We start from the raw sequence: 138,055 nt of genomic DNA, 5'->3' as shown, positions 1-138,055 counted from the left end.
CAGAACTACAGTGTTTGAATTAGTAGCTTGCTGGGAGGTTTCATCTGTTGACTGGAATTGCTTTAGTTTACTGCATATCCTTCTGACACATTCTACAGAGGATTCCCGGGTTGTATCAATAAACCATCATTGGAGTGATACCTGAATTGTTCCCAGACAATCCAATGACTACCAAACATTTTAGTCACCCAGTATACATAATGTGGGAATACAGGATTAGAAAATCAATTGATTGGTCATCCGATGACCGAGAGGCGTTCGTTCATTGGTCGAAATCGTGACCCTCATTAACCAATCTAAAAAAATAGTTTGTCAGGAAATACATAGTGTTGACGTCTTTCATACAAGTGGAAGTGATGCAGTGTGCGTGTGACCTTGTAGCCACGCCCTTCTGTCCAGAACGAGCGATATACACAACAATTACCAACAATGAGTATAATATCGTTTATTCCATTATCTATATACATAAATAGTGATACATAAAATATAATATGCAGAATTCTGGTTTCATTATCTCATTAGGTCAATTTTCTTTTAACATTTGGATTTTTCGTTTGTGTTTACGAAGATTCTTTGGACATAAACATACGAGTCATCTTCTGTTTCTGCTCATGCCTGATAGCGCTTGATAGATTTTTGTTCGTATGACCGTCATACCACCGCATAGAAAATCGATCGTTCATATGCAAAACGACAACATTTTTCACTGTTTTCACTGACCGGATTTTTTCGTTTACAGTATCATTATCAGTTAAAACATCCTGCTCATCAACGAAGAGTGAATCGTTCGATCAGTGGTTCCGCAAAATATTTCATACGATTTTCTTATTGTGTGTATGAGGCAATACACAGGTATAGGAGATCTGCCTTCCCACATCACAGTTTTTGGTAACCAGCAGGAGAGAAGACAGTTGTTCTGTACATGCATACAAGGATTCTACAGAAGCATTAGAAGTGACAGGTCACATGACATAATGGTGTGAGGTCCCCTGGGTAATGCGTCATCGCTGCTACACTGGGCTGGCTGTCCTGCTCATGCAGTATGAAAGATTACATTAGCGCGGCTAGCAGTAGTGTCATACCACTGTGCCAGGAACAGGCTGGAAACAAACCAATCCAACCGGAAAACAGGAATTTCCAATTCTGAACCATAGGAATATATGTCATCCTGCACAACAGCATGGAGAAATGCAGGGCTTTCACTTAGGGTGGTGACAACGTGGCTAGTATTCTTCTCTTGTAGCACTGGGATCTTCAGTTCATTTCCTACTAGGGACACTGTCTGCATGGGGTTTATTTATTCTGGCTGTGCTTGCATGGGTCTCCTGCAGATCTTTCAGCTGCCTCCCAAAAACATATAAAGGACCAGGGCTATTTTTCTCAGAGAATAGGTGCAGGAACTCCCCCCTTCCAAGCCAATCCTGGCCCCCGTTTTCCACCCACCTCTGAGTACCGTCCCTTAGTTCCACCTCCTACCCACCTTCCAGTACTGTCCCTTTTACAAAATACAGAACAAAGTATACTTTTGTAGTGCTAAGTAATTTGTTTGGAATTTGTTAATGATAACAAAAAGTAATAAAATAGATCCCCTGCAGCCAGAAACAATAGATTCCCCCAAAACACCCCCCAGCAACAATAGATCTACACCAATAACAATAGCCCCCCTACAAAAAATAACCCATCCGCAACAATAGATCTCCCTTCGGCAGCAATAGATCCACCCCAGCAACAATAGACACCCTTAAGCAACAATAGATTTGTCAGCAGCCAGCAAAAATAGACCCTCCGCAACTAAATACCCCCAGCAACAATAGATCCCCCCCCAGTAAAAATACACCCCCCAAGCAACAATAGACCTCCTCAGCAACAAAAGACCTTCGCTGTTAAAGCACACACCAGCACTTCTTGGCATTACATACATTCTGTACTGAAGGTGTTGGAACTGCGTTCCCCCACGTTCCGGCTGAAAAAAAGCCCGATAAAGGACTAAATGGTCATTGCACCAAACATTGATAGATGTTGGAGAGTTAAATCACCTGACTGTCTCTTGAGGTCTGGTGGGAGGTGAGTTTGTCTACACATTATGAGGGGTTCCCACCATCCCTAGGGGGTGTTTGTTGAGTGTATTTAGGGTAGTTTATTTTTTTACATTTAGCAATGTATTTATATACAAATGTGCTTAGCAACTTGCCCAGTGAAAGTGTGTGTACATTAGTTCTGTTCAACTGGGGCTAAAAACAGTGTTATCAAGCTATTTCCTGCACTGGTTAAATGTTTTTTAATTAATTTAACTACTTGACCTCCAGAAGGTTTTACCCCCTTCATGACAGGGTATTTTTTTGCTATTCAGCACTGCGATACTTTAACTGGTAATTGCCTGGTCATGCAACAGTGTACCTAAATGAAATGTATAGCTTTTGTGCACACAAACAGAGCTTTCTTTTGGTGGTATTTGATCAAATCTGGATTTTTTAAATTTTTTATTATATAAACAAAACATTTTTTGTTAAAAAATGATATTTTCAACTTTATGTTATAAATTATATCCAATCAAGAATCAAATTTCTTCATTCATTTAGGTCAAAATGTATTCTGCTACATGTCTTTGGTAAAAAAAAATCTCAAGAAGTGTATATTAATTAGTTGTGGGTTTGTGTGAAAGTTATAGCATCTACAAATATATACTGAAATTTATGCAGCTACAGTTGTTATACTGGTAATTGCAGTTATCAGTGACTTATAGTGGGACTGTGATAGTGTGGCGGGGAATCTGGTATTAACAGACACTGGCTGGGAGGAACACTAACTGACCACTTGACATTGACATCGCTAGTGACACTAATACAGTGAATAGTGAAAATACTGTACACTGTACTAATGACACTGGCTGGGAAGGGGTTAACATCAAGGAGCAATCAAGGGGTTAACTGTGTGCCTAACAATGTGTGTAATATGTGTTGCTTTTACTCACAGATTTGGATGCTATTTCTCCTTGCTTTTCAGGGAGAATAAACTAGCCAGATCTCTGTTGTGTTGTGTACACAAAGTTATGTGTGTTTGTAAACACAGAACTCTGTGCTGTGATTGGACACACAACCACAGCATGGGTAAGCAAGGGGCACACACATGTGCACCCCAAACCTGGAAGAGAGCCAGCAACGTACATGTGCGTTGCCGTGACTGCACTTGTCACCACTTGTGAGCGGGTCAGCAAGTAGTTAAAATGGAAATGATTGCATTTGGCCACTAGATGATGCTAGGTATCATAGGGATTTCCATCTCGTGGCCAGAATGCAATATTTGCAAGATGCTGGAGAGTTAAAGTGGTTCTAAAGTGAAAATGTTTTTGGCCTTAATGCATTCATTAAAATGTTACTAAACCCACAACAGTAAAATCAGTCTGTATATGCAGTAAAGCATGCTTGTTATACTCACTGTGGGACCTAAGAGGTTAATCCTCTGCATTGTGTAAAAAAAGCCCTTTGATCCTGTCTTCTCTGCCCCTCGTCTTGTTCAAATCTCCTGATAAGACAGACTGAACCGGTAGCCACATGCACATGCTCAGTTTAGTGTGTTTTGCTACAGAGGTGTTTTTTTGGGAGAGTGCATGTGATCAGCACAGGGCCAGTCAGCACTGTCCAGACAGAGGTCAGGGGTTCTGCATCCTCCTACAGCAGAAAGAAAACTCCTCCTACAAGCTTTAACCAGTGCTCTGCTGAAGTCACAAGACTGCTCTACCTGCTGATGAGAAAAGGTATTTAGCATATAAATTTAGTTTATCTTTATGAAAAGAATTGCATTTCCCAATCCTGTTCTACCCACCCCCATCTCTAAACATTTACGTAGCTACTGTCATGGCTCCATCACCGTACCGGCTGCGGCAGTGCTCTCCTCCCTGTCTGGTCTCACAGGAGACACTGAGGTCAGCAGGAGCTAATAAAAGCATCTACATTAATACGATAAGTAACGTGTATATATTACATTTTTGCACTGAAGCTTGTAAAGTGGTTGGGGAATATGACCATGTTAGAAGTTACATGCTATATATGGATCTAACATGAAACATGGTCCCAAAGGTGGAGTATATATTTAAAGCCACCAAAAAACAGCCTTCCCCAATAACTAGGGTGAACAGACGTACCCGGTTTCCAGGAGCAGTCCCTGATTTTAGAGGGATGTCCCCAGGAAAAACAGTCCCCAATTTTGTTCAAAATTATGTGTTCCAAGTTTCTTTGTAGCTTTAATAATGGCATCCCCAGCCTGGGTGGCTGCAAGGTATTCCATCTTAGTGATATTTCTGTGAATGGAGGAGTGCGCCTGCACCTGTGTCCGGGATTACTGATGATGTCACATGCTGATATTACGTGGTCTTCCCGGTCCCTCCCCTATCGGCGTGTGCAGACTTCCTCATAGGAGGTAAGGATATGGATTATTTGCCACCTTGCCCTTGCTTGTGACGGTGATCTGCAATGCACACCTTGACCCAGAGCTAAGTAGGTTTGGGTGTTACTAACCACTTCACAACCACGCTATAGCCGAAAGACGGGTACAGTGTGGTTGTCCAGTTCTGGGAGGGTGTCATGTGATGTCCTCCCAGAAAGCATCCTCCCGTGTGCCCCCAGCGGCGCGCACCCGGCACTGTCTGTGATCCTACTGACACAGCTGATCACATGATGAGGTAAAAGGCCAATCACAGCGGCCTTTTACCACGTGATCAGCTGTGTCCAATGACACAACAGATCACCGAGTAAAAAGCCGCAGCCAGTTATTGGCGGCATTTTCCTCATGCTGTCACAGCGTGAGGAAAGTACTGGTGATAACCAGCAAATGTCACAGAGGACATCTGCACTGATCATCAGGGCAGCAGTGCTGCCCAGCAGTGCCACCCATCAGTGCCCAGCAGTGCTGCCCAGCAGTGCCAACAGTCAGTGCCATCAGTCAGTGTCGCCAGTGCTGTCAGTCAGTGCCACCAGTCAGTGCTGCCCATCGATGTCACCCATCAGTGCCCATCATTGCTGCATATCAGTGCAGCATCCTCAGTGCCTCCTCATCAATGCCCGCCAGTGCCACCTCATCAGGGAAGTCTATCAGTACACATCAGTGTAACCTATCCGTGCCACCTCATCAGTGCCCATCAGTGCAGCCTATCAGTGCCCATCAGTGCTGCCTATCAGTGCAGCCTCATCAACGCACATCAGTGAAGGACAAAAATGACATGTTTACAAAATTTTATAATAGAAACAAAGAAACTTCTTTTTCAAACTTTTTGCTCTTTTTTTGTTTATAGCGCAAAAAATAAAACACCCAGCGGCGATTAAATACCACCAAAAGAAAACTATTTATGTGAAAAAAAATTATAAAAAAGTTATATGGGTAAAATGTTGCATGACTACTCAATTGTCATTCAAAGTGTGAGAGCACTGAAAGCTGAAAATTGTCCTGGGCACAAAAGGGGGTAAAAGTGCCCATTAGGCAAGTGGTTAAACCATACTCCTTTTAGCCCCTTCCACTGTTAGCACGATGGGGCAACACCCAACGCATGGTGTGTGCTATTAACCCCACCACATGCCCCATCACCAATAAAAGTAGGAGTGGTCAGTATGGTGTCCCCAGATTTCCTTTTGAAAATCTGGTCACTTTATTATTGAATCCAATGCATATTGGCAAAAAAATTCAGGTGAAATCTCTGTTTTGCTCATTCCTAATAATTAGATGACAATTAGATGACACTAGACAAACAGGCAGAGTGTCCAGTCCTCTGTGCTTGCCATGGTTCTGCAAAATGGGTCCGGACTCCCCCAGGATCATGGGGTCTGGTTGTTTTCCTATTTTTATCTTTTTTTTACTGCACTGGAGCTCGGGATTTATCTATAAAGCCCGGTTCACACAGGATGATTTGCTGTATGTTCTGTGCAGAGCTGTCTTTTACCCAGCAAGGGGAAGTACAGGTGCTGCGTGCATTCCCGTGCCGGTGTTCCATTTTGGTCTAATGGGACATGCGACTGCACAGACATACCCACTGTGTTCCTATATGACATACAGGTACATGTGCCTTGCGGGTCCCCAATGCACCCAGGGTGAGTTCAGGGACCTGCACCGTATGTCATACAGGGACACAGTCTGTGCAGCCGCATAGCCCAATAGACTAAAATAGGACGCTGGTATGGGAATGAACACAGCACCTGTGCATGCCTTTGCCGGTAAAAGACAGAGCAAATTGGGCAGCACAGTGGCTAAATGGTTAGCACTTCCGCCTGGCAGCACTAGGGTCTTTGGTTCGAATACCAACCACAGCACCACCTGCCTGGAGTTTGCATGTTCTCCATGTGCCTGTGTGAGTTTCCTCCGGGTACTCCAGTTTCCTCCCACACTCCAAAGACATGATGGTAGGTGAATTAGATCCTGTCTAAATTGGCCCTAGTATGTGTATGTATGAATGTGAGTTAGGGACCTTAGATTGTACACCCCTTGAGGGACTGATGTGAATGTACAATAAATATGTAAAGCACTGTGTAAATTGATGGCACTATATAAGTACCTGAAATAAATAAATTGCCCCATGTGAACAGGGCCTTAGGCTTCACACACAAACGTAGGTGCCTGCATGTTTACTCTCCTGGGACCTGCAGCTGTCGCATACAACCATCCATTGATATAAATTAGAAGATGTGACTGTTTGTGGTTTTGCACCAAGGGTTGTGGAAAGCACCCATACATGTGCGGTCATATGTTCGAAACACAGATAATGTGCGTTTGGAGAACACATCCATGTGGGTGCTCTACACAATCACTGGCACATAACCATGTATAGCCGCATCTTCTAATTCATCTCAATGGGCATCTATATGCAGAAGCTGTGGGTCCTTGCTCACTCAGACTCTGCACGCTGTATGACCATGTGCATGAAGCCTTAAATGAGAAGTATGGCCAAAGCTCTTTTGGCCATACTTCTCCTGTGAGTAACAGGGGTGCACTTATTTCTGCACTCCTGTGACGCAGATTCGAGAGACAAGGCATCACAGAGCCGGTCCAGGCTTTGCAGGGATCCCGACAATAATGCTGGGATCTGCCCACATGCTTGACTGGCAGCTGGCTCAGCCTCTCAATGTGCCGCTGAGAGCCTGAGCCAGCCTTACTCTACCCTCCACAGTCCATTGTTCCAGTAAGCACTGGAGGGCCAGAGCAGAGAGTCAGTGACTGACAGTCACCAGTTCTCTGCTCACTGAAAACCGAGAACTGAGCGATCAGCAGTCTTTGATTTCTCATTTTTTTGGCATAGAGACGGTGGGGAACAGATTCAGCATTGGATCACTAGGTGAGTATGTATGTTTGTTTTTTTCAGATACCACACTTCACTTTTAATGATTTAAAATGCTCTTTAGACAAAGTAAAACATAACTGTTCTGCCTCTTTAAATCACAGACTAACGCACTCCCAAAACAGACATTCTTGGTTTTTTGTACATAAGCGGAGCATGCAATACTTATCAGAGCAGAACATATCTCTGACATACTAACAGCAAAAATAGTTTTGCTTTATGGTTTAAATGGCCCATTAGGAGGCCATTGTTGGGCAATACCACTACATGTATCAGAGACAGTCAGAGGAATCTGATGTGTTTACATCACACTGCAGCATCCCTGAATATAAAACCCAGTTACCATTCCTAGGAGAACAAATGACTGCAAAGGGTGACCACTGACAGGCCTGTGATGCCACCTAGGGGTGGTACTGTCTCTGACGGATGATGTCTACAGCAGCATCAGCTGGAGGGGTCAGACTAATGTACTCTGCAGCTCTTTACTATTTAATGTCCCCGGATCAATCTAAAGTGCATAGTGGCCTGCAGTTTACACAAGGTCAATGCAGTCTGGTCATCACACTTCTGTGATCTGAGATCTCCTATCTCCAAGGGTCAGTCCACCCAAAACGGATATTTCAGGTTTAAGCAGGTGCTGTAAAGTTAGAGTGTATTTCACTAAAACCTTATATAATCTTTAACATCCTATTGCCATTTAAAAAGTCAATTTCAGTCTTTTTAAACCTTCATTTTTCATTAATGCTGAATTTCAGGTATGGACATTTTAGTATACAGTAGTTACAAGCTGGATCAATGTAGCTATGCAAAGGCATCCATGTCTGGATTCAGACTTATGCCCCGTACACACTATAAGAAAATTGTACAAAAAGTTTTGTACGAGGATCGTTAGTACACAGCTTTCGAGAGCCGATCACGACAATTTGTACGACAATATCCGAAGGGAAAAGCGCAAAAATATTTCTCGTACGATACCAGATTGTACGATTTTCGTTTAATCAGTACAGTAGTTGTCTGAAAATACAATACAAATACAATACAATACATGACATCACTTTCAAAATTCTTTTCTTTCATAGGAGAATTTTTGTATCTTTAGTAACTTTTTCACTTTCAATGTGAGACTAGCAGGCGAAAAAAAAAAACAGGCGATCGTTCATCCGATATTCTCATCATGTGTACGGGGCATTAGGGTGGGAGCTGGTGGTGCTGTCGTGAAGGTCCTTTTCAAGACCTTTCTCTTTTAGAGTGACGAGGCTCTATCCTGGTCTTCCAATTGATCTCCTGTGTTGTCACCCTGTCACATGCACTTGCAATGGAATCTACAAGCAACATTGCACAAGCATGGTCCGCTGTGGTCACCATCAGGAAACCCACACTGGGAAATGCTGTGCAGCCATTGCTGGAGTGCATGTAAACATAAAGTAGCACAAAGAGACTGCAGGAGAACAGCAGCACTGGGACACAAAAAAGGATAAAAAACTATTTTCTAAACAAAGGCACTTATGAAACATGGTGCATTACCAAACTACACTGTGTGCACAATTATTAGATAAGTGAGTATTTTGACCAAATCATCATTTCTATACATATTGTCCAGCTCCAAGCTGTATAAAGTTGAATGCTTATTGAAAGTACCCATTAGGTAAGTGGTTAAACCATACTCCTTTAAGCCCTTTCCACTGTTAACACGGGCAACACCCAACACATGGTGTGTGCTATTAACCCCACCACATGCCCCATCACCAATAAAAGTAGGAGTGGTCAGTATGGTGCCACCAGATTTCGTTTTGAAAAGCTGGTCACCTTACTATTGACTCCAATGCATATTGGCAAAAATTTCAGGTAAAAAAAAAAATCTCTGTTTTGCTCATTCCTAATAATCAGATGACACTAGCCACTTGCCCTCCTGAGGATTTACCCCCCTTAATGACTGGGCCTCTTTTTGCTACTCGGCGCTGCACTAATTCAACTGATAATTGCGCGGTCATGCAATGCTGCACCCAAACAAAATTTACGTCCTTTTTTTCACACAAATAAAGCTTTCTTTTGGTGGTATTTGATCACCTGTGCGCTTTTTATTTTTCACGCTATAAACAAAAAAAGGCCAAAAATTTTGAAGAAAAACAATATTTTTTACTTTCAGCTATAAAAAATATATAGTAAACTCAAAGTTGGTTATAAATTTAGGCCAAAATGTATTCTGCTACATGTTTTTGGTAAAAAAAATCCCAATAAGTGTATATTGATTGCTTTGTGTGAAAGTTATAGCGTCTACAAACTATGGTATAAATACTGCAATTTACGCCATTTTTTTGCTATACAGCGCTGCGCTAGTTTAACGGACAATTGCGCGGTCATGCAATACGGTACATAAATGAAATTTACATCCTTTTTTTCCCCACAAATTGAGCTTTCTTTCGGTGGTATTTGATCGCCTGTACGGTTTTTATTTTTTGTGCTATAAAAAAAAAAGGCTGACAATTTTGAGGAAAAAAAAACAATATTTTGGGCTTTTTGCTATAAAACATGTCCAGTAAAAAAAAAAATGCAAAAATCAAATTTAGTCATAAGTTTCTGCCAAAATGCATTCTGCGACATGTCTTTGCTAAAAAAAAACCCAATAAGTGTAAATTAATTGGTTTACGTGAAAGTTATAATGTTTACAAATGGCGGGAAAGATACTGGGATTTTTAATTTTTATTTATACTAATAATGGCGCCGATCAGCGACATATGGCGGCAATCAGCGACACATGACGGCGACCAGCGACTTATGGCGGGACTGCAAGACTGCGGCGGACATTTTGACACTGGGGGAGGGAGCTGACTTGGGGTCACTGACATCCCCAGTGACACCAATAAAGTGATCAGTGAAAAAAACCCACTGAAACTGTACTAATGTCACTAGGGAGGAAGGGGTTAACATTTTTAGAATTTTCAGTGTAAGGGGAGTGTTTTACTAGGGGGCGGGGGTGTACTGGACGGGGGGGGGGGGGGGGGGAGGGAGGGGGAAGCTGATCAAGGGAGAGAAACTGTTCTCTCCTTCTGCAGCTTGGCGGCGAACTGTCACAGAGCAGGGCTGTGTGTAAACAATGCAGCCCTGCTCTGTGTCAGTGTTCACCGCTCATTGCGGGAAAACGGCGGAAAAAAAACGGCCGTGACCCGGCGGCGGAGACCCGCTGCTGACATCCGCGGGACAGGTAAGGCGCGCGCCCCCTACCTGTTTTGTAGGCAAACATTTTAAAACGTGCTTTTGCCTACGAGCGCCGCCCTGCCACCGTTTATATGCGGTGGCTGGGCGGCATGTGGCTAGACAAACAGGCAGAGTGTACAGTCCTCTGTGCTTGCCATGGTTCTACAAAATGGGTCCGGACTCCCCCAGGATCATGGACTCTGGTTGTTTTTCCTATTTTTATATTTTTTTACTGCACTGGAGCTCGGGATATATCTATAAAGCCCTGTTCAGACAGGATGATTTACTGTATGTTCTGTGCAGAGCTGTCTTTTACCAGCAGCGGGATGCACAGGTGCTGTGTGCATTCTCGTGCTGGTGTCCCATTTTGGTCTACGGGACATGTGACTGTATAAAGTTTAATGCTTATTGGATTTAGGCATATCAAGTGATGTATATTTGTGTAATAAGGGAGGGTGTGGCCTAAAGAGATCAACACTCTATATCAAGGTGTGCATAATTAGTAAGCATCTTCTTTTCTTCAGGCAAAATGGGCCAAAAAGTGTTTTAACTAACTCTGCAAAAAGTTTTTCAGAGGGATGCAGCGCTCTTCAAATTGCTAAGATATTGGGGCGTGATCACAGTACCATCAAACTTTTTGAGAAAAAAGACACAAATTAACTGTCAAAGATTTTAGAAGAATCAAACTTGAAGCTACCAGGAACCCATTTTCCTCCAGTGCTGTCATGTTCCAGAACTGCAACCTACCTGGAGTTAGGGTTGCCACCTCATCCTTTTAAACCCGAACACATATTAATTACACAGGTTCTGTGGCTGATTAATATGGTAATTAAACTCACTTGATGCCTTATCTGCATTAAATTAGCCTCAGAACCTGTGTAATTAATATGTGTTCGGGTGTAAAGGGATGAGGTGGCAACCCTACCTGGAGTGCCCATAAGTACAAGGTGTTCAGTGCTCAGAGACATGGCCAAGGTAAGGAAGGCTGAAACCTGACCATCACCGAACAAGTCACATAAGTTGAAACGTCAAGACCGGGCCAAGAAATATTTGAAGATGGGTTTTTCAAAGGTTCTATGGACTGATGAGATGAGAGTGACTCTTGATGGACCAGATGGATGGGCCCCTGGCTGGATCAGTAACGGGCACAGAGCTCCACTTCGACTCCAGCAAGGTGGAGGTGGGGTACTGGTATGGGCTGGTATTAATAAAGATGAGCTAGTTGGACCTTTTTGGGTTAAAGATGAACTGAAAATCAACTCCCCAATCTACTGCCAGTTTTTAGAAGACACTTTTTTCAAGCAGTAGTACAGGAAAAAGTCTTTCAAGATGACCATGATATTTATGCAGGACAATGCTCCATCGCATACATCAAAGTACTTCATGCATAGCTAGCCAGTAAAGGCCTTAAAGATAAAAGAATAATGACATGGCCCCCTCCCTCGTTTGACCTAAACCCTATTGAGAACTTGTGGGCCCTCCTTAAACAGGAGATTTACGTGAAGGAAAACAGTACATCTCTCTGAACAGTGTCTGGGAGGCTGTGGTTGCTGCTGCACAAAAAGTCGATCGTCAACAGATCAAGAAACTGGCAGACTCCATGACTGGAAGGCTTATGACTGGTTGAAAAGAAGGGTAGCTATACCTATCACTGATTTTTTTTTTTTTAAATGTCAGAAATATTTATTTGTAAATTTTGAGTTGTTTGTTTATTATTCTTACTTTAACAGATGAAAATAAACAAGTGAGATGGGAAAATGTTTGTTTTTCATTTAGTTGCATAATAATGCTCCAAACAAATAGTTGCCAAATAATTGTGCACACGTAGATATTCTCCTAAGATAAAAACAAATCCTCACTTTTACTTTCTTAAATATTCAGGTTTGAAGTTTATTAACATTTTGGATTGACTTGTGAGCACTGTAATTGTTCAATAATGAAATTAATCATCAAAAGCACAACTTGCCTAGTAATTGTGCACACACTGTTAGGTTTTTGTTTGTTCAGCCAGCAGTCTGAACAAAAGAAGTGGTTGGAGGAATCCCCCACCAAAACACTGTATTCTTTCAGCCATACCAAGCTGGCCATACACAGTTTTTTATTGTTTGTTTGTTTAGCCAGTGGGCCAAACAAACAAACTGGTTGTGGGACTCCCCTTTCAGGACACTGTATTCTGACAGCAGCACCAGCTGCTGTCAGAACACACTGATCAGCAGCTGCAGCTGCTGATGAATAAAAGTTCTTCCACATGTCCCTTCAGGGACATGAGGAAGGGAGTGCTGCATTTAGAAGGTCAGGTTACTACTATAAAGCTAAACAATGTGGGGTCAAGTGCAGTCGCATGGCATACTACATTTTTAATGCATTTGCTATATATTTTAGAATAAAATTAATGTAACATATACAACCTAGGTTGGTATAGTATATTTCTCTCTCTGTCACTCTGCCCTCCCCCCAGGGGCGGACTGACAACTAATGGGGCCCCTAGGCAATAGGGGATCATGGGGCCCCCTGTGTCCTCGCCCACACTCAAACCACACACAAAAAAAGCCTCTGAAAGGTACCAGGGGCATCTCATGGGGCCCCCTACCGACCCTGGGCCCTCGGGCAGTGCCCGAGTTTTCAAATAGTCAGTCCGCCCCTGCTTCCTCCTTCCCTCTGCCCATTACACACATTTAAAGCTGAACACTAGGGAAGCACAGTGGCTAAATGGTTAGCACTTCCGCCTGACAGTACTAGGGTTGTTGGTTCGAATCCCAGCCACAGCACCACCTGCCTGGAGTTTGCATGTTCTCCCTGTGCCTGTGTGGGTTTCCTCCAGGTATTCCAGTTTCCTCCAACACTGCAAAGACATGCTGTTAGGTTAATTGTGGATCCTGTCTAAATTGGCCCTAGTATGTGTATATATGAATGTGGGTTAGGGACCTTAGATTGTACACCCCTTGAGGGTTAGGGACTGATGTGAATGTACAATATATATGTAAAGCGCTGTGTAAATTGATGGCGCTATATAAGTACCTGAAATAAATAAAATAAATAAATAAACACTGTGTACATATAAAAGGAACACATTAATGCAGCTTTGTAATCATTAATACATCTTTACATTTATTTTTTAATGCAAACATTTAAAGCACCTGAGCTGACCTGGTATCATCCTTTTTCTGTGTCTGTACAACAGGGCTGGAGTGTAAGAGGAAGTAGCAGCACGAAGAGTCAATTTGTTCATGTCCTGAAACAAAGCATACTGATAGTAGGAGGGAGTAGAGTGACAGAGAGATGAGCACATCATTGTGCTGCTTCTCCTTTTACTGTCCAGTCACAGGCTGGGGGTGGGTCCATGACAGTCTGGGCTCTGAGGAAGTGGGTTGAATGATGCTGGCCATCAGACTGAGGACATCTATAGCAAAAAAAGTACTACGGGGAAAACCTCAGGATTTATCGTAAATATTGCCACAAAAGATGATGTTGTTATTTTGTCTTTTAATGTGCTTTACATTTTGAATGTATTATTTTTGGCTGGTGTTGTGTTCTGCTTTAAATTGTTACATGGTAGCAGAAGCCACTTACTGTGCCTGGAGAAATTGCTGCTCTAAGATCCCATTGAGCAGTGGTTGTCAACTTATGAGCTAAAGGGGGTCTCACATGTGGCCCCTGACATCACCAAAGGGCCGTACATAATGTTCATACATGTAATGATTGCGAGGACTGTCAAACTGCAGATCTAATAGAGGAAATGAGGGTCAGAGAGTGGACATGCTACATTTTTGGTTGGGGATATACTGCAGAAGACAATACGAAACTGGAAACATGCCACGTGAGGCTAATCTAGATCAATACCCCAATCAGTGTTCCCACTACACTATAATATCAATGTGCAGCGCTAATAAAAATGTGTGTTATAATCAATGATGACCAATGTGATAGTAAAAGAGAAAGGAAACATCATAAAAAAGAAATCGAGAATAGTGAATTCTCCAATGAAGAAATGAAATGGACGATATAACAAATGAAAATATATAAGTTTTCTAAATATCATAATAGTCCCAAAAATAGTGATGTGATCAAATCAACAAAATGTAGTGACTTCCACACTGCACCTCCACCATAATGCACTCACCAGAAGTAAGTAGCAAGCAAGTCCAGAGCGGAATGAGACTAAGGGGTGTTCCTGCTTGTTCCTCCTGGTTGAAGGTGGGATCTCTCCAGAAGCCAGTGATGCACCAAATGAACAAAGGTAGAGTAGCCAAGTCTCCATCTTCAGCCAATGGTGAACCAAGGAAAGGGATTCCTCCTAGAGGGCAAGCTCATAGACCGAGCTCGGAGACAGTATCATATACAGTAGTATAGTATGTTTTATTAAAAAAATAGCAACCACATGGAGCATAAAATCATCAATCATCAGCGTTTCGTGCGCTCGCATGTACAGTCTGCTGAGGTCTGAGGACCACACATCACATACCAAAGGGCTGCATGCATTCCTCAGGCTGCAAGCAGGCACCAGGGACATAGAGAGTAGTCACGTGACTGATAGGCCAGCACATGATCTTTGCTGAAAGGGAGGACCTCCCAGTCCTCCCAAATCGATGTTAAGTGTCACATGACATGACTGATCAGATGACTGTCTGCCATGGCATCAAGTAGCCGTGTTTTTTGAAACCTCTGTACCATTTACGCGTTTGAGGGAGCTGGGGCAGACAGGGATGCAGATCACACATGAATGATAAGTCTTCTTTAATTCATCACTATATGGAAATGCCTGGTATAAAACTGCCAGCATTACACAGCATTATAGACTTAGCCCTACCTTAACAGCTTGAACTGCAGTCCTGTCTGGAAATGTACATCAATCTAAAGGAGTTTGCAAGCTAAGTAAATCAATCCTTCATACGTTATTAAACGTTTTAATTGCATTGATCTACTTTCCATGATTACTCATGTCCAGAGAGTCAAATTTAGTTCTGCACAGTCATTTTGTGGCATGCTATTAAATCTTTAACGCTCTCAGTGGCTGCTTAGAACACATTTTTTATTGCATTTTTGTATTATTATCACTAACATCCAAATCAACAAGAATGTCACCTTTCAAGGATGCTCCACACTTAATGGATTATGCCATAGTAGGTGGTGTTAGGCTATGGCTACACTAAAGGATCTCTCTATAACAGCACAAGAGATGGTATTTACATGAATGCTGAGGGTCCCTTGTGCTGGTGGTTGCTATATTTCATGATATCTTCATTCCCCTTCACCTCCTCAGCTGTGAGCTTCTAGTGCTGCGGGGATTAAAGTGGAACTAAACTATCTCAATAAACATTAATTATTTTTGATCCTTATGCTGCTAGCATTAGTAAATAGATAGGAAGGTATATTATATTCACTTGTTTACTTGTTTTTTACAATTCTTCATTTGCCTCCTGTTTTCTGTCCTAGAGCAAATTATCCTACATCCCAGGGAGGAGGGTCTTTCTCAGCTAAGCACACCCTCCTGCTTTCATGACCGAGCTAAGGACAGATGGATTTCGCGAAGCAGATAGTAGACGAATCATCTGTCCTTACTCAAGATTGCCACGACTAGAAATGTTAGGTGGGTATTTTTCAAAGTGATTTCTCAAAAAAATAAAGCATGGAGACATGGATGGACAGGTGAGTTTGCTTTGAATAATAAAAATGAATTAAATAGTTTTCAGTTTACAGTGCTCACATACAGTTAGGTTCTACTTTTATATGAGCATTTCCATCTGTCGCAGGTACTTGTCAAAAATGCCAACTGTGCCTGCCTTTTCCGCCCATCCCTGCTCCATTCATAGAAGCTGTACTGTAAAATAAGGGAAAAAGGGCGCACCAGCCTAGTGCATTACCTGAGACAAAAACTTGAATAATACAAGGATAAGTACATACTGACAAACAACTGTGTTAACAATAGCTTGTCAAAGTCCAAAGCAATCTGGTCACCAAGTCAACTCCCAAACCACGAGGAGGACCTCAGAGGACTGGCTCTGAGGAAGAGGGGAGCGTCCCTCGAAACGCGTCAGCATCTGAAGGTTCCTTTTGCGGTTTGGGAGTTGACTTGGTGACCAGTTTGCTTTGGACTTTGACAAGCTATTGTAATCACAGTTGTTTGTGAGTATGTACTTATTCTTTTATTATTAACGTTTTTGTCTCAGGTAGTGCACTAGGACGGTGCGCCCTTTTCCCCTTATTTTACAGCAATCCTCCTGGGTTTCCCCGACCCTTAGAAGGCAGAAAAGCCTATGCCGGCATTGGAAGTGCCAAAGACCTGACATTTATCCATCATCAGCACACTATTCTTGAGCGCAGGGAATTCTTCGGTTTTTCTTTAGAGAGCGCAGGGGATTCTTTGGTTTTTCTTTAGAAGCTGTACTATCGGTTCCTGCAATGAAAGGCGATGAATGGAAAACAGATGCATGGATGGAAGGTCTGCATCCGGACTCCAGTGCTAAAGGGTATCCATGGGGCAAAGGAAAGAAGATTTCAAGGAACAGAGAAGCCACCAGACATTCATTATTCATGTAAATAATGTCCTTGGTGCTGCTTTAAAAAAAATCACTTAGCTAAAGTGGTTGTAAACCTCAGACATGAAATATGAACAAAGCATATCTGTCATGACCTGTTTCTCCTCCTGGTGGCACTGTGCTTCCCTGGGAGGAAAGCTGCAGTTTTAGTGTCCACCAGCAGGTGTCTCCCAGCAGTCAGGTCCATCTGGACACACCTGTTGGGAGGGTACTTCTATTCCACTTCGGCTGGGAGGGTACTTCTATTCCACTTCGGCTGGGAGGGTACTTCTATTCCACTTCGGCTGGGAGGGTACTTCTATTCCACTTCGGCTGGGAGGGTACTTCTATTCCACTTCGGCTAGGAGGGTACTTCTATTCCACTTCGGCTAGGAGGGTACTTCTATTCCACTTCGGCTGGGAGGGTACTTCTATTCCACTTCGGGTATGGCTCATTGCTTCAGTGTTTTGGCTGCTCCTGTCCTGAAACCTGTTTGCCATGCTGCTACCAGACTGTGTTGCCCTGTGTTCAGTTCTCTGTTACCTTGTTGCCTTGCAGGTATCGCCTCATACTACCAGTAGTGACACTGACCCTAGCCAAATGCAAAACTAGTGAAAAACAGTCAGAAATGATGAGTAGGGAAAAAAATGTCAGTGGCCTCCACCTGTAAAATCATTCCTGTTTTGGGGGTCATCACATTGTTGCCCATCTAGTGCACCTGTTGTTAATTTCATTAACACCAAAGCAGCTGAAACAAAATAACAACCCCCTCTGCTACTTAACTGACCAGATCAATATCCCAGGAGTTTAATTGACTTGATGTTATACTCTGATTAAAAAGTGTTCCTTTAATTTTTTTGAGCAGTGTATATTTAGTTAGTTGTTAGGTTTGCTTTTCATGTTTTCATGTATGTTGATGTTGGTGTTTGTTTTATGGTGCACTATAAATAAACCTCACTTTAAAGATATATACAGTTGCAAGAAAAAGTATGTGAACCCCTTGGGATTACGTGGAGTTTTGCATGAATTGGGCATAAAATGTGCTCTGAACGTCATCTAAGTCACAACAATAGAAGAACACAGTCTGCTGAACATAATACTACACAAACATTAGATGTTGCCATGGTTTAATTGCACATAACATGTAAACATTCACAGTGCAGGGAGGAAAAAGTATGTGAACCTTTGGACTTAATAACTGGTTGACCCTCCTTTGGCAGCAATAACCTCAACCAAACGTTTCCTTTAGTTGCAGATCAGACCTGCACAACAATCTGGAGTCATTTTGGACCACTCCTCTTCACAAAACTGTTTCAGTGTAGCAATATTCTTGGGATGTCTGGTGTGAATCTCTCTCTTAAGGTCATGCCACAGCATTTCAATCGGGTTGAGGTCAGGACTCTGACTGGGCCACTCCAGAAGGCGTATTCTGTGCTGTTGCAGCCATTGTTTTGTTGAATTACTTGTATGCTTTGGGTAATTGTCCTGTTGCATCACCCATCCTCTGCGGAGCTTCAGTTGGCGGACAGATGGTCGTACGTTTTCCTGCAAAATGTCTTGATAAACTCTGGAATTAATTTTCCCATCAATGACAACAATCCGTCCAGGCCCTGAGGCAGCAAAGCAGCCCCAAACCATGATGCTCCCTCCGCCATGTTTTACAGTGGGGATGATGTTTTGATGTTGGTGTGCTGTGCCTTTTTTTCTCCACACATAGTGTTGTGTGTTCTTCCCAAACAACTCAATCTTGGTTTCATCTGTCCACAGTATATTTTCCAGTAGTGCTGTGGAACATCCAGGTGCTCTTTTGCAAACTTCAAACGTGCTGCAATATTCTTTTTGGACAGCAATGGCTTCCTCCGCGGTGTCCTCCCATGTACTCCATTCTTGTTTAATGTTTTCTTTATTGTAGACGTGTCAACAAAAATGTTAGCATGTGCCAGAGATTTCTGTAGGTCTTTAGCTGACACTCTGGGATTCTTCTTTACCTCATGCAGCATTCTGCGCTGTGCTCTTGCAGTCATTTTTACAGAACGACCTCGGCTAGGGAGAGTAGCAACAGTGCTAAACTTTCTCCATTTGTAGACAGTCTGTCTTACCGTGGACACATGAACATCAAGGCTTTTGGAGATACTTTTGTAACCCTTTCCAGCTTCATGCAAGTCAACAATTCTTGATGGTAGGTCTTCTGAGAGCTCTTTTCTGCGAGGCATGGTTCACATCAGACAGTGCTTCTTGAAACCAGTAAACCCAAAACAGGTGTGTGTTTTTTAAGGGCTGGACAGCTGTCAGCAACACATCCAATATCATCACACTGATTGGAGTCAAGGTTGGCTCACTCCTGGCTCCAATTAGCTCTGGGGGAAGTCATTAAGCTAGGGCCTCACATACTTTTTCCTCTCTTCATTGTGAATGTTTACATGTTATGTGCAATTCATGCAAAACTCCACGTAATCCCAAGGGGTTCACATACTTTTTCTTGCAACTGTATGCATGGTCTGGTCTCAGTTTCTTGGTGTAGCTACATACTGTATATATGGTCCTCTCCTGTGCTGACTCCTGACAACATCCCTCTATAGTGTGTACTTGTCACAATCCAGAGCACTGTAATTTTTGTCTGCTGCTTCCTTCCTCTGCTATCAGCATGAATTAGTTCTGACAAGTTTTCCTGACACCAAGAGAAAAATGGGGACCTATGGAAGATTGACAGCCTCAGCTCTGCTCCTGTGTGCTGTATGAAGGGGATGTGTCCCCTCCCTCCAATTAGCTCTCATAACTCTCCTCACTGAGCTCTGCAGAGTATAATTTCAGCTCTACGCCCCCTTTTTTTCTGAACTCTTAGACAAACTTTATAAATTCAGCACTTTGAATGGATGTAGAGAAGACAAGAATGCAGATAAACAGGTACAACGTATGCAGGAGGATTTGTTTAATCTCTGCGTATTACCTGAGTCCAGTCACTTCATTGAGCATATGTAAGGGTTTACAACCACTTAAAGGCCTCATTTACACCTGCAGTAGTCTCTACTGCCTTTCTCAAAAGTAATCAGTGGTGGATTGCTAAAGATGAAGTTATCCTTTAGATAACTTTTTTCCCCATGGTTTGTTTTGTTTTTTGTTTCCGGGGTTTTTTGAAGCGCAGCATTTTGGCAAGGAGGAGGGTGTGAATAGGGGCGAATTGCTGCATTTGTTAAGTCAAAACTCATTGCACACTTTTACAAAGTTCTAAAAAAAACAAACTATAAAAATAAGCCTTTTGTAATTTCTAGTGACAGCTGCAGAGAGGTAGAAGGCTCAGTTTTATTTCTCTTTCATAAATTCTATCTGTGAGGAAGTGATCACTTCTTATGTAACAAAATAAACAAAAAATATATGTTTTCGCATGTCATGTGCTTTGATCACAATTCTGGGTCACATTTAATTATTTATGATCTCTGGAAGAAGACGGGATCTCAGGAATGCTGGCGTACCTAATAAACGATCATTTCAGTAGAAATGTAATGTTTCAGAGCAGTGTGTCATGGGATTCTGTTATATAATAACGTTGTTACACTTCAGACAATTATAGTTTATATCAGTTATATGCCATCTACTTGGCAGGACTGGATGTAGTGGCACCCAGCAGCACAGGGGAAGCTTTAAACCATTTTATGTGGGAGGTATTTTTTATTTTTATTTTAAAAGCTGAGCTCTGGCTTTACGTTCAATCTTGCAAGGCTGTACGGGCTTCTTCTGTAATGACATTTCTCTGATTTCACTGTAAACTGAGCTGTACATTAGAAGTTGCTGCAGATCAGATAGAGCCTGCTTAATTTCCTAGTTGGAAATCTAGCATCATCTAGCTCTTTGCTCTGCAGCCTGACTATCCCCTGTGATTTCAGTTCCTTTAAGTTCACTCTAAAGTGGGAACTCCGCTTATTTGCCTCCTCCCCCCCTCCACTGCCATATTTGCCACCTTTTGGGGGGGGGGGAGCGGATACCTGTTTTTGACAAGCACCCGCTCCCACTTCTGGCTCAGTTTGCTGCAGTGAAGTGAGCTGAACGTTCGGCCCCCTCCTCCCTCCCGCAGTCTCCTGGGAACTTTCACAGGTCCCAGAAGACTGCTGGACCAATTAGAATAGGCAGCGCGTCTTGCGCATGCTCAGTGGGTACCAGGATGTGAAGCCGCAAGCTGTCACAATTGAGATGCCAGCGCCATGGAGGAGAGAAGGGACAGGTGAGAACATCGCTGGACTCCAGGACAGGTAAGTGTGTGTTTATTAAAAAGTCAGAAGCTACAGTTTTTGTAGCTGCTGATTTTAATAAACACAAAAACGGCTGGAACTCTGCTTTAAACATGGAGGCTAAGCATCATAGATGGATATTACCTAGATCAGTGTGCATGCAAATAGTTTGCTGAGGAACTCCCACTCCTCCAAATTGGCATCCACCCATCAAAGCATTTTGATATTTGCATAACTCCTCTCAAGAGCCAACCCATTGCTTGCATCAGGGATTACCCCTGGTTCAGGGGCGGACTGACCATTTGGAAACTCGGACACTGCCCCAGGGCCCGGGGTCTTTAGGGGGCCCCATGAGATGCCCCGGTACCTTTTTCATAGGCTTTTTTGAGTTTGGGCAAGGACACAGGGGCCCCATGATCCCCTATTGCCTGGGGGCCCCATGAGTTGTCAGTCTACCCCTGCCCTGGTTCACATGTCCGCGTTCCTGTGGTCCGCGTTTTGCGCGGGCACAAGAGCCCATTCATTTGAATGGACTCCTGTGCCCTGGGACACACAGGAAAGAAGTCCCTGCACTTCTTCTGAAAACGCAGCCTGCACGGGAACCTCGGTTCCCAGTACGGTTGCGATTTCCAGTGCGGACGGCTTGCCATTAGAATTAATGGCACCCGCCCGCGGGTCTGCATTCCTCTGTGCGGGTGGTGCGGCTGCACAGATTTTTGTGCAGATCCGCAGCGGTACCACCCACACATATGTGAACCTAGCCCTAGTGCTGAGGCAGGGTGATGAAATGTTTTGAGAAAGCTCACAATCTAGCCATGATCTGCCTGCATTGCGTAGAGAAGCACATAGACTAAGCGATTATATCATTAGGTATAGAAAATGTATAGGAAACATAAAGGGTTTATTTAAAATATCATTGGCATGTTGAAGGGAGTAGGGGGAGCCAGGCAGGATAAAATAGAAACAGATTAAAGTAATTCTAAAGGAATTTTTTTTAAATAACATGTTCTACTTATCTGCTCTGTGCAATGGTTTTGCACAGAGCAGTCCCAATCCTCTTCTTTTTGGGTCCTCCAACAGTGGTCCTGGCTTTTCCCCCCTGCCGAGTGCCTCTTGCTATGGGAGCACTCGAGTAGGCTCACTCGCGAGCTATGTTCTGTGTGTCCATTCACACGTCCTGGTGCGGCGCTGCCAGCTGCTCTCACCTCATTGGTTTTACTGGCTGTGATACACAGCAGATGAAGCCAATGGCTCGAAAGAGAGAGACCACATAGAGCCACTGCTCAAATGCACATCTCTGGAATGAGATGGGGCTCAGGTAAGTATAAAGGGCTTGAGGGCTGGGAGGGGGGGTGCCGCACCCAGAAGGTTTTTTACCATCATGCATAGAATGCATTAAGATAAAAAACCTTGAGCCTTTAGAACCGCTTTAACGACTTCAGCACCAGAGCAATATTTTCATTTTTGTAAAAATCTGCTTTTTGTGGCCATGAAATTACTTAAAAGAGAAGTATGGGGTGTTTTTTTCCCTCAATTATACTTACTTAGGTGGATGCAGCATCAGTCTGATGCTGCATCTGTCCCCCACCGGCTCTAAGTGTGAGAACTCAGCAATCACATGACCACTGATTGCTGAGTTCTCACAAATGCTCTGAGCAGAGAGCGGTGACTGTCAGTCACCGCTCTCTGCCCCCCCCCCCCCCCCGTGCTCAACAGAGCACTGGGCTGTGATGGGAGAGGGAGCGACTGGCTCATGCTCTCAGCGGATCATTGAGAGGCTGAGGCAGGTGCCGCTCCAGACTCTGAGGTGGATCCCAACTTTGAAGACGGGATCTTTCCCCAGCCTGGACCAGTTGAGTGACATCAGCCAACAGCACACTTCAGCCTGACGTCAGCTGAAAATGGGCCACAGGAGTGCAGAACACACTGCACTCCTGTGATCCACAGAAGTACAGCCAAAAGAGCTTTGGCTGTAATTCTCCTTTAGACCCCCGGGACATTATATATTTTTTGAAAGCAGAGACCCTGTAGAATAAAAAGATGATTGTTGCAATTTTTTATGTCACACAATACTTGTGCAACTGTTTATCAAACACAAATTTACAGGTAAAAAATATAATTAAATGAACTTTAGTGCAAACACACACAATATAATGCCTATTTTTTTTGTAAAATATAAAAGATAGGGTGCATCGAGTAAATAGATATGAAACATGCCAAGTCTTAAAATTGCATGTACCCGTGATATTGCCAAAAATGCTCAAAAATTTCCATAGATGACCCTTTAAAAGCATTTACAGGTCATCAGTTTAGAGTTAACTGTGAGCTCCAGTTTATAATTATTGCTCTTGCTCCAAAGTTTTTGGTAAAGTGGATCAATGAAAGCTTTATGCAAATCATAGGACATTTACAATACAACAAAATAAGAATATGCAAATCATGTAATCTACATATGCAAATGATATGTTAGTCACATTCTTTACATTACAAAAATACAGCATAATAAGTCAATCAAGAGTGAGTTTATGAATAGCCCTATATTTAGTGAACTTCCAAATAGTCAAAGGTCAGTCATACTGTCATTTACATTACAAAAAAGTATTAGAAATCATACTGTTAACAAAGACATCTTGTTCATCACATGCTTTTAATGGATATAAATATATAGCTGAGCTGAGGTTTCTAGCTGGAATGTTCTAGTTAAAGAGGCAATCTAATACAATATAACTTATAATCATCTTCAGCATTAAAAATCTACTTTAAATACAACTTTAATCAACCTACACTGAGTTCCTTATTAGTGTGTGCTCCCGATCGCAGTACAGAAGGGTGTTTATGTAGTGACATGTAAGCGCAATTTTGTGCATCAGTACCAGCACAATAACATACCCCCACTGAGGAGTGCGCCACCAGTTTGCACAGCGTTTTACAACATAAAGGGAGACAGAACAATCAGAAAACAGTTCAATATAGAAGGATTAGGAGGATCCTGCTAATGGAGCTTACATTATAATAATGTTTAGCATTCCTTCATAGTTCTGATAGAAATCAAGAGCTTCAGCTGCCAATTGCAGCAACGTACTGCAGATCCACTACAACAGGGGTCCTCAAACGTTTTAAACAGGAGACCAGTTCACTGTCCCTCAGACCGTTGGAGGGCCGGACTATAGTTTAAAAAAAAAAGTTAATGACACCCGCAGATTTGTTCACATGTTATGGCCCCCCCATGTCACTGAACCCCCCCCCCCCCCCCACATGTCAGTGTCTTCCCCATGTCACTCACCCCCACACATAATTCTGAAGGACCCTCTGCACACTGGTATATACCCTTTCAAGCAGACTATGCAATAAATAGGGATATTTAGTTCACACATATTGCAATACATGCTTAAGATGGCCAACTGCTTCAAAGTAATCCCTCTATGGCCAGTCCTACTCTGCCCTGCCTACGCAAATGCTACTGTGGACACAATGCTAGCATAGGGGAAAAGACACAATGGGGAGAGCTACAAGGTTCAGGTCTGGCTACTCCCCATTGTGTCTTTTCCCCTATGCTAGCATTGTGTCCACAGTAGCACTTGCGTATGCAGGGCAGAGTAGGACTGGCCATAGAGGGATTACTTTGACGCAGTTGGCCAGCTTAAGCATGTATTGCAATATGTGTGAACCAAATATCCCTATTTATTGCATGGTCTGCTTGAAAGGGTATATACCAATGTGCAGAGGGTCCTTCAGAATTTCTAGAGTTAATGTGGTTACACCCCTTTAGCACCTGATGGATAAATGCATGCACTAGCTGTATGGATTTGAGCACAGGGATCTCTTGTTTGTTGACCCCCACACATGTCACTGTCCTTAGCACATGTCACTGGCCCCCCACATGTCACTGTCCTCCGCATGTCACAGCCCCCCCATGTCACTGACCCCCACACGTCACTGTCCCCAGCACATGTCACTGGCCCCCCACATGTCACTGTCCTCTGCATGTCACAGCCCCCCCCCATGTCACTGACCCCCCCACATGTCAGTGTCTTCCCCATGTCACAACCCCCCCCCCATGTAACTGTCCTCTCTCCGATCCATGATGCTCCCCAATACGCATCTTTGATCCATCTTGCTGGAGCTTCGGCGGCTAATGATCCGTGGGATGAGCGGCATGTGTAAGTGTAATCAGCGGTGCAGCAGAAAAGGGGTTAACAGTGACAGCTCTGTGCTGTGGTTGCTGATCGGCGATCGGCTACTTCTGCCGAAAACCGTGACATTTGCAGATGCGTCAGGGACACACATCTTCATAGGGGAACTCATCTTGCTACTACAGAACACCCGGCGGGCCGGATAAATGTCCTCGGCGGGCCGCATGTGGCCCGCGGGCCGTAATTTGAGAACCCCTGCACTAGAAGGTGTCACTGAGATAACCCCCACCCAATCAAAAAAACTAAGGGGTGTGATATAGCAGTGCTGAAGTGTTTTATTATGCATCAGACACTCTCTTAATGTCAATTCTTAAACTATATCTATCTTTCCAGATGGCAAAGTTTTATAATCCAACAACCAATGAATTATTGAAAAGAATGAAATCACAATTTGATAGAAATCAAACATGATATGGATGTTATGCATATTTTCCTCAAAAAATGTCATATGTCCCGTTAACCTTCTGCACCTCATAATATAGGAATATTTGATGTCTAACAGATTGCAATTTTATTATTATCATTTATGAATGCATCTAAATTACCGTAAGAATTATGAAAATTGTATGAAACTTAACATTGAGCCGTTCATCTGTACATGAGTAGAATAGATCACAAATCCCAGGCTGACAGATGTGTATTCCTGCAGACTATTTACTACAAGGCATTTGTGACATTATTCCATTAAGAGGTTTTCCAGATTCTGCTAAGTACTGTATATGATACTACCAGAATATTTACAACCTCCCTGCCTGGAATCTAGGATTATTTACTTTCCATCTAATTTGGGGATTGTTTCTGTCAACTGGAATGGTTTTTTTCAAGAGTGCTTCATTCTGGTGTGTGGCTTATTAAGGTTGTCACCTTTCCATTGGTCTTAGAGGAACTTCGCTCACTCCTCTGATTTTTTTTTTATCCCCAATTACCTGCAATAACTGTTTTCCTGACTTGGATACTCACCTGCCCAGATGATTCAGAAAGGATGGGCATAGTTGGGCACTCTTGGTGTGTGCCCATCACAGCCCTTAGTTCTATTAACCCCACTACACTGGAAAATTATGATGGTAGGGGTGAAGGGGAGATTGGAGGAGGAGGATTTTGACAAAAGTGTCATCAGCACAGGGGTAGATCTTACTAAAAGTAAATAATGTCCATAGTGCTGATTTTTTTTGTTTTTGTTTTAGGTGAGCGTAGGCTTTAAATGTATGCACTGCAGTGTGGTGTAGCATGTCACAACACAATGAGCTGCATAAAAATCCAAATAAACAAACATCTACTTCTTCAGAATAACAAAAGAACCCACCTGATCCACCACAGTATCCAGAGGAGGGAGTCCCTGTCCAACAGGCTTCTACACCCACCCATCCCTAAAGGGGATCTCTGGCTGACTGGATCCTTTACTACCTGAGAGCTCCTGAGGCACCACCATTATCCAGAGGGAGTATTATCCTTGGCTTGGCTACATCCGATTCCTAAAGGGGACTTCCATTGTTTGATTTAATGCGTATATACATTACGCATCTGGTGAGTGCGTATTCTTACCCCACTGCTCTGGAGCACCATCACTGAAGTATTATTGCTGCTATTGCACTGATATCTGCACAGATTGTCACTTGTGGATTGTTACAGCTTTCAGCTGGAGTTCAACATATGTTCATTTATCTGGACTTTTTATAATTTTAATCATACATTCATTTAGCGCTGCACTTACTTATTTGATTACATAAAAATCCATCCTGTTCTACTTTTTTTCAAAGAGCACCACACACTGAAAGAATAGGATGTATGGCAAATTACCTTGTCTATGTGTTTGGATTGCCTTGGACAATTCTGCCCAACGGATATGGTGTGAGGTGTGACGTCACTTTTTTTAAGCAGAACTAAACCCTCCGATTATTAAAGTGGAACCTTAACCAGAAAATTAAGTCCTGCTACATGATTCTATTGGTTCCATTGTAAGAAACAGAGAGCAGGCAGGCTTTTATTGCAGAAAAAACTTGCACTGTCCCTCCTGCAATAAGATGCCTCAACTTGCCTGCTTGCTGTCTTCTCCGGCGCTGTAAAATGAGCTGTCTATGTAGCCCTCAGCTTAAAGTGCTGGGCCTGTCTCGGAGTGCCAGGATGGCAGGCTCCTGCGCATGCGCAGGAATTATGCAATCCCCTGCTGGCCAATGAAGAGGCCCAAAGAAGAAGACACCGGCGAGGGACCGTTGGACAGGTGAGTATGAATACCTTTACTTCCGCTTTAAAATCAAAGCATGCCATGAATGATCACTGTCACAGTTGTTTGTTCTCTCATCCCAACAGTCAAGCCATCAAATATCTGGTGTCATAACTGATCACATGTGCAGCACCATGGCAACTGCCAACCAAACAGAGATGAAGATGGCAGCTTCCTTGGCTGTAAAAAATAGTAGTTACTTTAAGTATGCCGGATCTTATGTGGTGTATGGTGGAGTGTACATTCTACGGCACACTACCCCTGGCAATAAGGTCTGTGTGTATCAGTACAGATCACGGGTGACTCTCTGTGTATATCGGTACAGATCACGGGTGACTCTCTGTGTATATCGGTACAGATCACGGGTGACTCTCTGTGTATATTGGTACAGATCACGGGTGACTTTCTTTGTATATCGGTACAGATCATGGGTGACTTTCTGTGTATATCGGAACAGATCACGGGTGACTTTCTGTGTATATCTATATGGATCACGGGTGACTTTCTGTGTACATCCGTACAGATCACGGGTGACTTTCTGTGTATATCGGTACGGATTACGGGTGACTTTCTGTGTATATCGGTACAGATCACGGGTGACTTTCTGTGTATATCGATACGGATCACTGTGGACTCTCTGTGTATATCAGTACAGATCACGGGTGACTTTCTGTGTATATTATTACATGGATTATTATTACATGGAGTTTATATAGCGCCAAAGGGTTTGCTCAGCGCTGTACAATAGAGGGGTGGACAATACATGAAACATTACAGCACCTACAAACAGCACACGAGGGGTTATAGGGCCCTACTCTTTCGAGCTTACAATCTAGGAATATATCCGTATGGATCACGGGTGACTTTCTGTGTACATCCGTACAGATCACGGGTGACTTTCTGTGTATATCGGTACGGATCATGGGTGACTTTCTGTGTATATCGGTACAGATCACGGGTGACTTTCTGTGTATATCGGTATGGATCACGGTGGACTCTCTGTGTATATCGGTACGGATCACGGGTGACTTTCTGTGTATATCGGTACGGATCACGGGTGACTTTCTGTGTATATCGGTACAGATCACGGGTGACTTTCTGTGTATATCGGTACAGATCACGGGTGACTTTCTGTGTATATCGGTATGGATCACGGTGGACTCTCTGTGTATATCGGTACGGATCACGGGTGACTTTCTGTGTATATCGGTACAGATCACGGGTGACTTTCTGTGTATATCGGTACAGATCACGGGTGACTTTCTGTGTATATCAGTACAGATCACGGGGGACTTTCTTGTGTGTATCGGTACAGATCACGGGTGACTTTCTGTGTATATCAGTACAGATCACAGGTGACTGTCTGTGTATATCAGTATGGATCACGGGTGACTTTCTGTGTATATCGGTACAGATCACGGGTGACTTTCTGTGTATATCGGTACAGATCACGGGTGACTGTCTGTGTATATCAGTAGGGATCACGGGTGATTTTCTGTGTGTATCTGTACGGATCACAGTGGATTCTCTGTGTATGTCAGTATGGATCACGGGTGATTTTCTGTGAGTATCTGTATGGATCACGGTGGACTTTCTATGTATCTCAGTACGGATCACGGGTGAATTATATATTCCATGATCATCAGATTTGCTTTGTACAGGATATTGATATGCAACTGTACAATAATATCTCATAGTAAATTGGGCCCAATGGCATAGCTCCCATCTGTCCCTGATTTTGAGGGACTGTCCCTCATTCAGAACAAAGTCCCTCTGTCCCTCTTTCCTCCTCATTTGTCCCTCATTTTGTTCCGACCTATATAGTTGTATATAAAATGCACTATTTTAAAGAAGTGTTTCCAGTGCTAGACCTTTCATCCAATTTTGTAAATTCATAAAGCCATAGTAGGGTTAAACAAAATTTTTTTTGCACAATTTTCCTTTAAGGGGGCGTGGCAGGGGGTGTGTCCCATGTCTACCTACTTTTGCTGATAGGTGTTCCTTATTCCCATCTCAGAAGGTTGGGAGGTATGCCCAAAGGTAGGCCCAGGCTGGGAATGTTCTGACAACCTACTACTCCATATAAGATAGGTTTGCATGGTTATCATTCTAGAACAACTTCCAGGGGCATTTGGGAACCAGGAACAGTCGGGTAGGATGGATATCCTTTTGCTGTAATATGCTATAATTCTGATAACAGATCATTAAAAATACATCAGTGAATAGACAATCTATTGGTAAATGGAGCCATTGAACTTCACAGACTGGGCATTCCAGGAACAAAGATGGCGGTGGGGGATCTTGCAGTCATCATATGGCTTTTTTCAGTCGCCATGGTAATAGGGAAGCCTCGGGCTGGGCAGCGAGGACTCAGGGTGGGGGAAAGAGCATGCGCAGCACCTTCCTCCGCTCTCTCTGACAACTCACCAGGATGACGCACTTCCGGGTTTGCAGTTCGGCAGCTGGAGGGTGACAGGAGCCCGGAGGATGGCCTGTACCCTGCTGGAGTTCTGCCGCTTCCAGGACATCACACCGGTCCGGGACTTCCTGTTCCCCCAGCTGAGGGAGGAGAAGAGGAACACCGGTGAGTGCTCACTGCCAGGTTGCGGGGTCTGAACATCTGCACCGTCTATACACTGTGCTGTACATCTGCTGCACCCTCTGTACACTGCGCTGTACATCTACTGCCCTCTGTATACTCTGCGCTGTACATCTACTGCCCTCTGTATACACTGTGCTGTACATCTACTGCCCTCTGTATACACTGTGCTGTACATCTACTGCCCTCTGTATACACTGTGCTGTACATCTGCTGCACCCTCTGTACACTGCGCTGTACATCTACTGCCCTCTGTATACACTGCGCTGTACATCTACTGCCCTCTGTATACACTGCGCTGTACATCTACTGCCCTATGTATACTGTACTGTATATCTGCTGCACCCTATGTATACTGTACTGTACATCTACTGCACGCTGTATACACTGTGCTGTACATCTGCTGCACCCTGTATACACTGTGCTGTACATCTGCTGCACCCTATGTACACTGTACTGTACATCTACTGCACCCTATGTACACTGTACTGTACATCTACTGCACCCTATGTACACTGTACTGTACATCTACTGCACCCTATGTACACTGTACTGTACATCTACTGCACCCTATGTACACTGTGCTGTACATCTACTGCACCCTATGTACACTGTGCTGTACATCTACTGCACCCTATGTACACTGTGCTGTACATCTACTGCACCCTATGTACACTGTGCTGTACATCTACTGCACCCTATGTACACTGTGCTGTACATCTACTGCACCCTATGTACACTGTGCTGTACATCTACTGCACCCTATGTACACTGTGCTGTACATCTACTGCACCCTATGTACACTGTGCTGTACATCTACTGCACCCTATGTACACTGTGCTGTACATCTACTGCCCTCTGTATACACTGTGCTGTACATCTACTGCACCCTATGTACACTGTACTGTACATCTACTGCCCTCTGTATACACTGTGCTGTACATCTACTGCACCCTGTATACACTGTGCTGTACATCTACTACCCTCTGTATATACTGTGCTGTACATCCGCTTCGCCCTGTAAACACTGTGCTGTACATCTGCTGCACCAATAACTCCCTTCTGATATCTCTCTATATTGTACTGCACATCACTGTAGTCCCTCCCACTCACAGGATGGTATATGCTTTGTGCTTCCATCATACATCTGGCCTGTACTGCTGGGTGATCTGCTCTGACCCTCATTCCTGCCCTGTGTCTCTTTATACTTCATAGTGTACCAGGGAATGACATACTCTGCAGTGTTCTGAATATTTCTATTGGCTGTATGGAGCTGGTATATACACTGTGCCTGCAATACAACTGGGGGCTCATCCCAGGAGGTCCATACAAACAGGCAATGAGTGATGGTTCTCTAGTAAAAGGATCCCTTTATTGTTGTACATCCACAAATACAATACAGCAGAGCTGTGTACAATATCTACGGGGGGCTCCTGTAAAGAAAAACTACATGTGCAGCTGTGACAGAAGCTGAACAATGGCAGGTAGGCCATTTGTGTATCTCTGGAAGCCTGCCTAAAAAAATCCCGGAGATGAGGTCATCCTGTACTGCCTTGTTGCTAAATTAAGACGCTTCCAGCTGTTGGTCACCCCCATCATAACAGGAGTTAGCTTTCTCCTATTCAACATCCTGCACATGTGCCCTCAGCTCCCTATGTATACTGTGCTGTACATCTACTGCACGCTGTATACACTGTGCTGTACATGTGCCCTGAGCTCCCCCCCCCCCCCCCCCCCCCCCCCCCCCGCTGCACATGTGCCCTCAGCTACCCCCCCCAACTGCACATGTGCCCTCAGCTCCCCCCCCCCAACTGCACATGTGCCCTCAGCTCCACCCCCCCGCTGCACGTGTGCACTCAGCTCCACCCCCCCGCTGCACGTGTGCACTCAGCTCCACCCCCCCGCTGCACGTGTGCACTCAGCTCCACCCCCCCGCTGCACGTGTGCACTCAGCTCCCCCCCCTTGCTGCATATGTGCCCTCACTCCCCCCCCCCCCCCCCGGGGATGAGCAGTAATGGCTGGGAACTAGGCAGGATGGGGGGGTGCCATCTCAGGCAGTTTTTCAGGCAGGCTTTGGGAGATACATAAATCACTTACCCCTACAGATACTGCAGGTAAACAATGAATGATAGCAAACAGGCAGCTCTTTATTTCCGAGGAATCGTGCATTGTCTTTTCTGCAATAGAATAAACTTGCCTGCCTGTTCAGAGTTCTCTGTAGAATGTAAACGGATCTGCATGTGTGCTTCCGGCACAGTGCCAGCATGCTGGTCTGAGTGGCTCCCGTGCATGCACAGAAGTGGCATCATCCTGCACTGGACAAGCAAGATTGCTGAAGACCGGCACCTGGAGGAAGATTCTGGTAAGGGACCTCGTGGGCACTGGGCCGTTGGAGCATAGGTGAGTATTTTTACCTTTAGTTCTTCAACAGTAGATCCCTCCCAGCAACAATTTACCACCCCCCAGCAAAAAAGATCTCAAGAAACAATACAAAATAGCTACAAAAGATCTTCCAGCAGCCAGCAACAATTGGCCCTCCAGCACACCCCAGCACTCCTTGCCATTACATACACTGTATTGCCAAACGTATTTGTCGGCCTGCCTTTACATGTACATGAACTTTAATGGCATCCCAGTCTTAGTCTTTAGGGTTCAGTATTGACTTGGCCCCGCCCTTTGCAGCTATAACAGCTTCAACTCTTCTGGGAAGGCTGTCCACAAGGTTTTGGAGGGTGTCTATGGGAAAGTTTGACCATTCTTCCAGAAGTGCATTTGTGAGGTCAGGCACTGATATTGGATGAGAAAGCCTGGCCTGCAGTCTCCGCTCAAATTCATCCCAAAGGTGTTCTATCGGGTTGAGGTCAGGACTTTGTGAAGGCCACAGTCAAGTTCCCCCACCTTGGACCTTGCTTTGATTATAGGTGCGCGGTCATGTTGGAACAGGAATGGGCCATCCCAAACCTGTTCCCACAAAGTTAAAAGCATGAAATTTTTGTAAATGCCTGAAATGTCAAAATGTTGAAAATAATGGCACCTGAACCTGTGTTTTGCGATCGCCCCAAAAACACCCAGGCATGAATGGAGCCGCCCTAGTTCACACATATGCAATTCTGGATGCGTTTTCAAACTCACAGATTCGCATGACAGGCTATAAATTGTGTCTTCCTATTGAGGTGGTTCACACAGATGCGATCCACACGCATTACGTTTTGAATGCCATTACAAAAAGGGTCCTGTGCAAGTTTGTAGCGGTGCATTCCAGACTCGCAAGTGATAGAGTAGAGTGGCATCCATAGATAAATGTTCACATAGGATTGCTATTGACAGGAGTTTTTGCTTTAAAGTCTATGAGAAGCGTTTTTGCTTTGAAGTCTATGGGAGGCAAATTTCCATTAAAGTTAATGGGAGGCAGTGTGTGAACCCAGGCATCCTGATGCAATTTCTTGTCGCCATGGCGATCTGGCACCTGGGATTTGTCGAGCCCTATGTGTGGTTTCTTTATTGTCAAAACCATCTAGTGGCCACAATACATTTTTGTGTCATGATTGAGGTCTTTCTGGGAAAAAGACACAATGTTCGGTGTTCACAGTGCATCGGGCCAGACACTTCGCTTTGGACCCGGTAGCAAGTGGAGATTACTGGAGTAGCTGTGTCAATTTCGGTGTTTTCCAGCTTTTAGGGGCATCGGTCAGGTATGGTATATACAGTTACATTGGTCCAAGCTGAACCAATGTACAGTTACTATGTATAAAATATCCATACCTGGAACTCCTCTTTAACTTGCTGGCTTCTCATTGATATTCGCAGTTCCACTACTCATGAAAGCTAAAATGTCTTACTCCGGCCTAGGACAAACCATGATCTAATGGTTCTGCTTGTGTATGATGCTAAGAAGTAAATGGAGATTGAAATGTAGGATAGAAGATGTTGGTGATTGGTTGAGCCTGATGGAATGTATCTAAAATACGGAAAGGGTTTATAAGATGGTGGAGCCTTCATGTAGAAAAATATTGTGTCTTGTACCCCAAATTTAATAAAGTTTGATGTGGTTGGGGGGGGTCAGATGATTTTGGATTTCAACTAAAACTGTAGCCAGCAACAAAAGGGACACTTCACATTAACTGTAAGTACTGCCAACAGATCCAAACTGCAGGAGAGCCAGTAGGTTCATGTCGGGTTACCGACCTGCAATGCCACAGACCATATGTTACCTCGGGTAAACATCCAACACGTTGCCTCACCCTTCAATGGCCTTAACAGTGAGTTAAACATTTATGCTGATGTTATTGACCTACACAGTTTTTTATTTATTCAACAAACTGAGGCCAAAAACCTGGTTTGGACTCAACCACCTTAGTATGTCCCTGGAAGGGAAAAATACAGGTAAAAATCCAAATGCGTTTCAGGGTAATTGCCTCCCCCATCATTAGGGCTGTGTAGGTTGATGTGGTCAGACCCACTCCAGGTGCCAAATCGTATAGAATCTGCTGGGAATAAATCATCCTTGAAAACTAGAAGTTGCAAAGGGTGGGGAGTCTCCCGTAAGAGTATAAATTGATAAAGTGAGGCTAAAAAAAACCTGGTTTGAACTCATCCACCTCAGTATGTCCCTGGAAGGGAAAAATAAAAAAGAAAGATATATAAGGGTCATGCCTGACTGGTTTTGCCAGATTAGACCGGTTGCATCAGAGGTTGGTGATGTTGGTGATTTTAGTAGTACTTTGTTTATGATTTTATTATAGTTGCACTAAATAAAGCTTTTTGTAATATGCCTCGGTTGAGTGGAGTACCACATTGCTCAAAAATGAAGCGCACAAAAAAGGCAAAAAGATGCTAAACATGCAATACGTGTTTTCAATAAATTCATATCACGTTTACAGCACACATTTGTGAACAGGCCCTAATGCCTTCTTCACATCACACAAGTACTGTCAAAATGCGAAAAAAACCAAAAATATATATATGTAACATTTTTTAACTGCTTCCCGACTGACCTATAGCAGAAGTACTGCTACAACAAAATCATGTGTGTGTATATATACATGATTTAGCATTTCCCGGTAGGGGGCATGCAAACCTCCCTACCCGCGCTGCCATTGGTGGCTACAGCTGTCATTCACCAGGCCCTGGCTCAGATTCCCTGTTGGCACCTGGCGATCGTCAAGCAACACTGACAGAGGTCTGTATGTAAACAATACAGATCTCTCCCCTGTCAGCACCAGCTCGCTGCTTTGTATTGCTCTGCATAGCAGAGCAATGCAAAGCAGCATGTTTACATAGTAAAGCACACAGTTAACCCTTTGATCGCCCCAGATGTTAACCCATTCCTGCCCAGTGTCATTAGTACAGTGTCAGGACTTTTTATTAGCACTGATCACTGTATTAGTGTCACTGGGGATGTCAGTGGCAGTTAGTCATTTCCCCCTCAGTTCCAGAATGCTCGCCACAGTCCCGCTGATTGCCGCCATTACTAGTATAAAATAAAAAAATTCCAGTATATATACCTCCATTTGTAGACGCTATAACTTTCACGTATACCAATTAATTTACTTGTGTTGGGATTTTTTTTTATCAAAGACATGTAACAGAATACATTTTGGTCTAAATTTATGACAAAATTAGATTTTTTTAGATTTTTTTTACTGGCTATGTTTTATAGCAAAAAGTCAAAAATATATATTTTTTTCAAAATTACAGGTCTTTTTTGTTTATAGCACTAAAAATAAAAACCGCAAAGATAATCAAATACCACCGATTGTGGGGAAAAAAGGACATAAATTTCATGTGGGTGCAACGTTGCATCACCGCCCAATTGTCAGTTAAAGTAACACACAAAATGGCCTGGTAAGGAAGGGATGTAAATCCTCCGTAGAGCAGGTGGTTAACAAAACATTTTGGGCTTCCCTATGAACCTACAATTTCACCTTTATTATTGTGACATTATTGATATTAGTATTATTAAATGGTAGCTCTCAGCAACAAAGCAGGAAAAAGAACAGATTTTTCTATTCTATTTCCTATGTAGCCTGGGCATGATGGGCTAGACTTTGGTTTTATATAGGCCTCTTTCACACAGGTGGACAGATCGGGTCAGCTTATTAGTTTTTTTGGAAGGGCGCGATCTGTCCTTTCATTCTCCTCTGTGGAGCGGACTTGTGTCATGCTAAAAACAGACAGTTCCCCTTCATCTAGCGAATCGGATCAGATGGCAGTCGGGTGTAAACAGACAGAGCAGTCTGTTTACTTCCAACCGACCATAAAGGAGAGCAGCTTGTGTCTGCTTCCACTCTGCATAAGCGGAGCGGACATGGACCAGCCATCCACTTGCTTTGCGGGGATCAGCGGACAGATCCCTGCTGAGCAAGCGGACTCCTTTAGGGAGTCCGGTCTGTATGGAAGGGGCTGTAAGTGGTGAATGATGGTAAATGGCAGCTGGATTTGGCAGCTTGAGAATAATGGCACCTGATTCTGCGTTTTGCGATCAAATCAATTCTGCTGCAATCCCATAATGCCCACGTGTGAATGGAGCTGCCCTGGTTCACACATGCGATTCTGGATTTGTTTTGAAATTCACAGATTTATGTGATAGGCTAGCTAATTTTTGTTCCTATTGATGTGATCCACACACATTGTGTTTTGAGTGCCTATATGAAAAGTGTTCTGTGTGAGTTTGTATCAGAGCGTTCCAGACTCGCAAGTGATAGAGTAGACGTCTATGGCAGGCATTTTCCCATCGAAGTCTGTAGGAGGTACTTTCCCATCGAAATAAAAGGCAGTGTGTGAACCCAGGCACCAGGACGGAATTTCTAGTCACCATGGTGACCTGGCGCTTAGGATTTGTCGAGCCCTGGAATACAGCATCTGACCTGCCCTGGATGCACAGTTTTGCTTCCAGGGATGGCGATTCTGGCCCCACACAAACTGACCCAACTAAGTAGCCGAACTGCCATCCCTGGAAGTGAACCATGTGCTTCCAGGGCTGGTCAGATGCTCTATTCACATGCACATTGTAACAAAATGACACTTCATTCAGCTCTATGCATTACTGAGTTTTGAGACACACTTTGTAAAAAAGGTTGACATTCTGCAGTTCTACCACACAAATATGTTGTGAACAGGGCACATAGAAAACAATTGTTATCTACACTATATTGCCAAAAGTATTGGTCGGCCTGCCTTTACACACACATGAACTTTAATGGCATCCCAGTCTTAGTCCGTAGGGTTCAATATTGAGTTGGCCCACCCTTTGCAGCTATAACAGCTTCAACTCTTCTGGGAAGGCCATCCACAAGGTTTAGGAGTGTGTCTATGGGAAGGTTTCACCAGAAGCACATTTGTGAGGTCAGGTACTGATGTCGGATGAGAAGGCCTGGCTTGCAGTCTCCACTCTAATTCATGCCAAAGGTGTTCTACCAGGTTGAGGTCAGGATTCTGTGCAGGCCAGTCAAGTTCCTCCACCCCAAACTCGCTCATCCATGTCTTTATGGACCTTGCTTTGTGCACTGGTGCGCAGTCATGTTGAAACAGGAAGGGGCCATCCCCAAATTGTTCCCACAAAGTTGGGAGCATGAAATTGTCCAAAATGTCTTGGTATGCTGACGCCTGATGAGTTCCCTTCACTGGAACTAAGGGGCCAAGCCCAACCCCTGAAAAACAACTCACACCCTAATCCCCCTCCACCAGACTTTACACTTGGCACAGTGCAGTCAGGCAAGTGCTGTTCTCCTGGCAACCACCAAACCCAGACACGTCCATTAGGTTGTCAGACAGAGAAGCATGATTTGTCACTCCATAGGGCACGTCTCCACTGCTTTAGAGTCCAGTGGTGGCATGCTTTACACCATTGCATCCGAAGTTCTCTACGCACTGTTGTTGTGCTAATCTGAAGGCCACATGAAGTTTGGAGGTCTTTAGCTATTGACTCTACAGACAGTTGGCGACTTCTGCACACTGTGCACTTCAGCATGCACTGACCCCGCTCTGTCATTTTACAAGGCCTACCATTTCGTAGCCGAGTTGCTGTTGTTCCCAGTTGCTTCCACTTTGTTATAATACCACTAACAGTTGACTGTGGAATATTTAGTAGCCAGGAAATGTCACGGATGGACTTATTGCACAGGTGGCAACCTATCACGGTACCACGCTTGAATTCACTGAGCTCCTGAGAGCGACCCATTCTTTCACAAATGTTTGTAGAAGCAGTCTGCATGCCTAGGGGCTTGATTGTATACACCTGTGGCCATGGAGGTGATTGGAACACCTGAATCCAATGATTTGGAGGCGTGTCCCAATACTTTTGGCAATATAATGTATTTGCTCTTGCAACAAAGCTAATAAAGAAACTGGACGACCTCAGTTATGAGAAACAACTACTAACATTAAGCTTATTCTCCCTGTAGAAGATGATAATAGCAATATACAAACATTTTAATGGTGATTCCAGCGTAGGGAATAAGCTATTCAGTCTGAGAGTACACGACGTGGGGCCACTCGATATTTGAGGAGAAGAGGCTTAACCTTAAACTGCATAGGGGTTTTCACTATTAGGGCGGTAAGGATGTGGCACTCCCTTCCACAATCAGTGCTGTCAGCAGGAAGTATTGATCATTTTAAAAAACTCTTGGATGGGCATCTTAGCAAGCAGGTTGAACTGGATGGACTAGTATCTTTATTCAACCTTACCAACTATGTAACTATAAAAGGGTGAATTTACCTAATGGGGACGCAGACCGCAATAAAACCTGATAAGTGTTCTAATCCTATTCTACTCTATACAAAATAAAAAAAAAAGTTTTGTCTTAGGTTATACTGTAAAGCCTCATTCTAACCGATTACAAAATTTTAAAAATAATAATTATATTCCTATATAAAAGCCAATCAAGCCCCGAGTCTTCTGCTGTTTGGTTTACTTTGGGTTCTTCTTCAGGTGTCCACATGAGTGCCTGCCTGAAACGGATATTTATTAGATGGGCTTCAGAGGGGTTTTCTCACAATCCAGCAGAGGATGACATCAGGGGACTGCTGGTCTTAGGGAGGGCAACACAGCACTGGATCATTGATCCCCCCTTCCACTTGGAATTAGCAACAGTGTGGGTCATGGAATAGGAACTTGGCTGAGTAGGACGGATAAAGATTTTCCATAATAGATGAGGAATCGGCTGAAGAGACAAATCCTACCAATTGTAAGCTATGAGTGTTATGCTGTTTGTTCTTTTTGTGATTTTAGTTGCACTTATGCTTTAATCTAGACCTATTAGTGCCCAGCCGGTACTGCTCCAGTCTTATAATGTAGGCACATACCTTTGACATGTATTCTTCTGCAGTCTGGGTTCTTGAATGTGGTGGACTACTGCACCTGGCAATTTTTAAAATAATTCCTGATAGTGCCAGTTGTTCTACTCCCCTTTGCCTCAATGGTCAATAGTAACATTCTTGGGCCGGCACTCGACGATGCAAAGATGCCAGAACGTTCCAGTACGTGCTAGTAAGTCTATCAGTATTGTTTTTCATGAGAAACATAAAAGCTACCATTGCTGACCTTCTTCTGAAAATCCTGTTCTGTTGCCTGATTGGTATGCTTTCCTTCTGGCTTAAAGTGTTACTAAACCCACAAAAATAAAATCAGTCTGTGTATGCAGTAAAGCATGCTGGGTATACTCACTGTGGAACCTAAAATAATTCTCCGCATTGTGTAAAAAGGCTGTTTAATCCTGTCTTCTCTGATCTTCCCCTTCTTACTTTGTCCCCTAAATATCTCTTGAAATAACATAGGTTTGGAGTCGCTGTGCACATGCTCAGTTTGGTGTGTATTGCTAGAGAGTTTTTTTGTTTGTTTTTTCTTGGGACAGTGCATGTGATCAGCACAGGGCCAATCAGCACTGTGCAGACAGAAGTCAGGGGTCCTGCATCCTCCTAGAGGAGAATGAATACGTCTCCTACAAACTTTTGTGCTCTGCTGGACACTGAAAGAAGTCACAGGACTGCTCCAACTGCTGATGAGGAAAGGTATTTAGTAGTTTATATTTACTAAAATAATTGCAATTCTATGTTCTGTGTACTGTGGGAGACCAGATATAGTGCATGCAGGGCCCTGGGTTTAGTAACACTTTAAATACTTAGTCATGAACCTGGAAAAAGTTTGCTGGGAAAAAAGTGAGAAGTCCTTATCTGCATACTTTCTCATGGTCAATGTATGAAAAAAAGTAACAAATGGGTCACTTGATAGCCAGGCATTTTAAAAAGGATAAATCGGTAATGGGACCTTTTTTTGACAAAGTTTTTTTAAGCCCTACCTGTGGCTTACAGACATTTGGTTAAATGCAAATCATCAATTCTCTGGAGGTGTGCAAACGTTCTTCTAAGCTGAACAAGGCTTTTCAGGGCCAAGAGCTCCAAGCCTAAAGAGGTCCCCAGTTGTAGGCTGATCACAGTCATGGTGTCTATGGATATCCAGACTCTTCTAAGGAGGAATGGTACCTAAATCGGCCTTTTGTTGAACATTCTTTGTCCAATCTTTTCCTAAAATAGGACCAGGTTGTCTATTCTTTCTCTTCGCCCTTTCTCACCAGCCCTGATCCACAGATTTCTCATGCATTGGTGCTGAGCTGTACCTAAAATTGCCTCCTAAATTGTATCTTGGTGTTATGTGGTACGCTTGTATTCTTCATCAATTTTTAAAGATTTCTGTAGCTCATAGCGGGCTCGCTGTCTGTCTCCCGCATTGTTATTCCATGCTTCTCCGAGAATGAGTCATCTCCATTCCCAGAATTAGAATGTGCGTATTCAGCCAACATTAGTCAACGTGATGTCAAGAGATTACTTTGTAACACCTCGACGCTCTGAAAATGTCCTGACGTCAGCAGGACAGGAGCCGCTCCACGGAGCAGGCATAAAATGAAGAGGACTTGCTCGGTGTATTGCTTTTACAAAGCAATGTGTAGAATGTGGCTTGAGAAGGTTATGTTATGTTGTAACATGCTCCCTATGCTTCAGACGTCTGGTTTGCTGATGTCACATATGGATAGGGTGCTGCTTAAAATATAAAATATGCTGTTATTTGTGGTGCTGGTAGAACGTTTGTGATGAAAGGATGCAAACATTCCTTTAACAACACAACCAAGGCATCCAGAAGATGGCCCTGTTTTCAGCCTCCTCTGTAAGTGGAAGTACATGCTCTTTGTCTTCTTAAAGCAAACCTGTAGTTTGCCAATTCAAGAATTTTTGTTTTTTAAATATACCTCCCATCCCCCCAAGCAGCAAGAACTAACTCTTCTTGGCTCCGCTGCCATGCTGTTCAGTACCAGTAGCTGAAGGGAATACCCATGACTTCCAGGTATGGAGGAGCCATGTGAAAGACGCACCAATCAGTCCTGTCACTTAGGGAATCCATAGCCCCGTGTATGTCCACTTGTAGCAATGCCTGGCCAAGCACAGGTTCACCTCAAAGCAAACCTGTAGAAAAATATAATTGGAATTTTCTAAGCTAAACAAGCTTTAACAAAGGCTACGTTCACACTAGCGTTGTGTGCAGGCGGCAGAGAGGCGTTTGGGAAGCGTTTTTACAGCTTCCCAAACGCCTCTGCTAATTCTGCACATTACAGCACACGGTGCTGTTCTAATGGGAGCGTTTGCGTTGCGTCGCGGCAAACGGACGCCTCTGGTCGAGTCAGGAGGCGTTGAAGCCTCCTATTCTCGTCTATGGTGCTGCTCCGCAAACACCCGGTCGGCGTTTGCGGTGCGGTTGCGGGGCGTTTGCGGAGCGGTAACACCACTCAAACTGCATTATAGGCGTTTACGGGGCGTTATTAACGCTCGGCAAACGCCTAGCAACCCCCGCTAAACCGCGCATGCGGCGTTTGCGGAGCGTTAAAAACGCTTTGCAAACACCGGACCAACGCTTGCCAAATGCTATAGGGGCGTTTGGCAAGCGTTGGTAAAACAGCCAAGGGTGAACGAGCTCAGTGTCATTCCAGCACAGCCTGTAGCCCTCCTGATATGCCTCCTCCTCCTCGTATATACCCCCCTTCCCCAACATCCCACAATTTATTTATTTATTTATTACAGGTACTTATATAGTGCCATAAATTTATGCAGCACTTTACATAAATATTGTACATTCACATCAGTCCCTAACCGTCAAGGGGCGTACAATCTAAGATCCCTAACTTACATTCATACATACACATACTAGGGCCAAATTAGACAGGATCCATTTCACCTACCAGCATGTCTTTGGAGTGTAGGAGGAAACCGGAGTACCCGGAGGAAACTCACACAGGCACAGGGAGAACATGCAAACTCCAGGCAGGTGGTGTCATGGTTGGGATTCGAACCAACGACCCTAGTACTGCTAGGCGGAAGTGCTAACCATTTAGCCACTGTGCTGCCCACAACAATGGCTTGCTCCATGGCAGAGTAGTATTTGGAAAACTTTGTAACTGCTACATGAGATGCCTGTCTGTACAAAAGCTAGCCCTGGTATTTACGTTCTGGAGGGATGAGGGGGCTGCAGACTGTGCTTTGGTGACACAAAACCCAAAGGACAGCACAGATGTCTACTACAACTCCTTCACATTACCATGGAGATATTGGCACCCCTGCATTTCTGTCAGATAATGCACCACCTCGCCCAGAAAATTGTTGCAATTACAAATGTTTAGGCATTCTCATGTTTATTTCTTTTGTTTGTATTGGTATGACACAAAAAAGTGGAGAAACAAAAGGCCAAATCTGACACATTCCACGCAAAACTCCAAAAATGGACTGGACAAAATTATTGGCACCCTCAATGTAATATTTGATAACACACCACTGAAATCAATCGCTTCCTGTAACCACCAATTAGTTTCTTACACCTCTCTACTGGAATTTTGAACCACTTTGGAAAGGTCTTTCAGATTGGAAGGGTTCCTTTTCCAAACTGCTGTTTTGAGATTTCTCCACAGATGCTCTATGGCGGGTGTCGGCAACCCGCGGCTCTTTTTCACCTTTCCTGTGGCTCCGGAGCACACTGCCCACCAGGTGACAGGCAATAGGGTCGGCAAGCCGCGGCTCTTTTAATGCAGATCTTCTGTGTGCCGGGCGCCCGCTGGCAAACATTGGCTGTCAGGATGTAGGCGGGGCAGCCCGGATGTAGGCGGGGCAGCGTGACGAACTCCTCTCCTCTCACAGTCCGCCCTGAAGACCAGAACGGCGCGGGAACCCAGCGAGAGGAACGCGCGGAGCAAAGGTAAGTGAATTCACACAATATGGGGAATGAATTACTATGGGGGATGAATTACTATAGGGGGGATGAATTACTATAGGGGGGATGAATTACTATATGGGGGATGAATTACTATATGGGGGATGAATTACTATATGGGGGATGAATTACTATGGGGGATGAATTACTATATGGGGGATGTATTACTATAGGGGGGATGAATTACTACGGGGGATGAATTACTATATGGGGGATGAATTACTATATGGGGGATGAATTACTATATGGGGGATGAATTACTATATGGGGGATGAATTACTATATGGGGGATGAATTACTATAGGGGGGATGAATTACTATAGGGGGGATGAATTACTATAGGGGGGATGAATTACTATGGGGGATGAATTACTATAGGGGAGATGAATTACTATGGGGGATGAATTACTATATGGGGGATGAATTACTATATGGGGGATGTATTTTCAGTTTTAAAAATGTTTCTCTCAAAATAAATTTCAATCGTGGTTTTGGCGAGATTTGGCTCAGTCGAAAAAAAAGGTTGCCCACCACTGACCTAAGGCTATGATTGTGATTATGACGATACACTGTGGCCCTGATTAACCCTTTGCTTACTGGGCCCTTAAACCCCCTTCATGACCAGAGCGTTTTTTGCAATATATGCAGTGTCGGATTTGTTTTAAATGTTGCAATGGTTTTGCGGCTCCCAGTCTTTTTTTCCCTCTCGGAAACGGGTCCAAGTGGCTCTTTATGTCTTAAAGGTTGCAGACCCCTGCTCTATGGGATTGAGATCTGGACTCATTTCTGGCCAGTTCAGTATTCTTCAGCGCTTTGTCTGAAACTATTTCTGGGTGCTTTTCGACGTGTGCTTTTGACCCTTGTCCTGCTTTAGGACCCATGATTTCTGAGGGAGACCCAACTTTCTGACACTGGGCCCTACATTGCACCCCAGAATTCTTTGGTAGTCTTCAGATTTCATAATGCCATGCACACGGTCAAGACATCCAGTGCCTGAAGCAGCAAAGCAACCCCAAAACATCAGTGAAGCTCCACCATGTTTGACTGTAGGGACTGTATTCTTTTCTTTAAAGGCCTCATTTCTTTTCTGAAAACAGTAGAATGATGGGCTTTACCAAAGCTCTTTAATTTTGTTTAGTCTGTCTACAGCACATTCTCCCAAAAGGTCTTTGGCTTCCTCAGGTATTTTTTGGCAAACTCCCAATGTGGCTTTTTTATGTTTCTGTGTCAGCAGTGGGGTCCTCCTGGGTCTCCTACCATAGCTTCCCTTTTCATTCAGATGGCAACGTGTAGTGTGAGCCGGCACAGTTGTACCCTGTGCCTGAAGGTCAGCTTGAATTTGTGTGGAAGTTGATGAAGGTTCTTTATCCATCATTCCAACAATCCTTCATTGCAATTTTTGATCAATTTCTTCTCTTTCGTCCACGTCCAGGGAGATTAGCTACAGTGCCAGGGGCTGTAAACTTCTTGACAATGTTGCGCACAGTGGACACAGGATCATTAAGATCTCTGGAGATGAACTTGTAACCTTGAGATTGTCCATGCTTTTCCACAATTTTTGCTCTCAAATCTTCAAACAATCCTTTGCTGTTCTTTCTCTTCTCCATTCGCCATGTGGCACACAGAGACACAACAAAAAGGTCGGGTCGATTTTTAACCATTTTAACTGTTTACCGGTGTGATTTCTGAATTTTAAGCACCTGTTAATTGATACAGGTCAGTTTAATTACAAATTACAGGAGCATCACAAACTTGGAATGCATTAATTCTTACAATTTTGAGAAGGTGCCAATAATTTTGTCCAGTCCATTTTTGGAGTTTTGCGTGGAATGTGTCATTTATAGCTTTTTGTTTCTCCAATTTTTTGTGTCCTACTAATACAAACATGAGAATGCCGAAACATTTGTAATTGCAACAATTTTCTGGCCGAAGTGGTGCATTCTCTGACAGAAATGCAGGGGTGCCAATATTTTTGGCCTTGACTGTACACACCGAGAAGATAGTATTACCTACAGGCACATTACTGCTAGAGGGTAGGAGTTAGGTGTTGCTCTTATATATTGAAAGACACATATCCTAGGCCTCTGGGCAGTCATGCCTTGCAGTCAGAGCATACTGAGAGGTATTTTCCAGGAAGGTTCGAGTAGAAAAGAGGACACCCAAGGTGTTTAGGATAGGGAGGACAGAGAAGAAAAGAAAAAGAAGAGTGGAGCCGGGTGGGAGCAAACATTTATTATATTGCAGCTTACCACTTCTTAGATGTGATGGCTGCATTAATTTTCTTTTTTAGGCTATCTTTCTTCTGTTTTCATCTGGTGATCTGGCCAGTAAGTCTGTTGTTTTTCAAAAGAACAAACTCTCCAGCAGAATGTATCAATGATCAGCTTTTATTTATTTATGTAAAACCTTTGTCCCAAATGGAAACAACTGTTGTAACTGCTTATAAGGTATTAGCTGAAGTATAGCTTCAGCTTGTTAGTGTATTTAAATCTGCAAGTACATCTAACACTCTATCCACATATTATTAATAAGTAGCACAAATACTGTGTGTCCTCCCAGTATTATAATATAAGTCCATCTTGTAATGTGAAACACACAAAAAAATCATGCAGGTGCTCCCAGCTTCAAACGTGAATCCACAATGACAGGGGTGCCCCCTCACCTTCCTGCCCAGGCCCCGCAGGACCAATGAGCCAGATAAATGCCTCTTAGGTAATCCTCCCACAGCACCTTGGGGGTCTCTTTAGCAATGATGGTGATACTTCCTCCTCTGATGGGTACTGATTACCACTTGGTGCCTCCAGATGTTTAGTATGCAATTACTCCATAAGTACCCCATATAGGACAAAAAGAGATCCACTTAGTGTAAAACTGCAAAGCCTTTAATCATGCCACACAGCTGGTACTACTCACATTTGGGTGGTTGAACAAACACATTTACACCACACCATGGGTGTACTGGCTTGTGTGGATCCTCACTATGAAAGGTGGACCAAGATGGCGCCGACGCCGGAAATGACGTCACCGCGCGGTCCGTTAGGCCCCTCCCACTGGCGTATCTACGCGTTACGTCACGGTTAGTATCACGTGACTTCCTCAGGACATATGTCTAATGATTGGTAAGCAGCAATATATTGGTTTTGGGTTTAATACTGCTTTAAAGCCCAACTGCAGGAAACTTGAGAATTCTCCCTTGCAGTGGAACTGTGCCTGCTCTGCAAGGGATAACTGCTTGTTTAGGTCTGGCGACATGGCAAAATAGATTTCCTTACCTGATCCTCCTCACTGCTAGACCTGTCCCCACAGCATCTTCTCCCTCATGCTTCAACGGTCCTTCGATCCTCCTCACTGCTAGACCTGTCCCCACAGCATCTTCTCCCTCATGCTTCAGCGGTCCTTCGATCCTCCTCACTGCTAGACCTGTCCCCACAGCATCTTCTCCCTCATGCTTCAGCGGTCCTTCGATCCTCCTCACTGCTAGACCTGTCCCCACAGCATCTTCTCCCTCATGCTTCAGCGGTCCTTCGATCCTCCTCACTGCTAGACCTGTCCCCACAGCATCTTCTCCCTCATGCTTCAGCGGTCCTTTGATCCTCCTCACTGCTAGACCTGTCCCCACAGCATCTTCTCCCTCATGCTTCAGCGGTCCTTCGATCCTCCTCACTGCTAGACCTGTCCCCACAGCATCTTCTCCCTCATGCTTCAGCGGTCCTTCGATCCTCCTCACTGCTAGACCTGTCCCCACAGCATCTTCTCCCTCATGCTTCAACAGTCCTTCGATCCTCCTCACAGCATCTTCTCCCTCATGCTTCAATGATCCTTCGATCCTCCTCACTGTTAGACCTGTCCCCACTGAATTTTCTCCCTCGTGCTTCAAAGGTCCTTCGATCCTCCTCACTGCTAGACCTGTCCTCACAGTATCTTCTCCCCCATGCTCAAGCGGTTTATATGTCACCAGTACCACGCAGGGTCCATAACTTTGCATCGGATGTCGAGGAAAGGTCCACCTCCAGAGATTAGGGAAGCGCTATCTGCCAGGGGAGCAGAGGATCAGGTAAGTTAAAGTGCTTTTAATCTCTGCTAGACCTAAACGAGCAGGTAACCCTTGCTGTGTCGACTCAGCCCTTCTACAAGGGAGAATTTTCCGATCTCCTGAAATTGTGATTTAACCTTTTTAAAGTGGAACTTCACTCTCTCACTCAAGATTGATTATTTTTAATCCTTATGCTGCTAGCATTAGTAAATAGATAGGAATGTATATATCCTGTTTACTTATTTTAAACTATTATTTTAGGCTTCTTAAGTTACTTCCTGGATTCTTGCCTAGGGAAATGATGTCATACATCCCAGGAGTCTTCAGGAGGGGAGAAGGGTTTTTCTCAGCTAGGCCCTCTCCTGCTTGTATGCCTGAGCTAAGGGCAGGTAGATCCCAAAAGAAAATGCTATATGAATCATCTGCTGTTACTCAAGATGGTCATGGCCAGAAATGCTAGAGTTGTTTTTCAAAGTGATCTCGAATGGAGACATGGATGGATGGATGAGTTTAGTTTGTTTATTTAAAATGAAATAAATAGCATTTTTGCGTTGTGGTGCTCAGTTGCAGGGACGATCCGCTTTGCTTGTCCTTTGAACATTCTGGTGAGTGCAGGCAGTGCTAATTTCATGAAATGAGATATACGGTTAATCATTTTTCTTTAAAGTATACATCCTTATTATTCAGCAGATGGCTTGCTGTGGGTACACAGATTTTCCTTCCCATCTGAGCTGTAGATTGCTGTGTGGAAATGCATAAATTAGTCATTATTTTCATTAAGAGCTCAGCACTATGTTTGTTTTAGAAAATCACGCACTGGTTCCCTGCGGCACCCGATTTTAAGATCACCTGTCACTATGGTGTTCTGAAGGCTAAGCATGATCAGGAGATGAGAGATCTGGGGGAGTTCAGTACACAAACACTGCACAGAACATGACCGCAGTTCCCATGACATTTGAATTTTTTGGCAGTTTCCGAAACTTTGTGCTGGTTACAGAGTTACATGGAAAGATTTGTAGTAGCAATTAAGAGAACCATTTGTAATAATCACCACTCTTAAAGTGGCACTGTCAATATAAAAAATGTAGCTGGGTATACATGTTCAGTTTTTTTTCTATTCAACCAGCATGGTGAACAAAAAAACAGAACTAATAGATCCCTACATTAACATTATTGAATTCAGACGGAGAGTCGACCCTCCCCCCAATCCAGAATACACTGATCAGCCATTGCCTGCAAGTGCTGATCGAATGCTGGTTTTCCATCAAGACCAGTCATTAGACCAGCTTTCACGTTTATTGAAAGTTGGCCGGTTCCTCCTGAACTGGCTGACTTTAGGTACATGTATACCAGGCTTTAAGTAAGCTATGCTTGTTCCCCCAAACACGGCTTCAGATCTGTTGACGAACTCACGGAACCTTGGCCCTCCACAGGCTCCTGGATCCCCCATACCTCTTACAGGTTTTTTCTTTGACATCCACCTATAAGGGTTGGGTCACGCTGGTGTGCTTTCACATGTGACTTCAATCAAGCAGAATCGCAAGACAATGGAAATCACATTATTATTATGGTGCTGGTTCACATCAATGTAACAACTGCAATTTTGAAAAAGTTCCTGCACCCGCCGGAGTCCTAACAACCAGAGACTCATCACCACTGCTTAAGTAAACAAGGGGACAGGGTCATCTGGTGATGTCACTGGGTAGCACCCCCCACCACCATGCACGTCCTCTCCCTTTCCCTGGCTGTACCCACATGAAAGAAAAATATATTTGAAATATATTTTAAAAATATTCTTCCCAAATATATTGACATATAAAATAGATTTATATACTGCATGTTGAAATGCGCTTTTATATATTACAAAATATATGAAAAATATTTTTAAAAATATATATTTTTTTTAAATGCAATCTTCAGATTTTCTTAACATATATGTAAAAATATATGTTAAAATGACTTTTTTATATTTGTAAATGCATTCCAAAAATGTAGATTTGTATTTTTAAAGACATACAATATATTTTAAATGTTTGTATAAAAATATTTGTCATATATTTTGTAATAAAAATGCATTTCAACATGTGTGTGTGTGTGTGTGTGTGTAGAATATTTTTAAAATATATTTTTCTTCCATATGGGTATGCTCAGATAAGCATCATTTTTAGGTTTGGGGTCCCCCTTAAAATCCATACCAGACCCAAAGGGCTCACACCTTTTTAAAGTGATTTTTCACTGACAGCTTACCAAAGCAGATTGATTTCATTCAGTTCCTTACAGATCAGCCATATGCGTGATAAAGATTAAGAACTTGTTTACTTCTTTGCTTTTATGTCATTTGTTAATGTGCATTGCAGTAAGACAGTCCATTGAAATGAATGGGCTTCCAACACACCCTAATGGGATATATATATATATATTTTTTGCATCTTGTGTTGCCGCACGCTGCAACATAGGTCCAGCCATCTCTGAAGTGCATGTAGACAGGAAAGGACTACAAAGAAGCTACGTGGTTGTGTTGGTAACGTGTGTTGGGGGGGCCCATTCAGTTTTTGGCACCCCAATGTACAGACATGCATAACATGCATGGACCCATGTTGCAGTAACATGTTTGTTAATGCGCTTGTCACTGCAATGCAACAGTGTGAATCCGGCATTATTTAAAAAGAAAAAATGCAGTCTATGATACACCGTGCTTTAGGCTAGGTTCACATATGTGCGGGTGGTGCCGCTGCACATCCGCACAAAAAATCGATGCAGCCGACCACCCGCACAGAGAAATGCGGACCCGCTGGCAGGTGCCATTAGTTCTAATGGCACGCCACCCGCACTGGAAAACGCAAGCATTCTGGGAACCAAGGTTCCCGCGTGGGCTGCGTTTTCAGAAGAAGTGCAGGGACTTCTCTGTGTGTCACGGGGCACAGGAGTCCATTCAAATATCATAAAAAATGTTTAATAAAAAATAAAGTAGGTGTTGTACTCACAAACGACAATATAGTCAAGGCACATCATAAAGAACAGCTGGGTCAACACCGCGCTGAGTAACAGTCCGCAATAGGGAGTATAGACATCCAAAACTCCCTATTACGGACTGTTACTCAGCGCGGTGTTGAGTATTTTTATGGTAATGCACTAGGCCTGTGCGCCCTCTGTTTTTTCTTTCCTCATTCAGTATATTTGGATTTCCCCGGTCCATTTCAGGGCAGCAAGGAGTGCATGTTCCAGGACATTCCTTATGTGGTTGTAGCCTGCATCGAGTCCATCCCCAAGCGCAGGAGCATTTGTGTTTGCTGGTCCATTCAAATATATGTAAACCAGGGCTTACCAAGATTAATGCCATTCACTTAAGTTTTACATCTACTTTAATTTTTGTACTCTGGTGGAAGAACTTTTCAGTTTTATATTGTAATCTTTTTATTCTTCATGTCGTATTATTTTCCCTGAGATTTTTTTTTTTTTTTAATTGACAAGTTTATATGCGCTGTAAATTACAGTGACTAAAAATAATGTGCCGATTGAGATGGATGCTCATTTCCAGCTTATAAGGATTGTAGATGTTTTTTGAGAAGTTTTTTGTGTGTGTTTCTTTTGATGACGACTACTCACCGCCCACCAACTGATCTCTCTTTACAGGGACCGATAGTACATCCATGTATTGGCAATGCAGTTACTACGGTAACCTCGTACAATACATTCTCACTGGGGCCTTAGTACAAAAAAATATCATAGAAAAGGAAAAAATACTGGATATAATCCGCTAGAAGAGATCTCCCACCCACACACTGTTCTCTGTCTAGAGATATTAATTATCATACACAAAGTTTTACTTGGTAAACATAATTGGATGTTTCAGGATGAATCATGTCTTGATAAACAGATTTTTCTTGTAGAGCAGTGTGGATGAATTGTAGAACAGGTATGGGGAATATGATGACACTTTCAAACAATGAAGGAGCCTCAAAGTAGATGAAAAACCTTAGCCGAATGGCGTTTAGTTTCCTAAAGCTTTGTACATCATAATCATTTACCACTTTTTTTTCAATAAAATATTCTTTTCACCTTTTTTCATCTTTTGCTGCATGTTAGTGCTGCTGATCTCTTGTAGCCAACATGCACTCCAGCGATGGCATTTCCCGTGACAAGGTTCTTGATGGTGAACTATGCCTGTACATTGTGCTTTAAAACAGGAACTTGTAGTCTCCATTGGAGAGGGTGACAACGCAGGCACACAATTAGGAAATAGGGACAGAGCGTTGTCACTTTAGGAAGTGCCTGAACAAGGACCTTCATGTTAAGATCCCCAGGTATTGTTTTAAATAAATCTACTTATTTAGAAATAATAAAGATGACCAAGAAAATTATATTAGCATAACTTATATCAGTTGTTCCACTAAAAAAGGGGTCCGTGGTGTATCGCTTTGTAAGAGGGCATTTGACAGGTAGTGAGGAATGAGTGCTACATCACCTTCTCATCGCCTGCTTCAATCCTCAGACTGCCAACCCACCACGTCATGATCGCAACTGCATTTGCAGGGCAGTTATAGCATATTTCCATTCACTTGAATTGGTTTAATTCATTGGCAGTCTCATGTGCCAAAAGCAACATTCTATGTATGTTGTTATTTAGGTAGGCGATTATGGGGCAGTAAAAACACACTCTTATGACTGCTTTTACCACCACCTAGCCAACCGTGTGAATGAACACTTAGTGACTGAGTTGTGCTTTAAGGGAGAAGTAGGGCAAAGCTCTTTTGGCCATACTTCTGGGGATCACAGGAATGCACTTTGTTCTGCACTCCTGTGACCCATATTCAGCTGGCAGTGGGCTAAAACCTGCTATCGGCTGACATCACTCACCCGCCCCAGACTCTAGAGAGATCCCGACTTTAATGTTAGATCATTGCAGATGCTTGGATTGGCAGCTGGGTCAACCCCTTAGTGAGCTGCTGAAAACCTGAGCCAGCCGCTTCCGCCCCCTCCACAGCCCGGCACCCCAGTGAGTGCTGGAGAGGCAGAGCAGAAAACCAGTGACTGACAGTCACCGCTCTCTGCTCACTGAAGACTGAGAATTGAATGATAAGCAGTCTTTAATTGCTCAGTTCTGGGTGTAGAGGCGGAAGGGAGCAGATCATCTGCCTAGGGATGTAGAATTTTTTTTTTTTTAAAAATCGTGAACGTCTCTTAATGGCTCATTCACACCAGTCCAGTCCAGTGCAGTACATTCAAAGCAATCATGTAACGTTGTGTCCTAATGTGCGTTAGGGAAGCGCCATCATTTGAATGCTCTAGCAATGTACCACATCAGAATGATAATTGTACCTTCAGCATTTTTGGTGACACAGCGCTCCGCAGCGCATTACTGTGCTTTTCAGTGCATTGACATGCCATTCACAAATGTGCATTACTGCGACTCCGTGGAAACTAACCTTTAAGATAACCATAGGCAGAACCTAATTATAGGTCTGCTAATTGGAAAAAGGAGTGTGTATTAGAGGGGCACTCCTGTATCCAGAAGGTGTGGTAGTCCAATCTTCAAATCCACACGCTTTTTGTGGCAGAGGCTGCATAAAAAAAAAAAAAAGAACATAGCATATACACCCAACAAGGACATGCGACGTACTGGTATATCACTGGAATTTGAGTGGTTGCAGCAGCAGGCATCATCCTGGTATCGTTTTTTTTCAGCTGGCGATCGGCTTTCATGTAAAAGCAATTCTAGTGGCTAATTAGCTGCAGGATTGCTTTTACAAGCAGTGGGAGATGATGCCCCCCCCCCCCTCCCCCGCTGCCTTCCACGGCCTTCTTGGGCAGTCCCGTACCATCGGGGAACCTGAGAATTTAGCCGGTGTTTCTGCCAGCTGACCCTGGAGCTGATTGGAGACCGGAATGGTACGAATCATCTCTATAGCCTAAGAAATCGAAAGCTAAGAGCATTTCATCACTTCAGTTTCGCAGGATATAAACCGCGCCATTTGTAAATTGGGAAAGCATCTGATCACACCGATCTTGGTAAGATTAGATAATGTAAGGGCAGAGGAGATATCTAGAGTCTAATAGACCCCAGATTTTCTCGAAAAAGAATATATGACAATGCCCATTGAAGTTATAGGGGATATTTGCATTTCCTGTGATAGCATTAAAAGTAATTAAAAAAAAAGAAAATGAAAGGGACAGTGTAAACATAATTTAAAAAATCAAATTAACGCACCTTCAAACCCCCCCGCGCACCTGCGTGCACTCGCGTTGACCCTGTGCCAGTATGGAAACAGTGGTTGCACCATGCATGCGTGGTATCGCCGTGAACGTCAGATCAAGAGCAGTAATTCTAGCTATTTTTTTTTGTACAAAATTGTCACTTAAATGATTTACTGCTCACACATGCCATGGGTATATGTGGAATTACTCCCCAAAATACATTCTGCTACTTCTCCCGAGTAGGGGGATACCACATGTGATAGAGTTGGCAGTCTAGCCAAGTACAAGACCCCAAAATCCAATAAGCACCTTCAGGATTTTAAAGGGCTTTATTTCCTCATTACACTTCGTAAGTACCTATCACAGTTTCGGAGGCCCTGAAATGCCAGGATAGCATCAACCCCCCCCCCCCATGACCCCTTTTTAGAAAGTAGACACCCCAAGGAATTTGATAAGAAGCATGGTGAGTATTTTGCAGATCTCATTTGTTGCCACAATTTTTTGGAAAATGAAGAAAGAAAACAAAAACATATTTTTTCTTTTTTCACATTTTAAAACCTTGTGAGAAAAAAATAGATCTGCAAAATACTCATCATGCCTCTTCTTAAATTTCTTGTGGTGTCTATTTTCCAAAAAGGGGTCATTTGGGGGGGTTTGGTGCTATCCTGGCATTTTAGGGCCTCCAAAACTGTGATCGGTAGTGAGGAAGTGTAATGAGGAAGTTACGCACCTTCAGGCTTTCAAAGTGGCCATTGCATTTCAGGCTCCTGTATGTGGCTAGCCTCCCAATAAGTCTCACACATGTGGTATCCCCATACTCGATAGAAGTAGCAGAATGTATTTTGGGGTGTAATTCCACATATGCCCATGGCTTGTGTGAGCAATATATCATTTAAGTGACAACTTTGTGTAAAAAAATAAATAAATAAATAAATGTTTTTGTCATTTTCTAAAGACTTGTGGAAAAAAAATAAATCTTCCATGCAGTCAAAATGCCACTCAATATATAGCTTAGTGTGTCTTCTTTCCGAAAAGGGGTCATTTGGGGGTGTTTGTACTGTCCTGGTATTTTAGCACCTCAAGAAATGTGATGGGCAGTCAGAAAGTAAAAGCTGTGTAAATTCCATTATGTATACCATAGTTTGTAGACGCTATAACGTTCACACAAAACAATCTATATACACTTATTGGGATTTTTTTTACCAAAAACATGTAGCAGAATACATTTTGGCCTAAATTTATGACAAAATTTTAGTTTTTTGGATATTTTTTTATGACAGAAATGGGAAAATATTTTTTTTTTAAAATGTCCGGTCTTTCTTTGTTTATAGCATGAAAAATAAAAAGCGCACAGGTGCTCAAAAACCACCAAACGAAAGCTCTATTTGTGTGAAAAAAAGAACATAAATTTAATTTATGTACAGTATTGCATGACCGCGCACGTGTCAGTTAAACAAGTGCAGCACTGTATAGCAAAATATGGCATAATTTGTAGTATCTATACCATAGTTTGTAGACGCTATAACTTTCACACAAACCAATCAATATACACTTATTGGGATTTTTCTATGAAAAACATTTAGCAGAATACATTTTGGCCTAAATTTATAACTAACTTTGAGTTTACTATATATTTTTTATAGCCGAAAGTAAAAAAATATTGTTTTTTTTTTCAAAATTTTTGGTTTATAGCATGAAAAATAAAAAGCACTCAGATGATCAAATACCACCGAAAGAAAGCTCTATTTGTGTGAAAAAAGGACATAAATTTCATTTGGGTACAGCATTGCATGACCGCACAATTACCAGTTGAAATAGAGCAGTGCTGAATAGCAAAAAGAGGCCTGGTCAGGAAAGGGGGTAAATCCTCAGGCGGGCAAGTGGTTAAGGCACCATCTCTCTCAGGCCATAAAGGGGTTAATGGTGTATCTTGCTGTTTTCCTAGAATTAAGAGTTTTGAGTGGACTGACTCAAAATGTACCATGTATTGGGTTTCTTTATTTAACATCATTTAAATAGCATTGTGATATGAGAACAGTTTGGCTGGAAGTCACAACAAGGTACAAGGCCAGGCAACAATAAGCCGTCTGCAGTTTGCAGAAGAAAATTCACAGGCGGGCAGTTAATTAAAATTCTGCAAGCCGGATCATGTTGTTACTGCAAACCTTGTCTCATTTATTAGCCTGGACCACCCCTGTATGCACAATTATAACGTATGCTGTATTTAAACCTGTGACCCAGTGCTTGATGATGGTATTCTGGACGCATGCATGCGTATTATGTGTTGTGCTGGTAATTATAAATAAAGAAATGATCAAGAGGGAACAGACCAGGAGAGGCTGATATATACATATGAACATACACACACACGGTATAGGAAACAATCACCTCCCTTTAAAATAATCCCATTTTGTTATCTGGTGTTATTTACTCTGCAACTTATAACATCCACGTGAAAGATAGAACACCAGAATGTAAAAAAAAAACATTTTTTTAAATTCAAAAACAGAATCACTGAGTTGGAAAAAGGATCAACCCCCTCCTAACCCTAGGTTCACACCTAAGCATTTTCTGCAGCATTTTGGGTTTTGCAGAAACGCAGTACAGTCCATTTAAGATGACTTCCTATGGGACACGTTCATATCTGCATGTTTTCACCCGGTGCGTTTTTTGGAAAGGGTCAGGGACTTTTTTTGAATGCAAAAGTTGTGTTTTTGGTACTATAGACTTCAATGGAAACGCTGCAGAGAAGCATGTATTGGTTTTTGATGCGTTTTGCATTTTCAATCTGCCTAGCTACAAGAAAAAATTGCAACACACGTCAAAAACACAAGTGAAAAAACTACAAACACAATGCAGAAACTGCTCAAACGCAAACTGCATAGGTGTGAACCTAGCCTAAAAATGACTTGTAAACTTAATCAGGTGTAGCTAATCACCTTCTCAATGGCACACAAAGCCATTTGACTTTTAACTGTGATCACCTGCGGTCATTTTGATTAGCGCAGCATGACGAGAGCTTTCCTGGAGCATTATAGTCCCTGCTAGTCCAGCTGAAGCAAACAATGAACTATGCCTGGCAAAGCACTGTCCAAAGATCTTCAGGATAAAGTTGTGGACAGACACAAGTCAGGAAATGGATACAAAACAATTTCAAAGGATTTATCAATCACAGTGAAGTCTATTATTAAAAAGTGGAAGGTATTTAGTACAACACAGACCCTCCCTGAATCAGGACATCAAAGAGCCAGAAGGAAACTGATCAGGAAGGCTACCAAGTGGCCTACAGCAACTCTTAAACAGTTGCAGGAATTGATGATAAAGAGTGGTCATTGTGTGCATGTGACAATATCACAAATTATCCACAAATGTTGCTTGTATGGGAGGGTTGCAAGAAAAAAAAGCCTATCAAGAAAGGCCACATGCAGTCACTGCTGAGCTTTGCCAAAATGCACCTTGAAGATCCTGAGGCCACATGGAAAAGGGTTTTATGGTCAGATGAGACTAAAATTGAATTATTTGGCCTCAACGCTAAATAATATGTCTCGCAGAAATCCAATACATCTCATCATCCAAATAATGCCATTCCTACAGTAAAGCATGGAGGTGGGGGGGTTCTCTGCAACAGGGACTGGAGCATTTCTCAGGATAGAAGGAAAAATGGATGGGGCAAATTACCGTCAAATTCTTGAGGAAAATCTGCTGCCCTCTGCCAGAAAGTTGTCAATGGGAAGGTTTACTTTCCAACATGACAATGACCCAAAGCACACAGTAAGAATGACCACACAGTGGTTGAAGGAGAAAAGGTGAATGTCCTTGCTTGGCCTAGTCAGAGCCCAGACTTCAAACTCATTGAAAATCTGTGGAATGACATGAAGAATGCAGTCCACAAATGGTCACCATCAAATTTAACGGAACTTGAGCAATTCTGCAGAGAAGAGCGGGCAAATATTGCAAAGTAGATGTGCAAAGTTAGTAGTGACATATCCCAACAGACTGTAATTTATGCAAAAGATGGTTCAACAAAATACTGACACAAGGGTGGGGGGTGATCCTATTTCCAACTCAGTGGTTCTGTTTTTGATTTTTTTTTTTCTGACATGTTGGTGTTAGATCTCAAAACAGCAGTTGGGAAAAGGAACCTTTCCAATCCGAAAGACCTGGAGCAGTTAACGAAAGAAGAGTGGTCCAAAATTCCAGTAGAGAGGTGTAAGAAGTTAATTGATAATTACAGGAAGCGATTGATTTCAGTTATTTTTTTCCATTGGGAGTGCTACCAAGTATTAAATTGAGGGTGCCAATAATTTTGTCCAATCCATTTTTGGGGTATTGCGTGGAATGCTTCAGATTTGGCCTTTAATTTCTCCACTTTTTTGTGTCATACCAATACAAACAAAAGAAATAAACATGAGAATGGCTAAACATTTGTAACTGCAACAATTTTCTGGGCGAAGTGGTGCATTATTTGACAGAAATGCAGGGGTGCCAATATTTTTGGCCATGACTGTGTGTATATATATATGTGTGTGTGTGTGTGTGTGTATGTAGGTATGTGTACGTGTATATATGTATACACAGTGCCTGGAAAAAGTATTCATACCCCTTGAAATTTTCCACATTTTGTCATGTTACAACCAAAAATGTAAATGTATTTTATTGGGATTTTATGTGATAGACCAACACAAAGTGGCACATAATTGTTAAGTGGAAGGAAAATGATAAATGGTTTTCAAAATGTTTTACAAATAAATATGTGAAAAGTGTGGCGTGCATTTGTATTCAGCCCCCCCTTTCCGAGTCAGTACTTTGTAGAACCACCTTTCCCTGCAATTCCAGCTGCAAGTCTTTTTGGGGATGTCTCTACCAGCTTTGCACATCTAGAGAGGGACATTTCTGCCCATTCTTTTTTGCAAAATAGCTCAAGCTCTGTCAGATTAAATGGAGAGAGTCTGTGAACATTAATTTTCAAGTCTTGCCACGGATTCTCTATTGAATTTAGGTCTGGGCTTTGGGCCATTCTAACACATGAATATGCTTTGATCTAAACCATTCCATTTTAGCTCTGGCTGTATATTTATGGTAATTGTCCTGCTGGAAGGTGAACCTCCACCCCAGTCTCAAGTCTTTTGCACACTCTAACAGATTTTCTTCTAAGATTGCCCTGTATTTGGCTCCATCCATTTTCCCATCAACTCTGTCCAGCTTCCCTGTCCCTGCTGAAGAAAAGCATTCCCACATGATGCTGCCACCACCATGTTTCACAGTGGGGATGATGTGTTCATGGTGATGTGCAGTGTTAGTTTTCTGCCACACATAGCGTTTTGCTTTTAGGCCAACAAGTTCCATTTTTGGTCTCATCTGAGCAGAGTCCCTTCTTCCACATGTTTGCTGTCCCCCACATGACTTCTCGCAAACTGCAAATGGTACTTCTTTTGGCTTTCTTTCAACAATGGCTTTCTTCTTGCCACTCTTCCATAAAGGCCAGATTTGTGGAGTGCACGACTAATAGTTTCCTGTGGACAGATTCTCCCTCCTGAGCTGTGGATCTCTGCAGCTCCTCCAGAGTTACCATGGGCTTCTTGGCTGCTTCTCTGGATTAATGCTCTCCTAGCCTGGCCTGTCAGTTTAGCTGGACGGCCATGTCTTGGTAGGTTTGCAGTTGTACTTTACTCTTTCTATTTTTGGATGATGGATTGAACAGTGCCCTGTGAGATGTACAAAGCTTGAGATATTTTTTATAACCTTACCCTGCTTTAAAAATCTCCACAATTTTATCCCTGACCTGTCTGGTGTGTTCCTTGGCCTTCATGATGCTGTTTGTTCACTAATGTTCTCTAACAAACTTCTGAGGGCTTCACAGAACAGCTGTATTTATACTGAGATTTAATTACACACAGGTGGACTCTATTTACTAATTAGGTGACTTCTGAAGGCAATTGATTCCACTAGATTTTAGTTAGGGGTATCAGAGTAAAGGGGGCTGAATACAAATGCACGCCACACTTTCCAGATATTTATTTGTAAATAATTTTGAAAACCATTTATCATTTTCCTTCCACTTCACAATTATGTGCCACTTTGTGTTTGTCTATCACATAAAATCCCAATAAAATACATTTATGTTTTTGGTTGTAACATGACAATGTGGAAAACTTCAAAGGGTATGTATACTTTTCCTAGGCACTGTATGTATATTGAGTGCCATGCACTATACAAGTATTATAAATAATACCTTGTACCATAATTAATTTCATAATCCAACAGCAAACAACTCCATGTGATAGAACACTGAGAAATTCAATATGTATTAACAAAAAAGTCCCAAATGTCCATACATTCTTGCAAACATATGTATTTGTGATGTGGTATATCTTTCCAACTGTGTCAACTGTTTTCCTTCCACTGCGTTTATAATCCTCCAAAATATTCTTTCACCACGTGCATGTATCCCTTCACCAACGTTTGTAATGCTCTCTGCTTATATTTAGACTTCACAAGTAGGTTCTATGTGTTTGCCCCTTTAAGTGGGGTCTCCTATGCCACAGTTGTAATGCCCCTCCCCAGCTTACTGATGCTTCTTAATCCATCTCCATCCACCATAATTCTTTGATGGATGTTGGTAACACTCAAAATAAAGAAGCAAATATAGTCCTCTCCAAATAAAATGCAATATGTTTTATTTTAAAAACTTCTATACTCCACTTTTTATTGTGCACATTCATGGTGCACAGCTGTATATAGACATGTATTGGTATAACCATCCAACAAAATGGCCAACCGCACACTGCAGGTTTTTGCAGAGGGACTTTGGCCGCTCCTCCCAACACGTTGCGTCATTGGATCATGTGACTGTATACTATTGTGCATCATGAATATGCACAATAAAAGTGGAGTATAGAAGTATAGTCTCTGAAGTGTCTATTCATAATAAAGCAGGAGGTGCAAGTGTAGAGTGACTCCTATTCTTGAGGGAAACCTCTATGTGTGTATAAGTTATATGGGTCCTCAGAGTCTCTTGAGGACCATTTTTGGCTCAGGTGTTCCATGACATTGAAATGCTCAATTAATAATATCAAACACTCCTTGCCAATCCCGGGTCAATGTTGGACATTTCCAGAAGATGGGTATGAGATGACCTTGTTCCGCGGTACATCTAGGACACAACGAGGAATCTCTGCGGGAACAGTGGTACGTTCTTAAGGGTGTCCAAAGGAGGAATAATTGTGTTAATCCTAACATGTACAGCCTTTAAAGGGATTTGCAAACAATGCTGAATGCAGGGCAGCTCTTTTGCAGGATAACATAGTTCAGCTACATATGTTCTAGTAAAGTGTTAATTTTTTACCAGTTTGAAAACTTTAATGTAATCATATTTCCCATATGTTTTACAGATAATTTGTCCAGCTGGGAAAATGATGACTGGGGATCGTGGGAGGAAAGTGAAAATAAACCTCCGGTAAGGATTCTCTTTCGGGTTGGGTTTGTCATTTACCTGTACATTGTGTGCCAGGATTTGCATCAGTGGGGAAATGCAGCTTGCTTTACAGCTGGAAACACATCAATATGATGAAGCAGCAAGATCTACTGGGACAACACCTGATGCTTCATAAATACTTATATATAAAATCTATAGAATTGAATGTCCGTGTAAAAAAGACCTGTCATACCATATTGTGATTCCTTGTATATATGTGTGCATCATCTATGCAATATGCTGTATAAATCAACATCAAATGTGGTATGCTGACTTATATAAATCATCAAGGATGTCTCCACACCTTTCTTTTTGGGCAATATCGACCCGTCTGTGGCCAAATTAAGGTGCATATGGTGTATGGCAGTGATCTGTATTGCCCTTAGCTGATCAAGGATTGATTTATTTATTTTTTTTTTGGTGCAAGAGATGAAAACTTTTGATTGGCTGACACTTTTCCTCCAGATTTTATAATTCGGTTTCATATCAAGTTAAAGAAGGGGAAACAAATGTATAATCGTGACATCATCTCTGTTCTGGCCATTGTTAAATGTCCTGTATTCCTTGCTGGCACCATGCCCGGCTTCTCCCTGTATGACTTCTCATGTGATGGGCAATGCACAGCTGGCAGCTAGAGACAACTGCTGCCCACGCAGGGCCTGATGAGAACATTTGACCTGGATTTCCTACTGTCATGTTTTCTGTTTAATGAAACCTGCAATTATATTTTACACCAGTTATTTTGGCTCAGCAGGCACTGTACCAGCCTGGTGGGGGCACAGTCCTAGTTTATGTACATTCTTGGATCGGTGTATGATGGTGTGATATATGACTTTCTTGTATGTGTATTTAAAATGTATAACTCTGCAAAATGAACAATTTAAAAAAACAAAAATAAAACACAAGCACATCTCCCAAATTTTGCTTCTTTAAAAGCTATACAAGTACAGAAAAAAAACCTAGATCTGCCAGGAATTTGAGTTCCTAACTTCCTGTTTGAACTGACAACACTGCCTTTGCTGCACTGAAATCCTGTACAGTGTTGTCAGCCCTGCATGAAATCTCCCCTCTACCCTTAAACTTCTTGCGTTGATGGGGAAAAGGGGAGGATTACTGTAGTTCAGTGAGGATAGGGTTGACAACACTGTTTGGCATTTCAGTGCAGGAGAAGCAGGATTGTCAGCTCAAACAGAAAGTTAGGAGCTCACTAGTTTTTATGACCAATAAATAGGTATTTTTGTGTACATGTTGCATTCTTAAAGTGCATCTATAGTCAAAGTTTGAAATTATTTCTGCATCGCCACATTGAATTTCAATTATTTCTAGCCTACTCCTATTAATCTGAACAATCTTGAAGTTGGTAAATTTATTTTGTGAAGATCTCCACACATTAATTCCCTTATAATTGAAGTGCAGTAGCCTAAAAAAAACAAACTTGCATACTCACCTAGATGGCTGCAGCATCGATCCGAGCCGCAGTTGTCCGCTGCCAGCTCTACACCAAGAACTGAGTGATCAAAGACAGCTGATTGCTCAGTTCTTGGGTCCGCTTTGAGCACAGAGGGGGTGGGAGCACCTGGCTCAGGCTCTTAGCAACATGCTGAGAGGCTGAGCCAGCTTCCAGTCAGGCATCTGGGTGGATCCCGGTATTATTGTTGGGATCCCTGCAGAGTCTTTACCAGCTCTTTGACTCCAGCCAACAGCGGAATTCGAGTCTAAGTGCACTCCTGTGACCCAGAAGAGAAATATAGCCAAAAGAGCTTTTGCCATGCTTCTCCTTTTAAATTCTGTGACACCTAATCACTTTGCCGTGTGAATAGGCACTGCTGTGTCACACATTTCACTGAGCCAACCTTCTGAAGTAGAGAGGTGCTGGGAGGAGGAGTTTAAGGAGGCGGAGTCAGTACAGGAATCACTGCTTGCAGGCAGCAAGGTACCATGGGATATGTAGTCCTTAGAAAAGGAACGTAAACAGCAGAGGAGAAGCTGCAAAGCATGGTGGGAACCCAGTAAGTTGTGGAAAGAGACGACCAGCAGACAGGCAGAACTCACAAAAAAGAAGACTTTTCAAGTAATATTAAAAAGTATATTGGATTGTCACATATTACTGTTGTTTGTATTGTTATTAGAATTCTGATGCTATAAAATGAAAATGTATGCTGTGACCATAAATTTCCTTTAAAGATACAAAACATAGTAATATATATAAATTACAGAGATGTACCTAAATGTTTTTAACCCATGCATCCACTTTGAATGCTTGCTCACACCACCATGGTATGGCAATGTGTGGCAAGGCATGTGCTTTATCACAGTGTATGGCAGCTTCCCATGCATAGTTTAATGCAATGTGGTTCCATTTATTTTGAATGGCTCTTGAACACGTATTCAGAATGCAGCGTTCCGGCATACCGCAATGCACAATGTGTGTTACAGTGGATGACGTATCCCCAGCATTAGGGGAGTCAAAACCTATTAGTAATAAAGCAGAATTGCACACAAGAAGTTAATAAGGATAATGGCACCGCTTTTAGGGCATTTATTTTTCTAACATCAACATTTTGGGCAGGTTCACTTTAAAGGAAATTTGTGATGATGACATACAGACGATGCCATTGCTGACCTTCTTCTGAAAATGCTAGTTTTCTGACTCTGCTGATGATCTTCTGTTTACTAATATTTTCAAAATTTGCCGACCCAGAACAAGAATGCAGCAAGATGTTTCACAGCCAGGGAACTAGCATATTCAGAGGGAGGACAGCAGTTACAGACCATGTGCTCCTCTCAGTAATTGTTCCTTTTAAAGTGGTTGTAAACTCCTACGTATACCCAGTGCAGTGACTGGCATTAGGTGGTACACAGAGATGACACAAATCCTCCTACATAAGTGGTACCTGTGTATAGCCGTCGGTCCCCTACATCTGTCCAAAGTGCAGAAGTTACACAGGATCTCTTAACGTTGAAACGCAGCGGGTGGGGAGCTGAAGTTACATCAGTTAGGAGAGCTCTGAGAGCTGATTGGAGGGAAGGGACCCCCCCCCCTCCACACAGTACACATGAACAGAGTTGAGGCTGTCAATCACAGGCTGTGCCCATCCCTTTAAATGCTTCAGAAGTGATTTATGCTGATAGCAAAGGAACAAGGCAGCTAACAGAAATGACACTTAGTGCTCTGGATTGAGTCAAGTACACACTGTAGAAGGATATGTTTTGTTCGTATTTCACATCTGAAGTTTACAACTACTTTAAATTTTATGTATAGGAATTCTGCTTTAAGATACTCACAGACAAAATAATACATGTTTGGTCTTCATAAACAGTTCATCAGCTGAGCAATTCTTTGTTGAGATGGCAGCAACTTTTTATTTTATTATGCACAGGCAGAAGAGGGGGTCCCCAGCAAAGCCCCCTCCATCTATTGGTTGCAGGACTGCGTCTTGTCCTTATCACCCACCAATGACCTCATGGTGATCGCCCATGATCAGAAAGCAGTGTTCTTAGCACGTAAGACATCTCATTTTATATTGAATTTTTCAAGATTTATGCTTTCGGCTTCAGCTGATATTATGACACTTCCAGCTCTTTGTAAAGACTCTATATATTTTCCTGGTTTTTGTTTCTCCCTAAGAGTTCATCACAATAGCCTTTCTATTTATCTCTCTGCCTATAGAGATATAGGTGGTGTTGTGTGTACAAGTATGAGAGCTGAACAGGTCAAGGGCATGCTCAAATATACGGCCGGGAAGTGGAGGGGGGGGGGTTAAAGCAGGTGGTTGAGCCACGATGTGATGGAAGGGAGGTGTTCAGTATTCCTAGCATGCTTCCTGTCCTAGGGTCAGGGTCCTTATGTTTTAGAGTCAGCACAACCAAACTGTTAGAAATAAAATAAAATATTGTATCACTCCACCTGTGACCCCAAATTGAATTACTGACACACTGTTGACTATCACCCCTCTGGAAGGGGGAAAAGAGATGCACAAATAAACCCACACAAAATAAATATAAATCAGCACACATATATATATAAAATCCTCAAGAATCCCTTAAAGTCATATCAATATCCTTCCCCTGAAGTACTAATAAAATATATATTCATTGACTTAAACCCAAAAACCCACAATTATAGTGAAAAGATCAAAACCCAAAGAGATTACCCAAAAAATAAAAAATATCAAATATATATAAAAGAACAAAAATAAATAAAGTCCCAATATGCAAAGTGTCCAAATAATGTGTCCAAACAAAGATCAATTTCTTGATAGGAAGACGCTTCCTACTCCACTGAAGAAGATGCAAATCAATCACAGGTGCTCTTCAAATACCTCAAAAAACAAAATCTCAACATAGTATATTACCTTTTAAATCCCAGAACTAAAGTGCCACACATGTATCATGCAAAAAAACACTCCAGTGTCACAGCACTCATGTGAGAGCAAAAAAAAAAAAAAATTACATTTTAAATATCACTGCAAACTATATATAAAGTGCATAATTACTACTCCTATCCAGTGATAGTGCTGGATAGGAGTAGCAAGGGGGAATTACCTGGTGATCGGGAGACCCTCTACACACGGAAAGGGGATCGCATACTGGGCATGAGGAGTTGGATGCTGTCTTGCTGATCTTATCGTTTTTATATGTAAGTGGCTACAATAAATTTTATATATGATTATAATTCACATACTGATTCCTGGTCTGTTTGTGAGGTCCTGAGGAACAAGTGGATACCAATCTAAGGACACTCTGTACATATGTGGTTGATTACAAACTGGAATTTGTTTGTTTTAGGGTAATTATGCACTTTATATATAGTTTGCAGTGATATTTAAAATTTAATTTTTTTTTCATCTTCCTATCAAGAAATTGATCTTTGTTTGGACACATTATTTGGACACTTTGCATATTGGGACTTTATTTATTTTTGTTCTTTTATATATATTTGATATTTTTTATTTTTTGGGTAATCTCTTTGGGTTTTGATCTTTTCACTATAATTGTGGGTTTTTGGGTTTAAGTCAATGAATATATATTTTAAATAAACCCACACGCCTCTTAGAAGAGAAGTCTTTATGCCAAATTAAAATAACAACACATTGGGGGGGATTTACTAAAACTGGAGCACACAGAATATGGTGATAGTAACCAATCAGCTTCTAGGTTTTATTGTCAAAGCTGTAAACCGTTGCTTTTCATAAAGAAAACAAAATCCCCTGCAAGGCAATAGCATATTGTGCTAGTATGCATCGCATTATGGAATACTTGCCTTAGAAAAAAGCCCTCCACTCCCCACTGACGGGGCTACCATCTTCCCCTGGTTTTTCTTCTGGGTTCGCTGGCTCTGGTCTTTTGAATGGCTGAGCCGCGATGACGTCACTGCCGCACATGTGCACTGGAGTCACGGTTTACGGCACACAGCTCTGAGGGTGGCACAGACATGCTGTTCCTTCTGAACGCATGCACTGGTGACATCACCAGCTGCAACCAGTGCGACTATCTTCTAAACACGGCAAGTTTAGGAGATATTCATTTTACCTACAGGTATGCTTTATTATAGACTTACTTGTAGGTACAACTTTAAAAGTGGAGTTTATTACCGCTTTGATTGAACAAGCTGAATTAAGAAGCTGATTGGTTGCTATGTGCAACTGCACCAGATTCTGCACCAGATTCAGATTCCAATGTGTACTTCAAATAAAGAACATTAAAAACAATACAATTAAATGATTTCCTCTTTAACTTGTACTGAGCTGCATTTGCCTGGTCACATTACATAAATTTACCACTTGCAGTATCACATTTGTGTCCTGTGTATCTTTAAAGTGCTTGTAAAGGTAAACCGTTTTGTACTTTAATGCATTCTATGCCTTAAGGTAAAAAACCTTCTCTGTGCAGCTCCTCCCCAGCCCTCCCCCCCCCTATACTTACTTGAGCCTGCACTGCACTGCGCACAAGAGCAGCAGCTCTCTCCCCTCACTGGATATGGAGGCAGCAGGAGCCATTGAGGGCAGGGCCGAGATGCACTTTGTGTGTCAATAGACACACTGAGCTGAGTGTAGCTAGCCCGCATGAGTGCCCACACAGCAAGCTGCTTGCTGTGTGGCCTTCAGCTGAGAGAGCTGGGAGGAGGAACCAGGAGCTCCGATGGAGCACCCCAGAAGAGCAGGATCGGGGCTACTCTGCAAAACCATTGCACAGAGCAGGTAAGTATAGCATGTTTGCTTATTTAAACAAATATCCTTTAGAACCACTTTAACATATATACTAAGATTTTAATAATGCTCAATTCTAAATGGAAAAAAAATTAAATGTCACATGAAATTTTTAAAAAATAAATGACCAATTTATGGCTGTCTTGTGTATTTGAGAATACAGTGATCCTCCAGGAGGAGGATAGTTTAGAACTATCTTAAAACAAAAAGGGGGCACTCCTGAACACAAGGTGAGCTCCTTGAAGCTCAAATTATTCTGAACTTATTTTTTTTTTTGTTTATGGATCCCAGGAATTGTGATATTATTAAATGTGACACATCTGGTGTGCCAGTTTTCACTTTCAATAGTTTTTTTATTAATTGTTCAATAAAGTACAAATGCTTCCCTTAAACATAAGGGAGCAAGAAAAAGAACATAGAACAGTTCCAACAACAGAGGCATCTAGGCACATTCCAGTGTAAAAGGCAGAAGAAAAGGTACAACAATGAAGTCCTGACATATAATGAAAGGCCCGCAACACTGTAGCATGCCTCCAATAAACTCAACATGAGAAAGGGAAAAAAAAAGAAAGGGGGGGGGGGGAAAGAGAAGGTAAAAAAAAGGGGGGGGGATGAAAGTGTGCCCTCATCTCATCTTGGATAGATAGTCTGTCTGAATCACGGGGAGTCTGACAGATATCTGATCCACGGGTCCCAAGTCCTTTTTCATAGAGGACCATCTTGTCATGTAGGATCGCTGACAGGCGTTCGTTTGTCATAATCCATGTCAATTTGGCCCTCAAAAGATGAAACCGGATCACAGGAGACTTCCAAGACTATGCAATGGAAATTCTAGCTGCCGTAAAGATAAAAATGATCAATCTTCGCACTGGTATCCATGCCCCATCCACTGGGCTTCCCACCTGGTCAGAGTGAATGTATGTAGAGAGAAATGTGTTCACCCTGTTCGCCAAAAGTTTAGTCAGTATTTTAAGGTGTACATTGATGAGTGATATTGGGCGGTAATTCGCGCAGTCACCAGGGTCTTTTCCCAGTTTGGGAATTACGTGAATAAAGGCATTGTTTTCATGGCTAGGCAGGGGGTTACCCCATCTGATGTCATTGAAAAACAAGCATAAGTGAGGAGTCCGGATCCCCACATATTTCCTATAGTAATGGCCTGTAAAACCATCTGGGCCTGGGGCCTTGGAGGGATTAAGAGATTTTATCGCTTTGGCCACATCTGCCTCTGTAAATTTCTCCTCCATGAGTTCCATGTGTTCTTGAGACACCCGTGGAAGAGGAAGACCCTGAAAAAAAAAACCCTGAAAATCGGTCTGGGATGTAGACAGTTGTGTCAGGGACCCAAAAAGTTTTGAGTTGAAGTAAAAAACTCCCGTAACATCTGGTGTGACAGTTTTATCAAATGTTTGTCTATCAGACTGTGACATTTCTTTTGTTTGAATCTCCAGCTAAGTGGAAAGCTGATGGGAAGGGAAAAGAAGAAATGCAGTATGAAGTGGTCTGGAGCGGCTCTCTGAATGCTGAAGATAGGTACGTTGTTCTCAAGCAACATAATGTACACATCTCATTGAAGTAGCCTCAAAATGGTTCCTAAATGTGACACAAACAAATGCCGCCACCTACCCCTGTTGTTAGCCGATCCTCTTAAAGGACAGGTTTATCTTAGGATATCCTAAAAACCTTCTAATCTATTCCAAGCTACACCCTCCCCCCATCCCCATACATACATACACACATGCCAGATGCCTACCTACCTCTTTGTATTGGCCTCCCACAGTGTTTACAGTGTCAGTGCACAAGTCTGATGCTGCCAGCTCCTGTGCAAAAACTTCACATAAACTTGAATGCACCGTACCCATATATATGCAAAGCAGCATATGCTGACATAAAATATTAAACAGAATCTCCCTGTTCCTGTGCTTTATTTTATTAAATATTTTATTTATCATAATTATATAGCATTGACAATCTACACAGCGCTTTACATACTGTACACTCGCATCAGTACCTGTCCTCAGTTTGCTTACACTCTAAGGTCCCTATCTTGCTTACATACATACATACATGCACATACATACTAGGGCCAATTTGGTCTGGACCCGAATATCCTACCAGCATGTCTTTTGGACTGTGGGAGAAAAAGTAGTACCTGGAAGAAACCCACACAAGCAACATGGAAACTTCATGCAGATAATGTCCTAACCAAGATTTAAACCATGGAGCCCAGTGCTGCGAGGCAGAAGTGTAGACCACTGAACCACTATTGTGTCCATAATGACTTGTTGGATTATAAATGTCAGATAATTGTACTGTGTATTACTTTTTAGCCTTCACATAACAGCATACTGTGTTGATTGCCTTGCAGTGAGTTTATCAGCAGTGCACTATGCATCCCACTTGCAAGCCAAAAAAGGTAACTTTTCTTTTGATGTTTTGTTTTTCATCAGACACCAGTGTACAATGTTCCTCTCAATTACCTGCTTTACGTGGTTACAAGGTTAAAAAAAAAAACCCTGTGCGATCTTGGTCCAGCGCTGTGCAGCACCTTTTCTGGCTCTCACAGGCTTGAGGTCAGTTGAAACCTGAGACCGGGAGGCAGGGCTGAGTGGAGCTGTGTGTTTGAATATTTGCAAACAGCATGGCTCGGGAACGAGCCCACACGAGTGCCCCCATGGGATGCGGCTTCCTATGGTGGGCACACAGAGGGGGGAGGAGCCAGGAGTGCCAGTGGGGGACCTGAGAAGTGGGGGACCTGAGGATCAGGCAGCTCTGTGCAAAACCATTGCATAGAGCAGATAAGTATAACATGTTTGTTATTTTAAAGGAAAAAAATGGGAATCTTTAGAATCAATAATGGGGGGAATTAACAGAAGTGCTTGCACCACTCTTTTAAACTTAGAAAATGAAGCAGATGCTACTCCTAATCAACAAAAGGGGTGCAAGCTGTGTTGTACTATTCTGCTCTGTGTTTTGCACTGTCACAGTGTACAGCATAGAACAGTAGCTGGAGTAGCATGTTCCAGATTCCTCATCTGAGTGCTGGGAGGGAGGAGAAGTGCAGAGAGTAGCTGGCAGAGATCTGCAGCAGTTTTCTGTACAGAGAAACTGCCTCAATCTCTCTCCTAAGTAAAGTTGATGAAGGGAATATCCGATTGCCTCTTAGGGTGTCAGGAAGCAATTTTTCCCCCACTGGAGCTAATTGGATCAAGTTTTATTGGGTTTTTTTTGCCTTCCTCTGGATCAACTGTGGGTATAGGATTGTGTGTATGGAGGCTTTCTATTTGTCTTTTTTTCTTTCTCTGAGGCTTGAACTAGATGGACTGTGTCTTTTCTGTCAACCAGATTAACTATAAGTAGCCGCAGCATCCACTACAGGTTCTATTTCATTGTGAAACTATCGTGGGTGGTGCAGATTGACTTAACACAGATCTATCTGCTTAGTTAATGTGCTGCACACCACTCCAGACAGGTTCCTATACCAGTTTACTAGTGCAAGGAGCTTAGTTAATTCCCTGACATGTTTATAAAGTTCAGCATCTTATAAGCCATTAGTATTTGGTTCAGAAGAAGGCAAAACAAATCCTCTGAACAGCCAAGTGTGCAAAATTATAAATATCTTATCGATCATATAATGTCTATTCTCAGCTGCATAAGGGGATTAGAGAGGTGAGAGTGAAGAAACAGCAGCATACTGATCTTCTCAAGGGGTGTCAGCACAAATCTGATCCTTGGAATACAGGCAGGCTGTTCTCCCAGTACAGCCACGAACTGACCATGCTGGGATGGATGTGCTTGCATGCCTAGCGTGGTCAGTTTGCAATAGGAAGGCGGGAGGACTGATGGGAACACCAGGAATCACACAGAGGAAGCAATACAAAGATAGCAGGATACTTTTTAACAATAGTAGATGGTACAGCAGGCACATATCGGGAATATGACATGTTGGGGTAACATATTCTTTAATATGGAGTTGCTGCCACCTTGTGGCTGTAACATCCCCCATTCCTCTGGGAAGTCTTTTGGGGAGCGCCTGTGGGGAGTTGTGCCCATTCAGCCAAAAGAGCATTTGTTAGGTCAGGTACAGATGTTTGATGATAAGACCTGGCTCACAATCAGACATTTCAGTTCATCCCAAAGTTGTTCAGTAGAGTTGAGGTCAGGGCTCTGTGTAGGCACTTCAAGTTCCTCCATAACAAACTCATCAGACCATGTCTTTATGGAGCTGGTTTTGTACATCGGGCACGGCCTAGTGGAACAGAAAAGGCTGGAAGAGTGCAGCTGTCTTAGAACCAATTCACACTATACTGCCTTGAAATCGTAGAGCAGCCAGAACGATTCACTGCTCCGGCTGCTCTGGATTGCCACTGTATGGGGCCACTGTGGGCAGTGTGATGCACACTGCTCTCTTTTTTTTGTTTGTTTTGTACTAGCTTTATTTGAAGTGCACGAAACGTATACTTCATTCACTGCAGTCTGATTCGGGCTGGTGCACTGTGATATAATGAACATGTCTGCATTTTATCACAGCAAGCTACAGCACTAAGCATTTGTTTCCTGTGTGTCCCTGCGGCAACAGACATTTTACAATGCGTTAAACGGCTGTCACCGCATGTAGTGTGAATTGGCCCTAAATGTCTTTGTATGATGTAGCATTGCCAGTGCCTTCCATTGGAAACACCTGAACTCAGTAACTTAGAGGAGTGTCACTTACTTTATTGTGGCTAGTACCTGCCCATGGATGGCCTCTTCCAGTCAGTAGTGGGTTTTCTCTTTTCATATTATGTGTTGAATCTGTTTTGTATCACCCTTTCAGTGACTGACGCATGTCTGCATCTTACAGGAGCTCTACCGGGAGGCCGGATTGGACTTGCATAGTTGTAGGCTTCACATCTGGCTATGTACGGTTCTATACTGAGGTTTGTACAGTTTCTTTTGAAAGGTGGATACTTAGACAACGGCGTTGTTTTTAACCCATATCCAGAAAAAATTGTGTGAACTTTTGTCGGGTTTTTATTTCTGTCTGTGTCCCCAATTCGGGATGTGATTTTAACAAGGACAACAAATACAACTTGACAAGGGTTTTAATTCTTTCTCTCTATGCTATAAAAGTGCTTTTATTGTTTTATGTGTTAACATTGGAGGGATTCTATTTATTCTGTCTCAGTGACCACTCAGGAAGGTGGGGGGATCTCCCTGCTGAAGACACAGACAGCCGTAAAAACCTTAAAGTAGTTTTGAACCCTCAATGTTTTTAGCTTAAGCACAATAAAATCAAAAGCCCCCAGTAATCTGTTTGGTAAAATTCTTAAAGTTGTAGTTTAAAGTGGTAAATCCAAAATCACAAATGTAATATATTGCAGCTTACCAATCATCAGATGTGGTGGCTGCATTAATTTTTTTTTCTTTTTCCCTGGTGATCTGGTCAGTAACACACCTCCTGTTTTAGAGTGCACCAATTCTGGATAAAGGATCACATTGGGCACCTTTGGACAGCAGCATTGCCAGTCTGGGGGGAGGGAAGTGTTAGATGTACTAGAGGATTTAGATACACTAAACAAGTTGAACTCCAACTAATACTATATAAGCAGTTACAGCAACAGTTTTCTTTTTCCTTTTTGTGATAAAGGTTTTACATAAGTATAAGCTGATCATTGTAAGCACCCCTGCTATTGTTAAATGGTTTGTCATCTCTCTGTAACTGATACATTCTGCAGGAGAGCTTGTTCTGTTGAAACATACATACTTACTGGCCAGATCACCAGGTGAAAATAAAGAAAGGAAAGCCTTAAAGAAAATGAATGCAGCCATCACATCTAAGAATTGGCAAGCTGCAATATAATAAATGTTTGCTTTTGGGTTTAATACCACCTTAATACTTTCAGTGCTGCTGGCTTCTGCCTTTTAAGTGCTGCTTCTGGGAACTTCCAGCTTGCACAGGAAAAAGCTAACAGTGGGCAGTACAGCCTTCAATCAGTCTGTTAACTTGGAGAAGGGAGGGAGGAGGAGGAAGGAGCAAGGGAGTGTCTTACCATCCTAGGCTATGGGGCTGTCTATTTCTGTTGATGCACACAGTGTAGGGAGACACAAATCTAGTCTCTGCATGCAAGGGTGACTCCATTGGATGCTGCAAGAGAAAGGAGCCACCCTGGAGCAGGAAGCCTGGGGCAGGGATCATAAACCAGCTTAAAATAGAAAATAGGTAAAAAAAAAAAGACTAAAGAAGCTGCATACTCAGTAAATGATTAAATCAGAGCGTTTTTATTGTCACTTTCAGTCAAACAAAACAACATAAAAAATATCCTTTAAAGCTGTTTTGGTCAAGCATATGAAAAAGTAACAACATTCCAGTAAAGTTTCTGTGATTGATAGGTCCTCTGTATCAAGGTGATGTGTTTTTTTGATGTGCTGGGCCTTTTATCCGATTAGGTTTTGTGTTATTACACTCTGTGCTTACATCTTGGCATGTGTGATGGATTTACAAAAAATGGTAAAAACCTGACAGAATTTCAAAGCAGAGCTCCAACTTTCTCTTTAGCCTTGCACAGTTGTACAGGCTTCTCTCTGGTTCTAATATTGCTTACTCTGATTTAACTGCACACTGGGAGCATTAGAAGCTGCAGCAAGTCAGATAGAGCCCCCCTTCATTTTCTGGCTGGAGGACGTCCAACATCATCTAGCTTTTTCCTTCCTAGCATTACTACCCTACACCCAGCCCTTTTGTTTATTGGATTTAATTGCCTTCCATAATGAAGGCTCAGAATCACCTGTGGGCATTATATAGGGTGGTCTACATGTAAAATGCATCATGTCCAGGAATGCCCACTCTTCCAGACTGACATCCACCCATCAATGCATTTAGATATTTGCATAACCCTTCTCAATCAAGAGCCAGCCCTCTGTTTGCTTCAAGGCCGAGGTCTCTTGAGAGGAGTACAAGACAGAGTGACTTAATGCTTTTTTAGGAAGCTGTGTAGGGCACCCTGCTGTCCCCTCCCGCCAATCATGATATGTCTTCATTACATAAAATGCAGAGACCTTTTCACACACCCTCCAAAAATGTAAAAAACAGCTTTAAAAAATACTTTATCTATTCCCAGTTCTGTGCTAAATAAAACAGTTTACTTCCCCTGGTACTGGACCGTCCCACTTGTTAATTCAACTGTCAAATGTCAGATCCTCTGCTGCTCACTGATGTTCAAGTGGAACGTATTTCCTTATTATAACACCAATTCAAGAAATATATACTGGCACATTTATAAAGCAAAGTGGTGTGTTTTACATACAGTATGTGCATATGTGCATTTTACTTTGCTTGCTTTAGAAATCTCAAGCAAGCAGAGCACCTTTCATTTTTATGAGTGATGAAAAAAAAAAATAGGAGGGGGACATTGACTCTGATCTTACATGACTTGTCTAAGTCATGTGACTATGGTTGCCCAAGTCTCTGGTCTTACCTGACTTGTCTGTCATGTGACTATGGTTGCCCAAGTCTCTGGTCTTACATGACATGTTTAAGTCATGTGACTATGGTTGCCCACGTCTCTGGTCTTACATGACTTGTCTAAGTCATGTGACTATGGTTGCCCAAGTCTCTGGTCTTACATGACTTGTCTAAGTCATGTGACTATGGTTGCCCACGTCTCTGGTCTTACATGACTTGTCTATATCATGTGACTATGGTTGGCAAAGTCTCTGGTCTTACATGACTTGTCTAACTCATGTGACTGTGGTTGCCTAAGTCTTAATCTTGATTTGGCCACATGAGGAATCCCTGTATGCACAGCCCAAGCCTAAGGTCCATAATGGCTACAGAAGGACACAGGGAATGAAAGGAAGACTAACAGGTACATGCAGAAACCACAAGCTGCCTACACTTCTGCATGATTGTAAATGTTTTAGGCCAGGTCAGTTTCTATACATTGCTTATTAAATTTCTCTCAAATATATATGACGCTGAACTCTGCAATAAGCAAATATTGTCTGAATACAAGTCGTGTGTATTCTGCCTTGACTCTTGGTGTGCTTTGTGTACTTCTTCCATATCTGTGCAGTAATCCAGTGTGAAACCTTACCTCTGTGCAGGAGCTTCCTGTAATAAAGACCGGTCACTGCTGCTTTCTTTCCATGTGCAGGGTGTCTGGTCTTGTATCCGCCCCCTCCTATAGTTTTCTGCAGGTGGCTTTGTCCCTCCCACAGGTTGCTTGATTAGGGCTATGCACAGCACAGTGATGATATCACCACTACTTTTACAAGGTAAAAGCTGAGTTGGTAAAGGCATTTGATGCACAAAAATGTGGCTATCGATTGCTATATTCAGTTCAACTTTAAAAACCTATACTTTCTGCACTGAGGCACTGGTGGTCACACAGTCTCTGCTACTGCAGAAATCATAGAAGGTAAAGTAATTTGGACATGGATTGTGTTTACTTCCCTGCTTTAATTTTTCCAGACTGGAGTGTTGCTTCTCGCCCAGCTTTTGAACGAAGACCCGATCCTACAGCTAAAATGCAGAACTTACGAAATACCCAGGCACCTGGGAGTGACTGAGCAGGTACTACAATGGCAGATGGTTTACTTTTCTAAAATAGATATCAGTGAGGGATTGTTTTGGTGCCAGTAATGTGATGCTTTGTAAATAGGTGTCAAATCTTTTAGTATCCATTTTAAACCCATTAGCATTACCAACACTAGTATTGCTGTGATAGTATTTATTGCTGATAACAGAAATGTATCGCCATGATGTATTAATCCTGCCAGATGTTTAGGGTTGGTGTTAGGGGCTAGCTTTAATTTAGGTTTTAGGGAATTAAAGAGTGAAGGGAAGTGTATCCATCTAGTGCAGTAAAGTCACGTTATTAAATAAAAACAGATAACTAATTGATTGCACTCATGTCTGCAGTAAGAGGGGTGCCTTGTATGCAGCCACACTGGGCAGGAAGGGGGAAAGGATACTATCACCAGGGCCTGTGGTGTAATAAGTGGTGGAGGAAGTCCCTCTCTAGCAGCTTTGGGTTGCTGTTAGTCTAAGCTACACGGAAAACCTAATCATAAAATTGTTAGGCTGTCAACACAGTGCCTGAGAAGCACTGAAACTACAACCTGTGTTGACAGCCCTGCCCTGTTTTATCCATAATACAAGGGGTAAGGTGTTTTGTAGTCCAACAAAAGTGCAAGACAGTGATTTAAAGTGTTGCTAAACCCCCAACAGAAAAATCAGTCTAAAAATGCAGTAAAACATGATATTTATTCTCACTGTGGAACCTAAGGGATTAATCTTCCACATTTTGTAAAAAGGATGTTTTGATCCTTTGTTCTCTGATCCTCACCCTCTTCCACAGTCCCCAATCCATCTGCTGATAGAACAGAGCCTTGGGGGCAAGCTGCACATCACATGGTCAGTTTGGTGTGTGTTGCTAGAGAGTTTTTTTTTTTTCTTGGGAGGGTGCATGTTATCAGCATAGGGCCAATCAGCACTGTCCAGACAAAGGGTCAGGGGATATGCAGACTCATTGGACAATCAAGGGAGAATGAAAACTCCTCCAAGCTTTAACCAGTGCTCTGCTGGACACTGATAGAAGTCACAAGACTGCTCTAACTGCTGATGAGAAAAGGTATTTAGCAGTTTATATTTACTAAAATACTTGCATTTCCATGTTCTGTGTGCTGTGGGAGACCATATATAGTGAATGCAGGGTCCGGGGTTTAGTGATACTTTAAGTACATGTACAAGAAACTCTCTAACCCATCCCTTCGGCATTAAGTTATGAAGTCTCCAACCCAGCATCTTACTTACTTCTATAATAGAAGCACACCTTGCAGAATGTTATAGCAGAACTTTACCTATAACAACTTGATATAAATGAATGTTCTTTATCAAGGAACATACATTTCACATTAATAATTATGCTACCGAAATTAGTTTGTGCTGTAAATTTTCTCCAGCATCGTTCATGTTTCTTCTTGCTGGAGGCTGCCATTTTGCTGAAGCCCAGAGCCTCTGAGCATCAGTAAACCTTTAGGCTGTCAGCAGATTGGCACAGTGCCGAAACATAGAGAGCAACTGAGCATGTGCAAAGCAGGGTGAGACAGTGTATTACTGGATTTTAAACAGTATAGGCACTTATTTTTAAAGTTTTACATAGCTATACCTTCAAAAGGGGACAGCCTGAAGTCATCTAGCGGGACTTAATTTTCTGACTAAAGTTCCACTTTACTTTGATCAGCCACACCTGTGCACTGAGCCCTCATAGACTTGTATGTAGCTGTCCTGAATGCTAGAGCTGCATCCCTATTAGTTGCAAGGTTTCCATGCAGATTCTTTTTCCGATGCCGAAGAGGATTATGAAAAAAAAGTAAAATCATTGCAGCTTTGTACAGAGGTAAGAAGCTAGGGTGGAGGATTCAGGCTAGTTCAGGATGGAAAGGATTTGAGGAATTTCTTGTAGAGGTAAACAGTAATTAAAAAGTGTGATAATGTCACATATACTGTATATCCTCCTTCCTTTGCCTTGATGTGTTTTTGTTTTTTCAACAAGCATGAAGAAATGACCATCCTATACCCGTCCGCTCTCGTAACAATTGATGGCTTCAGCCTTTTCCAGTCTCTCAGGGCTTGCCGCAATCAAGTAGCCAGAGGTAAGTCACATTGATATCCAAAACCACTCATCGGTGTTTTATCACAATAGAAAAATGTTCTCTCTTACTCTCATAAGTATGTGTTAGAATCTGCACAGATAATGTTCTGTCCATTTTGTAGGTATGTCGCCATGGAATCTGCATGTTTCTGTGAGGGTGGATGTTACATGTTAACTGTCAGTTCATTTCCCTCATTATTCTGCATATCCATCAGTGTGACTTTCAGGTGATAATTAGGAATCTGACTATTCAATGGTACTGCAAAAAAAAGTAAAAATCAGAAGAAGTAGACCATATGTAGTGCATTGGCCATCCAATAGTCATCCCTGTATAGAAGATGTAAAAAACCAATATGCTGAGCATTTTCTCCATTTAGGGACCAAGGTGAAAAAAGGCCTGCTAAAATGATTTGGGAAAATATTGCCAATTAAAAGTGACTTTCCTCTGCTGTGGTGAACTTTCCTTTATCATTTAGACTGCCTTAATGGGAATTTATATGCCTCCCTGTATGTTTTTTTTCTTAGCTTTTTTTTTTTTATTTTGCTGAGAATTAAAAAACGTGTTTGATTTATATTTTTAAAAACATTTTAGAGAAATATTTGTGAAATTTTCTAAATGGTTATTCATTATTTCTAGCCCGTAGATGGAGCTGTGGGAGCCCTTTTCACATTTAGCTTCTCTGTTCACAGAGCTCAGTAGCTCTAAAGCTGGCCTTGGATGGGTCAAAATTTCCATCCATCTATGGCCGTTCCCATTCATGAGAAGTAAATCTATCTATTGACTTCTCATGTATGGTACTGCTGGAAAATTTTGTTTCTGTTAGTGCATGTAGCCAGTCGGCTGTAACGCTGATCAGTGTATTCCCGCATCCATATTGAATGTGTGGATGGGGGAACCAATTCAGTTTTTTCATTCATCCACTGCTAAATTAAAAAAATGAACAATGTATGGCCAGCTTTTAGTTTTTCACACTCACAGCTGAATGATTGAGAGGCGTGCTATATTCAGTTGATAAAATTTAGGAGTTTCACTGCAGAAATCTGGAATTGGGCCCGTGTTATGACATGTGACCAAGGACCATGTGCCTAACTTTACCTGAACATCTCCCAACATCTGACCACAGAATCACCTTATTAAAAATTAACCAGACCTGTTGTTAATGAACCTTGACACATACCTTGTGGTGTTTGCAAAAGACTGGTATTAGTCTTGGATTCCAGGCCTAAGCTGAACCTGGGGCCTTGACATCTGTCTACGTCTTGATAAAACCCACCACTGTCTTAGCAAGAAGTCCATCACCTGTGATTCTGCTGTTTAATACCAGAACTTTGGTAGGTGTTGGAGGCTGTGTCATTTGATAGCTGAATGACAGGGGACAGGGCTAAACCATGGTTCAGCAGATGTCAAGGACCAATGTGTAGCCTGGGTCTAGAATCCAAGTTACTCCACAGGGATGGTGTGGGAAACCATCACATGTATTTGTTGGTACCCTGTTGTCTGCATGTTAGTTGTATCTTTGGACAAGGATGCTTCACTTTACAGGATAACATGTTACATGTTTCACCCATTTTTAGGGTGGAATGTGCAACATGTTCCCTCTGCTTTAGCCTCTCGCCAAAGCCTCCCCCCCCCCCCCCCCCCCATTGTGAGAGCGGGCCAGGGATCTTCTGCCCGCTGTCACAATTTGAAAGAACACAAATGTGTGGAGCTCTGCCCACATGGACACATAATTTATTCACAGAGATTTGTGAATTAATGAACTACAAGTACCAACAGCCCTTGCAGCTGACGGCTTGTAGTTCTCAGTAAACTACCAGGGCACTAATGAGTGCTCTATGTACAGTAGTTCATTGAGTCTTCCTGTCATTGTGTATCTGCCTGCCCGTATGAGGTACGAGCAGACAGATATTCTGACAGTCTGCAGGAGCATGAGATTGCACCTGTGATCAGCTGATCGCGGGTGCAATACTTTACAGGCTCCCGATTTTATAAAAATAATAAACGCACATTTTTTACCTACAAAAAGATGTGCATTTATTATTTTTTTTTAAAAAGATGAGCTTAACTTTTAAAGGAAAATGGATCAGTTTGCATCATTCCTTGTTACAATTGTTTTAAACATCCCTTTTAAACATACCTGTGTTTTTAAGAAGAGCTCTGTCTTCATAGCAGCTAGGAAGGCATCTAATGCTGTAACCAATAGAAACCAATCAGAAGCCATCTACAAGTGTGAATGTTCCATGCAGGTGAACAGTGAACACTGTTTTTTATGGTCACTACACTTTACATGTCTTTACTCTTTTCTGCTACCTTTTGGAGGTGTGTATAGATGTGAGCACAAATAAATGTGATTAAAGTTGAACTCCAGGCATAAAAACTTTAAGAAGTTCCTCATAGGACACTATAGATATAAGTCCACTTCTTATGCGGTAAATGCCTTTGTAAAATGTAGGGCTTTAGGCTTTGGGGGCTTGTTTATAAAGCAGCTGAATGGCTTTATAAGGAGAAGTTTCCAGTACATTTCAGGTAGCATATTGATGTACGTAAAATGTGTCTGGACACAAATGAAGGCTCATTTATTTTCACAAACAGGTTATAAGGTGCTGGGAGGAGGAGAGACTGGTCATATGATCTGTTAAATTCAGGTGGCTGAGCCCTCCTGCTATTATGTGGTCTTCTCTGTAGTTGCAGAGAACACTCCAAAGAATACTGCAGGCTTCATACCAAACGTTGCATTTTGTGAATGTAGAAGGCAGAGGCAGTGTGGAGCAAACAATGTGGTGTCATGTGATAGTGGTATCCGCTCTTTGCTTTAACAGGGCCCACACAGTCTCTGCCTATATAAAACGTGTCTTGTTTTTATGTATTCACCAGCTGCTGCTTCTGGCAATGAAAACGTCCAGCCACCTCCACTGGCTTACAAGAAGTGGGGCCTTCAGGATGTAGACAAAATTGTTGATCATGGCAGCGTGGGTGAGTTTCATATTGATATTTGACAGTTGAATTGTAGAGGATTCTTGGGACTTAGTCCAGGAAAGGGCTTTAGACTTCATGTCAGCTTGTACACACTGGACCTCAGGACAATGTCCTCAATAGGGACAGAGGGATCCAACACAGATACTGGCAGCAACCACATGGTCCCTGCACATCATGGTCAGACTCCCCTGAAACTGGAACTGAACTAAAAAAATTGAAGATTTGTTCTCTTATAGGCAACATTTAGAACTGTTAGTTATGCTTTACCCTGAAAGATTTATCTTTTTTCCTACGATATTCCTGAAAATAGTAGTGTACCTCCTGGTATGTGGGGATGCTTCTACACTCCTGTGCCTATGGCCTCATAGCTGTATATTGGCAGTGTGAAGTCATCTAAGGCATTGCTCCTTCTGACTGTTAGTCTTCCAAAGTTAAGAGTGAGATTTGGTGGTGTCACTAATAGGCTGCTCACCACTCTTTCCGCTGCTTTATAATTCCTTATCAGTCGTTGGGATGAGGTAGCTCTAAAATGAGGAAGCAAAGTCCTGCTGCAATCTAGATGGCTGTCATTCAGTGCAGAATTAAACATTGTAAGCCACAAATGGAGAAAAGATCTGTTGCAGGCAACCCAATGGAAATGCTGGTGACTAGACTTTTGCTCTCTGGCCATAGCTTCCACAGTGCAGGTTAATTCATTAATCCTGGATGTGATATTGTTGAATATCATTCTTGCAGTTTGACTTCCAAGTGTTTTCCTGTTTTTAGGTGTTATGGCTCTCTCTCCATTTGACCAGATGAAAACTGCCTCCGTTTTGGGAGGCTTTAATGCCTCTATAAAGAGCAGCCCCCCTACCATGTCTCAGTATATTACTGTGGGCTCCAATCCATTCACAGGATTCTTTTTTGCACTGGAGGTTTGTATGTTAGTAGTATTGTTATGTCTGTTATGCTAATTTACATGTCACTTACCACATTTATCTCTACAGGGCAGTACACAGCCATTATTGTCTCACGTGGCTCTTGCTGTTGCTAGCAAGCTCACCTCAGCCCTCTTCAGTGCTGCCAGGTACTGTGAACCATTTCTGTCAGCCCCATAATATATGATATCCAAGTCATTTTCAGGCAGATGGGGTAGAGATAAAAGAAAATAGGTGGAATCCATCCACTATGTTTGTGGATTCTTAAAGTAAAGCTATGGCCAGGCTATGTACCTGTTCTCCAGAAGCAGTAAATGAGCATTAAAACAAAATCTTGCCACTGTAGCTGCAGGCACTCAGCAGTGACACAGTAGCTCAGCTTACCTATCTCCCCCCTCCCAGCAGAGGACTCTGCAACTCAGCTCCCTCTGCTAACCCTCTCCGCAGTGTTGTAACTGCTTAGCTTACCCTACTCCCCCTCCCATCTGTCACTCAGCAGGTCAGCTTACCCTGTTCCCCATTACTTCCAGTGGCTTAGCAGCTCAGCTCACCCTGCTGCCCATCCAGCAGTGACTCAACAACTCGGCTGTTCTTTGCATCAGTGACTTAGCAGCTCAGGCCAGCCTGCTTCCCCTCCCCTCAGGATCTCCGTTCCTCTTGCTCCTTCTCCTGATCCCTCTCTCAGCAGTGACTCAGCAGATAAGCTCTCCCTGTCCCCTCTTCTAAGCAGTGCCTCCTCAGCCCAGCTTTCCTTGCTCCCCTTTCCCAGCAGTATCTTGGCAGCTCAGCACTCTCCTCCATCAGTGTCTGCTTGTCTTGAACCCACCTCCCATTAGTAACTCCGCATTCTTTAAGCCTTTAATCTCCTATATAGACACATAGCATTAGCTTTGGAAGGGGCGAGCTGAAATGACTGAGATAACATTTTCCTATGAATGGTCAAATTGTTTCGAGAAAAACAATATTCATGAATTATCTGTAGTCCGCTTACATACTTTGTGTGATGATAACTTGCTTTTCTTTTGACCTAGTGGTTGGCTGGGCTGGAAGAGCAAACATGAAGAAGAGCCACAGCAAAAACAGAAGCCTAAAGTGGAACCTGCAACCCCCCTTGCTGTCAGGTTCGGGCTCCCTGACTCCCGTCGCCATGGAGAGAGTATCAGCCTTTCCCCGTGTAACACGCTAGCTGCAGTGACCGATGACTTTGGGAGGGTCATTCTTCTGGATGTGGGAAGAGGAGTGGCCATTCGAATGTGGAAGGGTAGCAATTTATTCATATTACTCATTGGATTAATTACCATATCTGAATGGTTTTCATGAATGTATAAACACTACAGCCTCTTTTTGCAGCAGGCCATGGGTATAAAGGCAGCCACCCATCTTATAGCCTGATTCTTCAATCTGCTAAATTTAGGAGTTTTAATTTTCCTACAGAAATATAAAGGATCAATTCCCCCAAAACTAATATTTCAGTTTGTGGACTATGATGGAACATGAAATCACTGGACACTCATACTGTATTTCTCAGAAACCATATTTGTGACATCTCTGTGCTGAGTTCCTGAGTCTATACACTGGCTGTGCCCATTGTAAAGAACTTCCTCTCCATCTGCTGGCTTTTTATTTATTTTATAATATTATAGCAGTAGCATACAAAGATGAATGGGGAAACCCCCAAATTTCCAGAAGGAAAGGAAAAGTCAGGAATCATGTCATGCTGGATCATTCAAGATATATAAAGTTCCAGAGGCTGGCCCGGCTCCTCCACCAAGCTTCACCTATTATTGAAATATTACTTTCATGTAGAATAATCCTTTAGCATATACAGGCTCACACTATGTCTAGAAAAAATAGTTGTACAAGATTAAGTTCTTTGAAAACTATAGATGTATTTTATTATTAACCACTTCCCGTCCGGCCATTGTATATAAACGGCCGGACGGTGGCAGTGCAGGGTCGGGTGGCCGTTTATAAACGCCCTGGGAGCACGCAGCACCACGATCTGGTGCCAGCTGTGTCCTCAGGATCACATGATCATGACCTCGCACATCTGTGCGAGGTCATGATCATTTGATCACTGATTGGCCAATCAGTGATCACATGCAAAGTAGTAAGCAAGATGCCACTGCTGACATCATTGCTTACTACGTGTGAAATCTGTGAATGATCATAGAGGTCACGTGGTACAAGGCTATTCACAACAGCCTTGTACCATGTGACAAGCCATGACCAATCACAGCTCACACAGTAGTTCTCAATGGCTGCAAGAATGCAGACAGAGAGGAGAAATGGTTGCTTTTACAGCCTTTATGGGTGTAAAAGCAATCGGTGTAAAAAAAAAAAAAATCTTCATCACCCCCCACAAGTAGTACAGTGTCACCATGGTGACACTGTACTGCTAGGGTGACAATATGTAAAAAAAAACAGCAACAAAAAAACCATAAATAATATAAAATGTAAACAAAATGTTTTTATAAACTAATTTGGGTTATTTTTTTTTTTCTTACTAAAAAGATAACGGAATAAATTTTGGCCAAGATTTATGATGAAATATTATTTATTTGCAAAATTTTATAAGAAAAACACTTTTTTTTCAAAATATTTGGACTTTTTAATTTACATAGCAAAAAAATAAAAATCCCAATGCTAAAAAATTCATATGGGTACAGTGTTGCATGACCGCGCAATTGTCATTCAAACTGTGATAGCACTGACAGCTGAAAATTGGCCTGGACAGGAATGGGGTAAAAGTGTCCGGACTTGAAGTGGTTAAGTACACACCTTACAATTTTTTTACTTTATCGTACATCACGGGACACAGAGCAGGTTATTCATGACTATGTGGGTTATATGCCACCTATAGGTGTATGGATGCTGGCCGACCAATCAGAGAGGGCGTACTCCCCTTTATAACCCCTCCTACATAGGAAGTACTTCAGTTTTTTCGCCAGTGTCTGTAAGGTGGATGGTCACTGAAAGTGTTGCTTGTGCTCCTGGAGCATACCTAAGGTCTAGTACGGTTCCTTGAAGAATCATAGACTTTAATTGGATTAATTCAGAAAGCTGTGAGCAAAAATGGATGGTACCCGAGCCTCACTGGATAAGGGGAAGAATCCTCTGGGTTTTGCCTGTAATGCAGCCTTACAACACTGGTCCCCACATAGGTGGAACTTTGTGCAATTTTAAACCTGACCAAGGCGCTTTCCAGTGGGGTGCTATGCAGGTCTGATGCAGTGGCCCCACTTTATGGGGACTGAGTCCTTGAAGGTCTGAATGACAACGCCCACTGTGATGGGTGAAGGCTGGTGCCTGACGGAAGTCAGGGACCTGCGGAGGGACTGGTAAGCTACCACTTTTTTTTTTTCTCTCAGAAAAGGAAAACTCAAATTTGGAGGAACAAAGGAGAGGTATTGTTTTTGGTGCAATTTGGCCAATTTGGAAGTGCTCACAGTATTAAACCTGTAACAATCTATTTTTGCCTGTTGTTTCTGTTTGGGGCCACTGAAGGGAGCTTTTTTTTTTTTGTCCCTAGGAGTGTGGCTGGCCACGGGGTGCATGTGCATTCAGCGGGTGTGCGTGTGCACATGGATCACGTGTGCAGTAGCGGCCAATAACAGATATCGGTCATGTTTATTTATCAGGTGGTCTGGGCACACATGGGCTTCTGCTGCTGGTGGATTCCTGTTGCTGGGACACAGAGCAGGCTATTCGGTGGAGCACATGACTACTCCATGGGAGGAAGGGAGTCTGTTAGTCAGTTAGTCTGGCTACTGCCTCTCACGGCCTGTGAGTTCAGCAAATTGCATTGAGTATTTTCTTTAGCGCACTACTTGTATAGCTGTATCTTGTTTTCTGTGTTTACTAGTGGAAGGTGCACAGGTCTTAGCGCTAAGTGAAATAATGTCTTCCAGAAAGCGGAGTGGGGGAGGCGCAGAAGGAAGGGGTACTAATGTACCGCCACTGTGTCCTTAGGAACCTAGTCGGAGTTCCGCTGTAGTATGCTCCCCTAAGAGGCCAGAAGCAACTGGACAATCTGAGCCACTGTGTTTATCTGACATCGTGGCTTCTACTGGGGTGCCCGCTTCGGCGTATGTAACCAAAGATGATCTTGCTTCAGCCTTAGCATCTTTAGAGGATAAGGTCGTAGAGATGATTGCATCTGTTTCTTAGGGGATTATTCTTCTCTGAGCTCCTTGAAGCCTCCGCAGAGTACTCAGGCCTTTCCAGTGCATTTTGTTCTGGAGTAGATGTGTATGCTGTCTGAGATCACCCAGACAGGGTTTTATTCCGCCAAAAAGAGTTTCTTTTTTATATCCCACTAAAGAGAAGTTTAAGAAATAGGGTATGCCTGTAGTGTGTGCGACAGTTTCATCCCTGAATAAGTCATTAACATGTCCTGTAGATAAAGTCCAGGTCTTCAAGGATCCAGCATATAAGAAGCTGGAATCTCTCCTTAAGGCCTCATTCTCCCTGGCAGTTTCTGCCACACAGCTAGCAGTAGCAGCTTTTGGCATTTGCCAGAGTCTTTCTGATGGCGTCAAACGATTGCTTGGAAGACTATCGGTGCAGGGGGAGTGTTTGGCCAAGGATTTGGAGGATATTCCATGTGCGTTATGTTTTGCGGTTGATGCTCTTAAGGATTCAATTCAGCAAACGTTTTGCATGGCCCTCTTATCAATACACATGCGCAGTGTTTTGTGGCTAAAGAGTTGGTCGGCAGAACTGCCGTGCAAAAAGTTGTTAGCAGGTTTTCCCTTTCATGGGGAGCGACTGTTTGTGGAAGATTTGAACAAATCTATCCAAAAGATTTCAGGGGGAAAGAGTTCTCTTCTTGGCAGCTCTTTTCTTGAAAATAACTTTTTCTGGTTTTGCATCAGGATGAGGTGGTATTGCAACCTCAACCATCTTTGTTTTTACCAAATGTGGTTTCTAGTTTTCATCTCAATCAGGACATTATTCTGCCTTCATTCTTTCCTAGGCCTCAGCCAGCAAGAGAGAGTTCTTTGCATACTCTGGATGTGGTACGCGCTATAAGGGTTTTCTGAAACTGTCAGGAAGTTGAAGGCTCTTTTTGTGCTGTCTGATGGGCCCAGGAAGGGGCAGGCGGCATCCAAGGTGACTTTCGCATTGGATCACCCAGCTGATCATTCAAGCCTATAGTTTTAAGGGTAAGGTCCCACCCTTTCGGTTGAGAGCACACTCTGCCAGGCGTGTGGGGACATCTTGGGCGATTTGCCATCAGTTGCTCAGATTTGCATGGCCCCTACATGGGCTTCAATTCACACATTCACAAGGTTTTACCAAGTGGATGTCAGAGCCCCAGCGGCTTACGAGCGACTGAGTAGGCCTTGAGGGATTGTTGGTGGTAGCTATCATGGTGTCACCCTCCGCTCAAAATTTCTTATTGCTTTAGGACATCCCACATGAGCAGTCTGCTCTGTGTCCCGTGATGTACAATAAAGAAAATTGGATTTTTTTGTACATACTTACCTGTAAAATCCATTTCTTGGAATACATCACAGGACACAGAGGTCCCGCCTCTTTCTGGAATTTCATTACTTGCTACTGTACTTCCTGTGTAGGAGGGGTTATATAGGGGAGGACCTCCTCTCTGATGGGTCGGCCAGTGTCCATTCACTTATAGGTGACATATAACCCACATAGTCATGAATAGCCTGCTCTGTGTCCCGTGATGTACTCCAAGAAATTGATTTTACAGGTAAGCGTGTAGAAAAAAATCCAATTTTTTCAATCGTTTAATTTATTATTTTCTGTACCATTTCATTGTAAGATATTTTCACACCATTTTATCTTTTACAAACATGTGGCCATTATCATAGGAGGTTCTCGCCTGTTTACACACAAATCTGTTTTCATGCTTCTGGAAGTACATCTGCACAATTTCCAGCCATATTGAAGAAATTTGGAGCCAGTAACTGGATGTCCAACTGTTGATCACTGGCTATGGGCAAGGATAATCTGACAAAGATTTTTTTTTTCCAATCACTGTAAAAAATTGTCTGAGTTTTCAATGATAAGAAAGAAACAGAAAGTTGTGTCAATGTTGAACATAAGAACTTTTCAGTCCATTGTTAAATAAAAAAAAAAATCATCTTCTGATTTAACTTTCTTCGCAGGCATAAAACATTTCTGGCCATCAAAAGGATACTAAAGTAGATATAAACCTAATAAATAATATCTCAAATCAATAAAATCTCAAATAATCTTTTAACATGTTCATTTCATTTTAAAAGTAATTTTCAATGTTTTAAAATGTGCACTTTTTGTTTTTTTAAGTCACACAGTGCTAAACTAAATGTCATCCAGTTAGGGTTTACATCTACCTTTAATTCTGACTTTACAAGTTTCCACTACCGATTGTCTTTGCAGTTTTGACATTATATCCAGCGTTCATCTGACATCCAGTGATTCAGCATTGGCTGAGGAATTGCATATGGGGTTTTGTGTGTGGAAAAAGAGATGGTGAGGAGTTCTCACTCCTTCTCGGTCATGTCTTTTAGGCTATCGAGACGCTCAGGTTGGATGGATGCAAATAGTGGAGGACCTACAAGAGAGGGAAACGGAGAGAAGCCATCATTCTCAATTTGGCAGTGTTCAGGGTCCATGCCGGGTGGCCCAGTTCCTCGTCATCTATGCCCCTAGACGGGGAATTCTGGAAGTGTGGAGCACGCAGCAAGGGCCCCGTGTTGGAGCGTTTAATGTGGGCAAACACTGCAGGTGGGGACAGTACAGACACTAATCTGTTCAATGAACTGAATAAATAGAAGTCGTGTTTTGGATCTATTGTCAGCCTCATTTACCTAAAGCTGGTAGAATTTCATTCAAATATGTTCTAAGAACATTTGTTCGATTTTGTAATAGTTTGTGGAGTCAAATTGATGTTCATTTGCAACTGCATTAACAAGAAAATTCAAGGACAGGGAGGAAAATTTTTCTTGAAAATTTCTAACAGTGAATGTGGTTTCTGTTTGGGAAAGTCCATTTGTTCCAAAATCGAATGTTGAAAGCAAACATTTTTTTAAAGTATGAATATTTGTACGAATGTTTGCAAATTTGCCAGTCTATGACCAGCTTAAAGCGATAATTTGTGTAGCAGCAACAACTTGACCTTATTGCACTCACAAAGCACAGCAGTGTTCTTTAGAAATGTGCTCTTCACTTTGTTTGCTTCTGGGCTTCGGAACAAGTAAAGACTCTTTAATTCAATAAAAAGGGGGGGGGTGGAGGGGGGTTGGTATTGGTGCCAAATGAAAGAGCCTGGTCACATGACCTGTCATAATCCTATTATACACAATGAGAAAATTGGACGAACGATGGTCCAATTTTTCCCGATTGGCATGTGACTTAGCACTGCTGCTGTCACTGAGTGTTCCCTGTAGTGTTATGCACTTGAAAGAAATAAAAGGATGAGGACTGCACTTCTTTTAGTGTTGGACTTTGGTAAAAGATGGTTGCTCATAGTGACTCATAGCAGATGACGCCATGTAAATCACAGTAAAGTGATGAGATGTCACCAGGACTTTGTTGCAAACATATACGTTCATTTTTTATTGCAGTGTCATAATTGTTAAATAAGCCAACGTCTCGGGGCTGCACAGGGCCCTTCCTTAGCATGTATAATAATCACATAAAGTATAGCAACAATTTGGGGCTTTGCAGGACTCCAGGACTTCTTTAGGTGAAAGTGACGATGAAGTCTCATGAGTATCTGAAGTGTTGCTGTACATTATATGATTATGTAATAGTACATGTACTGATCCTGAGCAGCTGTGTATGTGACTACATTTCACTAGCACCATCCACCTTTTTCTCACTAAACACCCTCTTTTTTAAGGTCTTTAAAGTGGAACAATACTCACCTCTGATCCCACGATGCGCTGTCCTGGAGCTCCCCGCCTGTCTACTGATATCTTCTGGTGACCAGCTTCCGGGTCCCGAATGCCGGCCACTGCCATTGGCCAGGCAGGGATGGCATCACTCCCGCGTATGAGTGGAAGTTCTGTCAAATTCGGCATTGCCAAGTTTGTACAGTGAGCTGTGCCTGCGTGGCTCACTGTACAGGGGTGGACAGGCAGGTAGGTAGCTTTAATGCAGAAGAGGTAAAGCATGTCTCTTCTGCATTATTAATCCTACCTGTCCGCCCATTTTTAATCTTTACCTAAAGTTCCACTTTATGCCATTTGGAGTGCAGTCTAGCGTACAAATTTATTTCTTTTCACGTCTGCCCTCTTAGTGTTTTATTTAAGAGCTGTGTCTACTGCCACACAGAAAATAATGATGCATAGAAGAAGAAACCTGTATTGCAAGAGATATGAACACTGTCATTGGCAAACTCCTTCTGTAAAGACTACCTGCCTATCTCTCGATTCAGTGCTTTCTCAGTCGTATACTTGGAGGATGAATGTAAACTTTGTCATTAGAACTCCTGATCTGTGTTCTTATTTTCGTTCAGTGGCTTAGAAAGTTTTGATGCCACTGAACCAATTAAACAGCCAAGTATTTGGCAATTTCACAAGAGGTCAGCATTAGCAGCATTATGTATCAGTATAGGTTTTCTTTAACTGCTTCCCGTCTGCTCTATAGCAGAAGTATTGCTACAGGGTGGCATTGGTGCACAAAATCACGCGTGTGTGTGTGTATATATACGTGATTTTGCAGTTCCAAGTAGAGGGCGCGCGCCCTACCTGCACCGCCATTCGTGGCCTCGACTGTCAATCACCAGGTCCTGGCTGGTGATTATTCATCAGCGCCCTGTAATTGCCGAGCATCTCCGACAACGGGGGGGAAGAGGAGAACTGTTTGTAAACAATACAGATCTCTTCCATCAGCCCCTGCACACTGCTTTGTATGGCTCTGCATAGCAGACCAATACAAAGCAGTGTGCTTACAGTGAGACACACACACAGCATACTATGTAAAATGGCACACAGCACACAGTAAAACAACACACAGTTAATCCTTTGATTGCCCCCACATGTTAACCCCTTCTTGCCCAGTGCCATTAGTACAGTGTCAGTGCTTTTTATTAGCACTGATCACTGTATTGGTGTCACTTGGGGATGTCAGTGACACCAAGTCAGTTCCCCCCAGTGTCAGAATGCCTGCCGCAGTCCCGCTATAAGTTGCTGATCGCCGCCATTACTAAAAAAAAAAAATTCCAGTATATATATACTGCAATTTGTAAATGCTATAACTTTCACGTAAACCAATTAATTTACACATATTGGGATTATTTTTTTTTTTAGCAAAGACATGTAGCAGAATACATTTTGGCGTAAATTTATGATGAAATTTGATTTTTAAAAAAAGTAAAAAATATTGTTTTTTTTTTCTCAAAATTGTCAGTATTCTTTTTTTATAGTGCAAAAAATAAAAACCGCACAGGTGATCAAATACCACCAAAAGAAAGCTCTATTTGTTGGAAGAAAAGGACATAAATTGGGTGCAGCGTTGCATGACCGCACAACTGTCAGTTAAAGTAAAGCAGCAGCATAGCGCAAAAAATGGCCTGGTCAGGAAAGGGGGTAAATCCTCAGGCGGTCAAATGGTTAAAGTATCAGAATGAAAATAAAACTCTGCAAAATTAAACAAAGTCTAAAGCTATATCCTCTAAATCAAACATGTTCCAAAATAAATTAAACATAAATATAAACACAATATCACAGTGTCTTTCCTTTGAAATTGCATTGCAAAGTCCAAAGTATGCATCCACTTCTGTGAAATAATAAAGTCCACCTTTTCTTCCACCATGAAAATGTGCACAGTGATTGTTTTGCAGATCACCACCAAAGCCGTGCTTCCTCCACCTTCCAACCAAGCTGCTTACCTCAGATTTTGACCTATTCAAAGTTAGGTCAAATTACGCCTTGCCCTTTTTATGGCTTTATATCTATAACTTTCTCCACTTACAAACACCATTTTTTCATATGTAGCGCAAAATAATAAATGAAAAAGCCTCATTGCGCAATATATCAGCTCACTAGACTAATTTATTGAAAAGAAGGGTTAAAAACTCACTCACAAAAAATGCACTTCATCCGGTGCACATAGAATTGATTGCCTCTTTAAACAAGCATTTCCCTCTTAAGGTAAAACTTTTGCTTCAGATACCTTTCCAAGATGGCCGACTTCCAGTAGCTGCTTAGGCTAAGTGAAACCAGACGTTGGTCATCTTGGATAGGTATCTGAAGTCTGCCCATTAAGGGGGAAATGCTTGTTTAAAGAGGCAATCGATTCTATGTGCACCGGATGAAATGCACTTTTTTGTGAGTGAGATTTTATCCCTTTGTTTTAATAAATTAGTCTGGTGAGCTGATATATAACTAGTAATGTTTTAGCTCACTGACTGTCATTTTGTTTTAGATTGCTATGTCCTGGGTATAAGATCATGGGTTTAAATAACGTCACCAGTCAGGGTTGGCAGCCGCAGACGTATCAGATTTGTCTGATTGATCCAGTATCAGGAAATGTACGGACAGTGAACATCCCATTCCACCTGGCACTCAGGTAAGAGACCTAAACCACACCTAAAACAAAACATTGCTATGGGGCCCATGTATAATGGAAAGAGGATATCTGCTCTCCGTCATACTTTGTAGTACTACTGCATACTATGCCCTGCCAATTGATACAATGCATACCTTTGTATGGAGCTTGTGGTATATTCTTAATGCAGCAGAGAGAAATCTGTAATAGGAGGACAAATGGTCATGTGATTGTTTTTTTTTTTTGTTTTGTTTTGTTTTGTTACAACTCATCATTCTGAATGTCTGAATCACAGTCCCTTAGATTGCATCAGCAGACACTACTGTACCTGACCATTGCCCCCTGACCATTTTTGTGCCGCCTTTTTACATGACATCTTTACTTTAGTTATTTATGTATTTATTCTTAACCTTTTCTATTACAGCGATAAAAAGTGTGAACGGGCTAAAGATTTGCATCTCGTAAAGAAACTCGGCTCATTACTAAAAGCCAAATCTTCAAATCACGGTGATTAAATATTTTACACTCTTCTATTTTATCATCATTTGTAGAATAATGTTATGTTTTGTCATTGCACTTTAAGTTAAATAAAATCTGCTACTGATTCAAGTAAGCAAAGTCCTTGTTTATTTTTAATTCAGACAAGCTAAACTATGACAAATACTGTGGTGTTGATTTACTAAAACTGGATGCAAAATCTGGTGCAGCTCTGCATTTGTCGAAGCTTAATTGAATAGGCTGAAGTCAGAAGCTGATTGACTACCATGCACAGCTGCAGCAGATTTTGCGCTCTCTAGTTTTAGTAAATAAACCCCTGTATGTTTTTCTAGAATTGCACTGGACAGTGTTACACTGTTGACGTATGATGTATAATGAGCATGCTGAAGAAAATAGTCTCACCCATAGCAGTCAAATGGTTTACAATTCTTGTTTATGTAATCCAGATCTGAAAACAAAACAAGGGTTCTAGCTGGGTGCATTAGGCAGTAAGAAACATTTCCTGTAGCACCCGGCTCAGTTTAATTTAAGTGAAAATTTTAGTAGACTTCGTTCTCTTTAGCTGTTGTATTCTTTTTCATGCAGAGCGAATTGAAGCTGAAGCAAAGGAAGTTCTCTTAGATATTAAATATCCAGCAACTAAGAAACAGGTATGGTAGCATAAAAGGTTTTCTCCCTTTTAGCATTTAGCATTTAATTATGATATAGAACACTCTGGCAATACTTGGGCTGATAATCCAGGTGTTTATGTTTGTTATTGTGTCTTTAAAGTTAGGATTCACTTTCTGTGGCTTGTCACTCACTGGGACCCCATTTGTGTCATCCCAAATGAAAATTGTCATTTATTGAAGAGAAGTGAGTGACAACTGTCTCGGCTAATGTCTAAGCTGTGGTGGTATAGCTTCTGTTTTTTTTTCTTCTACAGGGATTTGGCATATATGTTGTGCAGATTAAAGATGTCAGCAAACTGACATTGTACAGTTTTTGTTAAGTACCTTTTCTTTTTTTTTTTCTGTGCTGTATATCCAGGCTTTAGAAAATATCCTCACCAGCAACCGCATTCCTCTCTCCTCACTTACCAGTATTACACAGGCTCTCATGGATTCTTTACAGAACCAAGGTAATGGCTCATAGCACAGCTATCATCTCAATAAATTATTAAAAGATCACATTTACTCTCTGTGGAGTACTTCAGCAGATTGTTTTAGGTTGTTTTGATATGGCCCAGAATTATTGCACCAGGCAGTAGCAGGCAGTACCATGCAAGGCATGGTAAAACACATGTATTTGTGTTACCCTAACTTTTGAGACATATACAAGATATTGCGGGTGTTTAAAACTGAGTCAAGGGGTAATTGTGTTTCGGTGCTGTATGTCGACAGTGGGAATGCTGTGCTCCCTTGGTGCCTATTCTTCACCAGCTTTGAAGCTGTATGCCAACCCCCAGGTCAAGATCTTCAAGTTTTCCTGAATGGGGACAGCTGACAAACTTCCAGGCCAAATCCAGAGATACATGTGTTTTCTGGTAACATGCACGGCAGGAAGTATTCACTGTTGCTGTTACAGAGAAATCATGGCGATGAAGTAAGTGGCAATAAAATGAACATTAGTATCCTGGAACATGCCTGTACTGCTGTAATGTGTTGGCACTAGCATGTGGCACAAGCACATGCCAGGAGCGAGGGTGGCCATGTGTAGGAGATAGAATTACGACTTGGAAGCTGGGTGAGACAGCGGAGGGTGGGTTGATCCCCATAGTGATAAATGGGAGCTGCAGTTCCTACAGTAAAGTTCAACTGCCATAACACCCCAATGCAAATTCTGTACACCCCTCCCTCCACTGTATCTCTTTTGTGGCCCCAGTGATTTGTTGAGCTGCTAACTTTCCCTAACATAGGAAGTTGATATTTTTTCTGTACTTCTAGTAGGGTTGTTAAAAATCTGTTATAAAGTGATGGCATTTAGCTGTCAATGATCCACCTGAAGTCTTTTATATCAGACAAAGATTTGACATATCCTGGCAGGATCAAAGCTTGGCTGCCACCTCTCACACATTCAATTATAGCATGTGAGGCTAACCAGTAAGAATGTATTGGGGTGGGAGAGCACGGACAAGCTCTGACAATGCCAGGAAGCTTTACCAAACCAGAATTGCCCAGCGTTTGGGCAGAGCAGGGGCATTAAAACCTTCTGCAGATATGGTGTCTGCTCTTCATACCAGTCATTTTTTTTATAACACTAAAAGAGCAAATGCAAAAAGAGCTTAACAACAAGATAGCTTGCTATTGGCCCCAAGTCTGCATACATTAACCAACAGACATTTTGTTTTGTGCGTTTTGATGTAGTTTTCTATTACTCTGATTTCATCTGTGTTTCCCTTGGTGCAGAGCTGGAATTTGTGGATGAGAGTCTTCTGGTCTTCTGTCAGTACAAATTAAAGCTTCTACACCTTTATGAATCGGTCCAGAAAATCACTTCTGTCACCATGGAAACTGTCTCCACTCCCTCTACTAAAGTAAGCATCAGTCTCGAAACATAGTCCTTCACTCTGCTTAGCAAGGATCCTTTGATGGAACAAAACCACAGAGCATAACATTTTCTTCTGTTCTTTAAAACATTTGACATAATCCCAAGAGGTAAGGGGAAACCGTATTGTGTATTCAATAAGCACACATATTAAAGCTGAACTCCAGGAACCTGCTAAATATAAAGATGAAATACGTATATGGGAGCTTTTTACTTGTTTAAAGATCTGTATTTCTGTCAATTAAGAATTTACACAGCCCCATCACACAGCACACCCCCGTTTGTCAGGGCAGGAGACCTGATTTTTCTCTGCTGCAGTTAAGTAACATATACATGTCTTGTCCCTCCCCTTACCTGTGACTGGACAGCAGTAGACTGATGAGCTAATCTTTGTCACTCTGCTCTATCCTTCTTGTGTGAGCTTTGTTGTGTAGTGGACTGTAAAAAGGCTGATACTAGGTCAGATTCAGAAACTTAATACTGCTTTCATTTTTAAAAGTACAGTTGCTGATGTATTAAATACAGAGCTGCATTTGTGTCTTTGACATCTGCCTGGAGTAAGGATTTAAAGGGTTCATTTTCTTTTTAATGAATTTAAAAAAAAATTCCATATGCTTTATACATTAAAATGATGTCCTCCATTTTTAAAAAAAGATGATCCTTAATATTGAAAGTGCTGCTACCCTGGGCTTCCTCTCTCCATCCTGCTTAGATGGCAGGATATCCTACTGCTGCATGTGCAGCCCCAGCACCACGTGAACAAGTGCGCAGCTACAAGAGTTCAGCTTGCCTAACCACGCATGCACAGTCTGCTCTCTTTCGCAGACAGGGGTGCCCACAATAGAAGCAGCTTCAAAAGTAAAGATCATTTTTTAAAACAGAGGACAGTATTTTAATGTACTCTCAAAGCTGTAATGCATATGGATTATTTTTTTAATGTCATTAAAAGTGAGCTAAACAGTGAGAGCCTCACTTTTTTACTTTTGTACTGTTCCATATTTTGATGACTATTTTTCGCTACAAAATTGTAGTCTCCCTCTTGGGGTAACGAGCATATAAAACAGTACAGTCCACAACCCTGCTAAATGAATTCTGAGATAAGACAACTACGTTTTTTTTTTTTTTCAGTTTTAGATATCCTGTCTTTATTACATATATCCTAGTAAGAGATCACTTTATTGGTTTTGCAGGAGTTGGCCCAGTTATTAAGACTGGAGGAAGGTGAATTGATAAGGCTTCAAACTATAATCAGAAACTACAGGCAGGAGCACACCAGGTCTGGCGTCCGCTTTGCAGAGGATGAGGATGGAATGCTTCCGGTCAAGACTTTCCTGGAGTACCTGGAGTGTGATCAAGACTTTATTTCTGTGAAGAAGCTCAGCGAAGAGGAATATATTGCTTTAGGTAAGCAGTTTCAGTTATTTTTTCATTTGTAAAATGTAACAAATTAAGTAACACTTTGAATTCAGCGGATCCTTTATATGTGACACAATGTAAGGGCTTATGTCAACGGGCTTTGGGCTTGTGTTTATTACATCAGTTTGATACACTTCTGTGATCATTCAGAAGTCATTGACACATGCATTTTACCTGCATTTGACTTGTTTCTGACCTGTATTTGGTCTACTTCAAGTGGGTTTTGCATTTCAGTGGGCTTACATAGGAATGTAAATCCTATCTGAAGCAATCAAAATCCCATTGACATAGGCTCTAATCCTGTACACAAGCCCCTAGTGAGCTCAGCACAGTCAGAAAAGTTTTAAATCAGAAGTGATTCGTTTTTATATTGACTCCCCCCACTTCGGTGGCTCCCTGCTACCAGTCTTTACCCATGACCAACAGCTGTCTTTGACAGCTCACCACTCAGCGACACATATGTGATGTGTGGTCGTAAAGGGGTTAAAAAGTCACAATGGACAAGCAGAAATGAAGTGGGCTAAAAAAAAACTGTACGGAAATGTTTAAAGTGGTAGTAAAGCCACTTTGTTAATGTTTACCTACAGGTAAGTCTATAATAAAGCTTACCTGTAGGTAAAATGAATATCTTCTAAACGTGCACTGTTAGGAGATATTCAGAGTTTTTTTTCAGCTGGCACGTGAAGGAATGGCATACCGGTGCCGTTCCGTCAGAGCACTGTGCCATGTCTCGAGACTTCCGTGCGCATGCGCGGGAGTGACATCATCACGGCTCAGCCAGCCAGATGGCCAGAGCTCACGAACCCAGAAGATGGAAATCTCTACAGCAGTGGCAGCGTGCTAGGACTTAATTTTAAGGAATTTTAAGGTAGGTTTTACATAATGCGCTAGTATGCGGTGCATACTAGCACATTATGCCTTTACCTTGCAGTGGATTTTTTTTTTTTTTGGATGCAGTTTGCTACCACTTTAAGTTTGACAGAAACATGGAGACTTCCATTGCCGACCTCCACTCTTATAAAAACACGATATGGACAAAAGTTTATGGACGTCTGACTATCATACCTATATGATCTTGTTGTACCCCATTCCATTATTGGGCATTAATATGAATTTACCTCTTCCCCCCGCCTTTGCAACTCTAACAGTCTTCAGCCTTCTGGAAACTGCCTTCTGGGAAGGCTCGCCACAAAATGTTGAAGTTTGGAGCATCTGGGGGAATTTGTTTTAATTTATCCCAAAGAACATTTGTGAAGTCAGGTACTGACGTTGGATGAGAAGACCTGGCTCTCTGTCAGCATTCCACTTTATTCCAGAGGCGTGTAGTAGGATTAAGGTCAGGGCTTTCTACAATTCATTCAAGTGCCTCCACATCAGACTGGTCAAACCGTGTCTTTAAAGAGCTAGCTTTGTGCACAAGGGCAAAGTTCTGATGGATCGGAAAAGGGCTTTCTCCAAACTGTGACCCCAAGGTTGGAAATGCACTATTGCCTAAAATGTCTCTGCATGTTGTAACGATAACAGGTCTTCTCAGTGGAGACTCCTGAAGTTGCTGAGAGGTTTGAAATGGTAAAGGGTCAGGCCAGCCAGTGAATGTGAGCAATGCCAGAGTGGTGATGTCAGCTGACTGTCTAGGAACTGTTCTAACAAACCTTTAAATGAAAGTCTTCAATGTTTCCTTTCTGCTCTGCATAGGAAGCTTCTTCTTCTGGAAGTGTCTACATGGGGAATGTTCAACCCAGGAAATGTGCCAGACGCTGGAGAGTGCAGGAATAAGCCCTCAGCTACTCCTGGTAGGGCACACTGTACGGTAATTAATGCTTATTGAGGCATGTAGTACAGGAGAGGATGATCCATGGGTACAGGCTAGAGGGTTGCTGAATGGTTATAAATGACTGTGGTATAGGCTGTTTGCTTGGGAGGTCAAGTCTAGTTTCTCATGAAACTCCGGTAGCAGCTTCAAATTTGCTAAGTATAGACTAGTATTTTGCTTTCAGTAGGGTACATAGTGCCAACATAGAGATTTCAAACTCTGTCACTAGCCCATTAAGGGCCTTTTAATTGCCCATTCACCCCACCTCAGTAAAGTATTCTCACCCATCCACACACCCTTGCTGTCACCCAGCTGCAGGAGTCCACGTTGAGTAAATTCTAATGTCAGAACTTGCCTGGGGGGAATGACATCGTTGGAAGCACTGTCACATGGGGGAGTCACATACTCCCCTATACCAAGAAGCATTGCGCCTTTAGAGTGATAGAGTGAGGGCTCTAATGGGAATGGGGAGTTAGTGAGGGAGTGCAGGTGGGTTAGTATCTTGGGCGGGGGACTGACAATGGGGAGGAACTGTCATTTTTTCCCCTGAATTAGAGACAGAAGGTCAAAAAGAGAGAAGAATCTGCTGTGTGGTCACTTTAAGAACCCAAAATGCCCTGTAACACCATTAAATAATGCTGCCTGTAAGTTACAAAATTTTATATGAATAGTAAAATTAAATAACAAACTAAAGAAATAAATTGAAGGCGAGGCACTTTGCCCTGCCACCTGCCCGTTGAACCATTGCTTTTACGCTGTTTCTTCCTTTTGCTGTTCTATTACTCTATAAATTCTGGTGACTGCACCACTCGCTGTCTCACAGGATTTCAGAGTGCTGATGTTGCAGTATAAATGGATTTTGATTAATGGACCATCCTTGAGTGCAGAATTGGTTTGTCCGTGAACATAGATTGTGCTGCAAAGTGATTTGAGTTGTTTGTTTTGTTTCAGTCCCTGCTCCTGAAAGTCTGGCTGTCAAAAGAGAGAGAGATGACAGAGAAACCACAATCCCTGTGCTGCCTGCATAGCATGCTTTCTCTGCTGAGTAACATGAAAGGTGGGTGCCTGGCTCTGTACTACACCTCTTTCCAGATGGTGTCAAATGTACTACTAACCCTGCTCATGTAATACAAACCAACGTGATGCTAAAGCAGATATTTGTGTTGGGGTGCAGCATGGAATATCCTGTTTTAGGAGGATATCTGGTGGGGACATATATTGGAACACACAGCTGACTTCCTGTTCAGTACTTTAGAAGAACAAACTGACCAGGTGTAATCTTTTTAAGTCCTTTCGCCTAATACAAGGCAAGAGGCTTCACAGCACAGTGATGTAAATGTCTCAGGTGCTCATTTAGCTGTCAGTGCTGGGCTTAGTATAGAAGTTTGTCGCTTTGCTTCTTAGAGCTGAACTCCTGGCAGATAGTATAAAACTCCAGCTAATGCAGATCATTTCTTTCAGATTAATTAAATCTGAAAATACTTATACGGCTAGTATAAGTACCTAAATCTGTCTTTATATAGGCTTCTATTATCCCCTGCACAGCAGCACTGGGAAAGGAAGAGACCGCACTAAATGTCCATCAGCCACTGTTGCATGCACCTGAGCTAACAGGAGAGTTATCAGTGTATGGCTGTCACTGTATTGTCCAGGCTGTAGGTGGGAAGGTGACATCAGTGTATCGTTTTTTTGTGCAGGCTCTTTTGAAAGCCCAATGTTTTTTTTTTCCTCCTTTCAATAAATTTTTATTGAAATATATTTTGTAAGATATACATGTGTTGCCACTAACAAATATACTGATAAGACCACAAAGTAAAAAACTTGTGAGTCAAGAGCGGTAGTACATCACATACATGGACTGTAACTAGTAACAAACATTTGTCATATTAAAGGTAAATTGATAGCATTTTAACATGGAGACCGTGTGAATAGCAAGAGAAAATCCATACACTTGTATCATGAACATAGGCATAGATAGATGAGATATTACTGTGAAAAACAGGAAAATACATAGGAACAGATCTTAATTCCCAGATCGTCCCTACAGAAGAGCCCAGAAAAAGGAAATAAAAGAAAAAGAGAAGTGGGGAAGGACATCTAGGATGCCCGAGCCTCAGGTTTTTTTTCAGCCTCTAAACACACCTCTATGTTTTTCTCTTGCATGTGGCCATGCAAACAGGGGCATTTACAGACCTATTAGAAGAGAGGCATGTTTAGAGGCTGAAAAGAAAACATCACTTGTGGTTTCGGGAGAGTAGATTTTGAGCATAAAAAACACTTGGCACACACCTAAATGTGTCTAAACGCTCGGTGCATTTGTTGCTTAAGCTTTCATTCCACTGGCATGAATGAATGTCCAAATGCTTGGCGTGCCTAAATACGTTTGCAAAGCATGGCTTTAGGTGCATTTTTTTAACTTGCTCTTTTTACCTGCCACAACAAAAGCGTCCAATGGAGGAAAAAAAAAATGTCCTGTGTGCATGAGGGCTAAAGCGGAACTAAAGGCAGATATACTCATCTATTCTCCAAATGTCCAACGCCTGCAAAGCCCCTCGCAGGCATCTTCTCCAGACTTCTTGGTCTTGATGTTTATCCCTCTTGATTGGCCAGTACGGGATGATGTCATTCCACATGCAGGAGCCATTCATCCTGGCACACTGACACTGTGCCCGAAATGAAAACCATGTACACTCCTCAGGAGATTGTGAATAGGCAGGTAAGTGTATTTTATTGCAGAAGTTGAATTTGTCTTCTGCAATTAAAGCCTGCCTATTCGCAGTTTTTAATTTTTTTTGCGTTTTAGTTCCACTTTAAGTAGTAAATCAAGGATGACGGCGCTAGGGTTTGCAACTTTAAAGAGATGTAAGCAATGGTTCCATATTTGTGTCATGACAGGTTCTCTTGTTTTTCTTCCTTCAGTGGCAATTGATGAGTCTTGGGACTTGCAGTCTGTCTCCCCCTGGTGGCAGCAGATGCGTACTGCATGTGTTCAGTCCTCGAGCAATGGAGCTGCTCTTCTGTCAGCTCATGTTGGGCATTCAGTTGCTGCTGGCATCACCAGTGCACTGGCTGAGAAGAAGGTAAGTGTGTAGCATGCCTACGTTTTTTCTGAGCAACATACTGCCTGTTATCGTACATATGCGTCATTTGGCAGCCAATGTTTGTGCTGAGAGCACGCTCACTAACCTTACACAGTCAAAGACCGCTCTCACTAACGAATGGTAGCCACGCGGGACCAGCGTACGATCATGTGATCACTGTGATAGCCAATCACAGTGGTCACATATTCCTTCCCATGCTTTCATAACCTTTTAAAGGGATGTTGGGGTGAGCAGGAAGGGGGTTAAGGTTATAATCATTTGTGTTTTTATACAGAGAACACCTTCCCCTTTAAGAAAATGTCAGTAATATAAAACACATTGCATATAAACAAGTACACTCACCTGTGTCCATGCTGCCTTTCTTTCTTATGGATCACTTTTCAGGCTGCCCCTGTGCAGCCAGTGACCTTGCTCCCATGCAAGAGATGTAACACATAACATCATGCACCTGTATACTCATCTGGGTTTTGTTTTTGTTTGTTTTTTTAAGGTCTTCCCTTGAGACCTCACAAGAATTTTTTCTTAACGTGAAATTTAGGAAACATTCCACATTAATAGTAATTTTAATTCAGTTTTTAAGTTTTTTTAAGGTGTATGATATTATCTACACCTTCCTTGTATTTATTTGTTGAGGAATTTGTGGCTGTTCTTGTAATAAGAGTACAATTTGCCAGGACATCGGGATAGGTATTTATTTTATGGATCCATTTCCTGTATTCTGAAATCTAGTTTTATTTATTTGTGTTTCTCCTAGAGCTCTTACTAGTCTTTATGTAATGATTATGTTTGTTATTTTCTGATGGTGTATGATGTTATCTTCCTTGTTGGACAATTTGGCCCCTTCTTTAAAAAAAAAAAAATGTACTATTAAAATTTGCCAGGACATTTGGATAATCAGTGAGTGGTATATTGTAAAACAGGCCTCTCACCTGCCCCTGCATGCCTCTCATATTAGAGCATGCAGTCAGTACAGCCACCGAGTCCTCATAGAGAAACCGAGCTTCTGAAATATTCATCTTAGAGGTCTGTTAACTGCCAGTCATATGATCGGCTCACACAGGAAAACATAGGGCACAGGAGAACCTTATTACAGCTTACTTTACATGAAATCATTTTTACATGCTTATTTGATCTTACTTTTTTCTATCTTGCTGATCTGATGGCAGCTTAACTTTAAGGCTGAAATTCAGGCAAACTGCTAAAAACACAAATTAAATTCATATATGGGAGCTTTTCTATCAAAGGATTTCTATGTCTGGCCATCCATTTCTGAGACTTGCACAGCTCTGCCTGGGGAGGAAACCTGATGTTTCTCTGCTGCAATTAAAGTTGAATTCCAGGCAAAACAATCATTTGATAAATAGGTAGAGCTTTGCATACTTGTCAAAAATCCAGAATTCTTGTAAACCTATTGTGTTCTTTTTTTTCAAACTATTGATGAATTGGTGGCCTTTCTTTTCTGAAGAGGCCCCTTCTTCCTGTGAAGGCAACTAATCACTGCTGTCCTCTTCCTGTCAACAAGAGTGATTGGTTACCTAACTGACCTATTGAAATAAAAGTTACATAGTGCTGACATTACCTTGTCTGTAATACATGGAGAGTAGCAGTATATGCAGCTTCTCCCTGCCTAGCACCATCCCCCGGCTTCATTACTCTGTCCCCGCTGCTGCTTTACTAACTTGGATCCTCAGCAGGGCAATCATACTACTTCAGAGATGAAGCTCCCCTGTCCCCACTTACCCCTCCTGCCACTCTTTATTCACCACTGACTGCCCTATCGAAGTGTACAGTGTTCTCTGCCAAGCAGCACATGATGTCTACAGCTCCCATCAAGGCAGCAGAGTAACGGAGCTATGACACTGCTTGCTGCCGCAATGACAAGGGAACAGAACGAGTAGTGTCCGATCAAGAGAGAAAAAGCAGTGCAGCAGCTGTGGAAGGGACAAACACTGTCAGATGGGGAGAGAACAAGCTCAATAGCTGTCTGATGGGGAGAGAACAAGCTCAATAGCTGTCAGATGGGGAGAGAACAAGCTCAATAGCTTTCTGATGGGGAGAGAACAAGCTCAATAGCTGTCAGATGGGGAGAGAACAAGCTCAATAGCTGTCAGATGGGGAGAGAACAAGCTCAATAGCTGTCAGATGGGGAGAGAACAAGCTCAATAGCTGCCAGATGGGGAGAGAACAAGCTCAATAGCTGCCAGATGGAGAGAGAACAAGCTCAATAGCTGTCAGATGGGGAGAGAACCAGCTCAATAGCAGGTGAGGGTGGCTTTGTGGGCTGTGACAAGGGAGGGTGGAAGGTGCCTTTTAAGATTGCACTGAAATGCACATAGGACACCCTGCCAGTTCCTCCTACCATCTGCCACTACAGGGACCTGAACTAAAGCCCTTGTGAAATTATGTGAATGGTTGGATGAGGAGGATTTAAAAGTTTTTGTAATGTGTCTGGAGTCCAGTTTTAAGTAACACAAATCTTGTCGCACCTCCCCACTGTGACCAGGCAGTGAAAATTGAAGCAGCAGACTGAGTACCAGATCTCCGTCATTCTGCTCTCTCCTTCCGGCAGCATACAACTTGCACTGCATGCCAACCGTTTAGCTCCCTGTACTGCTTTCTCTTGGTATACAGGGACTAAAAACGCATATCACAATGTATTATGATTGATCTAGCTGCAGTAATTTGTTTTTTTCATGTCTGCCTGGAGTTCAGCTTGGTATATTAGTCCTCACTAGTGGTGGATAGAGGTATTGCTGCATTGCAGTGACCACTTATATTATATTTTCTGTTAGTTTCCTAAATCTTTGCAGGAGGATGATGTGGAGTCAATGACGGATTCTTGGGAAGCTCTGTCTCTGGATACAGAATACTGGAAACTCTTACTGAAGCAGCTAGAAGACTGCCTTATCCTTCAAACACTGTTGCAATGTAAGGGGGTGAGGAAGACGGCGAGAATATCCTCCCTGCAGGTGGAGCCGCTTGGGAAACCGTCTGTCAAGAAGCTGCTAGAAGGCGGGAAAGGTGAGTGGGGCCAGTCCTTTCCAAGAGAAAGATGGCCATTGCCAATCCACTCCTTAAGACACTAATTGTTTGGCTAGTACACTAAAAAAGTGGGTTTAGTATAGCTGGCCATGATTGGATCAAATTTCTACCATTTCCTGCTTAATCTGGCAAAATTCAATCCATGGATGGTTCTTTGGCTTCACCCCCGGCTCGACAGACTTTGATCTGAAGATCAGAGTAGCCAGGCAAAATATTATTGGCTGAACAGTCACTGTAGCCAGTCAGCTGCAGTCACTGCTCAGGTACTCTGACAGCCGTAGACACCAGTGATCACAATATAGTAGCTACAGCGTCAATTTGTCCATGCACGCTGTTTAGTGTGGATGGAGGAATCTGTTCGATTTCATTCATTTAGAATGCAGACTGAATAAAAGAAATCTATGCATGCATGGCCAGCTTAAGGTTTAAGTCCCCGACCAGAACATGTATGTGTATCTGTAAAGTCGGTCATCCATATATGTACACATGTTCCAGGTAAGGGAACAGACAAAGTAAATATCACTTTGGGTGATGTTGGTGCAAATTTTAGGTGGGCAAATTCACTCATTATGCTTCTAAAATATTGTGAGCTTCACAACAGATAAAGATATCCCTGTTTCCCTTACTCCAAAATGAAAATGATTCCAAAATGCAGAATGCACACTAGTAATCTCTTTGCTGTTTTTGGTTCCAGGTGGTGTTGCAGATAGTATGGCTAAGTGGGTGTTTAAACAAGACATCAGTCCCGATCTGTTGAAGGTGGCCCGGGAAAAGAGAGACTCACACAGTGTACAGGAGTCGGGAGAAGTGAGCCCAGTAGTTGCCATCTTGGAGACTTCTGGAGAAAATGCCAGTGATGGGCAAGGTGACCAAACTTTGTTCAGCTCTTCCACACAACCAGCCTGCCCATGTGGTCACAGTAGACAGAGCTGCTCTTATTCTTGCTGTGCTTTCTATTGGTCTATTCTTTATAACGAACGAATCCTGAAAAAAGCTTTTTTCTTTTCTGTTCATTAAAGGACAAAGTTAAAATTTATAGCGTTTGACCACTGGGTTATAGTGCCAGCTGCAGGAATAGTACACTTGGTACAAACACAAAAAGCAGTCTAGGGGTGGCCCCTGTTGCTGGCCAATCCACCATCTGCTAGCACAGCCTCAGTTTTTTGTTGAGCGCCAAGCAGTTAGAACCTAAGAACCTGTACTGGCATACTTTTTTTCCATATTTTCCCTTTTGGCATTTTTTTTCTTTGTGAACATTTGTGATTTACTTCAGTTGACAGACAGCTGGGTGACAAGATGGACACCTATACATTCTTGAAATCACCCCAGAATGGCCATCGAGTGCATGCAGTTCTTGCCAGCACAGGTTCAGCTGCCATTGCTCTGTTTTCACCATGCAGAAGCATGTAAAGGGGCTCATATGACCACCCAGTCCTGACTACCCAGTCACAGCGTCCCTATACTTGTAGGCGGCACCCTGGTTTCAACCACAGGTAATCTGTCATCCTCCTGGAGAGTCGGACTACATTTAAGGCAGTGGACTTTTCAGGAGATACTCCATAATTTTTCTCCGTTATTACTTATAAGTAAGCTTTAATGAATCCTAGAAAAAAAAAAAAAAAACTTTTTTTTTAATGTAATTTAAAGTGTTACTAAACCCCTGCATTCACTATCTGGTTTCCCTCACTACACAAAACATGGAAATGCAATTATTTTAGTAACTATAAACTGCTAAATACCTTTTCTCATCAGCAGTTAGAGCAGTCTTGTGCCTTTTATCAGTGTCCAGCAGAGCACTGGTTAAAGCTTGTAGGAGGAGTTGCTTTCTGCTCTAGGAGGATGCAGAACCCCTGACCTCGGTCTGGAGAGCACTGATTGGCCCTGTGCTGATCACATGCACTCACCCAAGAAAAAAAAAAAAAAAACCTCTCTAGCAATACACACCAAACTGAGCATGTGCAGAGTGACTCCACACGATATGTCTTATCAGGAGATAAGAGAGAGACACTGGAAGAAGGGGAGGATCAGAGAAATCAGAATCAAAAAGCCTTTTTACACAATGCAGAGGATTAAACCCTTGGGTTCCACAATGAGTATAACAAGCATGCTTTACTGCCTATACAGACTGATTGTACTGTTGTGGGTTTATTAACACTTAGAAAATGTTTAAAAAATTACAATGTTGTGAAGTAAACAAAGCTTGGCATTTTAAGTATGTGGTGGTACATTAAAAAGTCATGTTAACAACAGCTGCAAGGAATAGGTGTGGCTTGAAGAATGTATAAGATCAGGCACTGGCCATGGCAGCTGATTGATTTGTTTTATAATACGTGATCAGGCCCGCACAGTAAAACGCAGGATTTCAGCACATCCCCCTCTTCATTTTTTCTTTGAGGTGTAATGTAGTGACACTTAATTCATATCTTCAAACACCAATGCAATGCATTTTGGTGACATGCGGTGCCATTCACTGCGCTGCAGAAAAATCCCCCATATGTGTGTTTTTTGCACCACAGTGTGAACAGGTCACCTAGAAATCAATCATTTTCTTTGTGCCCTTGGATGACTGGTGTTTATCCAGTGTGGAAAAATGGCAGTTACCGCACATAGTGTGTACACAATGATTTAAAACTGATTTGTTTCCTTTTTTTCAGTGTTAGAAGTGCTGAGTTTGGTCTACCAGCATTTTCCATGTAGCCTTGATTTAGACGTGTTACATGCTCACTGCTGCTGGGAGTACGTGGTGCAGTGGAACAAGGATCCAGAGGTAAAAACCTGTGTGCTAAATGTAAATCATGGAAATGTGTCCCGGCATCTGTTGTGTTGGAATATCTAGGCTGTCTGTATCAGCCACATCATGGGAACTGTGCAGCGTCTTTGTAAATGAGTATTGCAGTTTGAGAGGGGACTTAGCATAAGATACTCCATAATTGACTGCATGTACTCTGCTGTGTCATATTGTCAGCAGGCAGAGGCCTAGACAGGGGCAGGTGCCTATGGCACAGCGATGACAAGGGGCTGCAGGATGATATTGTGCAACATAACAGTCAAACAAATGTTAAATCTTTGCATGTAGTTAATTATTACAGTTTATTATGCTAAATAAATCTGAACTCCAGTCACAGATTAAAAAACACAATTTAAAGCTGTATTAAAATGCACCATGTAGTGCAGATGGATTTGTGATTTTTTTTTCCTGAAATATTTCCATGTATTCTTTTTATAAGAATTAGCTATTGACAAGCAGTGTAACTGCAGAGTAAAATTACAAGCAGAGATTTGTGAGAGGTATGTGGGAAAACATGCTCCACCCTTTAATAATACCCACTACATGGTCTATATATGTGACATTACTGTGGATGAGGTTGGTGGTTGTACTGTTCTTCCAGCAGGGAGAGCCAATCCAGCTTTACTGCATTCTACTATGCTGCCAGTCGTACACCATGATCCTGTGACAGCAAGAGTAGAGTGTTGACTTCATCAGTGTGCTTCTATTTCTTCACTGTCCAATCAGCAGGCAAGGAGGGAATGAGTCCTTGACTAAACTTTATTTTTAAACAATCTGACTGCGTTGTCTGGTTGGTAAAACTGGCTTTCAAGAATGATTTGTCCTTTGACAGGTAAACAGTGCTCATGTGTATGTATATATGTAAAGCTGAAGTTTAATTTGCTTATAGTTTGCCTTCCTTGTCCCCCTCCCCCTTAAGGGCCAGTTCACACCATAGAAATGCAGTCCAGATGCGTTTCTGCATGTGCATTTTTTACGCATTTTTTGATGCTTTCCGAATCATTTTTTCCCCTCTTTTTCTTCAATTTAAATAGGGACATGTGCGTTTTTCTGCGTTCTGGTGTGTTTTTTATGCGGTTTACTGCGTTCCAGTACAGTTTTGTGCAGGAAAAATGCAGCCTGTTTAATTTTTTTTTTTCTGCAACTGGAACACACTGGAACTGCAAGCACTGATGTGAACTATGACATTGACAACCATATAACCTACTTTCTGTGCATTTTGAATGCCGAAAAAAATCACACTGTAATGCATGTAGTATGAACTGGCCCTGAATCAACATACTAATGAAAAGTTTAAAGAAAACCTTTTCTTTGTTGTTATGTACCATATTTTGACCTTAGCTCCAATGATGTAGTCCCTGGGTCCCTGTGCTTCTCTGTGCAGAGTAGGCAGATCATGACTGGTAGAAGAGGCCAGCGGGGTGCTGTACTTTGCTTTCTGACAACATCACAGCTTCCAGCCTCAGTACTCCTCCCAAGAGCCAGTGGAAACAAAAACAAGACCTCCTGCGCTCTATGACCCAGAGCAAGGGTGGATGGATGGAAATGGAACTTGTAGAAATTCCCCACCAATGCATGCGGTTCTAAACAAGGCTGGGGAAGCCCGACCAGTACTGTAAGTGAAACAAAAAGAAAGCGCACCAACCTTGCGCATTACCTCAGTAAAATGTGATTTTATTGAATTTAAAAATATACCCACAAACAGAGAAGTATAACAAGCGTATAAGAGCCTCAACAAAACTTTAGGAGTGTGAGACCACCGCGAGTCTTATCATGAGGGAAGACTCAAAGTCAGACTGACGCGTTTTGAAGGGAGTCCCTTCTTCATCAGAGCTCAATGAAGAAGGGACTCCCTTCCAAAGTGAGTATATTTTTTATTCACTTTCTTTAAATGCACTTTCTTTTTGTTTCACTTAGTCCTCCCAAGAGCCCTCAATCCTGATACAAGCATTGGGCTGGCTCTTGGGAATGTTTTGAAAATGTTAGAATGCCTTAATGGGTGGATGTCCGTCTGAAAGAGTGAACATTTCTAGGCTAGCTGCAATTACTTGAAGACTGCCCTATGTAATGAACACATGTGATACTGAACCTCCATGATTGATAGAAATGAAAACCAATGAATGAAAATGTTGAGCCAAGCATATTCAGTCTGGGATGGAAAGAGTGCCCTCCTAGCTTTCTGTTGCACACTGAGAGGCTCCTTTGACAGGAGAACCTGTCAATCCTTTGACAGGTAAAGCAACTCACATATATGCATATTGTCTGTGTATGTAGCTGTTTGGCTGGAGTTCAGTTTTAAATGGGGTGTGGGTGGCAGTGTTTAGAAGGGAGGGATCTATAGTACAAACTCTTTGTCCAGGGTGCAGATGGCCCACTTTATGTATATGTTTTATGGGTGCATTCTCTTTCTGCAGGAAGCTCAGTTTCTGCTCCAGTCTGTGGACCATTTGAAGAGAATTGGCAATGCACATGTCCAGTTTGGTATGTAAATATACAAAACCCCTCAGTTAGGAGTGACTGAATAGTTATTCTAGTATTTATTTACACAAATAATATTGTAATCATCTAACAGAATGCCCAAGACAGCAAACAAATGCAATTCTGTGATGAAGTGTATGTAAGCCCTAACAGTGAACTTATCTTAGCTGGTCCTTTTTAGTCTGTTAAAAAAAACCATCAAAAGTGTTTTGTTATACGTGCAAAAAAATATCTGTTGATTCTGCCAGAAAATGTGAGCTGATAACTTTCTGTGCTTTCTACCTGTGCTGACTGTTATCAGTTACTTTGTTTCCAGCTATACCTGTTGACTACACAACCCCTCCTCTGGAAAAGAGGATTGGGGGAAGCTTCTGTAGTCTTGTTCGGTTTCTGTTCTCATTATACTGTACAGTGAGTGAGTGTTGTCACCCGAGGATAGAAATTGTGTTACTGGCAGGATCACCAGATGAAAATAAAGGGAAAAGCCTGAGAAAAAAAACGAATGCAGCCACAATATTTACAGACTGGTAAGCAGCATTATATTACACTTTTGTTCTTGGGTTTAGTTACACTTTAATGAAGGCATTAAGGTGTATGTAAACGCAAACAATACATTTCTCTTATTCGCTCCCATTTTTTGGGTTAAACATTCCCTTAAAAGCAGTTTATATATCTGTTCAACAAGTGCAAAATAAGAAATCTAGCTGGTTATCCAGCCGAAAATGGAATAAGCTGAACTTCCTGTGCTCACTGCCTCTGGACTGTTATCGGTTTGTATTGTTCCTGGCTCTTTCCACGAATGTTCCATTACGTTTTGGGGCTGTATTTGATATGTGCAAAGAGAGATCACACAAATACTTTTAAGTATAACATTTAATAAAAGTAATGACAAATATTATTAGAAAATATAATAAGAGTACTTAACTAAAGATGCTGTTTCACCACAGAATCCCCCCACTTTCACACAGCGTGACACACAGGTGATCACAGATACATGCATGATAGCAAGCTCTGAAGATGGGACTAAGATCTTACTAGTTTTGGCTGTGGTAATATAGAACTTGAATGTAAGGAAATGGTCAACCCCTACTGCAAGCAAAATGACCTTCTAAGGAAATGGCACAGTCCTGAAAGGAGAGTGGGCTGACTTGTCATTATAGTCACATTCCTTTGGTATGAGTCATTTAAGGTAATCATACTTTGTCCTTGTATAGCCCCTTAACCAAAGCTTGGAGACGTTAGTGGGCCACAATATTAATAAGGAAATATGTAATACGCAATGTCCCCATCAATGGACTACAAAACACCTCTTCCTGATATGGAGAAGAGGAGGAGGTGTTATGTAGTCCTAACAACCCTCCTGTCTTAGAGGGCAATGCTGCTCAGTAGGGTTGTCGCCCTAGGGGAAGAAGTGTGTTAATTACATGATTACCGGATTAAAATAAAGGGAAAATGTGTGAAAAAATGAAAACTAACACAGCCACCACATCTAATGACAGGTAAGCTGCAATACTATTAATTTTTGTTATTGTGTAATGAAATAATCCTTCCATGTCGTATTTCATTAAGACTGCATCTTAATCAGATAAAAATGTAATTGTCCCAATTAATATCAGAAATGTCCTGTTTAATTTCTATCATATCCTTGACACTTATTTCAAGTTCAAGTTCTGTGCTTCCTCCTCTTCTCCCTCACACAGTCAAAGATACGTTCCATGTTTGTCATTGTAATTACCTTTTTTTTTTTCCTTATAATGGTACGGCCCACCACTACCGGATTCTTTGCCTAGGCAATGATGATGTAGTTTGCAGCCTTACAAACATTGTTTCAGTAAGGTAGGAAGTATTGTACTATTTTCATCCTGGGCTAGATTGAAGTATTTAGGGTCTCAGAAGGGAGACTGTACATGCGTGTGATCCCATGGCCCTGAAAATTGGGATGCAATAGCTTGCTCCTGATTGGTGGTGAGCTTGGGCTCAATCCTAACCTGGAAGGCAGCTTTCAGTACCAGGCCAGTGAGCTTTGGGTGGAGGATTCCCCGCCTTGCAGCTGCACACGCACCAAGGGGTAGGGATGCTTGTGACCAATAATGACTGAACCCAGGCTCATCCCTACTTCTGATGAGAGGAGATTGAACATGGAAGCGTGGAAGAAGAGCGGTACAAAGAGAACTTTAGCTGCAAGGAAGACAGTGATGGACTCCATGCATTATTTTTGCATGTATCATACAGGGACACTTATTAAAGAGGCTTCATTTAGCTTTGCATAGGTAGGGGGGAAATCTTCTTTAACCACTTTAATACCGGACACTTATACCCCCTTCCTGCCCAGGCCAATTTTCAGCTTTCAGCGCTGTCTCACTTTGAATGACAATTGCGCGGTCATGCAACACTGTACCCATATGAACTTTTTATCATTGTTTTCACACAAATAGAGATTTCTTTTGGTGGTATTTAATCACCACTGAGTTTTTTATTTTTTGCTAAGTAACACAAAAAACATTTTGAAAAAACACTTTTCTTCATTTCTGCTATAAAATTTTGCAAATAAATAAAATTTCTGCATGAATTTAAGTCAAAATGTGTTCTGCTACATTTCTCTAGTGAAGATAATAATAATAATAATTAAATTTTTTTTATCAAATGTTTTTATTATTTTTTATTAAATTTTTTTTTTTTTTTTTACTATTTTTCAGCACACTGTGATCAAAGCAATACAATGTTACCTTTAACATTGAACGACTCTGGGCAAGTGATCAGGATTTTTTTTTTTTAACACATTATGATTGCTAATACCAATGTATTTCATTGATATTTGCAACCGTTACTGAATGAAACTGATTCATTCAGCCTTTTGTTGTGATTAGCTGTGATTGGGCAAAGCTGATCACATGATACAGATGAGCTGTGATTGGCCCGGTCTCTATCATGTGACTGCCTTGACCAGTCACAGTTAACAGCATAATTGTATACAATGGATGGCATGACGGGAAGCCATCCATTGTATACAATTGATGTGATCTGCTGTGATTGGTCATAGCGGTCACATGACACTGGCAATGGGCCGGTGTAGTGATATGTCATCAGCTGTGACAGATCGCGCCGCTGTGTGGCCACCTGAGCGGCTCGTTTTGACAGGACGTCATATGATGCCCAGTCACAACAGCGAGTGTACCACCAGGCTGTCAATCTGCTAAGGGGCCGGACAGGAATGTGTTAAAGTGGTTGTTAATCTCAGACATAAAATATGAACAAAGCTTATCCCTCTGTAGTGTGTACTTGTCTCTATTAAGAGCATTAACCACTTCAAGTCCGGACACTTTCACCCCCTTCCTGTCCAGGCCAATTTTCAGCTTTCAGTGCTATCACACTTTGAATGACAATTGCACGGTCATGCAACACTGTACCCCTATGAATTTTTTAGCATTTTTTGAGACCGATAAAGCTTTATTTTGGTGGCATTTATTCACCACTGGGATTTTTATTTTTTTTGCTATTTAAATGAAAAAGTCCTAATATTTTGAAAAAAGTGTTTTTCTTATAAAATTTTGCAAATAATCTTTCTTCATAAATCTTGGCCAAAATTGATTCAGTTCTTTTTAGAAAAAAATAATAACCCAAATTAGTTTATAACCAAAACTTATAATTTTTTAAAAAAGTTTACATTTTTATTTTATATTTTTATATTATTTATGTTTTGTTTTTTTTATATACTGTCACCCAAGCAGTACAGTGTCACCATGGAGTCACTGTAATACTTGTGGGGGGTTATGAAGATTTTTTTTTTTTTTACACTGATTGCTTTTACACCCATAAATGTTGTAAACGCAATCATTTCTCCTTGTCTCTGGCTGCATTCTTGCAGCCATTGAGAAATACTGTGTGAGCTGTGATTGGTCACAGCTTGTCACAAGTTACAAGGCTGTTGTGAATAGCCATGTACCATTTGACCTTTGTGATCATTCACAGATTTCACACGTAGTAAGCAATGATGTCAGAAGTGACATCTTACTTACTACTCTTCATGTGATCACTGATTGGCCAATCAGTGATCACATTATCGGGACCTTGCACAGAGGTCCCGTACAACGATTGGTGTTCCACGGTGTCTGGAGGGCCACCCGCCCCTGCACTGCCACCGTCCGGCCGTTTATATACAACGGCTGGACGTGAAGTGTTTAAGTGTCATTACTGTCCACTGCTTCATTCCTCTGCTATCAGCATGAATCAGTTCTAATAAGTTTTCCTGACACCAAGAGAAATATAATGACAGGGGAGGAACCTCCAGCAGATTGACAGTCGCAGCTGTGTTGCTGTGAGCTATGTGGAGGGGGGTATCTCTTCCCTCCAGGCAGCTCTCAGAACTCTCCTCATTGAGCTCTGCAGAGTGTAACTTTAGCTATCCGCCCCTTTTTCTGAACTCTGACCAACTCTATAAATTCAGCACTTTGAATGGATGTAGAGACTACTGTACTGGGTATATTTAAGGGTTTACAGCCACTTTAAGTATAAATTAGGGAATAGAAAACATAATTGTTATAAAATAAATAATAGCCGCTGATATTGGTATGTCTGTGTAATTCTAGGGCTGTCTCTGATGATGTGGAGCACGTTCATTATAAAACGTTTTTCATCAGCTGCATATCTCATAGATAAGGTGAGTTAGCATTGTCAGATCTGCATTATGCTATACTGATTATCAGTGCAGTTCACATAATATTCTGCATAGAGTAAAATTCTAAAAAAATTCTGTGTGTGTTCTCCTGCAGATTCAACATAAAGCGTGTAACATTTGTCTCCTTTTTTAGGTTGGGAAAGCTCCAAAGGACCGTCTGTGCAGGAGGGTACGTCCTGATTATTGATAAAGGAATGATGTAATAGTGTACAATGCAGTATCGCTTGCAAGAACGGTTGATCTGCAGATATAAAAGGCACAAATCAGGGCAACTCTGCATTTATCACTACATCATTATATATATATATATATATATATATATATATATATATATATATATATATATATATATATATATATATATACATACACACTGTGTGTGTGAATGTATATATATATATATATATATATAGTGTCATTATACAGTGCATCCAGAAAGTATTCACAGTGCTTAACTTTTGCCACATTTTGTTATGTTACAGCCTTATTCTAAAATGGATTAAATTAATTTTTTTCCTCAACATTCTACAAACAATACCCCATAATGACAACATGAAAGAAGTTTGTTTTGAAATCTTTGCAATTTATTAAAAATAAAAAACGAATAAAAACCCATGTACATACAGTTGTTTTTTCAAAATAATAGCAGTCAGACATCACTAACCTGATCAGTCACTGTTTTTGGTAGAAATGATATTTCTACATGACAAATAATTTACTAGCAGGTGTAGTAGAGTAATAGAAATCCAACAGACCCAACAGTCATGACATGCATGCTGCTGATTCTGTGTAATTGAATCACTAATTGAAAGGGGCGTGTTCAAAATAATAGCAGTGTGGAGTTCTATTAGTGAGGTCATTCATTCTTTGAAAAACAGGTGGTAATTATTGCCCTTATTTAAGGAAGGAAGGCAGCAAATGTTGGACATGCTGGTTACAGTGCATTTCTCTCTGAAATTCTGAGGAAAATGGGTCGTTCCAGACATTGTTCAGAAGAACAGCGTACCTTGATTAAAAAGTTGATTGGAGAGGGGAAAACATATAAAGAAGTGCAGAAAATGATAGGCTGCTCAGCTAAAATGATCGCAAATGCTTTAAAATGGCAACCAAAACCTGAAAGACGTGGAAGAAAGCGAAAAACTACCATTCGAATGGATAGAAGAATAGCCAAAATGGCAAGGACTCAGCCAACAATCAGCTCCAGGAAGATCAAAGAAGGTCTAAAGTTCCCTGTGAGTACTGTTACAATTAGAAGACGCCTATGTGAAGCCAAGCTATCTGCAAGAAGCCCCCGCAAAGTCCCACTGTTGAAAAAAAGATGTGCTGAAGAGGTTACAATTTGCCAAAGAGCACATTGACTGGCCTAAAGAGAAATGGCGCAACATTTTGTGGACTGATGAAAGTAAGATTGTTCTTTTTGGGTCTAGTGGCCGGAGACAGTTTGTCAGACGACCCCCAAACACTGAATTCAAGCCACAGTACACTGTGAAGACAGTGAAGCATGGTTGCGCAAGCATCATGATATGGGGATGTTTCTCATACTACGGTGTTGGGCCTATTTATCGCATACCAGGGATCATGGATCAGTTTGAATACATCAGAATACTTGAAGAGGTCATGCTGCCTTATGCTGAAGAGGAAATGCCCTTGAAATGGGTGTTCCAACAAGACAACGACCGCAAACACACCAGTAAACGTGCAACGTCTTGGTTCCAGACCAACAAGATTGATGTTATGGAGTGGCCAGCCCAATCCCCGGATCTTAATCCAATAGAAAACTTGTGGGGTGACATAAAAAATGCAGTTTCTGAGGCAAAACCAAGAAATAGAGAAGGACTGTGGAATGTAGTCCAATCATCCTGGGCTGGAATACCTGTTCACAGGTGCCAGAAGTTGGTTGACTCCATGCAACACAGATGTACAGCAGTTCTCAGAAACAGTGCGACTACAACTAAATATTCATTAAGTGATTCAAAGGAAAGCAAAATCTTCAAACATTTTTCAGTTTAGATAGTGAATGTTTGAGTTTGTAAAGAAGAATACAAACACTGCTATTTTTTTGAACAGTCTAATGTTCACTTTTCTTCAATTTTTTTAGAGGAACAACAAAAATTTTATATATTTTTCTTCATGTTTTGATTTGGAATAGAATGTGTAGTGTTCCCAATGCATTTGTGTGTATGGAAATAAAAGCTATTAGAAGGATTATGAGCTTTATTCACTTTTTTCAACTCGATGCTATTATTTTAAACACAACTGTAAGTATTCACAGCCTTTGCTCAATACTTTGCTGAAGCACCTTTAGCACCAATTACAGCTGCAAGTAGTTTTGAGTATGATGCTGCAAGCTTGGCAAACCTATTTTTGGGCAATTTCTCCCATTCTTTGCAGTACCTCTCAAGCTCCATCAGGTTGGATCGGGAGCGTCGGTTCACAGCCATTTTCAGATCTCTCCAGAGATGTTCAATCAGGTTCAAGTCTGGGATCTGGCTGGGCCACTCCAGGACATTCACAGAGTTGGCCTGTAGCCACTCCTTTGTTATGTGGGCTGTGTGCTTAGGGTCGTTGTCCTGTTGAAAGATGAACCATCACCCCAGTCTAAGGTCCAGAGCGCTCTGGAATAGGTTTTCATCAAGGATGTCTCTGTACATTGCTGCATATATCTTTCCTTCGATCCTGACTAGTCTACCAGTTCCTGCCGCTGAAAAACATCCCCACAGCATGACGCTGCCACCACCATGCTTCACTGTAGGGATGGTATTGGCCAGGTGGTGAGCGGTGCCTGGTTTGCTCCAGACATGACGCTTGGTATTCAGGCCAAAAAGTTCAATCTTTGTTTTATCAGACTAGAGAGTTTTGTTTCTCATGGTCTGAGAGTCCCTCAGGTGCCTTTTGGCAAACTCCAGGCAGGCTGCCATTTGCCTTTTACTGAGGAGTGGTTCCTTCTGGCCACTCTACCATACAGGCCTGATTGGTGGAGTGCTGCAGAGATGGTTGTTCTTCTGGAAGGTTCTCCTCTCTACACAGAGAAACGCTGGAGATCTTTCAAAATGACCATTGGGTGCTTGGTTACCTCCCTGGCTAAGGCCCTTCTCTCTTGATCGCTCATTTTGGCTGGGCAACCTGCTCTAGGAAGATTCCTAGTGGTTCCAAACGTCTTCCATCTACAGATGATGGAGGCCACTGTGCTCGTTGGGACCTTCAGAAATTTTTATGTACCCCTCCCCAGATCTGTGCCTTGATACAATCCTGTCTCGGAGGTCTGCGGACAATTCCTCGGATTTCATGGCTTGGTTTGTGCTCTGACATGCACTGTGAAAAGCTGTGAATACTTATGTACATGTGTTTTTTTTTATTTTTAATAAATTGCAAAGATTTCGAAACGAACTTCTTTCACGTTGTCATTATGGGGCAGTTTGTAGAATGTTGAGTAAAAAAATTAATTTAATCCATTTTTGAATAAGGCTGTAATATGACAAAATGTTGCAAAAGTTAAGCGCTGTTAATACTTTTATGTGTGCATGCGTGTGTGTTTTTCAAGCAAGGGATTTAAGGAAAATGTCCCTGCATCAGCATCTTGCAGTTCCTGTACAGCAGAGCCTGCACAGCCAGTGATTACTTACAATGAAACACAGTGTGTCCAACAGCAATCACCGCTGGCTGTACACTGTCAAAAGACAGCTGCAGCCACTGGTGACCTGTCATTGAATTATACAGGGCTCTGCAGTCACAGCTAGTTGCCCACACATGGCAGGAATTAGCAGATTTCTGCCACTGTTATTTGTATCGGGGCTAGTTGCCCGTGCGAATGTAGCCTGAAACCATTTTAACTTGTTCTATCCCCCTCATTACAGGATGTTGGTATGAGTGACACCTCTATGACCGCCTTCCTGGAAAGCTGCTCTGATCTTCTGCAAACAATGATGGAGGTAATCCTGACAATTCTGCTCTTTCATGTTTATTTCTAAAGATCATCTTTTGATTAGGTGGTTTAAGAATTAGCATCAAATACAGAGATGCTTAAAGAGACTGTCGGCAGACTGTTCATTTTAACAACAATCTTACCTTAAGGTCATATGTATTGTATGTATAGTATGTTATTTATCTGTAAAATATCCTCATTTGTGTGGACTTTAAAAACCCTGAAACTGCTGCTGGGTACTACCATCTTGGATGTGATACCACCAGTCCCTGCAGACTCGGAGCTGTCACTCAAGTGACACACTTTATATTTCCTTTCGCCCTTCCGATAGCAGCCACATAAAAGGTTATGAGGGGAGGGGCAGAGGAGCTGGGTCAGCACAGAGAATAATTGGACACTTCCTGAATAGGAGAAGGCTATGACATGCAAGGCATAATGCAAGTGATTATACAACCATTTATGGAAAGGAAAAACCCTGCAGGTAAACATTTAAAATACTTGATTTTCTGTTTTCACCTGCAAACTTTTAAGTTGTTTACAGCAGCACAGACAAATGAAGTCCTCTTCCCTGCTAGACAGGACTGTGCTGTGCGGAAGAGCTGTGTAAATCTCAGGACTGAAGAGACAGAAATACAAATCATTTAAGACCATGCTGCAAAAATGAATACACCCCAATGAAAGTCTTAGGAGCAAAGCTAAATTTTAGACAACAAAATCCTAACTAACAAAAAGTCAACTACAGGTGAGTCTAATTATTCATTAAACAGGTGTCCAACAGACAGTTGATTATAAAATGGCGATACTTAACCTCTTCACGCTGGCCAAACGCAAGTGTTCGGCCTTCTCACCGTCTGGGGGTAGACGCAGAGCGGCTGCACATTTGCGTTCTGTTTAAAAAAGACGTGCTGAGAGCGCGCGCGCGTCCAGTACTCACAGAAAGGTTGCGATCGGAAAATAATTTTTTTACACAAGGAAGGTGAAGGCTACAAGAAGATTAGCAAAGCTTTACTTATCAGTCAGAATACTGTAGCAAACGTGATGAATGAATGTAACAAAGATGAAACTGCAACCCTCTCACAGAGACCTCCAGGCTGTCCATAGAGGTTAACACCTCGACAGGAGCGTTTTCTGGTGAGAAGGGTTGGAGAAAATCGCCATGCAAGTTCACTGCAGTTAGCTAAAGAAGTAGAAAGCCAAACTGAGGTGATAGTTTCCTGTGACACAATACAGCTCACACTGAAGAGGAATGGCATGCATGGGTGTCATCCACGAAGGAAGCCTCTCCTAAAGCCCATGCACAAAAAAGCCCACCTAGAATTATCCAGGGCCCATGCTAAAAAAGAAGAAGACTACTGGGACTCTGTACTCTGGTGTGATGAGACCAAGATAAATGTTTTTGGAACTGATGGCTTCAAAACTGTATGGGGTCACAAAGGTGAGGAGTACAAAGAAACTTGCATGGTGCCTACAGTGAAACATGGTGGTGACAATGTCCTTCTGTGGGGCTGCATGACTGCTGCTGGTGTCGGGGAGCTGCATTTCATTGATGGTATCATGAATTCACAGATGTACTGCTCTATATTGAAAGAGAAGATGCTACCATCACTCCGTGCCCTTGGCCGTCGTGCACTTTTCCAACATGACAACATGACAATGATCCAAAACACACATCTAAGGCCACTGTTGCATTTCTGAAGAACAGGGTGCAAGTGATTCGGTGGCCAAGTATGTCTCCTGATCTGAACCCAAACAAACACCTATGGGGAATTCTGAAGAGACAAGTTGAGCATCACTCTCCATCCAGCATCGAGGCTCTAAAAGAGGTCGTTCTTGAAGAATGGAAAAAGATCGATGTTGCAATATGTCCCCAACTTGTTCAATCCATGCCTAGACTTGGTACTGTCCTTACAAATCATGGAGGTCATAAAAAGTACTAGATGTAGCAATTTTTGTTGTGGGGTGTATTCATTTTTGCATCAACTAATTTGAGTAAAACTGAAGATGTTGTAATCCAAGTTATATTATTAAGCTTACTTTCATGTAATGAGCTAAACAAATGTTCTATAAAACTCAGTTTTGTCAAAATTTTGGAAATTGTTCTTGTGCTCATTGAGTTATTGATTAAAATCTTACTTTTCAAAAGAGGTGTACTCATTTATGCTGAGCACTGTGTGTGTATGTATGTGTGTGTATATATATATATATATATATATATATATATATATATATATATATATATATATATATATATATACACACACACCATATATAGCAGTGTGTTGAAAAAAGTGAACTGCAAAGAAGAATGGGAGAAATTGCCCAAAAATAGGTTTGCCAAGCTTGTAGCATCATACTCAAAACGACTTGCAGCTGTAATTGGTGCTGAAGGTGCTTCAGCAAAGTATTGAGCAAAGGCTGTGAATACTTACAGTTGTGTTCAAAATAATAGCAGTGTGTTGAAAAAAGTGAATAAAGCTCATAATCCTTCTAATAGCTTTTATTTCCATACACACAAATGCATTGGGAACACTACACATTCTATTCCAAATCAAAACATGAAGAAAAATATATCAAATGTATGTTGTTCCTCTAAAAAATTGAAGAAAAGTGAATATTAGACTGTTAAAAAAAATAGCAGTGTTTGTATTCTTCTTTACAAACTCAAACATTCACTATATAAACTGAAAAATGTTTGAAGATTTTGCTTTCCTTTGAATCACTTAATGAATATTTAGTTGTAGTCGCACTGTTTCTGAGAACTGCTGTACATCTGTGTTGCATGGAGTCAACCAACTTCTGGCCCCTGTGATCAGGTATTCCAGCCCAGGATGATTGGGCTACATTCCACAGTTCTTCTCTATTTCTTGGTTTTGCCTCAGAATCTGCATTTTTTTTATGTCACCCCACAAATTTTCTATTGGATTAAGATCCGGGGATTGGGCTGGCCACTCCATAACGTCAATCTTGTTGGTCTGGAACCAAGATGTTGCACGTTTACTGGTGTGTTTGGGGTCGTTGTCTTGTTGGAACACCCATTTCAAGGGCATTTCCTCTTCAGCATAAGGCAGCATGACCTCTTCAAGTATTCTGATGTATTCAAACTGATCCATGATCCCTGGTATGCGATAAATAGGCCCAACACCGTAGTATGAGAAACATCCCCATATCATGATGCTTGCGCAACCATGCTTCACTGTCTTCACAGTGTACTGTGGCTTGAATTCAGTGTTTGGGGGTCGTCTGACAAACTGTCTCCGGCCACTAGACCCAAAAAGAACAATCTTACTTTCATCAGTCCACAAAATGTTGTGCCATTTCTCTTTAGGCCAGTCAATGTGCTCTTTGGCAAATTGTAACTTCTTCAGCACGTCTTTTTTTCAACAGTGGGACTTTGCGGGGGCTTCTTGCAGGTAGCTTGGCTTCACATAGGCATCTTCTAATTGTAACAGTACTCACAGGGAACTTTAGACCTTCTTTGATCTTCCTGGAGCTGATTGTTGGCTGAGTCCTTGCCATTTTGGCTATTTTTCTATCCATTCAAATGGTAGTTTTTCGCTTTCTTCCACGTCTTTCAGGTTTTGGTTGCCATTTTAAAGCATTTGCGATCATTTTAGCTGAGCAGCCTATCATTTTCTGCACTTCTTTATATGTTTTCCCCTCTCCAATCAACTTTTTAATCAAGATACGCTGTTCTTCTGAATAATGTCTGGAACAACCCATTTTCCTCAGAATTTCAGAGAGAAATGCACTGTAACCAGCATGTACAACATTTACCAAAAACAGTGATTGATTAGGTTAGTGATGTCTGACTGCTATTATATTGAACACAACTGTATATACACACACACGGCTTTGACAAAAAATGGAAACACTACATGGTTTGCAGGTGTGAAAGTGAAAACTTAGCTGACAGGTGGGAAGCCTCACTTTCCTCATTCACTGTGTGCGCTGCTAGTAATACAGAGTCATCTCAGAACTTACTGAGCTTCAAAAGACGGCAAATTGTTGGTGCCGCTTAGCTGGTGCCACTGCGACTGAAGTTGCCAATTAATTTGCCATTTCATGAGGTACAGTATCAAAGGTTGTGACGGCATATACAGTTTTTAGGAAAACATCGTCTGATAAGCATGAGTACAGTTAACTGATCGAAAGAGACAAAAAGACATTGCACAGGACTGTGACCCGGAATCAGAAAACAACTGCTGAAAAAGTGACTGAAGAGCTCAATCTCAATCTTCCAAAGCCTTTGTCCACAAAATCTGTGCAGAGAGAATTCCATAGGCAAAACATTCATGGGTGAGCTCCAATTGCCAAGCTACTAGTGACCAATATTAATGCTTAGAAAAAGAGAGAGTGGTGCAACACCCATAAATCGTGGACTATCGATCAATGGAAGACTATAGTATGGTCCGATGAATCAAGCTTCACACTGATCCCAACCACAAGACGTGTTTACGAGTGGCAAACACCATCCCAAGCTTGCAGCCAGGACTGTCTTGTGCCAACGATAAAGCATGGTGGTGGTGCAATCATGGTTTTAGCAGCCATATCTTGGTATTCTGCATCACCTTGAAAGGTAGAACACTGCCAATGACTATGTACAATTTTGGTCATTTGCACCCCATGGTGCATACATTGTTTCCCCATTTACCAAGATGATAATGCTTCTATTCACACAGCTGGTGTTGTGTTGTCAAGTCGTGGTTTGACAAACATACAGCTGAAGTCTCGCACCTTCCCTGGGCACTGCAGTCACTAGATCTCAGTATCATAGAGCCACTCTGGCCAATTTTGGAGAACAAGGATCAGGCTTGTTTTCTGCCTCTGGCATCTACAAGAACTGGAATGATTTTTGGATAAAGAGTGGTATCAGATTCCATTCTCCCCCATCCAAGACTTATATTTGCAATTCACAGGTATTTGCAATTCCCAGGCGAATTCAGCCCATCTTTGATTCCAAAGGCAGTCCAACACCATATTAGGTAATGATTTTATTCTGTTACCTGGTGTTTCCATAATTTTGTCTATATATATATATATATATATATATATATATATATTATATATATACATTGATATGAAGACACACTTTATTTTTACACAAAGGTACATTGTTGTGATGCTGTTGTTCTTGTGTGTACACAATCCTGCCTTATTACAGAGTGTTTGTTGGTCTGTACAGGCTGATGTCAGCAGTGAGGAGATGTTGGCCCCGGTGCTGGAGGTAGAAGACTCCTGGATGGCAGTGGAGGGTCCCAACTCTATTGTTGAATTGGCTCTGGAGCAGAAACACATTCACTATCCGCTGGTAGAACACCAGTATGTGCTCTCTGCCATCATGTATGCCATCATGAAGTTCTCACTCAAGTCTGTTAAACCTCTATCTCTCTTTGACAGTAAGGTGAGTGCTAGTGCCCTTCTGCCCTTATTGATGTTATCTTCACACATCACCAATGAACGTTGTTTAGTGAATATTTTCCCCATATTGGCTATATAAGAACACTGGGTCTTATTTATTAATGGCAATCTGTACTTTGTTATACAGGCAAAACAGCAGATTCACTTTAATGCAGCCCTCCCCAACAGCACACGCTCACCTTTCCTTCGCACACTGGTATTCGGCCACCAAGAGTAGTAGTAGAGCCGTGCGTAAGTGACAGATTGTCAGAGTTGTTTCTTAGTGTGTGATTGCATTCACATACTGAATATATCTTGGGAAAGCAAATTTCCTTTTAATAAAACTGCATGTACATTTCCTATGTGTAAATAGGGGCAAAAACCAATGTTATTAGGCTATTTTCTGTCCAGGTCAAATGTTTTTTGTTCATACAAAAGAGAGTGAATCAGGAAAATTCCAGATTATGGAAATGGATATGTATTTACTGTGATCCTCGGTTCTGTCTAATCCCCAAAACAGTTAATAAGGGGTTAAATAATTCTTCTGAGGTTTATTTAACTGATATCATATGCAGATCAAAGCTTATCCCTTAGACTCCTTTCAGACGAGGCGGACTCTGTCAAGGGGATCTGTCTGCTCAGTGGGGGATCTCTCCGCTGATCCCTGCTGAACATGCGGACACAGACACAGCCTGCCGTTCTCTATGGGTCGTTCAGACGGAAACAGACAGCCTGTCCATTTCTATCCAACTGTCATCTGATCCACCGCTCCATACAGCGCGATGGATGGTCCGATCAGGTACGCCTGAAAAACTGGAAGGTGGACCCAATCGGACCGTCAATATGAAGGGGGCCTTACTCTGAATGAAACAGAGTGATTACAAAAGTAAATATGTTACTTTGTAGCTCTCTCTGTTCTGAACAATGTTTATAAACACTGGGTCAGACTGTTCTTTATTGACAGTAGCAGCTGTTACAGTTGCTGTAATATGTACAATTTCTGGTAAATGTGAGGGGAGCCACAGTAGGGCAAATGTACAGGGTGCACACACATACTGCATACTTCAGTGATTTTTTTTTTTTGGGGGGGGGGGGGGGGTGTAGTATGTCCCACTGTTCACAACCGATTAAAAAGCTGCTTTCATGTACATTTTACAGTAACACTGAAAATATACAAGGTTCGCATTTAAGAGGCAGGAAAAAAGGATCTGAGCAGAGAAGTGCTCTGTGTGTCTTGGTTGCAGTAGATCCTGCAGGAAAGTATATGGAGATATTACTTCTGTTGTAACATTGTACATTTCTCTATTTTATTCAGGGCAAAAATGCCTTCTTTAAAGACCTCACTTCAATTCAGCTACTGCCGAGTGGAGACATGGACCCCAGCATAGTGAGCCTCCGACAACAGGTATCCATGACTTATTCCTGCCTCATATTATCAGTCATTTGGTTTTGCAGCTTCTTTTTAGCACACGGAATGGAATCTTACTGATCAGGGTAGCTTGGTAGTTTTTGACAGTTGCAAGGTAGATATGGATTTTGAGGGGTTAATGTACTTTAAAGTGGAAGTAAAGACAAATCCTAACTAACTCTAAACCTACACTCAGCCACATTCTAAGCCTAATCTATCTAGACCTGTAAAGAAAAATTCACTATACTTACCTGTTCTGCAGCCGCTTCGGTCCGGTGTCCAGCAGTGCCCTCTGTGTGCAGGAGAAAGCCAACAATGGCTGGGAAATGCTTGGGAAGTGACATCACCTGTATACTTGCTATGGGTCTTCTGTTGTTAGCTGCCTGTCCTGTACACTGAAGGCACTGCTGACAGCTCAGCCTGGGACTGGAACAGAATAGGGAAGTATAGCGATTTTTTTTTTTTCTTTTTCATTACAGGGGTGGATAGATTAGGCTTAGAATGTGGCTGAGTGTAGGTTTAGAGTTAGTTGGGATTCGCCTTTACTTTCAATTTAAGTATTGTGGATAGAGGTTAAAATTAAAGTAGAGCTGAACTCAGAGAAGTTTTTCTGCCTTAAAGGGAACATCTAGGAATGTTAACTGTGCTGAAGCAGTACCCTGAAAGACTCAGATTTTGTATTGAAAATTATCTGAAGAATACTAGTATACTTTCTACTCTGAGCCTCAAAGCTGCATATCCACAGTGTGAGATCATCTAAGGCACTGCTGCTTCTGACTGCTAGTCTCACAAGATTTTGAGATGTCACTACTGTGCTGTTCACTGTTCTCTTTACTGGAGAGGAAGTTGTACCAAAGGACCTGCGATGCAAGCAGGTGCAGGGCGACCACAGTCATTATGGGCAACTAATCATTTGCGCGCTGCTTGCCTTATTTGGCCATATTGGCCCTTTTAAGAATTAAGGTTAAGATTTTGAGGGTGTATTTCTATGTGTTGGGTTAAGTGTCAGGGTAAGGTCAAGGATTACATTCTGGGAGAGGTTAAAGCAGAACTAAACTCGATACTTACCTTTGCTTCAATGGTCCGATGCCTGTAAGGTCCCTCAGCGGCACTGGCATCTTCTCTCTGGCTTCTTTTTCTTTTCAACCATCTTCATTGGCCGGCGTGGGATGACATCTCTTCCATGGATGTGCAGGAGCGCAGTCATCTCAGCACACAGGTACTGTGCAGGAATGTATACTGAGCTGTGCACGTGCAGCTCAGTGTACATTCTACGTAAGCCAGTCAGCAGGCAGATACATTTCGTTTATTGCAGAAGAGACAATGCATATCTCTTCTGCAATAATATTTTTAATTAGAGTTTAATTCTCCTTTAAGCCATTTGTCTAGTTACCAGTTGCACGTCAGGCAAGGTCTTCTTATGTGACCCCCCTCCCCATTCCTTAAATGCTGCATAAAAGTGGGAAAAAAAAGTCTATGGGAAGGAAAAATAATTAGATGATATACTCCCCTTTACCTGACTCCCATAGTTCAGGCGGTGACACCATCCACTTGCTGACAAGATCCTGGGAAATGTTAAGTAGCCAAATCTTAAGACATTGCAGCACAGCGCAGCACAGTTTCGTCTTCTTGCGATATTTGGGACTCAGTGTTCCCCAAGATCTTGCTGGAAAGAGCATGATGTCACCGTCATCTAGGTGCAAGGGGAAATGTAAGGAAATGATACAACTTTTTACCCTCACTAGGTTTTTTTTGTATTTTCATGCAGTGTTTATGAGAGGGGGGCACTTTGCTGAGGTGAACCTTGCAACTAAGGTCCTTCTTGCTGCTTGAAGTGCTCTGTGATATTTTTATTTTAACATAAAAATGTTCAGTTCACAAATAATTATATATGGATAAGAAATGGGCAGCAAAGCAGGTAAATGGTTAGCACTTACGCCTGGCAGTACTAGGGTCGTTGGTGCGAATCCCAACCACGGCACCACCTGTTTGCATGTTCTCTCTCTGTGCCTGTATGGGTTTCCTCCATGTACTCCGGTTTCCTACCACACACCAAGGACATGCTGGTAGGTTAATTGGATCCTAGTATGTGTAAGGATGAATGTGCGTTTAGGGACCTTAAATTGTACGCTCCTTGAGAGTTATGGTACCTGTAATAAATAAATAGAATCAAATGATAATGAGGTAAAATAATTCATGCGGCTTCAGCTTTTACCATGAGGTGGCGCAGCTTGTAAATTGTGTGCATAATTTTCCTTATTGGCTCTAACCTGTCCCATTCCTCTGCTGTCTCTCCAGTTCTTAATGAAGGTGATCAGTTCTGCTGTCCAGGCTCAGTTTCAGTCACAAATTACAGTGAAATCAGAAGACGTGATGGCAGACGTACCGGGTGATCCAGTGGACTGGCCAGCACTTGCCGTGGAGCTGGCATCACATCTTCAGGTGAATGAAGACACGCTGAGACGGCACTACGTATGTGAGCTCTACAACTACGGTTTTGACCATCTGGCAGAGGAGGTAAGTGCTACTAGAATACATGAGCAGTAAAAGCATGTACTGGAGATTTAACATCTGCTGGAAGCCTAAACAGATGACAGGTTTAAAGGAAGCCTGTACTGTCAGAAATATGATGGTTTTCCCAACTGCTGAAAATGCTAGTTACCTGGCTATTTTCAGCAATTATATATTGAGGCTGATTTACATCCAATAATTTAAAATTGTATATCTTTTAAATTCATCTGCACATGATTGGGTAATTGAAGTGAATATTTACACAATTTATCCAGTAAATCAGCCCAATCAAGTCCCTGACCTGCAACAGGAATGGAGATTATAATCCTGGTATTAGCCTCTGTACAGCACAGTTGGAGTGAGAACAGCAGCACAAGGAACCAATTGGTTCATGTATTGACATATATAAGCATGTTGATAAGAGGAGAGAGCAGAGTGATAGAGTGGTGAGCTCATCACTGTGCCACTTTTCCTTTTGCTTGGTCAGACCCAGGACAACCAGGGCTCAGAGGCAATGGGTATAATGATGGTGGGCATCAGACAACTAGTGGCAGAAATAAGTACTGCAGGGAAAATCTCTGTATTAAAGGTGAATATTGCTGCAAAAGCTGTTTTTCTTATTTCATCTTTTAAGGAGCTATTCTTTTTTTTTTTTTATTATTATTATTTTTGGCTGTAGTTCCCCTCAATGTCATTGGATGCTGGGAGGGTACTGAAGCCACTGACAGCTCTTACTCATTTAGATATGATTTGTGTCATTATGTTGCTGCTTTGTGTGTAATAGATGTTTCTGTTAGGCTATTCTACAAGTGCTGGATAAGGAGGTGCTGGCATCCCAATTACTGGTCCTGTGTGGACAGAGACTGGCATATGCACTACTGCACACACAGACAAAGGAAGGAATGGAGCTTCTGGCCAAGCTGCCACCAACCCTCTGTACCTGGATCAAAGCAATGGTGAGTGCACACAGGACTGACTAATTCACAGGCTGCATGCAGAAAAACAGTGTGGGGAAATATTAAAGATTTAGCAGGAGAGGTGCAGAAAGCACAGAGCCACACAAACTCAATCTTTCTAAAACTGAGCTTGTAATATTTCCTCCTCCCCATGACTTTGCCATTGAGATCAACAGCACAACCATTGGTCCCTCCACACATGCAAGGGTGCTAGGTGTAATCCTAGACTCTGACCTCTCCTTTAGCCCCCACATCCAATCACTGGCTAAATCTTATCGCCTCAACATCCGCAACATTTTCAGAATTCACCCCTTCCTGACTAATGACACCACAAAACAGCTTATTCACTCCTTGGTTATTTCCCGCCTTGACTACTGCAACTCTCTCCTCACTGACCTACCCCTACACAGGCTATCCCCCCTATGAATGCTATTGCTAGACTAATACACCTTACCAACTGATCTGTGACGGCTGCCCCTCTGCCAATCTCTTCACTGGCTTCCACTAGCCCAACATATAAAATTCAAAATACTAGCCACAGCATAGCCCCCAACTACATCACCAACTTCATCTGCAGATATCGCCCAAACTGTCCTCTTCGCTCCTCTCAAGACCTGCTCTCAAGTTCCCTTGTTAACTCCTCCTACACTCGCATCCAGGGCTGCTCTAGAGCCTCTTCAATCCTGTAGAACTTCCTTCCTCAGTATGTCTGGTTAGCTCCTACTTGTCTGCCTTTAGACGATCCTTCAAAACTAATTTATTTGGGGAAGCCTACCCTACCGCCACCTAAGAACTGTACTTGAGTCACCTCCATCACATCATCTCTATTACCCTTTTGTATAAAATTAATAACCTACTAAGTGACATATCAGTATGGATGTCACTCCACTTCCTCAAACTCAACCTTTCTAAAACGGAGCTCTTAGTATTCCCCCCAGCCCGTGCTCCTCCCCTGAATTCTCCATCAAGATCAATAACACAATCATCATTCCCTCCCCTCATGCCAGGGTGCTAGGTGTAATCCTAGACTCCCATCTGTCCTTTCAGTCCCAAATCCAATCGCTGTCCAAATCTTGTAGACTTCACCTCCGCAACATCTCCAAGATACGCCCGTTTTTAATCACTGAAATCACTAAGCAATTTAGGTGTCCGTTCATGACACAGAGAATAGCTGCGATTCAACGGATCTCAGCTATTCTCTGGTCATTCACAGTTTGACACTCAGGAGATCATGTCAGCCCTTCACTGGAGATCTGTGTTCTCCCTCCAGATTCTCCAGCCCAGAGCTGGAGAATCAGAGGGACCGCAAACTAAGCAGAGATAATTTACCTCTGCTTAGTAAACTGATCTTTTACTGTAATCTCGCGAGATTATAGTAAAATCAGCCGTTTTCCAGAGTTTGTAGACCGTTCTCCAACGTTTGGAGACCGTTCTCCCTTCGTTCGGAGTACTGCTTCATAAACTGCATTCACAGGAGAACTGTGTTCTCCGAGAATGCCGGAGAACTGAGCAGCGATCTATTACCGCTGGTTCATAAACGGACACCTTATTCACTCCATGGTTATCTCTCGCCTTGACTTTTGTAACTCTCTCCTTATTGGTCTACCTCATCGCAGGCTATCCCCTCTTCAGCCTATCATGAATGCTGCTGCCAGACTCATCCACCTTACCAACTGTTCCATATCTGCCATTCCCTCCACTGGCTTCCCACTGCCCAACGAATAAAAAAACATAACAATAACGTATAAAGCCATTTATAACTGCCCCAAATTACATCACCAATCTTCTCTCCAAATATCACCCAAACTGTTCTCTCCGCTCCTCCCACGACCTCCTGCTCTCTAGCTCCTTGTCTCTTCCTCCCATGCTTGTCTCCAGGACTTCTCCAGAGCTTCCCCCATCCTCTGGAACTCTTTACCCCAATCCATCTGACTATCACTCTGCCCATTTTTAGGTGAACTCTGAAAACCTCTCTCTTCAGGGAACCCTATCCTGTCTTCAGCTAATAACTGAATCTTCTACAGTATTTCTCTTATCAGTTCATCCCCCGCAGTTATTACCTTTTGTGCCACCAGCCCTTCCCTCTTAGGATGTAAGCTCCAAGGAGCAGGGCCTTCCTAACCCTCTTGTATTGAACTGCATCATTGCTGTATTGTCTCCCTTTATATTGTAAAGCGCTGAGCAAACTGTTGGCGCTATATAAATCCTGTATAATAATAAGGAAGCAGAAGGAGTGGGGCAGCATGGTGAGCTACTGAGTCACTGCTGGATAGGGGATCAGGGTGATCTGAGCTGCTGAGTCATTGCTGGGAGGGGGAGCTGAGCTGCTGAGTCATTCTTTGTGGGATGGTTAGTTGCTGAGACACTACTGAGTGGGAGAGGGGAGCTGCACTGCTTAGTCACTTTCTCACTACTTGGAGGAAAGGGAGCTAAGCTGCAGAGAAAATGCTTCTGGCGTCAATTTTAACCACTTGATCTCCGGAAGCTTTTATCCCCTTCATGACCAGAGCATTTTTTGCTATTTAGCACTGTGCTACTTTAATTGGCAATTGCTCGGTCACGCAACACTGTACCCAAAGAAAATTTTATAATTTTTTCACACAAATAGAGCTTTCTTTTGGTGGTATTTGATCACCACTGTTTTTTTTTTTTTTTTTTTTTTATTATACACTGCTCCAACAAAGGAACACTTTGAAAACACATCAGATCTCAATGGGGAAAAATATCATGCTGGATATCTATACTGATATGGATTGGGTAATGTGTTAGGAAAGTAAGGATGCCCCATTGTTTGATTTTTTGGGTGTCTTTGATGGAAATAAAAATGATCAACCTACAGAGGACTGAATTCAAAGTGAAAAAATTATACAGCAGGCTAGTCCATTTTGATGAAATTTCATTGCAGCAACTCAAAATGGTACTCAGTAGTTTGTATGACCCCACGTGCTTGTATGCATGCCTGACAACGTCAGGGCATGCTCCTAATGAGATGAAGAATGGTGTCCTGGGATATTTCCTCCCAGATATGGACCAGGGCATCACTGAGCTCCTGGACAGTCTGAGGTGCAACCTGGCGTCAGATGAACCAAAACATGATATCCCAGAGGCGTTCTATTGGAATTAGGTCAGGCAAGCATGGGGGGCCAGTCAAAGGTATCAATTCCTTTATCCTCCAGGAACTGCCTACATACTCTCACCACATGAGGCTGGGCATTATTGTGCAGCAGGAGGAACCCATGACCCACTGCACCAGCGTAGGGTCTTACAATGGGTCCAAGGATTTCATCCTGAAACCTAATGCCAGTCAGGGTGCCATTGTGTAACCTGTAGAGGTCTGTGCGTCCCTCCATGGATATGCCTCCCCAGACCATCACTGACAACCACCAAAACTGTTATGGTGAATGATGTTACAGGCAGCATAACATTTTCCATAGCTTCTGCAGACCTTTTCACGTCTGTCACGTGCTCAGGGTGAACCTGCTCTGTGAAAAGCACTGGGCACCAGTGGCGGACCTACCAATTCTGGTGTTTAATGGCAAATGCCAATCCAGCTCTATGGTGCCAGGCAGTGAGCACAGAGCCCACTAGAGGATGTCGGGCTCTCAGGCCACCCTCATGAAGTCTGTTTCTGATTGTTTGGTCAGAGACATTCACACCAGTCACCTGCTGGAGGTCATTTTGAAGGGCTCTGGCAGTGCTCATCCTGTTCCTCCTTGCACAAAGCAGCAGATACTGGTCCTGCTGATGGATTAAGGACTTTCTACAGCCCTGTCCAGCTCTTCTAGAGTAACAGCCTGTCTACTGGAATTTCCTCCATGCCTTTGAGACTGTTCTGGCAATGGCACATGCTGATGTGCCATCCTGGAGGAGTTGTACTGCCTGTGCAACCTCTTTAGGGTGCAGATATCGCTTCATGCTACCAGTAGTGACACTCATCCTAGCCAAATGTAAGACTAGTGAAAAACAGTCAGAAAAGATGAGTAGGGAAAGAACTGTCAGTGTTCTCCACCTGTAAAACCATTCCTGTTTTGGGGGTTGTCTCATTGTTGCCCCTCTAGTGCACCTGTTGTTAAATTCATTAACACCAAAGCAGCTGAAACGATTACCAACCCCCTCTGCTACTTAACTGACCAGATCAATATCCCAGACGTTTAATTGACTTGATGCTATACTCTGATTAAAAAGTGTTCCTTTTGTTTTTTGAGCAGTGTATAAACGGAAAAAGACCAAAAATGTTGAAAAAAAGATATTTTCTACCTTCTGCTTTAAAACATATTAAAAAAAAAATCTAATTTCAGAAAATTAGGCCAAAATGCATTCTGCCACATCTTTGGTAAAAAAAAAAGAAATCCCAATAAGTGTATATTAATTGGTTTGTGTGAAAGGTATAGTGTCTACAAACTATGGTATATATACATTGGAATTTACACAGATATGATGCTATTTTTAGTGGGACTGTGATAGTGTGGTGGGCAGTCTGGTGCTGGCTGCGAGGTATACTGACAGCACTGGTCTCTGTACAGTATTACCAGTAGTGGCACTAATACACTGTCACTGTACTAATGACACTGGCTGGGAAGGGTTTAACATCTAGGGGCAATCAAAGAGTTAAATGTGTGCCTAACAATGTGTAATATGTGCTGCTTTTACTTTACTATCTGGCTGTTCCCTGTACACAGTACTTTGTTTTTGTGAACACACAACTCTGTGTGTGATTGGACACAGCAGATCAGCTGATTTCAATTATTGTCTGAAATCAACTGCCAAACTTGTGCTGTGTCCAATCACAACTCCGAAGAACGACGATCATGTATATATACATGATACACGCTGCCCGCCTGCAATAGAATTCCTGTGAGCGAGTCGGCAAGAGGTTAACTGCTTCCTGACTGTCCTATAGCAGAAACACTGCTACAGGGTGACATGGGTGCGCAAAATCACGTGTATATATACGTGATTTTGCATTTCTGGGTAGGAGGTGCATGCGCGCCCTACCTCTGCCGCCATTCCCGGCCACGGCTGTCAATCACCGGGTCTCGTCCAGTGATTGCTTGCCGCCGCCCAGTGATTGCCAAGCATCTCCAACGGGAAGGAGAACTGCACACAGTTAACACTTTGATCACCCCTCATGTTAACCCATTCCTGCCCAGTGCTATTTGTACAGTGTCAGTGCTTTTTTTGTTTTTTTTTTTAAAGCACTGATCACTCTATTGGTGTCACTGGGGATGTCAGTGACATCAAGTCAGTCCCCCCCCAATGTCAAAATACCCGCCGCAGTCCTGCAATAAGTTGCTGATCGCTGCCATTACTAGTAAAAATTAAAAAATAATCCCAGTATCTATACAGCCATTTGTAAACGCTATAACTTTCACATAAACCAATTAATTTACACGTATTGGGATCTTTTTTTTTTTAGCAAAGACATATAGCAAAAGAAATCAAATTTCTCCATAAATTTAGGCCAAAATGTATTCTAAGATTTTTTTACTGGACATGTGAAAAGTAAAAAATATTGTTTTTTTTCCTCAAAATTGTTGGAAATCTAGACCACAGAAAGAAAGCTTAATTTGTGGGGGAAAAAAGGACGTAAATTTAATTTGGGTGCAGTGTTGAATGACCGCGCAATTGTCAGTTAAAGTAACGCAGTGCCATAATGCAGAAAATGGCCTGGTCAAAAAGGGGGCTAAATCCTCTGGAGGGCAAGTTGTTAAAGAATCTAAAAAAAAAAAAAAAGTGACTGTAAATACAGATGTCAGCATGGGCCTGTTTTAAAGGTAATTTACTATTTGTTAATAATAATACTTCCATAACCTAGCCACACGTTTACATGGAAATTTGATGCCTTTCACTGCAAAAAATAATCTCAGTGTCTATTAACTTTTGAAAACCTTTTTCCTGAATTTATACAGAGTATAAGCATGTGGACAGTCATATTTGCTCTTGTTCCTGCTTAATAGTGCTTCTAACTGACTGCGCTTTACTGGTTCTGCAGCTCGGCACACCCATTAGAGGGGAGGTGGTATGTAGCTGCTAGAATATTTTTCTTTTGAAAGATGTTTCTATAATTACTTTGGATTATTATGGAAGAGAACATAGGCTGGTGCTGGGCAGATCTTCGTATCTCTGAATAAACAATAGAAACTGGTTAAAAATAATCAACACAGCGGCTTCCTAGTTTCTGGTATTGGTTAGCAAAGTGTGTCAGACAACTGCCATCCTGTCTATAGAGACCGTATGGGTCATCTTGAGAGAAGCTTCCAGACAGATTTCTTGAGCAATAATCAGAACACCAGAAGGAATCTTTTATATATTATTATACCAAGTAGATCACATAAATCTGTCACAGAATATAGAAACTGTGGGACATCCATGGCCCCCATTTTAAGGCGAATGAACAGGTTTATTTTTAACACCCCAACCCAGCAACATACAGTTTTTTTTTCCTTTGCTTCCCCATCACTCAGTTCAGCATTGGGAACCAAAGGAAATACCTAATACCTCTGGCTGTGAAGGAGCATGGGACAGTGCTCTGCCAATCAGACCTCTCACAGTGGTCTCCATGGGCTGATAAAAAAGCCCAGCTAACAATGTCAGTTTGTGTCCTGCAAGCCCATAAAAATCACATCAGACACTTTTCGAAATTAATAAATAAAATACCTAGATCAAGGTTTGATTTAGGTTAGTGATATGGTCATGGTCAGTATTTTTTTTTTGGGTCAGGATTTTTATTTTTAATGTTTAAATTAGTATCGGTGTCAGTGGCAGGATAAAAAAAAAACCTATTTTGGGTCAGTTTTCCTTTGACAATAAAAACAAATCCGGAGATATAATTTACCACCAAATGAAATCCCAATTTGTCCTGGAAAAAACAATGTATAATCCACCTACATGCACAAAATAGTTGTGATGATATGTACGGTTTTGCTAACACATAGAAAAGTGTGCTTCAGCTTTAAGATTTGTTTTATCCTTAGGCGTGAAGGGGATAAAGTAACATTTAATTACTTGTGTTCCAGTGGTCCAACAGCCCGAACAAGAGAAATCTGTCAATATCCCCACCTATGCTAAATGGCATGGAATCACTCCTATCGTAATCTGACAGCTGGCACTCATGGCTGTCAGAATACCTGAATAGTGGCTGCATCTGATTGGATACGGTCACTATTTAGCTGTCAGTTCTCCACCCAGCTCCTTTGATTTTCAGATTGAAGGATGCGGGGCAAGAGGGTACCAAATGTGTCCTGTTTCTGATGAAACATCTAAAATTCCAGCCATGGGTGGTCAGCTTTAGTCAGAACCTGCCACAGCTCTTAATGTCAGGCCATTATATCACTTAGTTCTATGTCATCCAGCAAGACATTACAGTTTAGGAATAGAGGCTGGAATCTGGTGTCTGCGTGGTTCCTGTCTCTTGGAAAGAGGTCACACAGGAGCAGTCTACTAAATCTGCTTTGTTCTTATTTTAGGATCCACAGGATCTCCAGAATACTGATGTGCCAATCCCTACCACGGCCAAAATGGTAGACAAAGTTGTGGAACTTCTTCCGGAAAACAATGGTCAATACAGCCTTGCCCTGAACCTCATAGAAGCTGTGGAAGCCATGGCTGCATTGTGACATCTGTGCACAGTTTAGGACTGCATAATATATGAAGACTAAAATAGCCATCCTGTCTAAATCCAAAATCCATTATAATAACAAACTCCTTCCAACACTGAAATTTCAGTTCTGAGTGGGATGAATCACCGTCCAGCTTCTTAAATCTCTTGGAGGCTCCAATGGCGAGGGAACCCAACCGTTTGTGTCCTTGCCTCTCGCACCAGGAAGAAGTCTCCATCTTGCAGTTAGAATCACTTGTTACTAGTTTTGCATTACAAAGAATCCATTGGGGAAGGTGATGTCATGGTATAGTGTTCAAATAGATGTTGCTGTCTGGTGGAGATGGAAATTCTGAATTCATTTCTACTACTGGAGCCCTGATCAGAAACCAGCAAGTGCGCAAAACTGAACGATCATCTTTGTCCTTGTAAAGAATATTCCATCACAAAATAATATGCAAATACCCACAAAGAGAACGTGTCACCTCTAAATCCCTGTTTATTGATGGAAGGAAGTTGCCATGGTTTACTGAAAATCTGTGGGAGATGGGCAGATCCTTTCACTGTATACCAGAACACAGACACTGCCCTTCACTGCTTTTTTTTTTTTGATTGGAGCAGATTAAGGCCTGATTCCCATATTAACTCCTGGGATCCAAGTGCTCTTACTAGCTCCCAACATTCTAGAAAGCTGCAGATACATCTTGGATTGTAGTGAGCATTATATAGCCATATCTCAGCCCAGCCAACGTGGGAAAGGGGTAACTTTTATTTAAAGTCAGATTGCATTGTCTGCTATAAATGTATGAGATTATAGTATTAATAAAAAATAAACGATGCAACATTGTATCTTTGTAATAACTTAAAGAAACCAGGCTGGAGCACCTTCTGGGTGTCTGCAGACCAATTAACACTGATGATTACTGCTGCACAGTCCTTTATGCAAACCTAGATATAAAGATGATTTACAAATAAGTGATATTATGCCATTCAGGCATCTGGGTAGATCCCAACATTATTGTCAGAATGTCTGCATAGCCTGGATCAGTTCTGTGCCATCAGCAGGCTTTGGCCCGCTGTTGGCTTAATCTAGGTCACAGGAATGCAGAACTAAGTGCACTCCTTTGACCCATAGAAGAATTATGGCCAAAAGAGCCTTGGACATGCTTCTCCTTTTAAGAAGTGATATGGACCAATTCTTAAACAGGCTTAGAGGGCTGATTTTAGGCAAAATGTATAGTTACATCTGGTACATATCTATAACAATTATGCCAAACATATTGAGACAAAGCAAAGGATTGTGACACATTAATTTAATTAAACTGCAGTGTTATAATAACAACAGATATACAAAATGCACACATTTGCAGACACAACTTTGATTTTATTAAAAAACATCCCCCAAATTTTGGCAAGACTTAATTTGATGTTCAGACTGTGGCTGCTTTCTAAAGAGAACAATGGAAA

General features: G+C 42.1%; 1 protein-coding gene across 3 annotated transcripts; it reads left to right on the top strand.

Annotated features, from left to right (window-relative positions):
- Positions 1 to 30,086: 30,086 nt before the first annotated feature.
- RAB3GAP2 (RAB3 GTPase activating non-catalytic protein subunit 2) lies at positions 30,087 to 137,430 on the top strand. Of its 3 annotated transcripts, none has more exons than XM_089685031.1 (34): positions 30,087 to 30,250; positions 61,132 to 61,196; positions 64,595 to 64,718; positions 68,875 to 68,956; positions 69,792 to 69,839; positions 72,267 to 72,342; positions 75,876 to 75,977; positions 77,962 to 78,061; positions 80,936 to 81,034; positions 81,803 to 81,951; positions 82,024 to 82,103; positions 82,986 to 83,215; positions 88,476 to 88,692; positions 92,338 to 92,481; positions 92,885 to 92,967; positions 93,544 to 93,608; positions 93,988 to 94,078; positions 95,346 to 95,473; positions 96,675 to 96,888; positions 98,596 to 98,693; positions 99,665 to 99,770; positions 101,633 to 101,793; positions 104,625 to 104,835; positions 105,551 to 105,721; positions 107,511 to 107,623; positions 110,059 to 110,125; positions 114,709 to 114,779; positions 114,931 to 114,966; positions 118,652 to 118,726; positions 123,902 to 124,120; positions 125,432 to 125,521; positions 127,823 to 128,041; positions 128,833 to 128,991; positions 136,458 to 137,430. In XM_089685031.1, exons 1-34 carry the CDS (start codon positions 30,154 to 30,156, stop codon positions 136,605 to 136,607), a joined length of 4,140 nt encoding a protein of 1,379 aa, XP_089541157.1. In that variant the 5' UTR covers positions 30,087 to 30,153; the 3' UTR covers positions 136,608 to 137,430. The 3 variants fall into 3 exon arrangements, with proteins under 3 accessions (XP_089541157.1, XP_089541156.1, XP_089541158.1); XM_089685030.1 differs by having other exon boundaries at positions 104,607 to 104,835; XM_089685032.1 differs by lacking the exon at positions 30,087 to 30,250 and adding an exon at positions 40,152 to 40,274 and having other exon boundaries at positions 104,607 to 104,835.
- Positions 137,431 to 138,055: the final 625 nt, after the last annotated feature.

This window comes from Staurois parvus, unplaced genomic scaffold (genome assembly GCF_062004578.1).
Source record: "Staurois parvus isolate SC_StPar_1 unplaced genomic scaffold, SC_StPar_1.0 ptg000362l, whole genome shotgun sequence".
NCBI classification, from domain to species: Eukaryota; Metazoa; Chordata; class Amphibia; order Anura; family Ranidae; genus Staurois; species Staurois parvus.
Note: the sequence above shows the minus strand (reverse complement) of the source record. Positions and strands in the feature narration are given on the sequence as shown.

Excerpts from the sequence above, each read along its gene's own strand:
- RAB3GAP2 (XM_089685030.1), top strand. The coding sequence starts at position 30,154 with ATGGCCTGTACCCTGCTGGAGTTCTGCCGCTTCCAGGACATCACACCG. Across the intron at positions 81,952-82,023 it reads GATTCTTTTTTGCACTGGAG|GGCAGTACACAGCCATTATT; the intron begins GTTTGTATGTTA and ends TTATCTCTACAG. Across the intron at positions 96,889-98,595 it reads AGAGGAATATATTGCTTTAG|GAAGCTTCTTCTTCTGGAAG; the intron begins GTAAGCAGTTTC and ends TGCTCTGCATAG.